Source organism: Nicotiana tomentosiformis, chromosome 1 (assembly GCF_000390325.3).
Source record: "Nicotiana tomentosiformis chromosome 1, ASM39032v3, whole genome shotgun sequence".
In the NCBI taxonomy this organism is placed as follows: domain Eukaryota; kingdom Viridiplantae; phylum Streptophyta; class Magnoliopsida; order Solanales; family Solanaceae; genus Nicotiana; species Nicotiana tomentosiformis.
Window position 1 is genome coordinate 4,088,950 of NC_090812.1, and position 112,008 is coordinate 4,200,957.

General features: G+C 38.4%; 8 protein-coding genes across 17 annotated transcripts; 7 read left to right on the forward strand and 1 right to left on the reverse strand.

Moving 5' to 3' along the window:
• The first annotated feature begins 26,560 nt into the window (after positions 1-26,560).
• On the forward strand, positions 26,561-31,187 carry LOC138896516 (uncharacterized). The gene is made up of 3 exons (XM_070181675.1): positions 26,561-26,695; positions 26,789-27,560; positions 30,853-31,187. The coding sequence occupies exons 1-3, from the start codon at positions 26,561-26,563 to the stop codon at positions 31,185-31,187; spliced, it is 1,242 nt and encodes a 413-aa protein (XP_070037776.1).
• A 187-nt stretch (positions 31,188-31,374) lies between these two features.
• Positions 31,375-32,972, forward strand: LOC138896526 (uncharacterized). Its single transcript, XM_070181697.1, has 6 exons — positions 31,375-31,674; positions 31,818-31,907; positions 32,087-32,144; positions 32,239-32,408; positions 32,517-32,636; positions 32,757-32,972. Exons 1-6 carry the CDS (start codon positions 31,375-31,377, stop codon positions 32,970-32,972), a joined length of 954 nt encoding a protein of 317 aa, XP_070037798.1.
• Positions 32,973-35,818: 2,846 nt separating this feature from the next.
• Positions 35,819-46,836, reverse strand: LOC104111407 (uncharacterized). Of its 4 annotated transcripts, none has more exons than XR_011408224.1 (9): positions 46,619-46,836; positions 43,497-43,669; positions 43,364-43,416; positions 42,464-42,584; positions 42,204-42,326; positions 41,159-41,321; positions 40,893-41,026; positions 36,752-36,839; positions 35,819-36,033 (listed from the first exon to the last, which is right to left on the reverse strand). XR_011408224.1 is itself a non-coding variant. In XM_009621095.4 (7 exons), exons 1-7 carry the CDS (start codon positions 46,775-46,777, stop codon positions 40,841-40,843), a joined length of 978 nt encoding a protein of 325 aa, XP_009619390.1. In that variant the 5' UTR covers positions 46,778-46,835; the 3' UTR covers positions 40,637-40,840. The 4 variants fall into 4 exon arrangements, 1 of the variants encoding a protein (XP_009619390.1); XR_011408223.1 differs by lacking the exons at positions 35,819-36,033; positions 36,752-36,839 and adding exons at positions 38,104-38,428; positions 39,096-39,195; XR_011408222.1 differs by lacking the exons at positions 35,819-36,033; positions 36,752-36,839 and adding exons at positions 38,104-38,428; positions 39,096-39,255.
• Positions 38,170-40,488, forward strand: LOC104111405 (protein TRI1). The gene is made up of 2 exons (XM_009621094.4): positions 38,170-38,472; positions 40,146-40,488. Exons 1-2 carry the CDS (start codon positions 38,170-38,172, stop codon positions 40,269-40,271), a joined length of 429 nt encoding a protein of 142 aa, XP_009619389.1. The 3' UTR covers positions 40,272-40,488.
• Positions 46,837-47,616: 780 nt separating the features above from the next.
• LOC104111408 (2-methoxy-6-polyprenyl-1,4-benzoquinol methylase, mitochondrial) lies at positions 47,617-72,182 on the forward strand. 2 transcript variants are annotated; one of them, XM_009621097.4, is made up of 9 exons: positions 47,617-47,683; positions 47,797-47,901; positions 48,909-49,035; positions 49,118-49,179; positions 50,336-50,494; positions 50,632-50,776; positions 65,906-65,977; positions 70,793-70,901; positions 71,635-72,182. In XM_009621097.4, the coding sequence occupies exons 2-9, from the start codon at positions 47,799-47,801 to the stop codon at positions 71,734-71,736; spliced, it is 879 nt and encodes a 292-aa protein (XP_009619392.1). In that variant the 5' UTR covers positions 47,617-47,683; positions 47,797-47,798; the 3' UTR covers positions 71,737-72,182. The 2 variants fall into 2 exon arrangements, with proteins under 2 accessions (XP_009619392.1, XP_009619391.1); XM_009621096.4 differs by lacking the exon at positions 47,617-47,683 and having other exon boundaries at positions 47,684-47,901.
• A 1,059-nt stretch (positions 72,183-73,241) lies between these two features.
• LOC104111409 (uncharacterized) lies at positions 73,242-78,159 on the forward strand. 6 transcript variants are annotated; one of them, XM_009621099.4, is made up of 8 exons: positions 73,242-73,684; positions 74,195-74,251; positions 74,476-74,551; positions 75,278-75,357; positions 75,487-75,536; positions 75,613-75,697; positions 75,803-75,901; positions 77,652-78,159. In XM_009621099.4, the coding sequence occupies exons 1-8, from the start codon at positions 73,400-73,402 to the stop codon at positions 77,877-77,879; spliced, it is 960 nt and encodes a 319-aa protein (XP_009619394.1). In that variant the 5' UTR covers positions 73,242-73,399; the 3' UTR covers positions 77,880-78,159. The 6 variants fall into 6 exon arrangements, with proteins under 6 accessions (XP_009619394.1, XP_009619396.1, XP_009619395.1 ...); XM_009621101.4 differs by having other exon boundaries at positions 73,270-73,684; positions 75,613-75,721; positions 77,737-77,852; XM_009621100.4 differs by having other exon boundaries at positions 73,271-73,625; positions 74,486-74,551; positions 75,613-75,721.
• Positions 78,160-81,313: 3,154 nt separating this feature from the next.
• On the forward strand, positions 81,314-84,748 carry LOC104111411 (glycine-rich protein A3). The gene is made up of 3 exons (XM_009621105.4): positions 81,314-81,596; positions 82,651-82,961; positions 84,161-84,748. The coding sequence occupies exons 2-3, from the start codon at positions 82,679-82,681 to the stop codon at positions 84,394-84,396; spliced, it is 519 nt and encodes a 172-aa protein (XP_009619400.1). The 5' UTR covers positions 81,314-81,596; positions 82,651-82,678; the 3' UTR covers positions 84,397-84,748.
• Positions 84,749-85,417: 669 nt separating this feature from the next.
• Positions 85,418-86,584, forward strand: LOC117280346 (F-box/kelch-repeat protein At3g23880-like). The gene has a single exon (XM_070181738.1). It carries the CDS (start codon positions 85,418-85,420, stop codon positions 86,582-86,584), a length of 1,167 nt encoding a protein of 388 aa, XP_070037839.1.
• Positions 86,585-112,008: the final 25,424 nt, after the last annotated feature.

Consider the following 112,008-nt stretch of genomic DNA (forward strand, 5'->3'; position numbering starts at 1 on the left):
TGATAACTGGAATAACCACTATAAGAATCTCGTGTCGGTGGTGCATCGTAAGATCTTACTGACTCACTCCGATTAATATGATGTGCGGACTGAGCTGGCTGACTGCTCGAGACTCCGCTATAATGGGTCCTAGCTGGAGAGTAAAATCCAATAAATCCTCCAGATCTTCGAGACCTTTTGGCCTCCTTAGACTCCCTTTCCTCGGCTAAAACACTCTCAATCTTTCTCGCAATCTCCACTACTTGTTGAAATGGAGTATCAATTTGCAATTCTCGAGCCATGCATATTTTGATATCATATTCGAGCCCCTCAATGAATCTGCGGACCCGCTCTCTGATTGTAGGAACTAAGATAGGTGTATGACGGGCTAACTCACTGAACCTGATAGCATATTTTGATACTGTCATAGTGCCCTGATGTAACCGTTCAAAATCTGTGTGCCACACATCTCGGAGAGTCTGGGGAACAAATTCTTTCAAGAATATTTCCGAAAATTGAGCCCAAGTTGGTGGTGTGGCATCGGCAGGTCCACTTTCTTCATAAATTTGCCACCACCGATACGTTGCGCCTGGCAGTTGAAATGTAGTTAAGGCAACTCCGCTCACCTCCACAATACCCATGGTGCGGAGAATACGGTGACAATTTTCTAGAAATTCTTGGGCATCCTGTATGGCTGTACCACTGAAAGTTGGTGGATCGTATTTCTTAAACCTTTCAAGTTGATGCCTCGGGCCTGACCTCAGGCCGAACCGGAATAACAGGTTGTACCGGTATTATACCCGGAATCTAACCAACGTGAACTTGTTGCTCTGGAGTTGTGGTAGGAGTCTGAGCTACTCCCCCAATCTGCGAAATATTCAGTGCAAAAGAAATTAATCCCGCCCGAGTTAATGTACCAAACATACTCAGGAACTGTGCTAAAGTCTCCTGAAGTCCGGGGGTAACAATAGGTGCTTCTGGTACCTGTCCCCCAACCGGAGCTACTGGTGGCTCCTCAACTGTTGCTCTGATAGGTGCTCCAGTCGCAGCACGTGCCCTTCCTCAACCTCTACCTCGGCCTCTAACTCAGCCCCGACCTCTTGCAGCCCTAGCAGTATATGCAGATGCTTGTTCAGCTAACCCGATAGCACGTGTCCTCACCATCTGTGAGAGAATAGAGATACAAGGGCACGAATTCCGAATTCAACAAATTTCGCATGATAGAAATGAAAGAAATGGAAATTTCCTAACAATTCTGTAGCCTCTCGAAGATAAGTACAGACGTCTCTGTACCGATCCGCAAGACTCTACTAGACTCGTTCGTGACTCGTAGAACCTATGAACCTAGAGCTCTGATACCAACTTGTCACGACCCAAAATTCCACCACAAGCGTCGTGATGGCACCTAGTCTCTAAGACTAGGTAAGCCGATTTCCATTACATTTTTGAAGCCATTTTTTTTTATAAGTGACCAAAACTAACAGCGGAAATAATTACAATATACAACCTCCCAAGACTGGTAGTACTTAGTCACGAACTCTAACTGAATACATAGAATGATCACGAGAACCGAATATACAATACTGTTTGATTATAAGTTAACAGTACAATGAAATGAAAGGACTCCAAGGAACTGCGACGACCAAGCAGCTCTATCTTGAATCCTTAAGACCCCACTTTAACTCTGCTCAAGTCTGTTATCTTCAATACCTGGCTCTGCACAAAAATGTGCAGAAGTGTAGAGTGAGCACACCACAGCGGTGCCCAGTAAGTATCAAGACTAACCTCAATGGAGTAGAGACGAGGTACAGTCAAGACACTCACTAGTCTAATACCCTGTGCAATATAGCAGTATACAATGGTACTGAAAAATAACTAACAATGATAACAACAACTCAACCAGTGATATCACAACAAGGCAACATAAAACAACCAATGATATGCACAGTAAGACAATAAGATCACTATTTAATATCGCTCAACAATTAATAAATACAATTACACCCAGCTAAATCAAGTTCTTCAATTAAATATCCTTCACATATAATTCTACCAATTAACTCTCTTTCAAATATAATTTTCCTCAAATAATTATCTTTCAAATACAATTCTTTTATATAATACTTTCTAAATAAAAAGAAATCCTTCCAAATAAACATTTTGAATATAATTCTTCAATTAAAAATTCACCATGTGACACCTCATTTCTTATAATAAAAATACGGGTCTCAACCCAATTTCATATTTTTCATAAATACGGGTCTCAGCCCATTATTAAATCATTATATTTCTCCGGCACATCGTGCCCTCATTTCATATCTCAACTGCACAGACAACTCACATGCCAAATATCATTATCATTTAGTCACAGCACCTCGTGCTCACATTTCATATCACAATCACACGAACAATTCACATGCCAATATCCTCAATGTATATAAAATCCACATGATCAATTTATTTCCACTAAAGTGAGTTTAAAAGTTTTTAAATCAAGTAAGAAATCAACAAAGAATTGAATTTTATTTTATTTTTTTTTGAAATCATTTGGGTGAAAAAATATCCTTGCACTTATATCAAAGCATCAGATAAACTACTGGTTTGGTTGTAAAACTATTTAATTTAAAAAATAATAATAATTCTTTTTATTTAAATCAACTCAATCATCGAAAATCAGTAAGAAAAACTAGAAATATACTTCTTCAGAGTCTCGTACTAAAAAGCCAAAGTCTACACAATACAACTAGGAGCACAAAACACATAATAATAAAGTCAACTAGTACACCACGGAAGAAGACAAGAATTTACATATTAAATAAAACCAAATCACCCAAGGCAAGAACATGAATAAAGAAATATCAACAGGGCACTCCCGAGGTACGACCTCATAGTCCCAAATCATAAATAAATTCACAATATCTCATTTACTTATATCACCGCGGGAGCCTTCACATTAAATTTTTAAAGAAATCATTTTCCCGAAATAGCATCTCGCGTTTTAGCCACCCTTATCATACCGCATGACTTCTAGTAGTTCCCCTACTAGCCACGCGTTTCAAGCCACCCTTATCTCACCGCATGACTTCTAGTAGTTCCCCTACTAGCCACGCGTTTCAAGCCACCCTTATCTCACCTCATGCATTTTCAACACCCTGACCTTATATCACCGCATGGCTTCTAGTAGTTCCCCTACTAGCCACGCGTTTCAAGCCACCCTTTTCTCACCGCATGCATATCAATATCACAATATTTCACAAGTCGCACCTCAAGTGCCCAAATATCACAGTATTTCACAAATTGCACATCAAGTGCTCAAATCTTACAACATATCACAGATTGCACATCAGGTGCTCAAATCTTTCGACATATCACAAATTGCACATCAGGTGCTCAAATCTTATAACTTATCACAAATTGCACATCAAGTGCTCAAATCTTACAACATATCACAGATTGCACATCAGGTGCTCAAATCTTTCAACATATCACAAATTGCACATCAAGTGCCCAAATATTACAACTTGCCACATAAATCAACAATACATTATTTTCTACAATAAAGAGCCCATGGCTCAACTATAATGTGTACAAAAATCTTAACAAAATATCCGGAAGTGAACAACTCAACAAAATAATATTTTACATAAAAATCAAGGTGGCAATCACACCAAATCATCATGTAAAAATAATTCCAACAAACAAGGATCTAGGCATGATAAATAGAGGATTTAATAATTGCCAATACTTTTCAATTTAATACATAAGGGCATCTAAGGATTTTTAATCCATGAAATTTGCACATATAAACCAAGTACGTACTCGTCACCTCGCGTACATGGATTTCAATTACACAATTTGCACATAATACTCAATACCTGAGGGGTAATTCCCCCACTCGAGGTTAAGCAAGACACTTACCTCGACGAAACTAAGTCAATGTTTTAAATGATCTTCGTGAGTGAAGCCACCTTCGGACGGCTCAAATCTGAAATTCACCCCTTAATAATACTACGATGGTCCACCACACTAAACAAATTTCAATCTACAACAATGCAAAAAAATTGCACCAATATTAGTAAACAAGTTTCTAGATTTTTGGTCATTTAGGCATTTTATCAAACACCTAGTAGGCATGAATCTCTACATATCTTAACCATAGAATTAGTTCATCCAACTACTACCATTTACCAACAATTTATCCCACCATCATTCTTAAACAATTCATAACTTCCAACATCACATACATGACCATCCATCCATACCCAACCAATAAAATTTCATCAAATAATCACCTTTCAATCTCTACAATGGTCATGTATTTAAATTGGGAACATATGGCTTCCAATCGCCATACCATAAGTTCTAATACTTAATTGATACTCATATTCCCATAATATATCCATACATGTAAGTCTAAGGGTGTAGGATTACCTTTTTGGAAGAAATCTTGCAAAATCCTCCTTTGAGTTTTTGAAGAAATTTCTTGAAGATCTAAGTATTTTATGTGTAGATTTCATCAATACTAGTGTAGAAATAATGGAATTTCACATCAAGATAATGGGGGATTGCTACCTTGAAGAAGAGAGGAGTTGGTGGTCTTGAGAGAGTGGAGAAGAGCTCCAAAATTCGTCCAAATGAAGTGGGAAAAATGAACCCCCGAAATTGTATCTATAGGCCCAGATTTCTGGGTTTCGGATACTACCCCGGATGCTATGGCAACACTTTACTGCCAGCCCCTTTTTCGGATGCGGCTTCGGATGATTCGCATCCGCAGTTTCCTCTGCCAGCCTTTGGTAATTTGGTCATAACTTCTTGTAGAAATGTCCAAATGACGAACGGTTTGAAGCGTTAGAAATTAGACTCGAAGATATCTTATTTGATAGGTTTTGAATCACATAACACCTTATATATATGTAGATAATCTCGTTCTAACTTAGGTATTATGCCGAAACATAACAAATCAATCTGGAATGACCTCAAATTTTGCACACAAGTCGTAAATGACATAACGAAGCTATTCAAATTTTCGGAATTGAAGTCCAAGCCCGATACATCAAGGTCAACTCTCAGTCGACATTTTTCTTAAAATCTTCCATTTTTCAACTTTCGCCAAAATGCGTCGAATTCTCCTACGGACTTCCCAATCCAAATCCGGACATACGCCTAAGTGTGAAATCTCCATACGAAGATATTGACACTATAAAAATCCCATTCTGGAGTCGTTCTGCTCAAAAGTCAAACTCCGGTCAACTCTTTTCAACTTAAGGCTTCAAACGTGGAATTTATTATTTCGAACTAATCCCGAAACACTTGAAAATCAAAACCGACGATTTACACACGTCATAATACATCATATGAAGCTATTCAAGAATTCAAATAGTTGGAAGGAGAGTAAATGTTCAAAATAATAAGTTGGGTCATTACAGATAAAGGCTTTGAGGATATTGGCAGACCATCTAAGGAGGACAGGTTTGCTAAAAAATTAGGAGGGGATGAAGACTACTACACCAATTCTAATATTGGAAGTGATGATAGCACAGATGAGTTAGATGTTTTAGCTGAAAGGGGTATTGACATACCTCCCAGAAGGAGAAGTAAAATGGTAAGGTTTGACCCTGACTGTTACCTTGATATTTTTGAGCTTGGTATGGTATTTGAAAATGCTAAAGAGTTTAGAAAAGCAGTAGCCTCGTATGTTGTGGAGAACAAAGTGCAACTAACAATTAGGCCTAATGAAAAGGATAGGGTTAGAGTTAAGTGTAAATGAGCCAAGTATAACTAGTAATTGTATGCAAGCAATTATGGAGATTCATGTGACTTTACTATGAAGAAGTACCATCCAGCTCATAAGTGCAACACCAAAAATAAGAACAAATTATGTACTTCTAAGTATATTGCCAATAAGTATAAAGATGGGATTATTTCCCAGCCAAATATTAAGTTGTGGGAGATTCAGGATTTGGTTAGGGATAAGTTAGGTTTGTATGTTGGAAGGACTGTTTGTTACAGGGAGTGTAGGGTGATAAGTATATTCATGGGTGACTGGAGGATGGAATTTAACAGACTTGCTGATTATGCTGATATTATTAAGCAAACAAATCCTAGGAGTTCATGCTGGATCATAACAGATAGTGAGACTATTCCTGGCAAGAATCTGTTTGTATATTTCTATCTATGTTTGGTTGCTTTGAAAAGAGGATGGTTAGAAGGGTGCAGAAGGATTATAGGATTTGATGGTTGTTTTCTAAAGGGAATCTGCAAGGGTGAGGTACTTGTTACAGTTGGTAGAAATGGGAACAATCAAATGTTTCCTATTGCATAGGCTATAGTTGATCAAGAGACAAAACACTCCTGGAGCTAGTTCATCACATATTTGATTGCATATTTATAGTTGGGAGATGGTGTTGGCTTAATTGTTATGTCAGTTATGCAAAAGGTAAAGTTACAATCAACTTTAAATTTTTCTTTTTCCTGCTTTATATATACTGTCCACTAACAGTTATTACTATTTTTTGTAGGGACTAGCACCAACTATAAGAGAATTACTACCAATGGCAGAACATAGAATGTGTGCTAGACACATTTGGTCTAACTGGTCCAAGAACTGGAGAGGTGAAGAAAGGAGGAAACAATTCTGGAGATGTGCCAAATCATCTTATGAAGTAAAATTCAAGGAAGAACTGGAAGCAGTGAATAAGCTTGGTTATAAGATATGTGAAGACTTGTTGAAGTATGATAAAGAGTATTGGTGTAGGGCATACTTTAGAGAAGATTCAAAGTGTGATGTCATTGAGAATAACATGTTCAATTCTTGGATAGTAGGTCCTAGGCACAAGTTTGTTATAACTATGTTGGAAGAAATTAGATATAAAATCATGAATAGGACCATTAAAATGAGGAGGTTTGCTGAGACTTGAGTTACTGACGTTGCACCAATGGCTAGGATGATACTGGAGAGAACAAAGTCCTTTCTAGGAGGTGTAAGGTTATGTGGAATGCAGAACATGGGTTTGAAGTTGATGAAGGTGTGTACAGATTCATTGTTGATTTTAGGACCATGACATGTACTTGTAGATCATGGATGTTGAGGGGCATTCCATGTCAACATGTAGTATGTGCATTCTATGATAGAGAAATGGACCCAGATGATTATATTGCCCACTGGTATAGGAAGGAAACTTTCCTTAAAGCTTATCAGCATTTCATTCAACCAATTCCCAACATGAAGATGTGGTCGAATTCAACAAATCCATCTATAGAGCCTCCGGAACCTAAACCTATGCCAGGTAGACCAAAGATATGTAGGATAAAAGCCAAGGATGAACCAAGAAAAAAGCATGGTAAACTATCAAAGAAAGAGGTAAAGATGACTTGTTCAAACTGCCAACAAATAGGACATAACAAATCTGGATGCAAGAAAGGGGTAAGTTCTGATATTTATAATTCTGTATTTTACATTCTTTTTTTGCAATTATGATATTCTTTTCTTTTACTTCTGTCAGCATGTTCCAAGAAGTGCTACTCAACAAAGTCAAAATATGCCACCACCCCCACCAACATCATCTCAGGAAATACCATCTCAAGAAAGCAATCCATCTTCTATATTTGAGGATACAAGTGTTGTCAAAAGACAAAGCAACACCCAATCAACTGGGATTGGTAAAGGAAGAGGAAGAGGAAGAGGAAGAGGCCATGGACTATGTAGGGGAAAAGAAAGAGGAACTGCACTAGGAGGAGGCTCGGCTAATGCAGCAACCATTGGACATAAAAGGCCAAGGCATACTGGTTTTGGGATTTTCACTGACACTATGACTGGAACTACTATCCTGAATGTAAGTGTGTATAGTTTATTATAATGCAATTTTGTGGGCTGGAATTGTTCTGTTTTTTACTAATTCATTGTATTTTACAGCCTGGTATATCATCTAAGAGAGTCATATCAGCTAGGACATTCAAGGATACATCTGCAACTAACATAGACATTGGATTTAAGCCCCCCAGATTGAAGTTTAAAGGAAGAAATGCAGTGACAAGGTCACAACTTCAGCAAATGAGTGTAGCAAGGAAAAAATGTTCTTCAAGTCAAACAAGTTCAGCTGCATCTACACTGTGAAGCAGACTGGTTTTTATTTATGTTATCTAAGATGTCACTACCAGTTTTTTATTTGGGCAGTTATGCTCTATTAGAGTTTACTAGTTTGGGCAGTTATATGTTTGGGAAAATAATGCTCTATTTTTTGTAATTTGTAGACCAAAACAATGCTCTATTTTTTTAGCTTGGATGTAATGCTAGTCCATCACATTATGCAATGGAATGTTTAGGCAGTTATGTTTTCAATTCATGAATATGAATTTGCATTTCATTCATAACACATTATGGAAGTGCAACTGAACTTCAATTTGCATTAAAAATTGGTCATTTCCATTTCATTCATAACAAGATAGTGTACATTAACAAAAGTCCAAATTCCTAGTACTTACTTCCAACATACTACATTTTTCTTGAACTAATAGTAGCAAACTACAACACTATTAGCACCAGCATATCATAGAAATACTACATTGTTCTTCAAACCACCAGCACTTCAACCGCGCAACTGTTTTCTCAGTTCTTTCGACTCTCTTCAACAGACCCTGTATAACCCTATTAGCTTGGTCAGACATTTCATCATCATGCCATCTGAAATATCTGCAGCCACCTCGACCCTACAAAATTCAAAAAGAAATGCGACCAAAAAAATTAAAAACAGATTTCTTTATTAAGAAATTCAAGGGTCTAGCAAAAACAATACGATCGACTTACCAATTTACAACCATAAAATCGGCGACCTGGGTTTGCAGATGACCATGATATAGTCAGTGGCGCATTAAATCCATAGTGGCAAATTTCTATTCCATTGCGAGAAGTTGTTGATTTTTGTGACATGGAACTGATAAACGAGAAAGATGAGGAAGAAATCAGATCAAGATTCAAGCTTGGGCACCTAAGCTTCAGTAGAAGGGGAAAATGGCGAATTTGCAAGGGAAGAAGACGAAAGAGGAATTAGGGCATTCTTGAGAGAAAAATGGGGAAATCGGGTGTTTTAAAGTGGGTCTAACGGGTCTGTTTTATTTTTACCGTTAGAATATCCACCTAAGCAAATATTAATAACATTCACGCGCTTATCATGTGTGGACATAAAGCTCCTTTGGCCGGACATGTGTTGTGTTTAAATGGTATACACCAAAATAGAATTAAAGTGTTCAATAGGAAAAACGCTAAATTAAGGTGTCAAAATGGAAACTGGAGCCAAGTTTAAGGGGCCGTCTATATATTTGCCCATGGTTGGAACCGTGAGGCATTAGATAAACGGATGTCTGTTCGATATTCAATATGTTGCTTTCATCTTCCAACATTTATTGCAGTATTAACTCTTGAATAACGTCTATATGCATGATGCATATAACAAGTCGAGCTAAGTTAATTCTCTAAAAAATTCTTATCTTAATGAATTATTAACTTGCATTCTCATTCTTTCTCTCAAAACATCGAGAATCTCAAAAATTGTAATTTAAAAATAACTATAGGAGAAAAATGAAACTTTTTTGATGTGGGGAAGGAGGATACTCATGTTGCCTATAATACTGTCACTACTTGAAAAGGTGATCCGAGTATATAAATTACTTGCTGTTATTTTCTAAAAAAAAATTACAACTCTAAGATTATGTATTATTTTTTGCTCGAACCTGTATATGTTGGAATGCAATTTAGTTCTCACTATACAGGTTCTGAGAACTAAGTTAGTCCTATTTAGTTCTGACTATCTTCTTAGATCTGTCTATAGCATCAATCATCATCTTTGTATATGGTAAAAACCGGTTAGTCCTTCGTACGAACTGGTTTAAATGGTAATACATTGGATCGGAGAAGCATCTTCATAGTATCAGGTTGAGGTCCGAAGTCAGGTCACCAAGCTTCGAGCCCGAGGGACCGATCAATGTCGAGCTCGAATCCAAGTCGAACTATGATGCAAAGTGAAGTTATCGAGCTTATGAGGCAGAGACCAACCAACACTAACCCCGAATCAATACAAGGATCCGAGTCAGAATCGAGCTCGAGTCAAGATCGAGAGCTCGAGTCAAGACCGAGAGCTCGAGTCAATATCGAGCTCATAGACAAGAGCCGTTGCAATCCCACTAGAGGAGAGAATCCTAGGAGGAATTATGGAAAAACTAATTTATCATGGGTCTCCCACTACGTATTTTTAATTATATATAAAGTAAGATCCCTCTACTATAAAGGGGATAGTTATTATTTCTGTAAGGACCAAGTTTTGGCATACATGATAACTGAGATATCATACACTCCGCCATTGAAGAGTTATCCTTTTTTAGCTTCATCAATAGATTCATCTTGCTTAATCTATAAATCACCTTCTTCACAAATTTGCTTATTTTTCATGCTATATAGTCAACACTTGATATTTCTATTCATTCTTACGATTCTTGTCAAGTTATACCACATACCCTTAGAACTAAGTACAAATTTAACTCAATCCGTTTTTCGGGTAAACAGTTTGGCTCACCGTGGGGCTAAGGATAACAGTGGTTATTTGATACGAATCTGCAAAAACACGCCGTTTTGCGCTTGTTTCCGGAAGTGTCTTTGATTTCGGATTAGCAACGACTAAACTATCAATTAAATGGCCTTACCTATCGACAACGAAGCTGGTCTTCAAGATGAGAATAACAACTTGACGCCCAGTACCGAAAGGCCGCTTGCCAATGCCGTTGGATCTCGAATTGAAGTGTTGATAGGCATTAATTCACATGTGGCCATTGAGGCAAACCTACATTCTGAACTTGAAAATAGCATACATGGTGGCACTCGATTTGCAGCTTGAGATACCCATAACGTCGAGGAAAATGGCGTCAGCTTGCGTATGATTTTTGATATATTGCAAGCTCAACAGGCAGCGATAGCTCAGTTGTAGAGTCAAACCCAGATACCGAGCAGGCCGGAGCCCAGTCAATCCCGAGAAATCGCCCATACAATGGAACCAGCTATAGTGAAATCAAATGAGCAGGAGTTAGGGACTAATCCCGAAATTGCTAAGATGTTCGAAGAACTGACCAAACGAATAGAATCGGTAGAAAGGAGGATCGAAGCAAACGACAAAAAGGTGAAAAAATACAACTCCAGGGTTGATCAGATCCCGGGGGCACCACCAATATTGAAGGGCTTAGATTCTAAAAAATTCATACAAAAGCCTTTTCCCCCAAGCGCGAATCTTAAACCAATCCCAAAGAAGTTCTGCATGCCCGAGATTCCTAAATATAACGGAACTACTGACCCCAACAAACATGTCACCTCATACACATGTGCCATTAAAGGGAACGATGTAGAGGATGATGAGATCGAATTCGTATTATTAAAGAAATTTGGTGAAACCCTGTCAAAGGGAGCAATGATATGGTATCATAATTTGCCATCTAATTATATCGATTCTTTTGCTATGCTTGCAGATTCCTTCGTAAAAGCACACACCGAGGCCATAAAAGTCAAGACCGGGAACTCGGACCTGTTCAAGGTAAGACAAAAGGATAACGAGATGCTAAGGGAGTTTGTATCTCATTTTCAAATGGAACGAATGGATCTTCCACCAGTCACAGACGATTGGGATGTTCAAGCTTTCACTCAAGGTTTGAACGAATGAAGTTCGACGGCTTCACGGCGGTTGAAGCATAACCTGATCGAGTACCCAGCTATCACTTGGGCCGACGTGCATAATCAGTACCAATCCAAAATTAGAGTCGAAGATGATCAGTTGGGGTCTAAACCCGCTGCTCGAAGGGATATCAATCGAGAACAAGGTCCGATCAGGGACCGATACCGACCTTATAGTGAAAACCACATAATCAATGAATCGAGACATGACCCCGAACAAAGCAACAAAAGAAGTGATTGAGGTCAAGGGTCTCGGGAGCTGATAAACAGAAGTGGGTTCGACAGGCCTGCCGGATCTAAGGAAGCACCACGGTTATCGGAGTATAACTTCAGCATTGATACATCCGCCATCGTGTCGGCTATCGGACGCATAAAAGACACTAAATGGCCTCGACCCATGCAGACCGATCCGGCCCAGAGGAATCCTAATCAAATGTGCGAATATCATGGCACCCATGGCCACGGAACGGAAGATTGCATGCAACTAAGAAAGGAGGTAGCCCGGTTATTCAATAAAGGGCACCTTCGAGAATTTTTAAGCGAAAGGGCGAAGAACCATTTCAAAAATAGGGATTTCGGCAAAAAAAACAAACAAGAAGAAACACAACACATCATCCACATGATCATCGGCGATGTCGATACCCCTCAAGGGTCGGTGCTTAAACTCACTAAGACATCGATTATAAGAGAAAAGCGACCTCGAACTCAGGATTACGCACCCATAAGAACTTTGTCCTTCAATGATGAAGATGCAGAAAGAGTCATACAACCTCATAATGATGCACTGGTAATATCCGTACTTATGAATAAAACTAAAGTTAAGCGTGTGTTAATTAATCCAGGTAGCTCGGCCAACATCATTAGATCGAAGGTTGTAGAACAGCTCGGTCTAAAAGACCAGGTCGTACCCGCAACCCTGGTTCTAAACGGATTCAATATGGCATGTGAAACCACCAAAGGCGAGATAATTTTGCCGATAAACGTGGTCGTGACCATCCAGGAAACAAAGTTCCGCGTAATCAAAGGTGACATGAGGTACAACGCCCTTTTTTGAAGTCCATGGATCCACAATATGAGAGCTGTACCTTCGACCCTACACCAGGTTCTTAAATTCCTAGCATCGAGGGGAGTTAAAATAGTGTACGGAGAACAATCGGCCGCAAGAGAAATGTTTGCCGTCGAGGAAGCGAATCTGATATCCTCACCTTCATCAATAAATGGATCGTACTCAAAAGGGGAACGAGATGCCAAATAGCAATCGCATACATCAGCGACTATTTGGCTCATTTGCAGGAAACATTCGGGATTTTAAGGAAATACAATATGAAGCTCAACCCCGAGAAATGTGCTTTCAGGGTCGGTTCGGGAAAGTTCCTCGGCTTCATGGTCTCAAATCGGGGGATCGAGATTAACCCCGATAAAATCAAGGCCATCGAAGACATCGCCATCTTGGATTGTGTAAAAGCCGTGCAGAGGCTAACAGGACGGATTGCTGCCTTAGGCCGATTCATTTCAAGGTCGTCAGATCGAAGTCATAGATTTTTCTGTCTACTCAAAAAGAAGAACGATTTTGCTTGGACCCCGGAATGCCAACATGCATTAGAAGAATTAAAGCGATATCTATCGAGCCCAACCACTGCTTCATACTCCAAAAACAGACGAAAAACTTTGCTTGTACTTGGCAGTATCGGGAATCGCGGTAAGTGGTGTCCTAGTTCGAGAAGAGTAAGGTACGTAATTTCCCGTTTATTATGTAAGTCGAACCTTAGGAGAAGCAGAAACTAGATATCCACACCTAGAAAAATTGGCAATTGCACTGATAAGTGCCTCAAGAAAGTTAAGACCGTACTTTCAATGTCACCCCATATGCATATTAACCAGTTACCCACTTCGTAATATTTTGCACAAGCCCGAACTATCAGGCCGATTGGCCAAATGGACCGTCGAACTTAGTGGGTACGATATAGAATATCAACCTCGTACAGCTATCAAGTCTCAAATTTTAGCGGACTTCGTGGTCGATTCCATGCCGACCCTCGTACCCGAAGTTAAAAAAGAACTCTTATTGAAATCGGGTATATCATTGGGGGTATGGACCCTTTTCACGGACGGGGCTTCGAACGTGAAGGGGTCCGGTCTAGGCATCATTTTAAAGCCGCCCACGGGTAACACTATTAGGCAATATATCAAAACTACTAGGTTGTCTAACAACGAGGCCGAGTATGAGGCCATGATTGCAGGTCTCGCGCTAGCTAAAAGCTTGGGAGAAGAAGTCATTGAAGCCAAGTGTGACTCTTTGCTGGTGGTAAATCAAGTAAACAAAACCTTCGAAGTTCGAGAAGATAGAATGCAAAGGTATTTGGACAAACTGCAGGTAACTTTGCACCGTTTCAAAGAATGGACCTTACAACATGTACCTCGCGAACAAAACAGTGAGGCCGATGCACTTGCAAATTTTGGATCATAGGTCGGGGAAGATGAGATCAGCTCGGGGACTATCGTTCAACTCTCGAGATCCGTGATCGAGGAAGGTCATGCCGAGATAAACTCTATAAGCTTAACCTGGGATTGGAGGAATAAGTATATTGAATACTTGGAGAACGGAAAGCTCCCATCGGACCCTAAAAATTCGAGGGCCCTACGAACCAAAGTTGCTCGGTTCATATTGACTGCAGATGAAACATTGTACTGAAGGACATTCGATGGACCATTGGCAGTATGCTTAGGAACAGGGGACACCGATTACGTCCTACGTGAGATTCACGAGGGTACTTGTGGAAATCATTCCGTTACCGATTCATTAGTCCGAAACATAATCAGAGCCGGATATTATTGGATCGATATGGACAAAGATGCAAAGGAGTTTGATCGAAAATGTGACAAATGTCAAAGGTTTGCACCGATAATCCATCAGCCCAGAGAGCAACTTCACTCAGTCCTATCCCCATGGCCATTCATGAAATGGGGAATGAATATCGTCGGCCCTCTGCCATCGGCCCCAGGTAAAGCTAAGTTCATTTTATTTATGACTGACTATTTCTCTAAATGGGTTGAAGCACAGGCGTTCGAAAAATTTGGAGAGAAAGAGGTTATAGAGTTCATCTGGGATCAGATCGTAAGCCGATTTGGGATACCCGCCGAAATAGTGTGTGACAATGGAAAATAATTTATCGGCAGCAAAGTGACAAAATTTCTCGAAGACCATAAGATAAAAAGGATATTATCAACACCATATCACCCTAGTGGGAACGGACAAGCCGAATCGACGAAAAAACTATCATTCAAAATCTAAAGAAAAGGTTGAACGACGCTAAGGGGAAATGGAGAGAAATCCTACCCGAAGTTCTTTGGGCGTATCGAACAACATCAAAGTCCTGTACGGGGGCAACTCTATTCTCCTTAGTATATGACTCCGAAGCCTTAATTCCAGTCAAAGTCGGAGAACCCAATGCTAGGTTTCGATATACAATAGAAGAGTCAAATCACGAGGCTATGAATACTAGCCTCGAATTATTGGATGAAAAACGAGAAGCCACTCTCGTCCGATTGGCCGCCCAAAAGTAGCAGATCGAAAGATACTATAATCGAAGAACCAAGCTTCGCCATTTTAAACTCGGGGACTTAGTGCTAAGGAAAGTTACCCTCAGTACCCGAAATCCAAATGAAGGAAACTGGGTCCAAACTGGGAAGGACCATATCAGTTTCTCAAAAACGTCGGAAAAGGATCCTACAAGCTCGGTATTATAAACGGCAAACAACTATAAAGCAATTGGAATGTATCGCACCTAAAACGATACTACTGCTAAGGTACGACCCTCCCATATTCGTTTATATTTCGAAACTAACCCTTGCAGGAGTTCTATGAGGAGCAAGGATGGATCCTTCAATACGAAGCCCTAGGTCTGAAAGCATGCGTTGCACTTTTTTTCCCTTAGACCGATTTTATCCCAAACGGGTTTTTTGACAAGGTTTTTAATGAGTCAACCATTGATCGTGCTAACTTAGAAACAATTCAACGGTATCTGAGGCCTCTTTACAATCGACCTCGAATACTTGGGGGGGGAGGGGGCATTAGCCCTCAAATATATCAAGTTCGATGCAAGAAAGTTACTTCATAACAACAGGGTTCCGATAGGAAAAATTGTAAGAGCAAATGGTCAAAACGAACCATGCTCATGTAGTGGGCCCGAGACCCGACGCAAAACATGAACACATGTATAATGACTTACAAAGAAAGTTTTTTACCAATATCTCATATCCAAGAAAAATTCCTCTATTTCGAGATTTATTATGCAAACAGGATTAAGGTAAAGTAACGAGTTCGAGCAACACTCGCTCGACTAATAAGCCTATGGGCTACATCATCTCGAGTTGGAGCAATCACTCACTCCACTAAGCCTACGAGCTACATTACCTCGAGTTCGAATCACTCACTCGACTACTAAGCCTACGGGCTACTCTTATTTTGAGTTCGAGCAAACTCTCACTTGACTATTAAGTCTACGGGCTACATTACTTCAAGTTCGAATCAATCACTCGACCATTAAGCCTATGGGCTACATTACTTAGAGTTCGAATCACTCACTCGACTAATAAGCCTAGAGCTACATTACCTCGAGTTCAAATCACTCACTCGACTACTAAGCCTACAGGCTACTTTTATTTCGAGTTCGAGCAAACTTTCACTCGACCATTAAACCTACGGGCTATATTACTTCGAGTTCGAATCACTCACTCGATTAATAAGCCTACGGGCTACATCATCTCGAGTTGGAGCAATCACTCTCTCGACCATTAAGCTTATGGGCTACATTACTTAGAGTTCAAGCAAGCACTCACTCGACTAAGCCTACGGGCTACATTACCTCGAGTTCGAATCACTCACTCAATTACTAAGCCTACGGACTACTCTTATTTCGAGTTCGAGCAAATTCTCACTCGACCATTAAGCCTACGGGCTACATTACTTTGAGTTTGAATCACTCACTCGACCAATATGCCTACGGGCTACATCATCTCGAGTTGGAGCAATCACTCACTCGATCATTAAGCCTATGGGCTACATTACTTCGTGTTCGAGCAAGCACTCACTCGACTAAGCCTACGGGCTACATTGCCTCGAGTTCAAATCACTCACTCGAATACTAAGCCTACGGGATACTCTTATTTCGAATTCGAGCAAACTCTCGCTCGACCATTAAGCCCAAGGGCTATATTACTTCGAGTTCGAATCACTCACTTGACTAATAAGCCTACGGGCTACATCACTTCGAGTTCGAGCAATCACTCACTCGACTACTAAGCCTACGGGCTACTCTTATTTCGAGTTCGAGCAAACTCTCACTCAATCATTAAGCCTACGGGCTACATTACTTCGAGTTCGAATCACTCACTCGACTAATAAGCCTACGGGCTACATTACCTCAAGTTCGAATCAATCACTCGACTACTAAGCCTACGGGCTACTCTTATTTTGAGTTCGAGCAAACTCTCACTCGACTATTAAGTCTACGGGCTACATTACTTCGTGTTTGAATCACTCACTAGACTAATAAGCCTACGGGCTACATCATTTCGAGTTTGAGAAATCACTCACTCGGCTACTAAGCCTACGAGCTACTCTTATTTCGAGTTCGAGCAAACTCTCACTCAACCATTAAGCCTACAGGCTACATTACTTCGAGTTCGAATCACTCACTCGACTAATAAGACTACGGGCTACATCATCTCGAGTTGGAGCAATCACTCACTCGACCATTAAGCCTATGGGCTACATTATCTCGAGTTCGAATCACTCACTCGACTACTAAGCCTACAGGCTACTCTTATTTCGAGTTCGAGAAAACTCTCACTCGACCATTAAGTCTATGGGCTACATTACTTCAGGTTCAAACAATCACTCAACTCGACTACTAAGCCTATGGGCTACCTTATTTCGAGTTTTGAGCAAGTACTCACTCGGTTATGAAGGCTACAAGATCGATCAAATTGCCTAAAATCTTATGAAAACCTTTATAAGGCATGAATAAAACAAAATCTTCTCAAGGCAGAGAATAAAACGGAGGCGATTCAGGAAAAGAAAAGATCTTTATATATACAAGAATATTTACAATGTTTGAACAAGACACTATACAAAAAAAACAAAATGAAAACTAAGGGCTAAGTTTCTTGGTTATCTATGGGGGCAGTCTCTTCTCCATCAGGCTCCTCACTGCTCTCGGACCCACTCTTGCTCCCATCATTACCATCATCATCATCACTACCATCATCATCATCGGAAGCCAAGGATTCAGCATCGGCTTCAAGCTATTTTGCACTTTTTATCTCTTCGGTAAGATCGAAGCCTCGAGCATGGATTTCTTCAAGAGTCTCCCTCCGAGATCGGCATTTAGCAAGTTTGGCAACCCAATATGCTCGAGTATTGGCGGTCTCGGCTGCCTCTCTTACTTGTACCTGAGCAGCTTCAGCATCCACCTAAAAGACGGCCACTAATGCATCCGCATAGGACTTTGCCTTTTCGGCATTAGATTTGGCCTTGGCAAGTTCGGAGGCCAACCTAGCCTCGAGTTCCTCAATTCTTCTCGCTTGAACCGAGCTCTTCTCCTTCATTCCTTGAAGTTGGCTTATAGTCGATGACAATTGGGCCCGAACAGTCTCATTTTCTGCAGCAAGACGGTCCATGCCATCTTTCCATCCCATGATCTCCGCCCTTATTATATCAACTTCTTCACAAAGCTGCTCGATCGTCTCGAGTTTCTGCTGCAGCTGTGAGATCAAAATATTAGCCTCTGATCCTAAATCAAGCCTATGAGTTCTTAATATTATCATTACCTGCTCGGTCAGGTCGGTCTGGTCTTGATGAGTCTTGGCCAACTCAGCTCGAAGGCCTTTAATTTCTTCTTCTCTTTGACCGGAAAGGAGTCTAAAGGCGTTCCTCTCCTCCATAGCTCGTCGGAGGTCGACCTCGAATCGATGTATCTCAGCTCGACACCGAAAACATGCTTCTCGATGAATCGCCACGGCCTGCGAAGAAAGAAGAAAAGAAGTAAGAAAAGAATAGCAAACATAAAAAATAATATCAACGAAGAGAGTTAAAGCTTACCTGATTCAAAGCTTGCTGCACTTCGCAGAAAAGGCCCGACACATCATTAGGGCCAACAGCGTCCTCAACCCCAATAAACAAATCACTGAAGGGGTCCTCCCCTTCATGAGACCGGCTCATCTCGAGGGCCCCCAAAGCCTGGGCTTCCCGAATCGCCCCTTCAGAAAAGGCAGGGAGAGTGGGCGAGTCTCCGATTACTATTGCCCCAAATGACTCGCTTGGGGCGTTCTCCTCAGTTCGGAGAGCTTCGGGACCGGCCCCTTCCGATATACCCACCATTTTTTAACTTCGGTGGGAAGCATCCTCGATCTCCAATAATTTGGGGACTCTGCCCGAACCTTCCCCCTACATCTCCTCAGTCTGAGGCAGAGCTTTATAAATCGCCATCGATTCAGCTGCCTTTGGGGCATCGATGGATTTCTTCATTCGTGTCACCAGCACGGACCCATCATTTTTCTTCCTCTTCTTCTTCTTCTTCTTCTTCTTCTTCTTCTTCTTCGTCTTCATTCCTTAGACGCAGAACTGATTCTACGGTCAAAGGAATGGTATTCTTCCTCGTCTTTCGAGCCATCCTCATCTTCGGTTTTGGATCTTCGGAGGCAGAGGCCCTTTTCCGCTTATTATCCTTCACCGACTTTGGATTAGAGGCCGAAGCCTCTTCCTCGATGGATAAGGGCCTCAAAACCGCATCTTTGCCCACACCTACATACAGGAAAATTGATTTAAATATATGGAAAGCATCTTGTTCAAACTACTAAAGATACGAGAAAGAAGCTCACCATGATTTTTGGCCTACCATAAGCCCTTTGACAAATCACGCCACAAGCGCTCGGCGTATGTGGAAGTCGAAGCTAGATCCCGTACCCAGTTCTTGAGATCGAGGACTACACCAGGTATCCAAGGAACTGTTGTATCACGAAAAGGGGGATATCGGTGAGAAAAAGAACAAAGGGGAAAAATAGAAGGAGATAACAACAGAATTGCACTTACGCTTCATGTTCCACTCCTCGGGAAAGGGCATTTTTTCAGTCGGAATCAGGTTCGAAGTCTTTACTCGAATGAACCTGCCTATCTAGCCTTGATCCATGTCCTCATCTATACTCGAGAACAGAACCTTGGTATCCCGACGCTGAAGTTTAATTAACCTACCTCGAAAGAGGCGAGGACAGTACAATCGGATGAGATGGTTGAGGGTGAAAGGTATCCCCTCGATTTTGTTCACGAAGTAATGGATCAAAATAATGATCCTCTAAAAAGAAAGATAGATCTGGCCTAGGGTTATTTGGTATTAACAACAGAAGTCAATATTAACAGGGTCGAGGGGACCTAACATGAAAGGGTAAGTATACACACTTAAAAACCCTTTCACGTAAGTGGTGATATCTTCTTCAAAAGACGGGATTACTATTTCTTTGTTCTCCCAATTGCAATTTTTCTTTAGTTGTTTGAGGTGCTTCTTGGTTATCAAACACATATACCTCGATACAGGCTTACATCGGCCAGGAATCGATGAGCCTTTGTCGACCTTAAAATCAGACGTAAGAACACACGCCCTAGGAACGTATTCCTTAGGTTGTGGCTCCACCGGTGTTTTGTCGGCGGCAGGCTGTGAAGAAGAATCTTTTTCTTTCTGAAGAATGGTTATTGATATTTTTGCCATTTTTTTGGATTTAAAGATCGAGAATAGAAGAAGGTAATAAAGATTTGGTATTTTTGAAGAAAGGTTTTTGCAGAGAAGAATCATAGATTTGTGAGTGAATTCAGAAAGTGTGAGAAATAAGTTAGAAAATTTTGAGTTTGAAGATGTAAAAATAATTAAAAGTAAAAAAGGGGGTTATTTATAGGTATAGCAATGGCGGTTCAATTTCGATAATGGCAGACCACCCTCTGACACGCATTAAATGCCGTAAAAAACTAAACCGACGGGACATCTATCACGTGCATTATGATCGAGCCCAATGTGAACGTCAGCTTATATTTGATCGAGCTATTGTGAAATCATGTCGTTTCTCACTACATCATTCCCGAAAAACGAGGGGACTATCTGTATAAGGTAAAAAATGGTTAGTCCTTCGTACGAACTGGTTTAAATGGTAATACATTGGATTGGAGAAGCGTCTTCATAGTATCAGGTTGAGGTCTGAAGTCAGGTCACCAAGCTTCGAGCCCGAGGGACCGATCAATGTCGAGCTCGATGTCATTATCGAGCTCGAATCCAAGTCGAACTATGATACAAAGTGAAGTTATCGAGCTTATGAGGCAGAGACCGACCGACACTGACCCCGAATCAATACAAGGATCCGAGTCAGAATCGAGCTCGAGTCAAGACCGAGAGCTCGGGTCAATATCGAGCTCATAGACAAGAGCCGTTGCAATCCCACTAGAGGAGAGAATCCTGGCAGGAATTATGAAAAAGCTCATTCATCATGGGTCTCCCACCATGTATTTTTAATTATATCTAAAGTAAGATCCCTCTACTATAAAGGAGATGATCATTATTTCTGTAAGGACCAAGTTTTGGCATACATGGTAACTGAGATATCATACACTCCGCCATTGAAGAGTTATCCTTATTTAGCTTCATCAATAGATTCATCTTGCTTAATCTATACATCATCTTCTTCACAATTTTTCTTATTTTTCATTCTATATAGTCAACACTTGGTATTTTTATTCATTCTTACGATTCGTGTCAAGTTATACCACATAACTTTAGAACTACGTATAAATTTAACTCAATCTGTTTTTCGGGTAAATAATCTTTAGGGCAAGAAAAACTTGGTGTATATGGTATTCTAGGTCAAGCAGCCCTTAACTATGAAAAAATTGTCTTTGAGAAGATCAACATTAATGATATCTTATTGAGCTTTTTGATGTGTTTTTGGGGAAAACATTATTCCTCCCTATCATTCTTTTTGTTAACTTGATGCTCCTTCCGACGATGATTTTCATCCCGGAGAATTCATAGTACATATAACCATGGCAACAAAGTTCTTTTTGTACAGTAAATTTGATGTGGTTTCAGAACCATACTCATGACTCATCGATCGGTGCCTCTGAGATTAAAAGCATTTGCATTAATAAATATAGCATATAATCATTTTCAATCAGCAATGTCCTTTAATTTGCAACATATATATGGAAGCATGATTATTAAGAAATATTTTACCTTTAACTATTATTTGCATTTTGTGTCTTCACAATGGTATATTTGAAATCAACCTTTTCTATTTATATTTCTTTATCTAATTATATTTTCGTTACTCTTCAGAACCTAATGATTGGTTCTATGATATTTTCATCAAATATCCTAGGTGACTTGATCTTTCTTTTGGCAGTGATAGGATTGACAAAGTTTGATCACAGTCTTCGAACTCGGAAATACAGTAGCAGTCATTGTAAGTAGTAATATTATTTCTCCACTGTTTTTTTTATTTTATTTTTAAAAATATAATTCTTGACGTGTATGATTGTGTTTGTACTTAATTTTTTTAACTATACAAAAAAGAATATGAAGTGAATTTCTCAACCTAATTTACATGAATTATAAATTTGTAGAGGCATGTTAATTAGAATCCTAATAAAGATTATTCATACAAAATAGACTCCATCTTCATCTATGATTTGTCTTACACATACTCCATACTTCTTTATGTAGTATAATTTAAAAATTCTTAAATTTGTATATTAAGAAAAATAATTGTCGGTCTCTTTTAAAGTTTATGCATGATTGTTACGTACTGAATCCTATAAAAACTCCCTCCAAGAACTCCCCACGAGAGGCTGTTTCCGATAGACCCTTGGGTCCCTCCCTCCAAGAACTCCTCACCTTGCTCTTGGGGTGACTCGAACTCACAACCTCTTGGTTGGAAGCAGAGGGTGCTTACCACTAGAACAACCCACTATAGTCTCTAAGTAATATTGAATTCCTTTTCTTTAACAATTACCTATATTGGTTGAAGTGCTCCATTGAAATATTGATTTTATGGCATATATTTGCTCTAAAATTTAATTCCAGGCACACAATTTTGGATCCTAAATTAGGACGTCTTTTTATTATATGATGTATGAAAATTTCGCAGGTTTGAAAGATATTCAATTATTTTTTGAAAGATGTACAATTGTTTTGAGTTAAACACTTGTGCCAATAATGAAATCACATTTTATCGTTTTGAACTTGTACTTTTCCCCCTTCATATTTTGTTTATGTCTAACATATAACAATATTTGTGTTATTTAAGATTTGTTTGCGGATGGATATGGAATACACGTGCAACGTACGTGAAAAGTAACTAGTAAAAATTAAAAATACAAATAAATAAGGTTCTTTCTCTCCAAGAATCACACACAAAGATCTCCTTCCATATTTTTAAGCGTGATTAACAATATTAGATGCATGACGGAAAGAAAATTTCGTGGATGAAGTTGCAAATAAGGTGATAAAATATAAATAAAAGATATATATATATATATATATATATATATATATATATATATATATATATATATATATATATATATAATTTTTTTCAATGGGTATGGTTGAGATTCATTGAAAACATATAGATGAGTCAATATACAAAATTTGAGAAAGATTGGAGGTGATTTGGACTGATTTATCAAAATTCGTAGTTAAAATCGAGTGCAAAAAATTCTTCTGCGACACATATATCAAACATGTATCACACATGTATCTCACACGCAGGTATACATGGATATACATGTGATACACATTTGATACAAATATGATACATGTTTGATACAAAAGTGATACATATATTATTTTTTTCATGTTTATCTTCTACTTTGAATTTTCAATTCAAACCACCTCAAAACTCCACCAAATCATCCCAAATCTAAGATTCAAGCTCCTTAAGACGTACTCAATCTATTCTAATAACACCCACTCAAAAGAAAATAAAAAATTAACCTTTTTTGGCTACAAATAATTAATTGGCTAATATTGATAATATTTTAAAAATTGGCCAATTTTTATAATAAGGTACTTATAAATAGACATACCTGGTATTTTCCCTATTCAAAATTCAAGGGGGTTTCGGTGAGTAGACATACTTTCTTCTTAATTCCTTTTTTCTTCTTCTTTTTTTCTCTTTTCTTTCTCATAAGAGTGGTGATAACCTTTTGATGGAGAACGTTTTAATCTTTTGTGAGCTTATTGTTACATTTCACATTTTCATACGTAAAAGTTTCGTCGTAAGTTAATCGACGTAGACTCGGGGATGAGATTATTTTTGAGGTTATGGACATTTATGCTATTTATAACAGGCGATAAGTAAAGTGCCGTAAAGGTTAAAGGGTAAACGAATCAAAGAAAATGAGTTTCGTTGAAGATTATCGATTTGGGATAAAATACGGTCCGAACTATAATACCCGGTATTTATGGACTAGTGTCATACAAGGTATCACATGACCACGATAGTAGGGTACATAAAGTGTATTAGTGAGTAGTATTTTAAGTAATTTGAGATACTTTTTAATTATGTGGATAATTAGTTAATTATTGATTAATGGAGGAATTAATAAGTTAATTAAAAGTTAGTGGGTAATTAATTAACAACCTTGGATAAGACCAAGGAACCCCAACCTCGCAGCCAAGAAATGAATTAGATTCATTACATTTAGGTGGCCAAATTAGAAGCCTTTAGCAAAGGATTAGTCATCCTAAGTGGGGCCCACCTTAAAGTTAAAGGTAACATTCCTAGTTCAAAATCAATTGCTAATCTCTTAAGAAAGAGTTTGAGCAAAAATTACTTTGCATAGCAACGATATTGCTCATCTCTTAAGAAAGAGTTTCAGCAAACATTATTTTGCTAGCAACGTTATTGCTCATCTCTTAAAAAAGAGTTTCAGCAAACATTATTTTGCATAGCAACATTATTACTCGCGTCTTAAGAGAGGTACATATATCAATTTCAAATCAGATTTCATGGCATCTTAAGAACGTGAGGTTTGGCAATTATAAGAGAGTACGATGCGATTTTTCTCAAAAATATCATACGGATTGTTCCCTATTTTGATCTCGCCGTTACGTGTTTCGTCGCGATTGGCGTGTGTCAGAAGGATTGTCAAGAGAATCGGTTCAGGTATGTTAAGGCTATTCCTTCTTTCTTTTTGGCATGATCCAAATTATACAAACGAAACGAGAAAATTTACAACTTTCATAAATGACTCTATTCATAGAAGTACTAGGGGTGTCTATATTCTTGATTCCCCATGTAAATTATTATTATATCTTCTGTTCATGGGTCTCAGAAAAATACGTATTTGATAAAGTTTATCCGAAAGGCATATTGATCTTATGATATTCCGAGAAATCTTATTAACGCACTTCTTATGCATTTCATGTATTTATACATGTACATTAACCCATGACTAGATGGCGTTATATATGCATATATTATATGTATATGGGATATGAAAAAAAATTATGGCGTTATATACACACCACCACCTGATCAGCTGGTATATGTTGATGATATTGCCCACAGTGGCCGAGATGATATGATGGGACGCCCTCAAAGGCTTGATGATATTATGTACACCTATACGGCTATACCTATGCATGACACTATATTTATACGCACGTGCATGACATTATAAATGTTTAAGGATTTACAAGTTATTTAGACTTACAGGCGGAATTCTTTATTCCATGTTTCATCTATATCTTTTATGTACTGATTTTAATGCCTTACATACTCAGTACATTATTCATATTGATGCCCTATTTTCCGGGGGCTGCGTTTCATGCCCGCAGGTGCAGGTTGACAAGCTGACGGTCCCCCTTCTTAGGATCCTTGATCAGCGAGAGTTGGTGTGCTCCATTTGATCCGGAGCTGCTTTTGATTTTGATACGATATGTTTGTATACATATATGGGTATGACAGGGCCCAGTCCCGTTCTTGTACAGTTGTATATTCTGTTAGAGGTCTGTAGACAGGACGTATAGTTGGATATATAGTTGTCTATAGCAGCCTTGTCGGCTCACCCTACGTATTCTGCACGTATATGTATATATGTCTTCTGGATAGGTTTCCCTCATGCATGTTATTCTCGTAATTCAGCAGATGTTATTCATGTTTATACCTTAGATGCATGCCTAAGGGTGTTCGGCAGGTAGGACTCGAGCACTCGTCATGGCCCATCGGTTTGGGTTGTGACAAAAGTGGTATCAGAGCAGTTTTGTCCTATGGTTGTCTATTGATCGTGTCTAGTAGAGTCTTGTTTATGGGTGTGTTGTACACCACACTTATAGACATGAGGCTATATGACATATAGGATGTTATCCTCATTTCTTATCTTAGATCGTGTGATATAAGAATTCATGTTCCTAACGATATGTTATATTTTCAGCAATGCCTCCAAAGACTACAGTCGCCCAGAAGGACAAGTCCGTGGCTGGTGAGACTACTAGTCGAGCGCCACGAGTTACCAGGGCTCGGGGAGAGTTTCATAGTGTGATTCCATTTCAGACTTCACCTACCCTGCCCTCTTCAGAAGAGCTCTGAGGGGCACCAGCTCCAGCGCCCGCCCCTGTACGTCTAGCTGAGCCAGATGCACCGGGTCAGGAGATGAGAGATGCTATTCAACTATTAACTCTATTAGTAGCCGCTCTGGATCATCGTCAGGAGGTAGGTATTGATTATTCAGATAGGTCTGTCAGTGCGAGGGTTCGTGATTTCATTAATTTGGACCCTCCGGTATTCACTAGAGCAGATCCAAACGAGGACCCTCCGGTATTTATCGATAGGATGCAGAGGACTTTGAGGGTAATGAAGGCCACTACGTTTGAGTCAGTTGAGCTAGCTTCCTATAGACTTCAAGATGTTGGAGTTAATTGGTACGAGTCTTGGGAGTTGTCCAGAGGTGAGGATGCCCCTCTAGCAGTATGACAGGAGTTTACAGAAGCTTTTCTTTGTCATTATCTACCACCAGAGCTTAGACAGGACAAAGTTGATAGGTTCTTGACCCTTCTGCAGGGTAACATGAGTGTTTGGGAGTACAGTCTTCAGTTTGATTCATTAGCTAGGTATGCTCCTACTATTGCATCTAAGATGGAGGATCAGGTTCACCGGTTCATGATGGGGTTAGAGCCATACTTTCTTAACGATTGTATGTCAGTCTCGCTTCAACAAGACATGGATATTTCTCGTATTCAGGCATACGCTCAGGGCATAGAGGAGCGTAAGCAGAAGCAGAGGGCCGATCGTGAGTATGATAGGGCCCAGAATAAGAGAGTGAGGTCTTTGGGTCTTTCTGGTGAGTTACGAAGTGGTCAGAGACAAGAATACTCAAGGTATCCAGCCCAGCCATCAGCTAACGCACCCCCGCAGTTTGCCGGTAAGAGAATTGATCGTTCCACATATTTAGGGCCTTGTCATAATTCCAAGGCCTCAAGTTCTCAATATAAGGGTGAGTCAAGTCAGATAAGGCCGCCCTTGCCACGATGTGCTCAGTGTGGTAAGCAGTATGTCGGGCAGTGCTGTATGGGGTTGGGCGTTTGTTATACTTGTAGTTATCCAGGCCACGTTATGAGGGATTATCCGACGAGAGGTGATGCAAGCATAGTTCAGCCAACTGGATTTGTAGTTGGTTTGTCATCATCAGTACGCCCCATTGTGCAAGGTTCACAAGCACCAATCGATCGTGGTAGAGGCAGAGGCGGAGCGTCTAGCTCGAGTGATCCTCAGAACCGCATCTATGCGTTAGCAAGACGACAGGATCAGGAGTCATCACTTGATGTTGTTACATGTATATTATCAGTCTCCTCATATGATGTATATGCACTGATTAACCCAGGTTCCACCTTATCATATGTTACTCCATTGGTTGCTAGTAAGTTTGGAATAAAACCTGAGTTAGTTAAACCTTTTGAGGTGTCCATACCTGTTGGGGATCCAATGATAGCTAGGCGAGTATATAGAGGTTGTATAGTAGTAGTTCATAGTCGATCTTCAGTAGCAGACCTAATCGAGTTAGATATGGTAGAATTTGATGTTATAATGGGTATGGTTTGGTTCGCTTCTTGTCATGCCAATGTTGATAGTAGATCGAAGATGATCCGATTTTAATTTTCCAAGGGAGCATGTTTTGGAATTGATAGGTAATACGGCAACGCCAAGAGGTAGATTTATTTCCTATCTCAAGGCAAGGAAGATGTTACACCCTATGTTTTCGTATGTGAAAGTACACCATAAGTAAATTGATATAAGCTCGGAAATGAGATATTACATCTCGCATTTTCAAAACGTACGTTAAAGTTTCGTCGTAAGTTAATCGACGTAAGTTCGGGAATGAAATTATTATGAGATTATAAGTATTATGCTATTTCAAACAAGTGAAAGTAAATTCGTGAAAGATAGAGGGTAAATGAATCAAAGAAAAAGAGTTTCGTTGAAGGTTGTCATTTTGAGATAAAATACGGTCCAAGCTATAATATCCCATATTTATGGACTAATGCTATACAAGGTACCACATGACCATAATAGTAAGATGTATAAAGTGTGTTAAAAGTGAGTAGTATTTTAAGTAAGTTGAGATAATTCTTAATGATATTTGGGGGAAGATTAGCTAAATAATTATGACATTTTGATAAGCCTAATCTCCCCCCTCCCCCCTCCCCAAACGTGGCTGCAAACCTTGCCAAATTAATGACTCTTAAACTCACTTGATAAGGTATCACTTTTAAAGGCTAAGTCATCACCTTAGTAGGGCCCACACCCACTAAGGTATAAGACCTATAATTTACAAAGAGAGGTGGATTAGAATCAAGAGAGGTGGATTAGAATTCAGCAAAGTAGCGATCTTCAGCAAAATATTTCATACGAAATTATACTGCGTAATAGCAACGGGATTTGCAATTTTAAGAGAGCTTGGTACAATCTTTCTCAAGAAAATCATACGGATTTTTTCCTACTCCGATCTTGCCATCGCGTGTTTTGTCACGATTGTCGTGTATTAGAGGGATTATCAAGAGAACCGGCTCAGGTATGTTAAGGCTATCCCTTCTTTTATTTTGGCATGATCCATACAATACAAACAAAACGAGTAAACGCACAACTTTCATAAATTACTCTATTCATATAAGTACTATGGGTGTCTATATTCTTGATTCCCCATGTAAATTATTATTATATCTTCTATTCATGGGTCTCAAAAAAATATGTAGTTGATAAAGTTTATCCGAAAGGCATATTGATCTTATGACATTCCGAGATATCTTATTAACATATTTTTTTATGCATTTCATTCATTTATACATGTACATTGACCCATGACCAGATAGTGTTATATACGCATATATATATATATATATATATATATATATATATATATATATATATATATATGGGATATGGAAAAAGGTTACGGCGTTATATACGCACCACCACCTGATCAGCTGGTATATGTTGATGATTTTGCCCACAATGGCCGAGATGATATGATGAGATGCCCTCAAAGGCTGGATGATGTTATGAGCACATATACTTATGCATGGTATGACATTTATACACATATGCATGACAGTATAAGTATTAAATGATTCACAGAGCTATGCAGACTAACATGTCGAGTATTTTACTCTATGTTTCTCTCATGTCTATTATTTACTGATTTTCATTTCCTTACATACTCGGTATATTATTTGTACTCACGTCCCTTTTGCCTGGGGACGCTGCGTTTCATGCCCGCAGGTCCCGATAGACAGGTCGAGAGTCCTCCAAGTAGGCTATCAGCTCAGCAGAAGGTGTTGGTGCGCTACATTTGCTCCGGAGTTACTATTTAGTAAGTATGATTAAGATATGTATTGATTGGTATGGCGGGGCTCTGTACCGACCTTTATGACAATTACATATTCTTAGAGGCTTGTAGACATATGTCATGTATATGAAAGGTTGTATGGCCTTGTCGGCCTATGTTTAGTGTACGAGTGCTCATTTTGGCCTTATAGGCCCTACGTCACATGTATAAGTTTTTATATCAGCTTGGGTCATCCTATATTGAGTATTCCCTTATGTTTATTTTGGTTAGCCCATGACGGCCCATTTGCCAATGATAGTACGATAAGAAAGATATGTTACGTTGGTACTCGGTTGTGTTAGGCATCGGGTGCCCGTCGCGGCCCATCGGTTTGGGTCATGGCAGAAGATGATCAGAAAGGTCTGTATTTATCACTTAGTTCGGGTACATGATGTGAAAGTAGAATCACCAACCATTCAATCTATCCCCGTGGTTAATGAGCTTCCCGATGTTTTTCACGATGAGCTTCCAGGTATTCTGCCAGAGCAAGAAATTGAGTTTGTTGTTGATATATTACCAGATACTTAACCAATATCTATTCCTCCCTATAGAATAGCACCCGCAGAGCTGAAAGAGTTGAAGGAACAACTAAGGGACTTGCTTGAAAAAGGCTTTATCATACCTAGTACATCACCGTGTAGAGCACCTGTGTTATTTGTGAGGAAGAAAGATGGTTCCTTGCGGATGTGTATTGATTATAGACAGTTGAATAAGGTGTCGATCAAGAATAAGTACCTACTCCTGAGGATTGATGATTAATTTGATCAGTTGCAAGGTGCCAAGTGTTTATCGAAGATAGACTTGAGGTCCGGGTACCATCAGATAAGGGTTAAGGAGAAGGATATTCCGAAAACAACATTCAGGACCAGATACATGCACTTTGAATTTCATGTTATGTCATTCGGTTTGACTAATGCCCCAGCAATATATATGGACTTGATGAATCGGGTGTTCAGACCCTTTCTAGATTTGTTTGTGATTGTATTTATCGATGATATATTGGTTTATTCTCGTTCAGAGACTGAGCATGCGAATCATTTGCGTACTGTGCTCAGAGTTCTACAAAAAGGGAAGTTATATGCAAAATTCTCTAAATGTGAATTCTGGTTGAACTCTGTAGCTTTCCTTGGGCATATTATTTCAGGTGAGGGTATCCGGGTTGATACACAAAAGATTGAGGCAGTAAAGACTTGGCCTAGACCCACGACACCGACAAAGGTTCGTAGCTTTCTCGGTTTGGCAGGTTATTACAGGAGATTTGTAGAGGGATTTTCTTCTCTTTCGGCACCATTAACAAAGTTGACTCAGAAGGGAGCTAAGTTTCAGTGGACTGATGCTTGCAAACGGAGTTTTCAGGCATTGAAGGATAGACTAACTTCAACACTGATTCTAACACTCCCTGAGGGAACCGATGGTTACACTATCTATTGTGATGCTTTAGGCATTGGATTGGGTTGTGTACTCATGCAGCATGGTAAGGTTGTAGCTTATGCTTCTAGACAGCTAAGAAAGTACGAAAAAAATTACCCGACCCACGATTTAGAGTTAGTCGCGGTGATTCATGCACTAAAGATGTGAAGGTACTACTTGTATGGCATTCATGTTGATATCTATACGGATCATAAGAGCCTTCAGTATCTTCAAGCAAAAGGAATTGAATTTACGCCAAAGGAGATGGTTGGAGCTACTTAAAGACTATGACGTTGATATTTGATACCACCCGGGGAAGGAGAATGTAGTAGCCGACGCCCTCAGTCGTAGATCAATGGGTAGCCTGTCATATTTACATCCAGAGAAAAGGGTAATAGCCCATGAGATTCATCAGCTAGCTAGTGTTGGAGTTCGATTGTTGGATTCAGGTGATACTGGAATTATTATTCAGGACACGGCAACATCCTCTTTAGTAACTAAAGTGAAGGAACACCAGTATGAGGATCCTGTGTTAGCTCATTATATATATACAACCCCTCTGAAGGAGAAGACACCATTTGAAATTACAAGAGATGGGGTCCTTAGATATCGAGGACGATTATGTGTCCCTAATGTTACAGGGCTACGCCGTCAGGTTATGGGAGAAACTCACTATTCTCGTTATTCTATTCATCCAGGAGCAACAAAGATGTATCATGATATCAGGAAAATATATTGGTAGGACGGAATAAAAAGGATATAGCAGAGTTTGTTGCTCAGTGCCCTAACTGTTAGCAGGTCAAGATTGAGCATCAAAAACCCCGTGGATTATTGCAGGCTATGGAGGTTCCGATTTGGAAGTGGGAAGTAATCAATATGGATTTCATTGTAAGCTTACCTCGTACCCAACGTAAGTTCGATTCTATATGGGTGATTGTTGATAGACTTACAAAATCAGCCCATTTTCTGCCCGTTAGGACTACATATTCCGCAGAGGATTATGCAAGGCTTTACATTAAGGAGATAGTACGACTTCATGGTGTCCATGTATCTATTATCTTGGATAGAGGAGCTTAGTTTACAGTGAATTTCTGGAGGTCTTTCCAAAAAGGATTGGGGACTCAGGTAAGTCTTAGTACAACATTTCATCCCCACACAGACGGACAAGCTGAGCGTACTATTCAGACACTTGAGGATATGTTACGGACTTGTGTGATAGACTTCAGGGGAAGCTGGGATGATCACCTGTCACTTATTGAGTTCGCATATAATAATAACTCTCATTCCAGTATTCAGATGGCTCCATACGAAGCTCTTTATGGACGAAGGTGTAGGTCGCCTATAGGATGGGTCGATGTTGGAGAAACTACGTTAGTAGGACCAGAATTGGTACAATAGGAAATTAAGAAAATTAAGCTTATACAGGAAAGGCTATTAGCAGCTCAAAGCCGTCAGAAGTCTTATGCGTATAATCGACGGCGAGACTTGGAGTTTCAGGTTGAGGATTGGGTATTCCTAAAGGTATCACCGATGAAAGGCGTAATGAGGTTCGGAAAGAAAGGGAAACTTAGCCCTCTGTACATTGGACCATATAAGATCATACGCAAGGTAGGCCAGGTAGCATATGAGTTAGACTTGCCTTCTAACTTGGAATCTGTACATCTAGTCTTTCATGTGTCTATGCTCCATAAATGTATCGGAGATCCTTCCAGAGTTGTGTCAGTTGACGATGTTTAGGTCACAGAACAACTATCATATGAGAAAACTCTCATTGCTATACTAGATAGACAGGTTCAGAGATTAAGGACTAAAGACGTAGCTTCGGTGAAAGTACTTTGGAGAAACAACAATGTGGAAGAAATGACTTGGGAAGCTGAAGAAGACATGAAGTCTAGATATCCTCACTTATTTCCTCTTCCAGAGAAGGATTTGACGGAGACATCACAGCCTTAAGGTACGTGTATGGATTCTTGTGTTAGTTATTATCATTGGTCGTGTGAGGCTATTGTTGTTATTGATGATTGTGGTCCTATGTGGCATTGAATTATTGAATATTCTACAGAAAGGGTTGACAGAAGTACTATTACAAAGGCGACTCTGCCAAAATTTATATAGATCCCGGGGAGTTAAACATTCGAGGACGAATGTTTCTAAGGGGGGAAGGATGTTACATTTCGCGTTTTCATACGTAAAAGTTTCGTCGTAAGTTAATCGACGTAAACTCGGGGATGAGATTATTTTTGAGGTTATGAGCATTTATGTTATTTATAACAGGCGATAAGTAAAGTACCGTAAAGGTTAAAGGGTAAACGAATCAAAGAAAATGAGTTTCGTTGAAGATTGTCGATTTGGGATAAAATACGGTCCGAACTATAATATCCAATATTTATGGACTAGTGTCATACAAGGTACCCCATGACCACGATAGTAGGGTACATAAAGTGTGTGAAGAGTATTTTGAGTAATTTGAAATAATTCTTAATTATGTAGATAATTGATTAATATTGATTAATGGAGAAATTAACAAGTAAATTAAAAGTTAGTGGGTAATTAATTAACAACCTTGGATAAGACAAATGAACCCAACGTGGCAGCCCAAAGAAATGAATAAGATTCATTACATTTAGGTGGCCAAATTAGAAGCCTTTAGCAAATGATTAGTCATCCCAAGTGGGGCCCACCTAAAAGTTAAAGGTAACATTCCTAGTTCAAAATCAATTTCTAATCTCTTAAGAAAGAGTTTCAGCAAAGATTACTTTGCATAGCAACGTTATTGCTCATCTCTTAAGAAAGAGTTTCAGCAAACATTATTTTGCATATCAACGTTATTGCTCATCTCTTAAGAAAGAGTTTCAGCAAACATTATTTTGCATAGCAACGTTATTACTCGCGTCTTAAGAGAGGTACATATATATCAATTTCAAACCAGATTTCATGGAGTCTTAAGAACGTGAGGTTTGGCAATTATAAGAGAGTATGATGCAATCTTTCTCAATAATATCATACATATTGTTCCCTATTTTGATCTTGCCGTTACGTGTTTCGTCGCGATTGGCGTGTGTCAGAAGGATTGTCAAGAGAATCGGTACAAGTATGTTAAGGCTGTCCCTTCTTTCTTTATGGCATGATCCAAATGATACAAACGAAACGAGAAAACGCACAACTTTCATTAATGACTCTATTCATAGAAGTACTAGGGGTGTCTATATTCTTGATTCCCCATGTAAATTATTATTATATCTTCTGTTCATAGGTCTCAGAAAAATACGTATTTGATAAAGTTTATCCGAAAGGCATATTGATCTTATGACGTTCCGAGAAATCTTATTAACACACTTCTTATGCATTTCATGCATTTATACATGTACATTGACCCATGACTAGATGGAGTTATATACGCGTATATTATATGTATATGGGATATAAAAAAAGGTTACGGCGTTATATACGCACCACCACCTGATCAGCTGGTATATGTTGATGATTTTGCCCACAGTGGCCGAGATGATATGATGGGATGCCCTCAAAGGCTTGATGATATTATGTACACCTATACCTATGTATGACATTACATTTATATGCACGTGAATGACATTATAAATGTTTAAGGATTTACAAGTTATTAAGACTTACAGGCGGAATTCTTTATTCCATGTTCCATCTATGTCTTTTATGTACTGATTTAGACTTACAGGCGAAATTCTTTATTCCATGTTTCATCTATGTCTTTTATGTACTGATTTTTATACCTTACATACTCAGTACATTATTCATACTGACGCCCTATTTCCCGGGGCCTGCGTTTCATACCCGCAGGTATAGGTAGACAAGCTGACAGTCCCCCTTCTTAGGATCCTTGATCAGTGAGAGTTGGTGTGCTCCATTTGATCCGGAGCTGCTTTTGATTTTGATACGATATGTTTGTATACATATATGGGTATGACGGGGCACAGTATCGTCCTTGTACAATTGCATATTCTGTTAGAGATCTATAGACATGATGTATAGTTGGATATATAGTTGTCTATAGCAGCCTTGTCTGTTCACCCATATATGTATGATGGGATGCCCTCAAAGGCTTGATGATATTATGTACACCTATACCTATGTATGACATTACATTTATACGCACGTGAATGACATTATAAATGTTTAAGGATTTACAAGTTATTAAGACTTACAGGCGGAATTCTTTATTCCATGTTTCATCTATGTCTTTTATGTACTGATTTAGACTTACAGGCGAAATTCTTTATTCCATGTTTCATCTATGTCTTTTATGTACTGATTTTTATACCTTACATACTCAGTACATTATTCATACTGACGCCCTATTTCCCGGGGCCTGCGTTTCATACTCGCAGGTATAGGTAGACAAGCTGACGATCCCCCTTCTTAGGATCCTTGATCAGTGAGAGTTGGTGTGCTCCATTTGATCCGGAGCTGCTTTTGATTTTGATACGATATGTTTGTATACATATATGGGTATGACGGGGCACAGTATCATCCTTGTACAGTTGCATATTCTGTTAGAGATCTATAGACATGATGTATAGTTGGATATATAGTTGTCTATAGCAGCCTTGTCGGTTCACCCTACGTATTCTGCACGTATATGTATATATGTCTTCTGGACAGGTTTTCCTCACACATGTTATTCTCGTAATTCAGCAGATGTTACTCATGTTTATACCTTAGACGCATACTTAAGGGTGTTCAAGAGGTAGGACTCGGGCACTTGTCATGGCCCATCGGTTTGGATCGTAACACTTATTTACCTTGAATTAGTCGGATCAATATATTTTAGTATGAAATGATTAAACAAAAACATAATTTTCTCGTTCTCTAATTTCATGGGCACATCTACCGAGTGCGACTTAACAATGAGAGAATCCATAATATCATATTCACTTATACTTTTTTTCTTCATAAAGATCACTTTCGTAGCTGCTTCCATCATCGTCCTTAACTTGAGCTCCAAACTAGTCAATGCTCAAAGCAGTGTCTGGATATTCTGAAAAAAGAATTATCATATAAGGCATTACTCTTCAACAACAACAACAACATACCCAGTATAATCCCATATAGTGGGGTCTGGGGAGGATAGTGTGTACGTAGATCTTACCCCTACCTTGTAGAGGTAGAGAGGCTGTTTCCATGCATCACTAGTAAGACATACACGTTGATATCTAATAAGTCTTTTAAGATTTTGTTTCTCCTCTTGATAAATTTTTAAACATTGCCTAGCAACAGTAATGCGAGAAGGTAACTCATAATTAGGCAAAATAACCAACATTAATCTCTTAAACCCTTCCCCCTCAACAACTTTAAATGGTTGTTCATCAATTATAACAAACTCGGCAATTGCCCTCCTAACCTCAGCAACATTATAAACAACCCTTTCTAAACTTCCTTGTTCCCCTCCTTTAATAGGTATAAGTTTGAGTGTTGGTTGCTTCCTATCAATTAGCTTGAAAGGGGATTTATCACACTTGTTGGTTAAATATGCCCAAAAGTTAGAAGTCTCATTCCTACTAAGACAAGCAAAGTCTTTAGGACAGTAATTGCATTTTGCCCTCATATCACCCTTTTTATCAGTAAACTTTGTGAAGTGTGGCCAAATTTCAGATTTTTCCCGACCATTCCCCTAGGGCTAGGGTCTTGACCACACAAAGTTGTTCTTTTTTGCTTTTTAGGAGGATTGCACATAATAAAAGTACTAGGAGTGTTACCATGTGCTTGAGTTATCGCAGATGTTGGTGTAGCTGGAGTAGTATTTTTTAAGGTGACCTCCAAATCTTCAACCTCAGTCATTTTCATCTGAAATAAATTAGAACCCATTTTATCAGATGTCAAAAATAAATATTGATTAACATCACTTTGTTGAATTAATAAAAAATCCACTGAGTAACAAAGAAAAATTAATTTAAAACGTAATGCCTAACATCACTTTGTTGAATCAATGATAAAGTATTCATTGTAACAAATTAGAATCTTACGTTCATAAAAATCTTCTCAAACTTTAGCCTGTAGTCTTGCAATTTAAGTAGTTTTTTTTTTACTTTTGTCATAGATTTTTTTGTAACTCTTATGTTATGCAAAAGTAGATACGTAGGGTTAGAGAATTTGAGTCTCTGAAAAAGAAATTGGCCAATTCCTATTACTCCGAGCCCAATTCCTATTACTTTGGGTTTAGGCAATCTTTTAAGATATAAGTAGTATAAACCAAAATCTATATATAATAATTAAAATGCAGAAAATATTTAAAATTATTTACAAAAAGATATGATACTTTATATAAATAGTTATTAAATTTTATATATAATTTATCGGTTTGGTTCGATTTTTTTTATAATAGAACCAAAACCAAACCAAATATTATCAGTTTTTAAAATTTAAAACCAAAACTAATCCAAATCAAGAAAAATATCGGTTTACTTAATCGGTTTGGTTCGATTTTCGGTTTGGATCGATTTTTTGTCAAACCATGATCAGCCCTACTTAGAGGAAAATATGTTCTTAAAAAATATTTTGTAAAATATTTAAGTTAATCAAATATTTAAAAAATTAAACATTTTTCTCCATATCCAACACGCCCCCAATATATAGAAAAGTGTTAATAATTTTTTAGGCAAATGAAAAAATTAGACAAATAAATTAAAACAAAGAGAGTATAAGTTAATGGTTGAGTTATATACACCAATAATGTAATGAAAATATTATTTATTTTATTTTAATTGATGTGAACTTATTTGATTGAACATGAAATTTAATAAAATAACTTGTGGGTTAAAGTGAGACACATATTTTTCGTATAAAAATAAATCATTTTCGAACATGCGAAGGCACCATTTTTTTGGCACCGAATTGAAACAGACGGAGTATTAAACTCTAAAGTCTAAACTATAATGTGTCCTCAATAAGTGAAGCAAAAGGAAACTAGCAATTTAGCGAGAAAATAAACTTTGTCTAAATTGAGGTACGACACCTATGCTCTTAACGGTGGATTTTGACTGACATCTGGACTATAAAAGAGGGGCAAATTACGACTGTCGTCAAAAGAACAGAAATAGGAGAAAAACCAGACCCATGTTTCATTTTCCCTTTCAAGTGAGTTCGAACTCAAAAGGGGCAAGTGAAATCAGTAGCAATGTCTACTCTACAACATACAGCTTTCAGGGGCTGCAGGTTTTTGTTCGAGGCAGCAAAATCCACTACCCGATCTCCCAAAGCAGTATCTTCTTCTGCTTCCAAGAAAAAGGCTGCTGCTACAACCTCGAAATCGTCGACATCAGCAGGGAAACAGGGTCGTTCTCCTTCGGCTCGACCCACTGGTATTCTTAAGGTAACCCCTGTTTCGCCCACACTTCATAGCTTTCTTGGAGTTCCTAAGACTTCTCGCGGCGATGCTGTCAAGAAAATCTGGGATTACATCAAACTCCACAATCTTCAGGTACCCTTTTCTCTCTAGATACTATTTGAGTATATTTACTCTTTGAATAATTTTGGATATGAGTGTATACAGACTTTTATTTTTTATATATGCCGGTGTTTGGCACTTTGACTACGACATATATTTTAACAAAGAAAAGAAAGTTTTTTTCACACATGGGTGAAATATATATAGTACTACTCGTATAATTTTTCAAAAGTACCAGTGGTGTTCAACATGCGATGTTAATTCCTGTAAGGCAAGCTGTTAAGGTTAGTGAGAAGGTTAAGATTAAAGAGTTTCCAAACGGTAGTATGTTGTCTATCTTTTTGGAGCAGATAATCGACGAAGAAGTGTCATATTAAATAGAAATGAAATGTACTAGTGTTACTGATCCCTAGGGGTTTTGCAGTAAAAATATTTCTGGTGTTGGAGGTTTTCTGGTTTGTTGCTACTAAAAGGTTGTTGTTTGGCCTCAAGAATGCTCCATTTGATATTACATTTTGGGCATTCTGCACTCTTTTAGTTCCTCAAAGGATTTCAAATCTGTTGAATTTTGTGTTTTCTCCAATGTGAAATGTGTGCATGCTGAGCCTCTAGGTTTATGATATCCTAACCTATTTGAACTTGAAGCATCAAAATACCTTTGGTTGTGCCTAGAAGGCAATTTAATTCCCTTGGTAGCACTTAGGCATCGGAATTGTCTGAATTAGTATGACTTGCAAAGTAAGGTTGAGCAGCTAACTGTCAGGCATCGGAATTGTCTGAATTAGTATGACTTGCAAAGTAAGGTTGAGCAGCTAACTGTCATCACAGATAGAAATAACAGTATAGCTGTGAATATGCTGGTGAATGTGTAACAAAATTAAGACATGAATAATCCAGGTCTCAGTTTCCTTTCATAAATTTGTTCAAACCTGCTAGGCTTAAGGGAAAAAAAAAAGAAACAGGTTTAAAGAACAAATATATACTGAGTTGTGTCAAGTCTCCTATTGTTTTTTGTTAACTGGCTCAGAACATATTTTGTCGGCCTTTCTCGACCCAGGGTTTCAGAATTTTCTCCGTTAGCTACTTTATGAGAAATTCATTATCTACGGACTCATTGTTCTTTATTGCTGTTGATCTCATTATCTCCGGTCAACACTCGTTGAGAATTGTTTTTTATAGACTTCACCTGGTTTAAATCTTCTTCTCTATCAATCGTGCTAGTTTAAACATTTTTTTCTCCCCTTCTTGTGTTCCTAGCTTTTGATACAGGGCATCTAGGGCTTCCCCTCCAGCTTTACTGAAAGCCTTCTTAGCTTCGCTCTTGGCTCTCTTATACTTTTACCTTGTTTTCTGTAGTGAGAGTGGTCAAATAGGACTATTCTTTTTTTTTTCTTTGATAAGGGAATGGGAGATAAATTCGCTACCTAGCAAATGCTTTAGATGACTCCATCCAAACCAGTTGCAGAACTAATATTGAAAATATGCATCTTTTGCCTTTGCCAGATGTCAATTCTATTCCTATGTGCATAGATGCTTAGAGTTCTCCGGAGGTTAATTGCTGATTACTTTTCCCCATTGGAATAATATTTCTTCAGTGTTTCTTTGACAAATAGCACAACATCTCTTGCTTTTAGAGCTGTAATACACATAGTAGACAGACTCTTAGTATCATCTCTTGAAAATTCTCAATTTTCTTCTGCCTGCAGGACCCCATGAATAAGAGGGAAATCATTTGCGATCACAAGCTCAAGATACTATTTGGAGGGAAGGACAAAGTGGGGTTTCTAGAGATCTCCAAGTTGCTCTCTGTTCATTTCGTGAAGCCTAACTGAAGTAGTCGTCAAATCATCCATGTTTGACTCTTGATATTGTACATAAACTACTTTGCCTTCTGGACATTAAACTCAGACTTGTGACCTGTGTGTTTAGTTTGCTAGAGGGACATCGTGTATAAAGTAAAGTAGGAAGAAGCAGAAAGAGTAGTGGCTCTTTAACAATGTATATGTTCATTTCTTACTTAAGTGAAATGTAATGAATGTTTTTCCTGTATTATCCATTGCATCCATATGTTTAGTGACAGTTAATGAAACATAATAACGAACAATTTTCAACAGCTCAAAGAAAGTTATTTGACTTTCGTCAATTTTACTGCTGATTAAGATTGGAAAGCATAATAACAAGCAATCAAGCATAGGGGTAATTCATAACAGGCTTGAGGAAGATCTCATTAATTGGCTCACATTGTGATTACGAACAATGTTCTCCATTTGTCGCAAATAATGCATTCTGATGAACAATGTTCTCCATTTGCCACAAATAATGCATTCTGATGAACAATGTTCTCCATTTGCCACAAATAATAGGGTAAATTTGCCTAATATTTACCATGAGAACTATATAATCAGACAAGCATGTGTCGGATCCATTGTTCGACAACAGCAGGAGAACCATACCATGGTCTAGTAGCATCATCAGAGCCAACAGGGGAATGGTAAACTCCATCCAGAGTGATATTAAGTGCACCTTTCAGATGAGCTGAGACTTCTGGCACAACTCCATCACCCCAGACATCTGCCTGGCCGCAAACCTGACAAATTATCAGATTGTTAGATTACTTTGATAACAGATATGTGCTCGTGTGCTACTGAAACTAAATAACAGGAGTATATATATTAGTAATTTGAGCAATATCAAACTCAAGGGCGCCTGTGGTATAAACCTGCTTGTAGCCTTGACCAACAAACCGTGCACGGAAAGTCGAAGCTGTTTCTGGATTTGTGTTGCTTACAGCAGCAACCTCTGACGTTGGCTGGGCAACACTAGCTTCCACTTCAGAACTGTATGTTGAACTTGAACCAAGGAAACGAGACCCTTGAATATACCTATACAAGTGAAATTCATTAAGTTTTACTCAGCAAGGCTCTAAGGTAAGAAATAATTCCTAATCCCAGTAGAGACAGGATTTCATCCCATCTGTCTACACTTTGCCATCGAATATCTGTGCTGATAGGATTTAGCACGTACCCCGTCGAATAGTCAAGGTGCATGCAAACTAGTACAACCACCAACCATTATAAAAAAGTAGAAATAATTCCTTAGACAACGTCCATGTTTTATTTTAATATTTTCTCTAATAGACATGAAAAATTGTAGATAGTTTTAGTTTGTTGTGAATTATATCCGACCTTGTTCAGTACAGTTTAAGTGCAGTCTGTATGTCAATAAGGAAACCAAGCAGGAAGCAACCCTCAACCAAGTTAGTACTCATTCCCACAATTGTTGGGTGCTTCATTGTTAAAAACTTAAAATGCATGCGCAACTGGGCAATGTCATATTACTTCATCTCTTTATTGTAGTGTCCTGGTACTCTTTGCAGATTATAAAGAGTACAGACTCAGTCAACTGAACAAATTAAGGGAAACCCTTTCCAAAATCAAGCTAAAAAGTGAGTTCTAGAAGATAGTTTACTATTTGCAAAGCCTAACTGTAATGAGTGAAGAAACTTTAATACATACTACCTATAAAAACACTTAATATATCTTCTTCTTTTTTTTGGATAATTAGAAACTTCAATAAATCATTATTTACTGCCGTAATTACTATTGCAAATAAAGCAGACTGTTAAGTTTGTTCAACAACCCTTTTCACTATCATTGAACATTAAACAACTAAATGAAGTGAATGTGTCAGTGCAGTGAAAACAGCATTCACAAGAAGTACTAAAAATCAAGCACATGAACAAAACACCAAAATTTGCTATTTACCTCCCTGCAATACATACATATCTAAGTTGTGGAGAATAGACAGCTTTTGCACAATGCTCTTCAACGTAATACAAGAGGCCTCTTGTTTGATCAATTACTCCTGGCAAACCTTTAGGTGGTGGCCTAATGAAACCAAATAATATCAGTGTTAGGCTTATGCAGAACAATCTCCCTAAGATATTCCATCTATTAAATCTAGTAGTAATAGTTGCATAGATACACAAGGTGACTATACGATAAATGAACAAATTTATACATACAGGTGGGGGGTTCCTAGAGTCAGTAACAAGGAAATATCTGAGAAGCCAAATTCCTGCAAATAGACACGTGCGAGCCATCCTCCAGCTGAATGCCCTATAAAAGATAAAGTTCCATTCCCACCTACAACAAATGTGGCCTGATTATGGGACTGCAACATGCCCTGTTAAGTAAAGAGGACTGTGTAGGTCAATCAAGGTTTGATGCTCATATTTATAGAATCTGTAAAAGAAAGCACCAACAACTGTTATAGCTATAGGAAGTGCATAGAAAGCTGGAGTTTTAATCCTAGGAAAATGAAGTAGAGAAAAATAAGGACGTGGCAATCAGTTTAACTGCAATCGAGTATTATCTCAGGGAGAAGTATGTATGGGACTTGCTGCTACTTCAAATGAGCAGACAGGACAGAGAATAAGGCCTTATGTTCAATGTCAGAGCAAATTTTGGGCAAAGTAGAAGAGTCCAACCATAAAATTTGGTCAGGTCATAATCAAGTGGGAGAACATTATCTCCATCTAAGCACACTGGAATGCCATAATGCGCAAATTTGGTCTAAGTCATGATCAAGTAAATGAAAATTTCCATCAAACTGGAATGCCAGAATACATATCGTGTTTAGCCATGATGTATTAAGAGATGAACAATATACTACATAAATAAAATAACAGGACCATAACCATTCTGCAAGGAAGAATTAAGTTATGATTACTAATTGCAGTTACTGATCCAGCATATAGGAAGAGACAGTCGAATGACTTATATTGACCATATCCGTATGTTACTTACATTATGTGAAAATGTGTAGCCGAACAAGCAGGCACAACAATGAATTAAAGATTTAGTGTAATATAGTAAAGAATATTCTAAGATTAATAATAGTGAAAGCAAAGTAATTGGAGAACCTTGAGCCAATTCTTTTGCTTCACTCACGGCTTCATCAATTCTTTCCAAGTACCTGCCAAAAGGTTTTTCTTAATGTATTATAAGAAAATGGCTTGATAGCTGCCAAGCACAAATATTTGTAAGGATTATTACCAATCAAGCACTGGCCGAGGACGAAGAGTGCCACGCCAATAATTTGAGTCCAATAAACCAGCAGCATTCCTCAGCCAATCAATTCTTGAAACTTTTGCTATTGCTGTTGGCACTCCATAGCCTTTCAGTATAAGAGCCAACTTCTCATAGTCATTTGAGTTGTTCCCTAACCCCTGAAGAAGAGTAATAGCAAATGTTCTGCTCAATCAGCATCCATTACCACAAAAAGGTATGTAATATGGCCAATATTTTGGCTAATGGAGTTCATCTCACACATAAGCATAAGCATCTTTGCAAAGTGTAGACTTTGTTGGCAATATTCTTTGGGACCCAAAAATATTGCATTATGTGGTGGACATCATTTGCACAAGTTGTATATCTTCTTTTACACCTAAGAGGCCAAGACTTTTCTGCCTATAAAAGGGAAGGTCATTAGTTCATTTTACACACACCAACAAGACTTGAGTCTTCATTTCTTGTTTCTTCCTTTCTTCCTTTATTAAGAGTGTTTTGTATGAGAGTTAGTGTTGGGAAGCGCTTGTGTGAACCCTTTTTTTGGAGTGATCTTGTGAGGTTATTCTCTTAGGGTATTTGGGATTAATTAGAGTGTTTACTCTAATTTTATACTCTCTTTTGTACTCTTATTGTTATAGTGAAATTGCTCCTCTCCCTTGTGGACGTAGGTCACACTGACCGAACCACGTTAAATTGGTGTCTTCTTTATCTTCTTTAATTGCCGTTGTTATCAACTTTCATTGTCTTTGTTATTGTCATTATACCGTTGTTTGGCTAAATTCCGTACTACCCGGGTTCCCGATCCTAACAAATTGGTATCAGAGCCGGATCTAACCGGGTTAGTTTCAATAGCCAAAATGACTCTAACAAAGACCTATGTTGAGAAATTTGACCGAAGTGCAAACTTCGGAATGTGGCAATTAAAGATGGAAGCTATCCTAATTCAGGATGGCTTAAACTTGGCGTTGCAAGGAAAGGAGAAGAAGCCGGATAAAATGACGGATGAGGAGTTTGTCATCATAAACAAAAGGGCAAAAACATGTATCATTTTAAATCTCTCAAATGAGGTTTTACGTGAAGTTTCTGTAAAAACCACAGCCAAAGGCATGTGGGAAAAATTGAAAACCTTATATATGAAGAGGACGGTAGAAAATAGACTTTACCTGAAGCAGAAACTTTATACAATTCGTATGGGTGAAGGTACATCTATTCTCTCTCATCTTGACACCTTTGATTCCATTCTTATGGATTTGAGTAATATAGATGCTGAAATTAAAGATGAGGATTAAGCCGTGTTACTGCTTTGTTCTCTACCCCCATCTTTTAAGCATATAAGAGATACTATACTTTATGCAAAGGATAATATCTCTTATAAGGATATTAAATCTATCTTAAAATCAAAAGAACAGATAGATAGTGATATTACCGGGGAAGCTAGTGGAACTCAAGCGGAAGTTGGCTTGTTTGTTAGGGGCAAATCCGACTCCAATTCCAGATACAATAATTCAGAGTGTCGCTATTATCATAAGAAAGGTCACAATATCTCTGAATTCTATAAACTGAAAAATAAAGAAAAGCACAAAGAAAGAAAAAATGAGCACAAAAATACTGACACCGCCGAAGCTAGTGTAGCAACTGATGAGATTGAGGGAACTATATTTTTAGCAACTGAAACTAGTTTCAGATTAGACAATGAGTGGATTTTAGATTCCGGTTGTTCATATCATATGTGTCCTAGCAGGGACTTGTTTTCTACATATGATTCAGTTGCAGGTGGAGTTGTCCAACTGGTGACAATGTTACTTGTAGCGTTATTGGCAAAGGTACAATTCGGGTCAGAATGCACGATGATGTGGTGAGAACTCTCACCGATGTTAGATATGTTCCTGAGTTGAAGAAAAATCTCATATCTTTGGGCACTTTAGAATCACTTGGGTGCAAATTCACTAGTGAAGGTGGAGTTTTAAAAATTTTTCAAGATGCTCTTGTGATCATGAAAGCACACAGATCTGGTTCGTTGTATACTTTATTAGCCTCCACTGTTATAGGCCCTACTACAGTTTCGGTATCAGACAACTTGTCTGATTTTGATGGCATTAAATTTGACATATGCCCATTGGGGCTTTTGCGGAGAGGGTGGAGCAAATTTATTATGTCAGCCAAAATTAGGCCAAGGTGGAGATTTGTAATATGACCAATATTTTGGCTAATGGAGTCCATCTCACATAAGCATAAACATCTTTGCAATGTGTAGACTTTATTGGCAATATTGTTTGGGACCCAAAAATATTGCATTATGTGGTGGACATCATTTGCACAAGTTGCATATCTTCTTTTACACCTAAGAGGCCAAGACTTTTTTGCCTATAAAAGGGAAAGCCATTAGTTCATTTTACACACACCAACAAGACTTGAATCTTCATTTCTTGTTTCTTCCTTTCTTCTTTTATTAAGAGTGTTTTGTATGAGAGTAAGTGTTAGGAAGCACTTGTGTGAACCCTTTTTTTGGAGTGATCTTGTGAGGTTATTCTCTTAGGGTATTTGGGATTAATTAGAGTGTTTACTCTAATTTTGTACTCTCTTTTGTACTCTTATTGTTATAGTGAAATTGCTCCCTCCGCTTGTGGACGTAGGTCACACTGACCGAACCACGTTAAATTGGTGTCTTCTTTAATTGCCGTTGTTATCAACTTCCATTGTCTTTGTTATTGTCATTATACCGTTGTTTGGCTAAATTCCGCACTACCCGGGTTCCCGATCCTAACAAGGTATCTTCTTATCTAAGGTTCAGAATCTAAACATTACCCTGCAACCAGTGATAAAAATTTCAAACCACTCCCCCTTCCCACATTAAAGGAATTTTAATAAATCCCAGAAGGCTGATATAATAGGAGTTTAATATAACAAATAAAATGGTCAATATAATTGATTAAATTTACACAGTAAAAGACCAAGCTTTACTCAAAAATTGGAGTTCCTGTAAGCTGTAACTATGGAACTCAATTTTTCCAAAAAACTGGGATAGCGTATGCAACATTAAATTCTTGGGGAGGAAATACATATATAGACAAAAGGGTGATATTAAGAACGAAGAGAAGAATGCAAACCGGAAGAATAACAGCAGGGCGAATGGCGGAAGAAGTGGTTGTTGTACTACTTGTTGTTGGCAAGTCAGTAGCTTGAGAAATGGCATAGCAGCGCTTTGGAGTAGCATTAATGAATGTGTACGGTGAAATGGAAGATGACCATGCTACAGCCATAGCCATCTTCCCCCCACTTGCCTTCTTCAGCCCACAAACGTTTTAACCGCTTTATTTGTGCAGTTTTGTGGTCCTCATTTTCCCACGGTTATTTCTTGCTTCAAACTTGATAGGCTATAATTAATACTACTTCAATTATACTTTTATATCTGAGTTTAACTTTGTGCACACAAAAAATTACATGCAATGAAGTAAATGATGTAACTTTTTTATATACTACTAACTCTAAAGTGTGCAAGTTAAATTCAAAATAAAGAAACCAAAGTTGACGTTAACTATTCCAGAAAATGACGAAAGATGGTCCCTTATATTTTGAGATAGGTTCAAAGTAGACTTTTGAATAATCTTTGGGTAATTTTGGTCCTTTTAATTTGTCAAAAGTAAATATTTTTTCCCCTTTAAAATAGTTAACAAACTCTTCATATTAGATTTAAAGAAATTATGAGATTTTTTTTTAATGTGAACTCACAATTGAAAGTGTTGTTTTCGTAGTTTCGGCTATTTTTGTCTATTTTTTTATTTTTATTTTTATATATATTTGGTGCAGTTCTTAAATGCACTTTTTGTTATTTTTGGTCCACTTTCAGTATTTTATATAGTTTTTGATGTTACAAATATTGGGGTTTGATGGAATTTTTCTGATATTTTTTTACAGTCCCGTTAAATATAACATGCAAAGTTTGTTAAACATTAGACATAGACCAAGAGTGCTCAATTTTCTCAAATTTAAAGGATCAAAACTGTTCAAAAGATATTTAAGGTATTACTTTGAACTTACCCCAAACATAAGGGACTATTAATGTCATTTTCTCTTAATTTTCGTGAAGAATAGAGAACCCAAACCTGCTTTATACCCGACCCATTAGTCTGTGGAGCGGCAACAAGTTTCCCTCAATATTCTCTGTTTAGGCGGTACCAAAATTCTCTAACTTTCTTCCTGCTTTTCTGGCTTCATTGATTCTTCATTTTTTCTATTAAAAAAGGTGTCGGTTTTTAGGCTTTTTACTTCTTTTTTTAAAAATCAGTGATGGCGACGTTGGTACGATCAGTTGCCCGTAGTTTGAGGAGAAAGAACTCGTCCTCAATGTATTGCCCCGCCTCCACATTGCACTCCCACGCCACCAGTTTTGGTCAGTTTTATCCTTATTCTCTTGCATAAAGAATTCAATTTTCTTGTTCAATTTTCATATACTATTGTTTATTTACTGTTAATGATGATGATTTGGGTTGAGCTAAATGTAAGGAATGATGATTCATATCACCCAACCCAACTTGTTTGGAACTGAGTCATAGTAGTTGTTGTTGTATTGTTTATTTACTGTTGAATTTTGTGTATGCATAATTACATCTTCTATAATTTTTGTGGTTGTATGTGGGTGCATTATAAGGATTATTCTTATTTTCAAATGAATGTTACTGCGCAACTTGCTTATGCTTTCATCTAACTATGGAATGAAGACCCATATGATTTAGTTTTGGTGGGTTTTTATTGAGAAGGCGACTTTTTAGCCGTAATGATTCTTGAACTTAGAAGAAGAGAACTTTTTTGAATGTATTGTTTTTGAGCATAGACAAAGCTTTCTCTTTTCTTTGATTTTTCTTTTTCAACCTTTTGGGTGGGAAGATGAGTTTTTGCAGCTTTCTGCTATTTGAGTTAGCCATTTCTTGAAGTTGATGACTAATATCTTTGGTAAATCACTTACATTTTCACTATTGGGAAGCACATGTAAACGCTAAATATTTAGATTATTCTTGCATTAGGAAGTTGGATGACCAAAATTTGGAATTTTTAAACCATTATTAGCGAATAGATCGTCAAACTTTTCAAGACACAAGGCAGAAATACAAGATGAAATTAAAAGAAATAGGAATGGAAGAAGGTTAACCTCCTTACTGCTGCCCCTTAAGGAGATGTTGCTAAACAGAGTGATTGATGACTGTGCGGGAGGTGGGCTGCTCTCCTCCCTGTGTCCCTACTAAAGGTGAAAGGGTTATCAGCTAATGGGGTTATGTTGCATAAACAAATTTCCCAATCTTTCCATTGGTTGGTTGAAACAATCCCATGTCGGCATTACTTTGTTTGAGATTTATATTTGTGTTTATGGTATAGTTAGGAATCTCAAGGTTTGCGTTCCAGGTTTTAAGGAAGTACCAGAAGAAGAAAAGAGCAAGATGGTTGGGAATGTCTTTACCAGTGTTGCTTCAAACTATGATCTCATGAATGATCTAATGAGTTGTGGACTGCATCGTTTGTGGAAGGACAGGTTAGCTCCCCACCCCGAAGACAGGAAAAGTATCCGATTTGAAATGGAAACATTTCCTGATTATATCTTTGTTTCTTGCCAGATTGGTTTCGAAGTTGAATCCATTTCCGGGAATGAAGCATCTTGATGTGGCTGGTGGAACAGGTGATGCTTTTGGTGTTGAACATTGATCTGTGCTATGTGATTATGTAAAGCTTGGATTAAAAAGAATGAAAGCACCATTGATTAGTGAGACTAGTGAACAAAAATGCTTTTAGCGGATCAGGAGAGGGTAGAAGTAAAAAAGTTTGTCTTTGAAAATTTTCTATTTTAATTTCAAATGGAGGAGCATTGCAAAAAGACCTGCATTTTATCTGCACCTTCTTCAGCTACCTATCTAGCTAGAATTTCTTGTCTTTATGGAAGTAAAGAACAGAATTATAAAGTTTGAACCCTGGAGCTGTCTGGCCATTTTTTCCGTTATTTCAACCTGAATTAAGTACTTGGTCCAATACTTCTATAAGTGTTTCTTTTATGTATTTTTTAAAAATCTTTTTCCATCTGTCTCTCGAGATCCATGTAGACTTAGCGAAAGATAGGGCATAGTGAAGGAAAAAGATCTATATAAGCGAGACCTATTAGTTGAGAATATGTTTTAGTTATGTTAGGACTTTTACTTTACGTCTTATGCTTTTCTAGGAGTTGTTTAGCCTTTCGGAGATTTATATGTTAGTAGAAATATAAAGAACTTTTATTATTATTATTATTATTATTATTATTATTATTATTATTATTATTCTGTATAATACTGGCATGAGATGAATTTATACTAAGTAATATGGTCTATGAGAATTCATATAGCTAACCCCAACTTAATTGGGATTGAGGCTTAGTTGTTGTTGTCGTTGTTGTTTTACATTTATGTTGTCTCTAATATTCTTCGGGGGGGGGGGGTGTTTAAGGGTAGGGAGAGATAAGTCTTAATAAGCAATCAAAGCCAAACGATCCATGTATATGGAACTTCGTTATTGATGACTGAACTTGTGATTGGCTGAATTACATTCATTTGCATTAGCAGTGAATTATGTAAATACCCACTGGCATGCTCAATTATTTGGGTTGGTTTTAGCTTGGATGTTTAGGTGATGGGATTTAGCATTTTATGGTTCATTCTTCCGTATGGTTTTATCCCTATTGTCTTGGACACAATGTATAAATTTTGTTGCCTGTTTTTCCTTTAGTATGTTCTCTTCGTGTAGTGATAAATTATGTATGTATTTCTGCCTATCCACTTGAGTGAAAAACTTTCCTAATTTTACAGGGGATGTTGCTTTCAGGATCCTTGAAAATATAAAAAATGTCAAACGTAGAGCTATGCAAAATGCTCTTGATGATGACCTGATTGAAGATACTAGAATTTATGTATGTGACATCAATGCAAACATGTTGGGAGTTGGTAAGAATAGGGCTGAAGAGAGAGGTAAAAGCCTTTATTTTTGCTTTATCTTATTTGCACTCCATGGATAGTTGGATGTCAGTTTGGGGTTTCTAGTAGAGAAAGTTTAAGTGAATTCTATTGTTAGACCTCATTTTTATCATTTTTTCTAACATATGCAGGTTTTGGACGGGAGAAGTCTCTCGTTTGGGTGGAGGGAGATGCAGAAGCCTTGAGCTTCGAAGACAACTCAATGGATGGTTACACGATTGCTTTTGGTATCCGGAATGTTACACACATAGAGAAAGTTCTTGCAGAAGCATATAGGTAATTTCATTGAGATATTTATTTCTTGTATGTGGTTGAAAGGATTTAGATGGGGATAACTTGGTTGATTTATAGGATCAAATGAGTGTTCATGAGTTTTTGATATTTATCATTATGAGTTTAGAATGTTTATCTGGATTATCTTCTTTTCTTCTTTCTTCTTAAAAGTGTATAGAACGGGCTGGCCCCCGGGATTAGTTCAAGTGGCAAAGGTTGAGGGACTTGTGACTTAGGTCTATGGTTCGAGCCTTGAGCCATGCGAACTAAGCCTGGTATTTAAGTGGAGAAGGATAGAGGGGCGGGCCTATTATCCCCGAGTTTCGAAGGTTGCGGTTGGTCCTAAGGGTTCAGACAAAATTCTCTTTCATAAAAAAGGTGTATAGAACGGAATGTCATTTAGGATTCATAGAGTCGATGCTAATCTTGTTAAGGTTGTAGCATAGTTCACTGGTTGAGTGATCGTATTTTATTATGTGCTAGTGAAAGATGCTAGCTACTTCCAAATGATCTAACATAGTACCAGTAACTCCCGCTTTGACAATATGGAAGGAAAGAAATGAGGGCTTTTGAAGGGGTGAAGAAATCTTCTATACAAATTAATGGAACCTTTTTTTGGGTTAATTGTTGAGCACCCATGAGGTTCCGGTTAGCATAGATGATTGGGTGTGATTTGCAGGGACTCATATTTGTGTCTAGATTGTCCATTTTTTTGTCACTTGTACACCAGATTTCTTTCCCCATGTCAAGTAGTAGTAATAAAACTATTACTTTATCGAAAAAATGGATCTAACAACTCTTTCAACTTTTATTAGTCACATTGCGATCTCCAATTGGTGATATCATTATGCGTCTAGATTGATTTGGATTTTCACTAAGATTTATGTCCCTTTATCTTACTAATTCATGATGCCGGAGGAGATTTCCGTCAGCTTCTTTTGTTCGAAAAGCTAAAGTTCTATTTGAAGATTAAAGATATCAGAGTATTAAATGAGTTAAAGTTATTAAATGCCCACCTTAGACAAATATCACAGGTGTATTGCATCTAGCACATACAAAGAGTTGTTCTTGTATTCATGTCACAAGTTCATCAATGTATCTTCTTTGCTTCTCTTATTTTTCTTACATGTTATCGGAACTTCTACCATTTTGGTAGGCTTATGCAACTTTCACCTTCCGACATACGGCCTTATGCTGCTTGTGCAACCAAAGTTTCGTCTGCTTTCTTTCTTTCCAATGACTGCTAGGGTGGCAAGCATCTCTTTCCTTCAACCATTCTTTTGGTACCGTGTCTCCTCTGACAATAACTACAAAGGCGTTGTGCCTCTTTGCGGTGACCCGTTTTGGCGGCACTGTGGCAATTGCTTTGATGATCCATGCATCTTTCTGGAAACTGCTCTGGCGTCATGGTGCTTCTTTTTGGAGATCGTTCCAGTAGCGTTGTTCTTTCTGATGACCTATCTAATGGCGTAGAAGACAAAATAGAAAGAAAAGAACCTATTTTGCATCGCTCAAAATTGACAACCAGTCATACAAAATTTCATCAAGCAATTTTCTCTATTGGGTTAAGGGCAAGATATACATGGGGATCTATATAATAATTCAGAGAAAATAAAGAGTTAGAAAGTTAGACAAAACAAAAAGGTTTCAAAATAAAATCAATTAGTTTCAATGAATTCTTAACTTTCACTAATTTCACTAAAGGTTTTTATATACGTTCTCCTATAAATATGGAAATAGAATGGAAATATAGAATTTTTTAAAATTGAATTCTGAAAGTAAGTCGAGGAAAATGAAACTCCCCACCTTGGCTCACAAGTTGTTAAATGCATCTTCTTTGCTTCTCTTATTTTTCTTACATGTTATCAGAACTTCTACCATTTTGGTAGTGTAGCAACCCCCTTTGGGAGGGTGCTACTTACGAAACAAATCTAATTTACTACTTACAACATTAAGAAGATATTAATCCCAAAAGACATTCAAAATAATTAAGTAGCTGAAATAGGCCCATGCGATAAAGGTTCAAAGTGCAATATTTTTGTATACCATGTCAAAATATCAACATAAGGTGATATAACCCTTCTTGAATAATCAACACGTTAAGCAACTTCCTAACGAAATTATACTTTTCGTTCAACATCACTGCCTGTTCATATTGTACATAAATTTCAAACTAGCGAGTAAAAAAAATAAAACTAGTCCTTCTCCTTTGTACATTTTTACAAGACGAAGTGTAAATTCAGCATATTACAAGACTTGAGTTATTAGCACACCCTAAAACAACAAAACAAGTTACCAAATTCAAGTTACGAGATTTTGATCTTAAGATCCAACAAGCCTCCAAAATAACATACATGAGTGTGACATATAGATCATGTACAAGTCCCAAAACTATACAAAATCTAGGTGCATATGCAAATGTGATCTCCATAAGTGCTCCCAAAAAAGACTACTTCATAAGGCCGTCTTCAAATCTCTTCCCATACATTACCTACGATAGAAAACAACTATCGCTAAGCATAAAGCTTAGTGGCGTATAACGTTTGTGCTTGGAGCCATTAAATTCTCCAATTCCCCTTTTCAGTCATAAGTAGCTCAATTTAAACATAATTTAAAACAAGTGAACAAATGTATCAAAATTATCGAATATCAAACCTTGAAGTGTTTCCAAATATCAATAACAATGTTCAAGATTCAAGAGTCTAGAAAGCGCATACTATCAATCCAAGAGAGTTTGCCAAATATCCATTTTTCGCCCAATATGTACGTCATGCCATCACACTAAGCATAATCAGATATCAAGGTGGACCAAAGCCCCAAATCAAGTAGGGTCAAAACCCAATAGTCAAGAGAATCAAGAACCATATTAAAAATGGCTTCCTAGTTCGTACTTAACACGTACAAGTTTCATAATTTAAGACGAACTACAAATCCAAAGTCAAGATGGCTAAATATCCGAATCAAGAGGCATGCCAAGATGAGTGACAAAGTCACTTCCACAAGAAGGACAAAGTCTCAACAAGAATGCAAAATGGTCAAGCAAATCCGTACGAGTGGGCGATTTAGCGAATATCTTACAATACTTGATATAACACAAATACAATGATATAAATTGAAGTGTTAGTTTACAGATATATACATAATGTAGTCTTGTCCCACATTGGAATACGAGTAATATGTCCTTATAGAGTATAGCTATATATAAGGACCTTTAGTATTGTATTGAGTATCTAATATCAATAATATGCTTTCTCACATGGTATCAGAGCATTAGTGAGAAACCTGTCACTGTGCATCATTCCAGCGACTTCCCGGAAGAAAGACCTCTTCGCCGTGCAATTTTTCGGCGACTTAAAAGGTTGTCCGTAAGCAAATCACTTTCTGTTGGTGCTGTGCAAAAACCAACACCACCACAAGACTCCTCAGGCTCCGGCGACCAAACTCCAGTCAACCCCACCGGAAAACACACGTCCACGCTCCCTCACGCGCCGGAAAAGGAAGAAATTTTCCGGCAAGATCTGACCAAAGCGCCGGCGCGTGAGCCCTGTTTCGGCCAGATTTTGAAAAAGTTCCAGTTGAACAATCGGATCGCCTGGTAATTCCGATCCTACCCTTATTGTTTTCGTTTCATTCCAACCACTTTGAGTTTTTTACAGCAGCTACAGTAAGATTCCGACGACTACAATAATCCCTTATTCTGTTTCAGTGTTTCCTTACTCTGTTTCAGTGGATTAAAGTTGATTCTTTCTCTTATTTGGTAATAATTTGCAACGATGTCTTTGGGATTTGATGTTTTTGGGTCTAGACGCAAGTGTTCTTATTGTCACAAATTTGGACACACTCGTGAAATGTGCTATTCCTTACATGGTCGTCCACCCAAAAATGCTTACATTGCTCAGACCGAGACTACAGGTAACCAGAGATTTTCTTCATCTAAAGAAGAATATAATGAGTTCCTTCAGTATCGAGCAAGTAAGCAGACATCTCCACAAGTAGCCTCGGTTGCTCAGACTGATACTTCTGTTGCTGGTAATTCTTTTGCTTGTGTTTCCCAGTCTAGTACTCTTGGACCATGGGTCATGGACTCAGGCGTTTCTGATCACATCTCTGGTAATATATCACTTTTGTCGAATATTGTATATTCACAGTCTCTTCCCACTGTTACTTTAGCCAATGGATGTCAAACTAAGACAAAAGGAGTTGGACAAGCTAATCCCTTGTCTTCTATCACCCTAGATTCCGTTCTTTGTGTCCCTGGCTGTCCTTTTAGTCTTGCATCTGTTAGTCGTTTGACTCGTGCCCTCCATTGTGGTATATATTTTATTGACGATTCTTTTATTATGCAAGACCGCAGTACGGGACAGACAATTTGTACATGACGCGAATCAAAAGGCCTTTACTACCTTAACTCACTCAGTCCTTCCACAACATGTCTAGTTACAGATCCTCCAGACCTAATCCACAGACGTTTAGGACATCCGAGTTTATCCAAACTTCAGAAGATGGTGCCTAGTTTATCTAGTTTGTCTACATTAGATTGTGAGTCGTGTCAGCTCGGGAAACATACCCGAGCCTCCTTTCCGTGTAGTGTTGAGAGTCATGCTGAGTTTGTTTTCTCCTTAGTTCATTCTGATATATGGGGTTCTAGTAGAATCAGTTCAACCTTGGGATTTCGTTATTTTGTTAGTTTTATTGATGATTATTCAAGATGTACTTGGCTTTTCTTAATGAAAGATCGTTTTGAGTTATTTTCTATATTCCAGAGTTTCTGTGCTGAAATCAAAAACCAATTTGGTGTTTCTATTCGCATTTTTCGCAGTGATAATGCCTTAGAATATTTATCTTCTCAGTTTCAGCAGTTTATGATTTCTCGATGAATTATTTATCAGACATTTTGTCCTTATACCCCTCGGCAAAATGGGGTTGCAGAGGGAAAGAATAGGCATCTTATTGAGACTACTCGCACACTTCTAATTGAATCTCGTGTTCCGTTGCGTTTTTGGGGCGATACAGTTCTCACAGCTTGTTATTTGATTAATCGGATGCCTTCATCTCCCATCAAGGATCAGATTCCACATTCAGTATTGTTTCCCCCGTCACCCTTATACTCTCTTCCACCTCGTGTTTTTGGGAGCACATGTTTTGTTCATAATGTAGCCCCTGGGAAAGATAAGTTAGCTCCTCGTGCTCTCAAGTGTGTCTTCCTTAGTTATTCTCGTGTTCAGAAGGGATATCGTTGTTATTCCCCTGATCTTCGTAGGTACCTTATATTAGCTGATGTCACATTTTTTGAGTCTAAACCTTTCTTTACCTCTGTTGACCACCATGATATATCTGAGGTCTTACCTATACCGACCTTTGATGAGTTTACTATAGCTCCTCCTCCACCTTCAACCACAGAAGTTTCACCCATACCAACCGTTGAAGAGTCTAGTGTTGTTCCTCCTAGATCCCCAGCCATAGGAACACCACTCTTGACTTATCATCGTAGTCCGCGCCCTACATCAGGCCCAACTTGTTCTCGTCCTGCACCTGACCCTACTCCTACTGCGGACTTGTCTCTTCCTAGTACACCGATTGCACTTCGGAAAGGTATACGGACCACACTTAATCCTAATCCCCATTATGTCGGTTTAAGTTATCATCCTGTGTCATCTCCCCATTATGCTTTTATATCTTCTTTGTCCTCAGTTTCCATCCCTAAGTCTACAGGTGAAGCGTTGTCTCATCCAGGATGGCGACATGCTATGAGTGACGAGATGTCTGCTTTACATACAAGTGGTACTTGGGAGCTTGTTCCTCTTCCTTCGGGTAATTCTACTATTGGTTGTCGTTGGGTTTATGCAGTCAAAGTTGGTCTCGATGGCCAGGTTGATCGACTTATGGCCCGTCTTGTTGCCAAAGAATATACTCAGATATTTGGGCTCAATTGCAGTGATACCTTCTCTCCCGTGGCTAAAGTCGCATCAGTCCGCCTTTTTCTATCCATGGCTGCGGTTCGTCATTGGCCTCTTTATCAGATGGACATTAAGAATGTCTTTCTTCACGGTAATCTTGAGGATGGGGTTTATATGGAGCAACCACCTAGTTTTGTTGCTCAGGGGGAGTCTCGTGACCTTGTATGTCACTTGCGTCGGTCACTTTATGGTCTAAAGCAGTCTCCTCGAGCCTGGTTTGGTAAGTTCAGCACTGTTATCCAAGAGTTTGGCATGACTCGTAGTGAAACTGATCACTCTGTGTTTTATCGGCACTCTGCTTCAAGTCTCTGTATTTATCTGGTAGTCTATGTTGATGATATTGTTATTACTGATAATGATCAGGATGGTATTACCAATATGAAGCAGCATCTCTTCCAGCACTTCCAAACTAAGGATCTAGGCAGATTGAAGTACTTTCTAGGTATTGAGGTTGCTCAGTCTAGCTCAGGTATTGTTATTTCTCAAAGAAAATATGCTTTAGACATTCTTGAGGAGACATGGATGATAGGTTGCAGACCTGTTGACACTCCGATGGATCCGAATTCTAAACTTCTGCCAAAACAGGGGGAGCCGCTTAGCGATCCTGCAAGGTATAGGCGGCTGGTTGGTAAATTAAATTATCTCACAGTGACTAGACCAGACATTTCTTATCCTGTGAGTGTTGTAAGTCAGTTTATGAATTCTCCCTTTGATAGTCATTGGGATGCAGTTGTCCGCATTATTCGGTATATAAAATCGGCTCCAGGCAAAGGGTTACTGTTTGAGGATTGAGGTCATGAGCAGATCGTTGGATGCTCATATGCTGATTGGGCAGGATCACCTTCTGATAGACGTTCTACGTCTGGATATTGTGTTTTAGTAGGAGGAAATTTGGTGTCTTGGAAGAGCAAGAAACCGAATTTAGTTGCTCGGTCTAGTGCAGAAACAGAATATCGAGCAGTGGCTATGGCAACATGTGAGCTAGTCTGGACCAAATAATTGCTCAAGGAGTTGAAATGTGGTAAAATTAGTCGGATGGAACTTGTGTGCGATAATCAAGTTGCCCTTCATATTGCATTAAATCCGGTGTTCCATGAGAGAACTAAACACATTGTGCGATAATCAAGCTGCCCTTCATATTGCATCAAATCCGGTGTTCCATGAGAGAACTAAACACATTGAGATTGATTGTCTTTTCGTCAGAGAAAAGATACTTTCAGGAGAGATTGCTACAAAGTTTGTGAGATCGAATGATCAGCTTGCAGATATTTTCACCAAGTCCATCACTGGTCATCGTATTGGTTATATATGTAACAAGCTTGGTACATATGATTTGTATGCATCGGCTACCCCCGGAGTGTTAGTTTACAGATATGTACATAATGTAGTCTTGTCCGACATTGGAATAGAAGTAATATGTCCTTGTAGAGTATAGCTATAAATAATGACCTCTTGTATTGTATTGAGTATCTAATATCAATAATATATTTTCTCCCGTGCTTTCTCACAACAACAATAAAAATTGAAGACAAGAAAAATAAAATATCAGGTTATTTCAAAATATTCCAGCAAGTAAAAAGAGTACAAAGTTTATACACAAACCTTAGTGTTTTACCACAAAATAGTTCAACCACAACTTGAGCACGTTCGAATCGTCTACGCCATTGACAAACCAAATTCGTCTACTTCCTCAAACACTTCCCCTTAGATTTTACAAAGGTATATATACCTTAAATAAATAATCAAATATCTATATAAGTCCTGTGATTTAACATGTCAAACTAAACATGATATTGATGCAAATTACCTAAAAATTTTAAACAGAAATTCTGGACAGTATCACTGTCTTGAGTTGTGACTCAGTTTTGAAGATGAAAATGGACAAACTAGACTGTGTGGTCTTCGTTACAGTTGTAGATGTATGTCTTACCATTTTAGAAAATCTTGAATCACCCCCATATCGGTTTTGTACAAAAAGTTATGCTAAAATTACTAACAGTAGAACGAGAAGAGTTTGTAAAACAGAAAATCTGGGCAGCACCTGCCCTGTACTTCATCACCCATTTTCGGGTAAATAAAAGACAAACCAGGTTTTGATGCCTGAATAAGAGATATAGATCTATGAAATATCTTTTCAGAAAAGCTTGAATCACTTAAAATAGATTCCTATACAAGAAGATACGAAGAAAACACTAATAGTTGTCTAGTGTAAAAACGAGTTTAGTAACTTACCACAAAAGAGAGGAGCAACTTGAGCTTCACCAAGAACGAGTTTTGCTGGTTGGTTTAGTGAAAATTTCTGACGGTTATCATGAAGTATTTTAGGTGATAAGAAGGGGAGAGGGTAGGGGTTTTCTTTGGCATGAAAGAATGAAATATGAGAGGAGGTTCTTAAGGATAGATGAGGATGAACAAAAGGTGGCTGCCCAACTTTTCTTCTTTGGATAAATACAAAAAGGGTGACAGCCCAAAACCTTAAATATCTAATGTATTTAATAGCAATTCATCAAAATAATATTAAGTGTTACACATAACAACACCATGAAACTTCTTTGTCAATATTAACACAACTTAAACTCTTAAAGTAAGTATTTTTTTATATATTGTCAAATTCACGTTTAGGAAGTACTACGTAAAATCTATCTTCATTATAAAGATGCTCAATCGAGAATGCAAATATTAGTTAAAACTTTGGGGTGTTGCAACTCTCTTCCCCTTAAATAAATTTCGTCCCGAAACAAGTGTGGTTATTGAACTCGCATATGCTGTTCTCGCTCCCATGTAGCTTCTTTGCCAGAATGCTTTTCCAAAAAACTTTCACTAAGGGGATTTTCTTATTTCTAAGCTCTTTTATCTCACGCGCTAAGATTTGGATTGGGTCTTCTCCATATGTCAAATCAGGATTGACCTCAATAAATTCAATAGGAAGAACATGAGATGAATCTGAGCGGTATCTTCTAAGCATAGAAACACGAAAGACGTTGTGGTTCTTGTCTAACTCTGGCGAAAGAGCTAGTTTATAAGCAACCGGGCCAAATGTCAAGAGAGCTTTGAAAAGCTCAAATCCTTGTTGACACAAGCTCTTATACTTACTCTACCAACTGAAGGGAAAGAGTATGTGATATAATAGTGATGCTTCTCATCATGGTTTGGGTTGTGTTTTGATGCAAGAAGGGAAAGTGGTTGCGTTTACCTCTCGAAAATTGAAACCACATGACTTGAATTATCCTACTTACAACCTTGAGTTTGCTGCCATAGTGTTTGCTTTGAAAATTTCGAGACATTACTTGTATGGAGAAAAGTGTCATATATTCACGGATCATAAGAGTTTGAAGTACTTGAGTACACAAAAAGAGTTGAATTTGAGACAACGTAGATGGCTTGAGCATATCAAAGATTATGACTGCACAATTGACTATTATCCGGGTAAAGCCAATGTTGTTGCTGATGCTCTAAGTCGCAAATCCTTTGCCGTTTTATCTCTAAGTCCTTTGCCTTTGCTTCTTGAATTGAGAGCCATGAATGCTTGTCTTGCATTTAAAGCTGATGGTTCTATTATTGCTAGTTTGCAAGTCAAGCCAGCTCTACTTGAACAGATAAAAGATGCATAAAAATTGGATGAGAAGCTTGTGAAACTGATCAAAGAAGTTCAAAAGGGAGAAAAGCTTGATTTTAAATTGAGGGAGGATGGTGTCCTTTCTTATCAAAATAGGTTATGTGTTCCTAAAGATGATAAATTGAGGAAGGAGATCTTGATTGAAGCACATAGTTCACCATATGCAATGCATCCTGGAGGTACTAAAATGTACCGGACCATCAAGGAGCACTACTGGTGGAGTGGTATGAAGAAAGACATTGCAGAGTTCATTTCTAAATGCTTGGTTTGTCAACAAATAAAAGCTGAACATCAAGTCCTAGCTGGTCTACTGCAACCCTTGTCAATACCTGAGTGGAAATGAGAAAGGATAACGATGGACTTTGTTTCTGGATTTCCACGCACTCAAAGGGATCATGACGCGATTTGGGTCATTGTAGATAGACTAACTAAGAGTGCTCATTTCTTGGCAATCAGAATGGACTACTCACTGGAACGTTTGGCAGAATTATATGTTAATGAGATTGTGAGGCTGCATGGGGTTCGTGTTTCTATTATATCTGACAGAGATCCAATGTTTACATCTAGATTTTGGTCTAACTTGCAAGAAGTTTTGGGTTCCATGTTGAATTTTAGTACTGCTTTCCATCCACAAACAGATGGCCAGTCTGAGAGGGTAATACAAATCTTGGAGGATATGCTTCGAGCCTGCATTATTGAGTTTGAGCCTTTGAGGGTAGTTGGGACAACACTTAGCCCTGATAAAATTTGCTTACAATAATAGCTACCAATCAAGTATAGGCATGCCTCCTTATGAAGCTTTATATGGGAGAAAATGTAGAACGCCTCTTTGTTGGAACGGGGTTGGTGAAAGAAAATTGGTGGGTCCTGAGATTGCGCAACAAACTGAAGATAAGGTAAAAATCATCAGGGATCGCTTAAAAATTGCTTCAGATAGATAAAAGTCTTATGCTGATCTTAAGAGGCGTGATGTTGAGTATCAAGCGGGTGATAAGGTATTCTTAAAGGTTTCTCCATGGAAGAAGTATATGAGATTTGGCCAAAAAGATAAACTTAGTCCTCGATTCATTGGACCTTATGAAGTGCTTGAGAGAGTTGGCCCGGTTGCTTATAAACTAGCTCTTCCACCAGAGTTAGACAAGATCCACAACGTCTTCCATGTTTCTATGCTTAGAAGATACCGCTCAGATCCATCTCATGTCCTTCCTATTGAATCTATTGAGGTCAATCCTGATTTGACCTATTGTTTGGGCAACCACCTTTTGTTCATCCTTATCCAATGTGAGATATCCTTAAGGACCTCCTCTCATATTTCATTCCTTCATACCAAAGAAAACCCCTACCCTCTCTCCTTCTTATCACATGAAACACTACATGATAACCATCAGAAAATTTCACTAAACCAACCAGCCAAACTAGTTCTTGATGAAGCTCAAGTTGCTCCTCTCTTTTGTGGTAAGTTACTAAACCCGTTTTTACACTAGACAACTATTAGTGTTTTCTTCATATCTTCTTGTATAGAGCTCCGTTTTAAGTGATCCAAGCTTTGCTGAAAAGATATTTTATAGCTCTATAACTCTTATTCAGGCACCAAAACCTAGTTTTGCTTGTATTTACCCGAAAAGGGATCATAAAATACAGGGCAGGTGTTGCCCAGATTTTCTGTTTTACAAACCCTCCATGTACTACTGTTAGTAATTTTAGCATAATCTTTTGTACAAAACAGATATGGGAGTGATTCAAGATTTTCTGAAATGGTAAGACATATATCTACAACTGTAATGAAGACCATACAGTCTAATTTGTCCATTTTCATCTTCAAAACTGAGTCACAACACAAGACAATGATACTGTCCAGAATTTCTGTTTAAAGTTTTTTGGGTAATTTGCACCAATATCATGTTTAGTTTGACATGTTATATCACTGAACTTATATAGATATTTGATTATGTATTTAAGGTGTATATACCCTTGTAAAATCTAAGGGGAAGTGTTTGAGGAAGTGAACGGATTTTGTTTATCTATGGCGTAGACGATTCGAACGTCCTCAAGTTGTGGTTGAACTGTTTTGTGGTAAAACACCAAGGTTTGTGTATAAACTTTGTACTCTTTTTACTTGTTGGAATATTTTGAAATAACCTGATATTTTATTTTTCTTGTCTTCAATTTATATCGTTGTATTCGTGTTATATCAAGTATTGTAAGATATTCGCTAAATCGCCCACTCTTACGGATTTGCTTGATCATTTTGCATTCTTGTTGGGACTTTGTCCTTATGGAAGTGACTTTGTCACTCATCTTGGCATGCCTCTTGATTCCGATCTTTTTCCATCTTAACTTTGGATTTGTAGTTCGTCTTAAATTATGGAACTTGTCCGTGTTAAGTACTAATTAGGAAGCCATTTTTAATATGGTTCTTGATTCTCTTGACTATTGGGTTTTGATTGGGGCTTCGGTCCACCTTGATATCTGATTATGCTTAGTGTGATGGCATGACATAAATATTGGGCGAAAAATGGATATTTGGCAAACTCTCTTGGATTGATAGTATACGCTTTCTCGACTCTTGAATCTTGAACATTGTTATTGATATATGGAAACACTTCAAGGTTCGATATTCGATAATTTTGATATATTTGTTCATTTGTTTTAAATTATGTTTAAATTGAGCTACCTATGACTGAAAAGGGGAATTGGAGAATTTAATGGCTCGAAGCCCAAAGTTTATACGCCACTAAGCTTTATGCTTAGCGATAGTTGTTTTCTATCGTAGGTAATGTACGGGACGAGATTTGAAGACGGCCTTATGAAGTAGTCTTTTTGGGAGCACTTATGGAGATCACATTTGTATATGCACCTAGGTTTTATATAGTTTTGGGACTTGTACATGATCTATATGTCACACTCATGTATGTTATTTTGGAGGCTTGTTGGATCTTAAGACCAAAATCTCGTAACTTGAATTTGGTAACTTGTTTTGCTGTTTTAGGTTGTGTTAATAACTCAAGTCTTGTAATATGCTGAATTTACACTTTGTTTTATAAAAATATACAAAGGAGAAGACTAGTTTAATTATTTTTTTTACTTGCTAGTTTGAAATTTATGTACAATATGAACATGCAGTAATGTTGAACGAAAAGTATAATTTTGTTAGGAAGTTGCTTTCACATGTTGATTATTCAAGAAGGGTTGTATCACTTTATCTTGATATTTTGACATTGTATTTCTTTTACGAAGTGTATTTTCAAAAACATAAATATTGCACCTTGAAACTTTTATTGCACGGGCCTATTTCCGCTACTAAATTATTATGAATGTCTTTTTATATTAATATCTTCTTATGATTGTAAGTTAGATTTGTTTTGTAAGTAGCACCCTCCCAAAGGGGTTGCTACAGGTAGGCTTATGCAACTTTCACCTTCCGGCATACGACCTTATGCTGCTAGTGCAACCAAAGTTTTGTCTGCTTTCTTTCTTTCCAATGACCGCTTGGGTGGCAAGCATCTCTTCAACCATTCTTGTGGTACCGTATCTCTTTTGACAATCGCTACAAAGGCGTTGTGCCTCTTTGCGGTGACCCGTTTTGGCGGCACTGTGGCAACCGCTTTGATGGTCCATGCCTCTTTCTGGAAACTGCTCTGGTGTCATGGTGCTTCTTTTTGGAGATCGTGCGTTGTTCTTTCTAATGACCTATCTAATGGCGTTGAAGACAAAATAGAAAGAAAAGAACCTATTTTGCATCGCTCAAAATTGACAACCAGTCATACAAAATTTCATTTAAGCAATTTTCTTTATTGGGTTAAGGGCAAGATATACATGGGGATTTATGTAATAATTCAGAGAAAATAAAGAGTTAGAAAGTTAGACAAAACAAAAAGGTAAAAATAGAATCAATTAGTTTCAATGAGTTCTTAACTTTCACTAATTTCACTAAAGATTTTTATATACGTTCTTCTATAAATATGGAAATAGAATGGAAATATAGATTTTTTTTTAATTACAACAACAACAACAACCCAGTAAAATCCCACTAATGGGGTTTGGGGAGGGTAGTGTGTACGCAGACCTTACCCATACCCCGAAGTAGTAGAGAGGCTGTTTCCGAAAGACCCTCGGCTCAAAAAACAACAAGACAAAAGGACAAAAAGGGAGACAATATTAGTATCACAACAACAATCATAGGATAAATAGGAACACCATGAAATCCAAAAGAAAGATGCAAAGCAAAGGGAAAATGAAAATAGGTCGATGGGGAAAATGAAACTCCCCACCTTGGCTCACAAGTTCATCAATGCATCTTCTTTGCTTCTCTTATTTTTCTTACATGTTACGAGAACATCTACCATTTTGGTAGGCTTATGCAACTTTCACCTTCCGGCATACGGCCTTATGCTTCTTGTGCAACCAAAGTTTCGTCTGCTTTCTTTCTTTCCAATGACCGCTTGGGTGGCAAGCATCTCTTTCCTTCAACCATTCTTGTGGTACCGTGTCTCTTCTGACAATCGCTACAAAGGCGTTGTGCCTCTTTGTGGTGACCCGTTTTGGCGGCACTGTGGCAACCGCTTTGATGGTCCATGCATCTTTCTGGAAACTGCTCTGGTGTCATGGTGCTTCTTTTTGGAGATCGTTCCAGTAGCGTTGTTCTTTCTGATGACCTATCTAATGGCGCGTCGCCTCTTTGCTAGCAGCCCCTCGGCTCTTTCTAGCGACACTCCAGTGGCACTGTATTTCTTTCATGTAATTATTCTAGTGGCACCATTCTTATTGGTGACTGCTCCCACAGCAGTGCACCCTTTCCATCCATCGTTCTGGAATAACTTTTACGGTGAGATTCCAGTGGCTGGAGATTTTTCGGCGTCTTTCCATCAACATTTTCTGGTGATGTTTACTTTCTCTCTAATTGGACAAATATCATGGTGTATTGTGCCTAACACATCTTAAATTCTTAAATTGTTCCACATGGGATAACCGGGGTATATTGTGTCTAACACTTATAAATAGCCGTGCCTTGAAAAGAACTGGAATAAACCAAATTCTGAAAGAGTCAGATCAGGTTAAAAGATATGCTAAATGTTGTCTCCTCCAGCTTATATCAGTTCATGGTGGTATAAAAAGGTGGAGACAGTATGTTTCCCTTAACTTAGCAGTTAATATAGGGGCTTTAATAAAGTTCATATTTCAAGTCTAGAAATTTTTCCCCTTTTGCGTTGGAGCTCACAGGACCTTGATAGGTACAGTAATTTGTAATGTTGCTATATAGTAGTCGTTTTTTTTATTTCACTTTGGTCCCCCTTTGTTGGAGCTATTGCTCTTTTGGTGACCCGAATCCACGACCCTGGGGTTGTAGGTGGGGGGTGCTGACCATCTGAGCAACCCCCTCTTGTCATGTGGTAGTCGTTGTTGATATGAGTACTGATGCATAGGATTTGAAATGTTAACCCATTTGAGTGCTTGGTTTATATGGTTGGTTGCTGCGATCAAAATACCTTTTTTTTCATGTCTCAAGAACCCATCAGGTGGCTAATCTGTTAAACTTGATGGTTTTGACTTATTTGTCAGGGTGCTTAAAAGGGGAGGAAGGTTTCTTTGCCTTGAACTAAGCCACGTCGATATCCCAGTTTATAAGGACTTGTAAGTTTTTTCTTGTCATAGCTTGGATGGCATATATTTCTTCAGTTATTTATTATCACCATGCAATTGTATAGCACATCAATAAGAGGTATATGAGTATTTTTAACCTACTCAGTTAAATTTCAGCTTTTATCCCCTTTTCGCATTCTTTGTTTGGATAAGTAGTGGCTGTGCTCCAAAGATTATCACTTTTAATGGTGTCGTCCAAGAGAACTTAGTGGGATTTTTTGTTTGCGAAATTGTTCGCCAAATATAAACAAAGTACGGGGGAATTAGGGAAAGAAAATAAAATGTTTTCCCTCAGGCCTATTTTGAAGTTTATATAGATATATACTCTGAATTGCTTTTTAATGGCTGCTTCATGTACAAGAACCTCAGCAGCGTGGAACCTCCTGTTGGAACTTAGACAATCAATAAAATTCTCTTGCTCAACTGAAACTGAAGCCTTCATTATCGCTGCTTGTGATATTTCATTTTGAAGTCGAAATATCTAATCCTTGCTCATTAGATCATTACTTAGACAATGTGATTAGCAACAGTTCTTATCTCTGTCATTTGATGAAAAATCAGGTTGTGCATTGGCAATGAACATTTTTTGTACCATGTGTTAGTTTACAGATATGTATAGTGTAGTCTTGTCCCACATTGGAAGATGAGCAATATCTCCTTGTAGTGATAGCAATAAATAGGGACCTCTTGTATTGTATTTATCATCTAATATCAATAACATATTTTCTCCCGTGCCTTCTCACATGGTATCAGAGCATTAGTGAGAAACCCGTCGCTGTGCATCATTCCAGCGACTTCCGGGAAGAAAGACTTCTTCGCCGTGCAATTTTCCGGCGACTTAGAAGGCTGTGCGTAAGCAAATCACTTTCTGTTGGTGTTGTGCGAAAACCAACACCACTACAAGACTCCTCAGGCTCCGGCGACCAAACCCCAGTCAACCCCACCGGAAAACACACGTCCACGCGCCCTCACGCGCCTAGAAAAGAAAAAAAACAAATTTTCCGGCGAGATCGGACCCACGCGCCGGCGGTAAGCATTGTTCCGGCCAGATTTTGAAAAAGTTTCAGTTGAACAGTAGGATCGCCTGGTAATTCCGATCCTACCCTCACTGGTTTTGTTTCATTCCGACCACTTTAAGTTTTTCCGTCAGCTACAGTAGATTCCGGCGTGAATAGTCGGATGGTTTCTTTAGCAGATTATATTGAGTTCCTTCAATACAAAGCATGTAAGCAGACATCTTCAGAGATGGCTTCTATTGTTCAAACAGGTAATAGCGTGACTTGTTTCTCCCAATCTTCATCCTCTGAGTCTTGGGTCATTGATTCAGGCGCATCAGATCATATTCCTGATAACAAATCTCTTTTCACTACTATTTCGTATTCTCAATCTCTTCCAAAAGTCATAATGGCCAATGGGTCTCAAACCATGGCAACAACAATAAGTCAAGCAAGCCCACTTACTTCCTTACCTTTAGATTCAGTCCTTTATGTTCCCAATAGTCCTTTTAATCTTATAGTTGTTAGTCGCTTAGCCAAATCACTTAAATGCGCTGTTTTATTTCTTGATGACCATGTTTTTATACAGGAACGCAATATGGGGCGGATCATTGGTACCTGGCGTGAATCAAACGGACTTTATTACCTTATCCTTGCTAAATCACACGTCTTGTCTTCCTTCTACAACTTTTCCTGTTACTGATTCACCAGATTTATTACATAAACGGTTGGGACATCCCAGTTTGTCAAAACTTCAGAAAATGGTATCTGGTTTATCTCACTTGTCAGCTCTAGAGTGTGAGTCATGTCAGCTCGGTAAGTATACTCGCTCCTATTTCCCTCGGCGTCTTGATAATCGAGCAGAGTCACCTTTTACTTTAGTCCATTCAGATCTTTGGGGTCCTAGTCGGGTCAATTCCACCTTGGGATTCTGCTACTTTGTCAGTTTCATTGATGATTATTCTAGGTGCACTTCGGATATTTTTGATAAAAAATCGATTTGAGCTGTTTTCTATTTTCCAGACCTTCCACGTTGAAATTCAAAATAAATTTGGGGTTTCTATTCGCACATTTCGTAGTGATAATGCCCGAGAGTATTTGTCTTCCCCATTTCAGCAGTTTATGAAATCTCATGGGATTATTCATCAAATATCTTGTCCGTACACATCTCAACAAAATGGGGTAGCTGAAAGAAAGAATAGACATCTTATTGAAACTGCTCGTACCCTACTCATACAATTCCGTTGCGTTTTTTGGGGGGGATGCAGTTCTTATATCTTGCTATCTTATTAATCGTATGCCATCTTCAGCTATCCAGAACTAAGTTCCATTCTCTGTCATGTTTCCCCACTTACCTTTGTTCTCTCTTCAACCCCGTATCTTTGGAAGCACTTGTTTTGTCCATAACCTTACTCCAGGAACAGATAAGTTAGCTTCGCGTGCTCTTAAGTGCGTATTTCTGGGTTTCTCTAGAACACAAAAGGGGTATCGATGCTACTCTCCTGACCTCCAGCGGTACCTTATGTCCGCTGATATTACCTTCTTTGAAACCCAATCATACTTCACACGTTCAAGTCATCACTTAGATATTTCTGAGGTACTACCAGTTTCATCTTTTGGAGATTCAGTCACTCCAGTTCCACCAACTACAGCTCCAGTTGTAGCTCCACCACCTATAGCTCCAGTTCCTCCACATAATCCAGTTCAACCTTATGCAGCTCCACCACTCTTGACTTATCATCGTCGTCCACATCCAGCATCAGGCCCAGGTGATAAACGCCCCGCATCAGATTCTGCACCTACTGCGGACTTGTCTCCTCTTAGTCAACCAATTGCACTCCGCAAAGGTGTACGATCCACACTTAATCCTAATCCCCACTATGTCGGTTTAAGTTATCATCGCCTGTCGTCACCTCATTATGCTTTTATATCTTCTTTGTCCACTGTTTCTATCCCTAAGTCTACAGGTGAGGCACTATCTTATCCAGGATGGCGACATGCTATGATTGACGAGATGTCTGCTTTACATGCGAGTGGCACTTGGGAGCTTGTTCCTCTTCCTGCAGATAAGTCTACTGTTGGTTGTCGTTGGGTTTATGCAGTCAAAGTCGGCCCGGATGGTCAGGTTGATCGGCTTAAGGCTCGTCTTGTTGCAAAAGGATATACTCAGATTTTTGGGCTTGATTATAGTGATACTTTTTCTCCCGTGGCTAAAGTAGCATATGTTCGTCTCTTTTTGTCCATGGCTGTTGTACGTCATTGGCCTCTTTATCAGTTAGACATTAAGAATGCTTTTCTCCACGGTGATCTTGAGGAAGAAGTTTATATGGAGCAACCACCTGGTTTCGTTGCTCGGGGGGAGTTTAATGGTTGTGTGTGGCTGTGTGCAGATTGCGCAGGTCACTATATGGTTTGAAACAGTCTCTCGAGCTTGGTTTGGTAAGTTCAGCACAATTATTCAGGAGTTCGGCATGAATCATAGTGAGGTTGATCACTCTGTGTTTTATCGGCATTCTGCTCCTAATCTGTGTATTTATCTAGTGGTTTATGTTGATGATATTGTTATTACTGGCAATAATCAGGATGGTATTACTAATCTGAAGCAACATCTCTTTCAGCACTTCCAGACTAAGGATCTGGGCAGATTGAAGTATTTTCTTGGTATTGAGGCCGATCAGTCTAGCTCAGGTATTGTTATTTCACAGCGGAAGTATGCCTTAGACATTCTTGAGGAGACTGGAATGATGGGTTGCAGACCTATTGACTAGCCTATGGATCCGAATGCTAAGCTTCTGCCTGGACAGGGGGAGCCTCTTAGAGACCCTACGAGATATAGGAGGTTGGTTTGCAAATTGAATTACCTCACAGTGTCTAGACCTGACATCTTTTTTCCGGTAAGTGTTGTAAGTCAGTTTATGGATTCTCCTTGTGATAGTCACTGGGATGCAGTTGTTCGCATTCTTCGGTATATAAAGTCAACTCCAGGCAAAGGATTATTATTCGAGAATCGAGGCCACGAGCAGATTGTTGGGTACACAGATGCTGATTGGGCAGGATCACCTTTTGATAGACGTTCTACGTCTGGATATTGTGTTCTAGTAGGAGGTAACTTGGTCTCGTGGAAGAGCAAGAAACAGAATGTAGTTGCTCGATCTAGCGCCGAAGCCGAATATCGGGCCATGGCTATGGTGACGTGTGAGTTAGTTTGGGTCAAACAGTTGCTCAAGGAGTTAAAGTTCGGAGAAATCAGCAAGATGGAACTAGTGTGTGATAACCAAGCTGCTCTTCATATTGCGTCAAATCTGGTGTTCCATGAGAGGACTAAACACATTGAGATCGACTATCATTTTGTCAGAGAAAAAATACTTTCAGGAGATATTGTTACAAAGTTTGTAAAGTCGAATGATCAACTAGCAGATATTTTCACTAAGTCTCTTACTGGTTCTCGTATTAGCTATATGTGTAACAAGCTCGGTACATATGATGTGTATGCACCGGCTTGAGGGGGAGTGTTAGTTTACAGATATGTATAGTGTAGTCTTGTCCCACATTGGAAGAGGAGTAATATCTCCTTGTAGTGTATAGCTATAAATAGGGACCTCTTGTATTGTATTTATCATCTAATATCAATAACATATTTTCTCCCGTGCCTTCTCACACCATGCAAGCTTACTTCCGTAGTATGCTGGTTTTCCTTCATTCCTTGGGCTTGGTGAATTGAAATATGAGATTGTGAGTTCGTTATGTATGATAGCATCTGTACGAGTTTTTTCTTCAGGTTTCAAATTTGCATGCTCTTTATTTTCTTCAGGTATGATGCCTACTCATTCTCAGTCATCCCAGCAGTTGGTGAGCTAGTGACAGGTGACCGAGAGTCTTACCAGTACTTGGTTGAGAGCATCCGCCGATTCCCTCCACAGGTATTACGTGTGGAAGTTTCTTTCATTTGTTGCAACATCAGATAATCTGTTGACTGTAATTGCACCCTGGTGAATCCCGGCTATGCCTGGCCACTACCTGGGGATATTGCCATATCTCTCGCCGGTTTGAGATGCGTATCTTGTGCTTGTTAGTGTACTTTATCGTCCCAGTACAGTGAAACTGTAATTCTTGTGATCATTGATGGATGCCTTTCCTTAAAAAGTTATTTTTCTTAAAAGATGCTTGGCTATGAAGTGAAAAGGCGTGTTCAGCACTTCCACCTATCAAATTGCAGGTGGAAAAATAAAGTGGACAGAAAGAAAGGAAAATAGACCATCTTTAATTTTGGTAATGCCTAAGAAGTGCCTCAGACAAAAATGAAGTGAGCTCCAAAAATTGGAATCAGAACACAAGTTTGAGGCCTCCTTGGGCATTACCAAAATTTCATTAAAGATGATTTATTTTTCCTTAAATTCTGTCCTCTTTTGGACACAGAAAGTAAATGAAACGTTTTGCTCATAACCTTACCCCTCCGTTTTCTCCTTTCCTTGTCCTTCCTCAAACCCAATCCAATAGCTAAAAACCAATGCAAAACTCTAACTACATTTACACATTGTAACCGAATTCATCCACTCCTGTGAGAGCAAATTTAGGAACATTACCAGAGATTCACCTACAATCTGTGCAAGTGCTTCAGCTTTTTCACTACCTTTTGCTTTTAATTGTATGCAGGAGGTGTTTGCCAAAATGATTGCGGAAGCTGGATTTCAAAAGGTAGAATACGAGAACCTTGTTGGTGGAGTTGTGGCAATTCATTCAGGGTTCAAGTTTTAGAGTCATTCTCAAATTTAACGTGGGACTGGTTTTGGCCTTCATGGTACCCGGAAGATCTCACGAAAAAATAGTTTAAGATTCAGGGTTTGATAGGTCCTTAGCCAAATAGATGCAAATGGACGAAGACGGAATTCAGTGTATTCTAATATGTTTCTGGGAATGGATATGCTTTTGGGAGCAGCATGGCCTTTCTGGTGAACTGTTTCAAAGAATATAGTAGCTTACAACAATATTACGTAATTTAAAAGTTTGTGACTTCATAGGAGTAATTTTCTTCTGCTTGAAACTAGCTTCATCAAGTAGATCTGAAGCTCAGTTTGAATAAGTTGGCTATTAAAGTCAACAATGCATGGTGTTGTTGCTTGGTTACTTAAACATCAACACAATTTGTAGTTTAATTCACAATGAAGATTGGAGAATATGCTATGGAATTGCTTCCTCGTAAACTATATACTTACAGCTTGTTTGGATGGTTCTTACCTATTGTATTGTATAGTATAGTATCGTTGCTTTAGATACAATATTTGTTTTGATTATTACTTAAATTTTATTATATTGTATCGTTAAATTCGTCGTTACGTAACGACGAAAAATGTCACTTTATGTAAGGAATGATTTGGTGTAGTTGCATCGTTATCTTATTTTTTTTTTTCCCCCTCCCCTTCCTTATTACTCCCTCCGGTCCACAATAAGTGACTAATTTGCCTTGGGCACACCCATTAAGAAAATACAAAATTCTAGACAAAAATAGTTAGTGTGACTAAACTATCCTTAATTAAATGTTGTAGCATAGTTAATGTGAGGAGTAAAAGACTTTTTAGGGATACGTACATAAAGGTAATTTTGGAAAAAAAAATTGAATTTTTTCTTAGATTATATAAATTGACACTTATTTTGGACCAAAATAGAAAGTCAAATTGGTCGCTTATTGTGGACCGGAGGGAGTATTAAATAATTCTATTTTATCATTTACCTTATATTTTTTTATAATAATTCTACCTTGTATCTTATTTTTTCTTTATAATTTTACAATTTTATTTTTTATATTGTTGGTGGCTTGGTGCATGAAATTATGAAACGACACAAATAATATAATTTATTCAAATATTCTATACATCGTAATTGGTAAAGTTGTTATGGGACCAGGAGGTCATGAGTTCGAGTCGTGGAAATAACCTCTTGTAAAAATGTAGGGTAAGACTGCGTATAATATACCCACATGGTCCGGTACGGATTGTCCTTTATTGTATACATTAAAACGATACTAACACATAATATATTATACAAGGATATATAACAACCATCCAAACAAGGTGGTATAATGCCATTGTGGGAACTAACATAATTTTCTCCAAGTGTGAGGCGAGTTCATCTAGAATCTAGAGTATACTTAGCTCACGAGACTTTTGGGTCTTTTGTAGCTATTGGAGAGATCTTTACAAGGTAGGCAAACCCTCGATCTTAATTTGACAACAATCCATGGCTACACATTGCAAATTTTATGTAATGCCAATTCAAATAGTCAGTTGTGATCGATTGAGTTGCTTTGTGCACAAAATCCCCAATTTTTTAATTCACACCGGATGTTCCGTTATCTACATTTTTCTCCGTTATTATCTTTTTATCCATCCTTACATTTGAAGGAAAATAGCATTTCGTAGCCATGGCTTACTACTACTTATACTCAACCATACCCAAGAAACCTCTAACCTCAATCTTCATGTCCTCTCCCCATATCATCTTCAACTTCTCTCTTCACAAATTCGTTCCTTCTACAACTCCATCACTTTTTCCCTCTCTTCACCTTCGCCACCGTTCTAGGTATTGCACATGGGTGTCAGCTGTTTCATGTTCTGTAGCTGAGACAGATGAACAACACCATATTGCAAGTACTGGACTTGTACACAAAGAATATGCCGACCTTAATCTCTCTGACTTATTTTGTGAGGTTTGACAAATTTAAAGACCAACTTTTTTTTTGCCTAAAGTTAGCTATTATCTAATTTATTTTCAGATTTAAGTTATACATACTGGCAATGTAAAGATTCTTTACTAAGTGTAGTTGGGATACCAGTTTAGTTAGTACCATTATTACCATGTTACCAGTTGATCCTTAATCTAGAAATTTACTTGTAAATGGTAATTACATTATGACTGACCTGATTGTGTATATATGTTGTATTCCACCCAGGTGCATAAAACTTAAAAAACTTTTTTCCCCCTAAAGTTAGGTCAAACTGAGCTGTTTTCCTTATTTTTCTAATATTCCTGTGACATAAGTATTGCCAGAAGTTGGTCAAGTTGAGCTATTGATGAAGTCATTTATTTGGATTAAATTTTATAACTTTAATGACGATGAAGGCAAAATTGATAGATTGGTAAAATTGTATCTATTATGAGATTTTCTTGCAATATCTGTGTGCATTTTTATACTCACATTCATCAAATGATGTAATAGGATATTGGCAATCTTCGGATAAGGCCGCATGTCAACCCTCTGCGACGTGCTCTCATGGTACACATTATGGCTCTTTGTATATGTGAAGCTTCTCTCTTCCTATTGAGTCCTGTTGACCCCAGCTATGATTTGTGAAACTTTACTATGGAAGAAAAATATTAGGATGGAACAACAACAACAACATAGCCTGTATAGTCCCACAAGTGGGGATAAAAATTTCAACTTAATTTTTCAACTTAAATGGTTCTTTTTGTTTTGTTGTATTAATTTATCATGAGAAGATTCCTGCAGAAGTACCGAACTGGAAGGAGGTGTTCGGGGATGCAACATTGCCTCTGATGGTGGATATTGGGAGTGGTAGGAACCTGCTTGCTCTTTGATATCTTCACCATTCTATTGTTACTTATTTATTCAGTTTAAATTTCGTGTTTTCCATTTAAGATCTAGTAGTTTATTATGGTCCAACAGTTATCTGTAACAAACTTGCTTCAAATTGCACGAAGGTGGTTGGTTTTACAAATTGAATAGAAATTTATGCCTATGCCTTAAGGGGTCATTAGGCCTGAGGTATTCCAAAATATAACAACAGTAAAAAATTATGCATTTTATTATGAAGCGTTAATCCCAACCGGTTGGTATCGACTATATGGATCCTTTTCTTCCATTTTATTGTGTTTCTAGCTAAATGTGCAATGGCTCTGAGTCTTTTTAGGCTTATTGAGACAGACTCCATCCTTTTACTATCTTTAATCATGTCACACCTACATACTAGTGTATCTCGAGGTCTGTGTACCATTTGAAGCTACCTTCATGTTATCCTCTACGTGTTCTGTTTGCAGCCCTCTGTTAGATGTATCATTCTTAATTTGTCTATGACTGCACATTTATCTGTCATCCACATCTATATTACATTCATCTTGTGGATATTAGTAACCGAATATTCACCCTCACCCCCATATAACATTGTGGGTCTTTCAATTTATATCTCACACATTTCCAATTTTTTTTCTCTTCCCTTTATCCTTGAGATTCCTTTGTCCTATGGTCTTGTAATTTCTTAGATCTAAGTAAACGATATTGCAGGTAGCGGGAGATTTCTTATGTGGCTTGCTAAAAGAAATTCTTCATCCAAGAATTTTCTGGGATTGGAAATTCGGCCTAAGGTATGTCGACAATAACCTTGTCTTGTTAAAAATGCTTTCATTCCGTTTATATAGTAGTATTGTTCTCTCTTGGCTTCTGAAATGTGCTACTGTGGTACTCATGCTTGAGACTATCTTTTCCTTCTGCAGTTGGTCACACGGGCTGAGTACTGGGTAAACGAGCTGGGTCTGAAAAATGTGTAAGGCTTGAAGAAGTCCTGATATTCCACTTAAGAAATGATTATTGAAAACCTGTTAATGGATATCTAAATGCAGACATTTCATATCTACAAATGCCATGGTTTCCTTCCAACGACTTGTATCTACATATCCTGGACCACTTATGCTAGTTTCAATCTTGGTGAATTCCCTTTTTATGCTGGAAGTATGCAGAAAATGTTTTTCATGTGCCAATGACCCTTTCTTGTTCACTTAAAGCTGAATGGTTAGTTTCTCTTGTCTGCAGTGCCCAGACCCTCACTTTAAGAAAAAACATCATAAAAGAAGAGTGGTGCAGAAGCCTTTGGTTGAATCCGTTACAAATAATTTAGCACACGGTGGACAGGTACCTGCTCGGAGCTTCTAGAGTGTAAATTAGTTGATCATTCTTCTGTATGCAATAGATTTGACTTGCTATACTTGGTTGATGCTGTGCATTGTTCAGTTTGCCAACTTTTATTTGGCCTTTTAGCGCCTGGGCTTGGTGTATCATTAGTTGGTGTCAAAGTGTTTGAACTTTTTAAGTAATTCAAAATTAACTTGTATGGCATAACTATTTCAACTATAACACCATTTGATGATCTTCTTAAGGAGAAAAAAATCATGATCCGGGATGTCTTAGAATGTGATGAGAACTATTTGTATCTCTTACTGGGCATAGGTAATATATGACGACTCTGATTTTGATGCAGTTTGTGTCTTGTCCATCATCTCATTTTCAAATATTTCTTGTCTTGCTCTCAGCTAACAACTCTAATGGATGCTTGATCCTAGTAACTTCTAACTAGAACATGAGGGATTCCAGATAGACCTGTGATCCCATCCCCCAAAAAAAAAGAAAAAGAAAAATGAGCTCTCATCTGTGCAGCAGTTAGATGCTAACGTATTTGTGTCTGCAGTGTCTCAGTCTCCATTTCAGCAAAAAAGGTTTCAAGTAATTGTTCAAGGTGTACAATTACCCCCAAATTTCCTGTTTAGAGCTGACTGTAGTTGCTTTAACAGATGATTGTTTATGCTGAGACAATTAAAAGATGATGCCATATTAAACAACAAAAATGTTGTTATGCTGAAGAGTTGCCAAGATTTACTCTTTCCGATTGTGAAATAGGGTTCATCATGGTCTATTAACAATAGTTTGAAGCTAATTGCTACAGTGCTTGAAGATGATATCGTTTATCTTGGTGTTAGTGGAAGGCAAAGATTTTGCTGGAGAAAAAAAGATTGCCGCAAATGGAGTGGTTTACAAAGTCCATAGTTCAAGGAGAGAGATAATGATAGATGACACAGAACATATTAGTTACTTAAAAACATGGAAATAATTTTCTGATGTGAGGAGCAAAAAGCTAGTTCAATTAAGAAAGTGATGTTCGTGGTTGGCTGTATGTACCTTTGACTGAAGACATATATATCAATCTTAGTCCAGTTAAAGTCGAAGCATCACCTATTGCCCAACGACACATACATTAGTTCCCATTGGTGTCAGGGACTGGAGGAGTGAGAGTGAAGGGATATATGGCCATATAAACTTGGGTCCATGGTTGTGCAAATTAGATGATTCGAAACTTGTACCCAAGTGTTAGCTCCAACTGTCTCGTATCCCTTTAGGCTTTGATCCGTTTCCAAACTTGTGATTTACTTTGCTTGATGTCACCACAAAATCATGATGTCAATTCTCGGGGTTTCAGAGGAAAAGCGTACCACAATGCTTTAACAGGTCGTTATTTACTCTATTTTATGGATAAAAGGGTTTACTATTACCTAACCTTGACGTTATGCCCTAAAACCATTAAATTTTTGCCAAGTCCCTTTCAATTTGGGAGCAGCGTGCGTGGCACAGAAGTGAAGGTGAAGCCAGAAAATTGTCGGATAATAATAATATCTAGGTTGCCTCCCCCGAGAATAAAATCTGGCTTCAAATTCCTTACAAATCTATTGCATCAACGTCCTGCACCGTCTTTTCATCTCATTTTATGTTTCTTAGAAAATAAAGCACTAAAATGAGCATGCCCTTATAATTTCTGCTGAGAGTATCACATGCATAATCTTTTTTTTTTGGTTGCATTATTACCCTGAGCTTTCTAGTTGATGATTGGCAGGTCTTTATACAATCAGATGTGCTCGACGTGGCAGTTGACATGAGGAATTATTTTGATGATTTGCCTGATAAACTTGTGCATATAGATAGTGTTGATCCAAGTTTACCTTGTGATAGTGATGGATGGGTATTGAACAACCCAATGGGGATAAGGACTGAGAGGGAGATCCATGCAGAATTTGAAGGTTGCAAAATATACAGAAGGGTTTACCAAAAAGTTCAACATTAACTTTCTGGTTCATAACTTGCTGTTTGGGAGTGTGGATCACACAATTTTGCTCTTAGTCTTCTCCAGGCATTGTAGTTTCTAGGATCTTTGAAGTGCCCTTGAACACATCTATTTTTGTTGTGGCTGTGGTTTCTTGATGGCATAATGTGGCCCCTTCAAAAGGAGGGCATGTAACTTACATCTCATATGAACACTAGCTCTCTTTATTTCATTTTTCAGTCTGTATTTGTAACATGAAATGTATTGTTTTTAGTTGGTATTAGAAGTTTCTTAGGTAACTAGACAAAGATACTGGTCAAGTTGTGATAGTGTTGTTTTCACCTACTTGAGGAACTATAGGGGCAGACAGATTCAATCTGTTTTTTTTAAAGGAAAAAACATGAAGCTTTCAAGGAATGAGATTCTAAGACTGCCATCTTGTGGCAAAGAGCCCATTTGGTGGCATTTGCACAGCAACAACAAAAAATCCAGTGATTTTCCACAAGTGGGGTATGAGGAAGGTAGATGTACGCAGCCTTGCCCCCACCCTAGAAGGGTAGAGAGGCATTTGCACCCGTAGTCAAAATGCTTTCAATTAAAAACTATAGACATGTCAAGATTTAAATTCGATTTGGTTTCTGGTTTTGGTTAGAGAATATTGTGTTTGTGATGATTTGAGTAAGAGGCGGGATAGTGGTATCTTTCTTTTCATTACGAATGACATGCTTTGCGAGCTTTATTTGTCAACTTTGTGCCTTTATGACCAAAAAGCTTAAGGGGCATCCTAAACAGCGTTTGCCTATGGGTTTGAAAAGCCAAAATTGCTATATTTGGCATCAGATTCTGTAATGGAATAAAAGGGAATTGAGATGTATTCGACCTTTCAATTAATCTTCAACTTTTTCCTTTTTCCTCTTCAGAATATGCTTAAGGTCAATTATCACTCTTTGTTTATGTAGCGTTTTTTTTTTTTTTTTTAAAGTTGTGCAACTTTCTAATGAAAGTATGCCACTTTAATTTATGCTTAAATTTTCTAATTTGTTACTTAGCTTTGATTATACATAATTTGTTCGTTGGAAGTTAAGTCTCGAGCAAAATTTTGGGATAAATTGGTGTACAAATATATACATACATATACGTTTTTTTGGGTACTTGGTTCATTCGTCTTAAGAAAGTTCCGTTTACTTATTCGAGTTGGAATTCTTTGTCGACTCAATGGCAAGCTTGACTTTTCTTTTGAGGTTCAAGAGAAAGGAAAGAATTCCTGCCTAATGGGGCTTTAACGAATGTATTGTCATTGGTAATTAATAACTTGTCGAAATTAATATTCCTAAAATTCACTTTCCATCGCTCTTTTTAGGTTGACATAATATAAAAGGAGAGTGCTGAAAAACCAAACATACCTATCAGTTAAAGGTACATACAGGCATAGGTGCCAATTTCATAACATAACTTTTTTGGGGGAAATGCACAGTTAGCCACTAATTAGAGCTGTATTTACTCTTTAGTCACTGTTTAAAATGTATTTACTCTTTAGCCAGTGCTTTAATACGCTTTTACCCGCCCGGATAAAAATACCCCTATGTTAGATATGGTGTCCTTAACTTCATGAGTGTTGTGTAAATATTAAGGACAAAGTGTCCTGAATTAGCACATTTTGTTTTAAACTTTAGGACATCATGTCCTTAACTTCATATGTGCAGTGTAAATGTTAAGGATATGGTGTCCTTAACTTCATGAGTGTTGTGTAAATATTAAGGACACAATGTCCTTAACTTCATGAGTATTGCGTAGATATTAAAGACAAAGTGTCCTGTATCTGTACCTTCTGTTGTTAAACTTTAGGACATCATGTCATTAACTTCATATGTGCAGTGTAAATGTTAAGGATATGGTGTCCTTAACTTCATGTGTGCAGTGTAAATATTAAGGACATAGTGTCCTTAACTTCATGAGTGTTGTGTAAATATTAAGGACATGGTTCGCTTAATGTGTTTACTTATTTTGCTTAATGTCCAGAAGTTAAGGACATTTCAGAAACTGATTTTGATTCTCATTTAATCCCCACAAAACAAACTCGAGCAGGGAATACAGCTTCCCAATAGCAGTACAAACAAATCCCAATAGCTAATTTGATTCAATTTTTACGAAATCAACAAAGCCCAAGTGGCCGTCTTCTCCAAAATCGGCTTCGCAAATTTTCGACAAACCCCAGCAAATTAGATCACAAATGGTCCAAATCTGTAGAATTAACTCACAAAGGTGTTTTCCAACAATTATTTTGAACACCCAATTGATTTTGAATACCCAAATTTTCAGAGAAGAAACGAGAGCTTAAGTGCTGGAAAGAAGCGAGAGTTTTGAGATTTTGATAATAAAAAAGGGTTGAAAAGAAAAGAGATGAAGAAAGGTAAAAACATCTATTCATATTAATTATAACAAAGTAGTGACTATATATGCTGAGCATTAAAATTGCTGGCCAAATATTAAATAGCATCTTAAAAACTGGCCATCCCACGCCATTTCCACAACTTTTTTCCCTTGATCTTTTGGCCCATTTAAAACGTCATGCACATTGAGTGTTCCAAACGCTTGCTTCTTTCAGCTCTACAACATGCTAATTTTTGGCAAAATAATCGTAAGAGGGGGGAAGATTTGGTGAACTAACCGTTTGATGACTAGCTAAAAGTTTGAACGGTAAATTATGTACCTAATAATCATGCTAAACAGTTTAATAAGTAACTTTTTTAAATGGTAAGATGCATTACGTTTTGATATATAGCCATAATTGTTTGTGTATTGCTTTGTTTTGTAATGTACATAGTCAATGATTTTAAAGATGGTCATTTTTGTACGACATACTTTTCTATTTGTTTAACTGGTGTTTGGATATGTATGTAATAGTATGTTTCGACCAAACTCGGTATTCACATTGAAATATCAAGACGTATTTCTTCCTTTTCCTTTATAAAGTGCTTCTCATTAACGTAATAGACAATTCAAAAAGTGAAATTCAATTTCGGGCCAAATAAGTTTACGATAATTATAAAAAAAATTTATATTTTCAAGACTTGATCTCGACACATTTTATTAAAAGCGAAAATTTTCAATCATCTTTTTTTTATAAAGTTCTCTATTTTCAAGACTTGATCTCGAAATATTTTGTTAAAAGTGGTCATTTCATTAGATAATAAGGAGATCAAAATAGGTGATACAACCTTTTTTAACCAATTGTGCCTTTATCCAACAAAATTAATCGATCATAAGTCAATTGTTTTTGATGTTTTGGAAAATTAACTAAGTAAAAGAATATTCCAACCAAACTTTGTATGAATGATCCAGATTTTTTCCCCATAAAATATATAATGATATTTTTGTCCTAAGAACATTCCATGCATACACGTGTTCTGTGTGCGATTCAATTCTCTAATCAATTACCAATACATAAATCTATTATACTAATTCCACAAATGAAAGAAACTAAAAAGAAAAGCAGAAAAAAGAAAGAGAAGTTAATTACTCCATAAAAGGTGACACGCTGAAGTAACGCGTAAAGAAAATTGTGAGGATAAGATATACTCCTATATATATTTTATAGAGAAACGTGTAATAACAAATTTGATCTGATAAATTTAGTAAATTTCTGAAATTATAAGTTTCCAAACCTCAGGTGTGTTCAACAAATTGAAGTACAAGGCTACTACCTAATTTCAAAACCGATTTCCCTGATCCAACAAGGTGACTCCTTTCTTCTTCTCCCGTTACTTTCATTTTGTTTTGGTATTTGGGTTTTAAATCTACAATCTCGTTGCCATTATTTTTGCTTTACTTTTTGTGATTTCAACATCTTTTATTTGTTTCTTGGTGGGTTTTAGGTGATCAGGAAATTGGAAGCAACTTATTAGTAGTAGTTGATATAACGTGTTTCTGTTTGATTTGGTAATTCTTTGTTTTCTGCATGTGATCATGCATCTGTTTTGCTAGCATTGATCCTTAGTTATGCTAAAGGGATATACGTAATTCCTGTTTAACAGCATGAAATAATCCTAATTCTGCTGGTTTTAGATCTTTAATCCTTTTATGTTCTGTAATCTATATCCTCCGGCCTCCCTAACCTCCCAGTAGATGCGGGGGTGGGGGTGGGTGGGGATTTAGCATGGTAGTGTTTTAGTACTAATTTCATGATTTGATCTTCTTTCTGAGGGTGGAAAAGATGGCTTTTTTCCCTCCCAATTCTGGATGCACAATTTGTTTTGGTATAGAAAAAGTTGATCTTGTCCAAGGATATAGTTTTGTTGCAGCTTCTTCTTTGTGTTTGTGTAATTATGTTGTCTTAAAAAGATTGAATTGGATAATATCAGCTTATCGAGTTGTGACATCCCGAGATGTTGTATGATTACCAGGTTAGTTGTTCATTACCTTTAAAAGATCTTGATGCAACTATGAGTAGATGATAGCACATACGTTCATTGGCTCCAAGAATAGTCTGAAATTTGTTTGTTGTTGACTCTGAAATTTGTTTGTTGATGACTATAAAATTTAATAGTTTATTTGGTTGAACTAGATTAATTGACTATGAGAATCATGATCTTTATGTGTTATGTGGTTTCCTTGTTGTGGATTGAATAAGATCTAAGCATAAATCCTCTTGTGAAACAAGGTTACTGAAAATGCTGATCGATGGCACCTGGGGTGGTGTTCAACTATATATGAAAACTATGGTTCTCCATTTTACCTAGCTGAATTATCTATTGTGAATATTTACATCCTTATTGTGCTTGTTATGGTCCAGGCTCTGATAATTGAATTTGAAAAGAAAAATGGGGGACAGGCATGGAAGTGATGACAAAGGACTGTTTTCTCATCTTGCTGGGTATGCTGTGGGTCATCACCATGGAGGCTATGGGTCATATCCACCACAAGGATATGGATATCCACCACAAGGGTACCCGCCTTCTGGCTATCCTCCGCACGGTGGATACCCACCCGCAGGATATCCTCCTCCTCCAGGCGCATACCCGCCACCTGCATATCCTCCGCATGGTGGATATCCTCCTGCAGGTTACCCTCCAGCCTACTATCCGGGTCATTCATCACATCATGGTATGTTGAATCATTTTCCCAGTACTCATTGCTTCTCAGTTCTAACATCTGTTTCAAGATATAATATTCCGTTGTTTATTTGCACATCCCATGTTTTCTTTCTTGCACAGTTTTTTGATTAATTGCATTCTGCTTTATTACACCATGACTGAATTATGTGTAAGGAGTCACGACAAGATGATAGAAGCTCTGAATCCTAAGGGTTATTCCATAATGGGATTCGGAAAGGAGCACAGAGGGGAAGAATGTTGATCACCCATGTGGTCCATTTATATTTGTGACCACCTTAACAAACGGACTAAGTAGTCCTTGCAGCCTTGTGGAGAAAAACACCATGCCTCTGTTTTTTGGGTTTTGTTGTTTGGTTTTTTTTTTTTTTGGGGGGGGGGGGGGGGGGGGGGGGGAGGGTTCCTTGTTCTGAGAAAAGTTAATGACACTGATATGTATTAGCCTGTTTTGGTTATCTGAGAATGTTTGCTATCTGATGCTTGCTCTGGTTCTTAATATAATTGATTAACTTATACACTAGCGCTAATGTCCCTGGTATCTAGCTTACTAGTGGTTTGGAGGAGAATGGGTTTTCACATGAACTCAAATGCATGATCTGATAACTTCGAATTGTTGATTTGTAATTTAAGTAGGTGATACTGAATCTTTCTGTAGAGAAGTAAATAGAAAGAAGTTGTAGAGTCCCCATATGAAAAGAGTAAGGAGATTATCGAAGCTTTAGTGTGAGGGAGAACTTATAACAGGTATACATGCTCCACGCACTTGGATCATCTCCCATTAGCATTGCTTTTATTCATCTCTTTGAGATTATACTTTTGATTACTGATTTAAACTTGATTACGAAGCTGCAATCTCATGTGCAAATAGACTAGTACTAGTCCTGACTGCTATACATTTCCTTGTTTGGTCATCAGATGTTAGTTTTGAGTTTACTTGGTTTATGTTAGATTGTTAGTTCAACGCTTAAGTTACACAAATAGAGTGCTGGCATCTCATGCATATTAATTTGTTTTTCTCCTTCCATTTCCATACCTCTTTGCATTTTTCACTTAAATCCATCATTTTGACAAGTGAATCCTTGCTTCTTTTTCTTGAGCAACCAATGAGTACATCAACTTGTACTAGTGTGGAAATGGATCTTATTGTTATCTTTTACGCTACAGTTGGTTGATTATTAAGAACTTTTACAGGACATGGACCTAATATGGGAGGCATGCTAGCTGGTGGTGCAGCAGCAGCTGCAGCTGCATATGGGGCGCACCATCTCATGCATGGTCATCATGGTCGTCCTTTCGGCCATTATGGCCATTACGGCCCTTACGGCCATCATGGCAAATTTAAGCACGGAAAATTCAAGCATGGGAAGTTTGGCAAGCGCTGGAAACATGGCATGTTTGGCAAACACAAGTTCAAGAGATGGAAGTGATTCATTATCCAAAGTTTACAGGATTCCTGCTATAAGTTGTTGCTTGTTACTTTTCTGTTGATGATGAATTTCTGGTGCATTTTGGGTGTCTAGACACCCTACATATGGTTTGGTGTTTATAGTAATTACATATAGTTTAAATTTGAAGTTGATGACTTTCTGCGAGGATATTATTACATTTTTAAAGTCTGATTTCGATACTGATAGGGTCGATAATTTTAGCTTATAAGCTAGTTTTCGTAGCTTAATGCATGTAGCAAATCCGAGCACTTTTTTCATTCATTTGTCTGTTACATCTCTCAAACTGAAGAGATATCAATGGAACAAAAATGACTTAGTTTTATTAGATCAATTTTTGTCTGGTTTATTCAGCTAAAATGGGAGTTCCTTCGGCATGTCCTTTATGTTTTCAGTTTTTTTTTTTTTAATATAACCTGCTAAGAAAGTGATGCAAGGACCTAGTTCTGAACTACTGAAAGTTTAACTTGACCAAAAAATGAACTTTATCTATAATGTAGTTTGTATGTTTTCTCATATATCTTGGAGTAATCTCTGTATAGTAGTGTTGTTTAAAAATTAGTGACAACGATTAGCAATTGCTGCTGTACACGACTATTTAAGCTGGAATTGTTAGATCTTGCATGGACCGAGAAGATTTATTTACCATCTCAATAATTAATTTTACTTTCTATTTGCTTAGTCATTAGTAATTTGAAAGGTTAAGACTTATTTTCTTATACTATCCGTTGTTAACTTAACTAGTTATACCATATCATGTTAGACTAGTGCAACATACCGAATAGCAAGTAGCAAATATATAAGTTGAGTTTTGGTAGGGTTCGTGGGAAAGAATCGTCATAGTACAAACCATAAAGGAAAAGAATTCTTTTTCCTCACAATAAGTCTTTAAATTTCAATTTCCTTTTCCTATGTTACTTCCTTCTCCAATGTTATTAAACCCTAATATATAGAAAACTGTTTTTCCTACGCCACAACTTGCCCAAGAGAAGCAGACATAATAATGTCAAAGAAGACAACCTTTGAAGATACTACATCCATTGTTCCATGTGATATCTTATATTTCATCCTTATTAATCTACCTGTTAAATCTTTATTACGTTTTCGATCTGTTTCCGCACCATGGAATGCTATAATCTCTGAGGAAGAATTCACAAAAGCTCACCGTGATCATTCCAAAGCTTTGGGACGTAAAAAACTCTTATTACAAAGAGCTTTTACTTCTGAATTCAGGTTTATGGACTTGGAAATTAGTCCCAAAGTTGCCATAGATAAGCAACTCTTTCCTCTAAAGAGATTTCGTGCTGATCATGACGTTTTATGCTCACATGATGGATTAGTACTATTGAAGAAACGTAAGTCTTACAAATTTATTTTGTGGAATCCATCAATCAGACAACAACGAACTCTCGTATGTCCATATCTGGAAGCTTACGACGACGACATACTTCCTTATGGTTGTGGGATGTTTTATGATTCTGTTACTGATGATTACAAGATTATATCGATCTATAACAAGTGTTATGTTATTTGGTCTATGAGTAATATGAATTGTTGGACGACAAAGCCAACTCTCCCTATATTAGAACGAAGTCTCTTTAGTTTAAGAGGAACAACTAACTCATGGTCATATTTCTATGGTCAGGGTATTAGCACAAAGGATTGTGTGTTTTGGTCTCTAAATCAAGAACTTGACCATCATGTATGTAAAGCTTCAACAATTATATATTTTGATGTGAAGACAGACGAACTGAAGGAACTTCCAAAACCAAATTTAATAAGTGAAGATGATCAGTTGTTTTGTTTGACTACTTTGAAAGGTTGCCTTGGTTTATATGGTGGCAAAACCATAGATAAATTAAACATCTGGATTATGGAACAAGATGGCTGGAAATGGTTAATGAAACTTTGCGACGTACCATCAGGATTTTGCGAGCATTATTTTGTAAAACACAGTGAGCTTTTGTACTGCACAGGAAATGGTGAAATTGTATTTAAAGGACCAAATAAATACCATTTCTCCATCTATAATCCTAAACAACAACGATTTGTTACAAAGGTTTGTACATCGAATAATTTCGAGTATGAGTATCCTCCTGTCACCATATGTTTGGATAGCCTATATTTTCCCAGACTCGATGTCATGAACGAGAGAAGTAACTCGGAATGATGGTCAAAAATTCCAGAAGACAATTCTAATAACAAGACCGTTTCGATCACCAGTAATCTTATACTACCATATTTTTTGTTTTGTAATCTTCTTAGAATTCATCTTTTGATTCATACGGTTGGAAAGTTTATTTTTTGTTTTCAATGTTCAGCCATTTTCAATCTTGTTTGCAAAAACTGAAGTGACTAAGTGAGTAAAGGTAGGTCCATTACTATTTATATAGTAGTAGTAATAGACATGATTTTTTTTTAAAAAAATGAAAAACTTTTGAACTTGTGGTATAAAATGAGGCACATATATTTTGTGTGACCACAAATCTTTGGATGAAGGTAAATTGTTTCCAAATATGAAAATTGATCATTCTTTTTGGCACGGACTAAAAAGGAAATAGATTCACATAAATTGAAACGGAGGGAGTATTATTTAATGAGGACAATTTACTTATTTAGTTGATAGAAGTTTTTGTGAAAATATATAACATGTTGTTTACCCCCAAAATGAGTAACAATTAAATTTGTACGCGGTTTAAAGGATACATGGTTTAATTCAATACGAATAATTAAGAGTAACATATAAATGAACTAAAGACAAAACAAACGATCAAACCAATCGCAATGTGATGACCAAGCCCCATCTTAGATTGAACAGTGGAACTCATCCTCGATCGGATCCTCGGTACAAGCTTAGTCGCGAATGATGAAAAGAGCAAATGAGTAATGCGTTGAACAACAACTAGAAGACAAAAGTAAAATTTTATTTCTTTGAATTGCGTGTTACCCTGTGTGAAAAAAGAAAAACTACGCCTTTATATAGTAGGAGAATTTCAATCCTAGTATAAGTCTAAAAAAGGTCAAAAACCAATTTTTCCATTAATTGTTGATCTATAATTGATACCGAATGGGATTAGTGCTGTAAAATCCGGTTGAGGGCGAACATTACAGCCCCTTATCTGTCACACATAACCGTTCACCGCATCTCCTGGGTCCATAAGCCATGCTTGGTCCAGGGTACGTCGCCTTACCGTGTCCGATCTCAGATACATCGTTCGTTCTTCCTAGGTCTCGATACGAGGAGTTCCCGGCCTCGATTATAATCATGTTGAGTCATGCTTCCCCTTCGTTCTCTCATTGGAAAATCATGGACAATTCTACCCGATTTTACCCGTACATAAATAGTACCCTCATTTTCGGGAGAGTAGATTTATTGAAGCGACGGGAAGGGATAAATGAACCCTAGTTCCTTCTTCTGTACATCACAACCGAGTCGACAGATCGGCGAAACGTCCCATTAGTCGCATCGTTCAGACTTCGGACACATGTCATCCACCAGTTGATTGTCATCGAATGTGAAATGTCACGCATTGATTAACCTTTCCTCTATAAAAGCGTCGACCCCTTTTTCACCTTTTTATTATTCGATTCCAGAGCTTTCTGTTTTACCCTTGAATTCTCTACTTAACTCTAACCCCTCCTAGATCTTCATATCTTCATCTTCAAACCTTTAAATCAGACCTTCATATCTTCATCCCTATCTTCAAACCTTCATATTTTTCAGAATTCGATGGCAAAAACTTCCAAAACTGTGCCTTAACAAATCGTCCCTTCAACTTCCAACCCGACCTCGGGTGCCGAGGTGACCGTTCCCGAGGTGGTCCCGGAGCCTCCTTTGAAGAGTTTCATTCCTGGAGGTTGTTCCATTGAAAACGACTTCAAAGTCGAGAAGGCTTCCAGTAAGCAAGACCGAGGCGCAGGGGTATGAAGGTACATATCCTCCATTACCGAAGACATACTCCCCACAGTCTGGGTGGACTGCAACTGGGAGGGCAAGGATGTGGTTGTCCCAGGCCTAACGAGGACATCACTACCCACCTGAAGGGGTATCTAAGTGTTTACACTTACCCATTTACGCTTGCGCAGATGGACCCTGTAATCCCCGGCTTCTGCAAGAGGTACGAAGTCTGCCTTGGGAAAATTCACCCATCCCTTTGGAGGATCGTAATCCTTCTCCATTATTTCGTCAACAACACCGAAGCACCTCAGTTTACCCTCAACCACTTGCTTTGTCTTTACAGACCCCGAGTTTTTCGTGGCTAGTTGATCAAGCTCGTCCTTCAAGCAGGCAAAGCTCTATTCTCGAGCATCGATGAAGATCGAGATCGGGGTTGGCAGGGGAGGTTCGTTTGGCTGAAGACCAAAGATCTTGTACCCCCCAAATTTTTACCGTTCCCTGAAAATTGGAACTTGGCCCGTAAGTCTTCTTTCCTCCCTTAGTATTTTGGCATTTTCTTCATTCTTTTTCTAATTGCCCGTGCCTATCGTTGTGCAGCAGTCGCTCAAGTTCCCAATGCAATCCCCCGCTTCAAGGAGTGGATCAAGGGAGCAAATGTCATACTTTGAGCGGGAATGACACAATCTTTCAAAGGGCCGGTGAGAGGCCCGTTCCCATGGTGAGTCTTCTTCCCGAGTAGTTGCATTTACGTATCTAACTCTTATTTTTGCTAAGTCCATTTCCTTTTCACAGGTTTGCCCAAGACCACCGAGTTTCAGCCATTGGACGGAGATGCGGCTCCATCCTTGCTTGTTAGACCCTCTGCTCCAGGACATCCCGGAGCTACCGCATGAGAGGAGGAAAAGAAAAAGAGGAAACCCTCTGGCTCCCCGGATGTTGAGGTCAAGAAGAAGAGGGTAGCAGTCAGGATACGTAAAAGCACCAAAAGGAGTACTCGGGCCAGGGCACTGGGCTCCGAACCTCTCTTCCGGCTCAGGGATTACCTTGAAGATGACGACTTGGAATTCGTCGTCCATGGGCCGATCACGGATGATCAGGGACAGGAGGCTACCAGAGATAGAGGTCGAGGGTCCGATCCCTTTCCATCTCGAGGACCAAATGGAGAACCATAAGTTACGGCCTCTCGAGAGGCGATCCCTGCTTCGAACTGGGTAAGATGCCTACTCCTTGTACCCTTTGAGAATTTGCTTAGTTTCAGTATGTTCTAACGACCTTATTACTTTTCAGGCTTTGGTGCTCCATCATGAAAGCTTTTTTTTGTGCCGAATGAAAATCAGTGTCACGACCCAAAATCTCACCACAGGCGTCGTGATGGCGCTTAGTCTCTAAGACTAAGTAAGCCGATTACAATTACAATACAAATAATTTTTTTTAATAGATAATCGAAACCAAAAGCGGAAACAACTATAAAACCTCCCAAGACTGGTAATACTGAGTCACGAACTCTAACTGAATACATGAAATGATCTCAAGGATCTAATACTCAATACTGTTTGATTAATAATTTACAGTACAATAAAATGGAAAGACTCCAAGGGACTGCGACGACCAAGCAGCTCTACCTTGAATCCTTGCGATCACACTTTAACTCTGTATGAGTCCGATATCTCCAATACCTGGCTCTGCACAAAAATGTGCAGAAGTGTAGTATGAGTACATCACGGTCGGTACCCAGTAAGTATCAAGACTAACTTCAGTGGAGTAGTGACGAGGTACAGTCGAGACACTCACTAGTCTAATAAGCTGTGCAATATAGTATACAAAAATAATAGGAAATAAATAACAATTATGGCAAAAATAATCAACCAGTGATATACACAGCAGGGCGATAAGAACACCATAAATATTGCGCAACAAATAATGAATACAAGTACAACCAATTAATCAAGTCCTTCCAATATAAATCTTTCGCCTATATGTTTTTCAAATAGAAATCTTCGGGATATAATACTTTCAAATAAATCTCTTTCAAATAGATCTCTTTCAAATATAATTCCTTCAAATAAAATTCTTTCAAATAAATCTCTTTCGAATAAAAGTCACCCTGTGACACATCATTTCAAAATCATAAAAATATGGGTCTCAACCCACTTTCATATTTCCACGGCACCTCGTGCCAATTTCTCTATCACAACCGCACGGACAACTCACGTGCCAAATATCATCATCATTTAACCACGGCACCTCATGCCCACATTTCATATCACAACTGCACGGACAATTCACGTATCAATATCATCATTATTTACTCACGGCACTTTGTGCTCATATTTTATATCATAACTGCACGGATAGTTCACGTGCCAATATCATCATTATTTACTCACGGCACCTCGTGCCCACATTTTATTTCATAATCCGCCTGGTAATAACCACATGCTCCCAATTTCAACATAGATCGGACTATTATCAATTTACCAACAACAAGTCAAATTGCACAAGGTATAAAAATAAACACAAGAAAAATCAACACATCACATGAAAATTACCAACGCAATAACCCACATTATCACATATCATCCCTGACAATAGCCACCCGTATCTCTCCTATAGCCACCCTTATCACTCCTATAATAGCCTCCCTTATCCCTCCGCCCTGACAATATCAATATCCACCCTTATCTCTCCAATAGCCACCCTTATTTCTCCTATAGCCACCATTATCGCTCCGCCCAGACAATATCCCAACACACATAATAACGGTAAAATGCCACCCTTATACCCACATAATATCAACAGTGAAATTCCACCCTTATATCCTCAAAATAATAACTCAAATAACACAACAATTTACACGGAATATTATCACGGCAATATAACAAAATCAATTCATATCACAATTTGCCCAATGGCCACAACCAATTCCAAAGATATAACAAAATTAATTAATTTCATAATAAATAGCCCAAGGCTCCACACAATGTGTATAAAACCTCAAAACAACAACAGAGATGGAAAATACTCAGTATAGGGCAACACCTTCATTAATTCAAATTCTTGATAATTATATAACGCCTTGGTTTAAACTTATTTCATTAATTATTTGCAGATGGAAAATCCATAATATAATTATTTCCAGGAAATATCAAATCACCAAACTCACGAAATTCACATAAATATACAAGTAATAACCACATCAAATTGTCATATAAAAATAAATTCAACAAACGCGAATTGAGGCATGGCAAATAGATGATTTAATAAATACCAAAAATTATCCAATTTACTACACAATATGCCTAAGACTTTAACCCAATCAATTTTGCACATATAAGCTCGAGTACGTACTCGTCACCTCGCGTACACGACTTTTTATATTTTATAAATGGCACATAAGACTCGATGCCTAAGGGGTAATTCCCTCACTCAAGGTTAGGCAAGATACTTACCTTTTTGAAGTTAGGCCGATTTTCCAATATTGCCTTCTTGCTTGAATTGACCTCTGGACATCTCAATTCTATCCAAATTAATTCAATTCAGTCAATACTAATTATAGAAATTAATTCTATATGAAAATACTAATTTTCCAACAAAATCCGAAATTTAACTCAAAAATTGCCCGTGGGGCCCACGTCTCGGAATACGACGAAACTCACAAAATCTGACAACCCATTCAATTACGAGTCCACCCATACCAATTTTATCAAATTCTGATAACAACTCAACCTCTAAATCTAAAATTTTTGTTCTTGAAAAGTTTTACAAAAATCTTGATTTCTTCCATTTAAATCCGAAATAAATGATGAATATAACCATGGATTTATGAAATATAATCACTTTTGGATATATGACCCTTACCCAAATCGAATTCGTGAAGAAATCCTCAAAATTGCCCAAGAACCGTGCTCCAAAAATCCAAAACGAAATGAAGAAAATGACCATTTTTTTGGCCCTTAAGCTTCTGCCCATCCGTCACTAAAAGCTCATTTTCTGTCACTAAAAGTCCATTTTTTTCGTCACTAAAAGTCCACACCAGAACTTGCTTGCACTAGCAATTATTGTTTTCACTAAAAAGGATCTAACTCCATCATATGAACTCGAAATTCGACGATTCTTGTTCCTATGAGTCACAAATAATAATACAACCTAGTCGTTCAATTGAAACTCAATTCGGAGCTCATTTGCTCAATGCGATACCAATTTCGCTCGTTAAACAATTAACTCATGTTTTGCGCTAAAACTCCAATCGCGACTTGATGAAATTAGATCAAACTTTCCAGATCACTCCTATAATTCATTATCAAAATTTCGAAAGTCTCGAAATCGAATTTCAATCTGTAGAACTAAAAATGGACCTTTGGATCATTATATGCTTATGCTGAAAATATCAAACTCTTCCAAAACTCTTCCCCGATAGCCTGTAGTATATCAACCATAACTTCTTGTACTCAACTCCAACTTCCAAATAGTTTAAATTTCTGCAAACTAGATACAAAGGGCTACAACTTTCATGTTTTGCTCATTGCCCAACTCCTTATAGATTTCGAGATATAAGCTCCCAAAGTCATCCATGTGCAGCAGATATTTCTGGTGATGCACACTGTTGTAGCCAAAATCTACAGTACCAGCTTGAGTCAGTCGATCATAACTTTTTGTACAAATGTCCGAATAATGAATGGTTTATCATTCTGGAACTAGAATAAAAGGGCTACAACTTTTATATTTTTATAATTTCCAGATTCCTTATAGATTTCGAGATATAAGCTTCCAAAGTCAGCTCTGCGCATTAGAAATTTCGCACATTGCTGTCAAACAAACCAGCAGTTAAAAATGACCCGAAACCACTCTGAAACACACCCGAGGCCCTCGGGACCTCATCCCAATACACCAACAAGTCCTAAAATATCATACTAACTTAGTTAAAACCTCAAATCACATAAAACAATGCTAAAACCACGAATCATACCCCAATTCAAGCTTAAGGAACTTAAGAATTTCCAACTTCTACATTCGATGCCGAAACCTACCAAATCAATTCCGATTGACCTCAAATTTTGCACACAAGTCATGAATTCCATAACGGATCTATAAAAATTTTCATAACTGGAGTCCGACTCAGATATCAAAAAGTCAACTCTCCGGTCAAATTTCCCAAAAATTCAACTTTCGTCATTTCAAGCAAAATTTCACTACGGACTTCCAAATAATTTTTCGGACAAGCTCCTAAGTCCAAAATCACCATTCGGATCTATTGAAATCATCAAAACTCCATTTTGGGGTCGTTTATACATAATTCACCATCTGGTCAATTATTTCACCTTAAGCTTCCAAAACAAGAATTGTTCTCTCAATTAAATCCTGAATCATCCGAAAACCAAACTTGACCACCCTCGCAAGTCATAATACACATTTCAAAGCTGCTCGAGACCTTAAGCCATCGAACAGAATGTAAATTCTTAAAATGACAAGTCGGGTTGTTACATCTTCCCCCTCTTAAAACATACGTTCGTCCTCGAACGTGCCAAGAATTATTCCGAGGACATTAAATTTCTGAGTGTATTATTACACACATACTCGCGGTTGATTTTATGTCACCACAAATTAGCATGGGTCCGACAACACCATCTCAGTTGAGATTATTTCTTTTATCCTCGTTTATAAACTTTAAAGCCAACTTCTTACAATCCAATTAATTTCAAAAGGCCTTATTATCACATCAACGCAAGGTATTAGTTTCAACAAGCTATAGCAACTTGTGCCAACGCACACATCAACGTATGCCCATAACCTCATCTCTAGTCATAATAGCTGTTTATAGTTAATTTTAGCATCCTCAATTAATCTCATATTAACTAAAATATCATTTCAAATTTTTACAACACTGACAACAACACGCGAGGCATGAAGACCTCATAATTATTCATCCGAATCAATGAGTCACATTTAATACCACCTAAGCACTCACCTTATAGGCTAAAATACAATGTTTACAGCACGAATATGGATAAATATGCACAGAAACATATAAAAGAATTATCAAATAAACCTAAGAGGCATGATTCCCCATTAATACTTTAGTTCAAATTTAATTTCACAAGGGAGAATTTAAACTCATAAATTTTTCACCACAAGGACCTCGTCCTTATATAACTTCCACTGCGACTTGTAGCCCAGTTTAAATATTTTACATCATATAAAAATGTGAGTATCTCGTCCTCAACTCTGAATCACAAGTATTTTGCACATTGTGCCAACTAAAATTTTTCCATTTCCTTTATTTCTTCTTTTTAATCAAATCCGTAAACAATTTCCACCACACATAATGAACCTCCATACCAATAGGGCATGTAATTCATAAAATTGAACTCAATTATTCCGAAATCACATCAAAACCCACTATAGTGAGTAATAGAAAGTCATTTTTGGAATTATAGCCCTCAATAGTGAACTGGAATAGAGCCTCTAGTCTAAATGACTGTGCATGTGGGGTAGTAACTGGAATAGAGCCTCTAGCCTAAGTATTCTGATGAAATCCGCCTCTCCCAAGTTTGGGACAATCTCTCATGATGTGCCTAATATCACCACACTGATAACAGCCCCTTTGCGGGTTCAGCTGCTCATACTGAGTCTGTGCCAGATAACTGAAATAACCATTATAAGAATCCCGTGCCGGTGGTACATTAAAATAATTTATTGGAGCACCTCGAGTATTCTGAAATTATTTACATGACCCCACTGATATTGAAATGTAGAATTATTAAGGGCGTGGGAATACTGCAAGTCCTAACACCATCCCATACAAATCTCAGCTCTTAATCATATACAAGTTTCGGAGTACCTTTCAATACCACATAAATACATCTCAGGCCAAAACTGATATAACACATGACCCCGCAATCTGATCGTTGATAGTGGACTCCCCTCACTTGGCGCGAAGCCATAGGACACATTCCGATGATCCACAATACTAATCTTCATTGTTCGTACGACACCGGTCATAAGACACCTCAAACCATTTATTTGGCGCATGTCATCCTCGTGACAGTTAAACTCGCTTCCTCCAGTGTCTTGGCTGCTAGTATGTACCCTTCGCTAAATAGAAGTCCCATATGAACCACATAGTCTCTAACACCACCAACTATCTTCAAATCTACATACACCTCGTGACCGTACCACGATTGTGATGATTAGGCAACTAATTAAACCTTCCTAAGAGCGTACTTATCAACCAGATTTCAGAACCTGCTGCACCCCCATGTGCACAACTGAATGATCTCTCAATACTTCCGCATCCGCGATCTGGACGACACGTTGTAGGAATGGTTGAGCAACTTTGGCTCCCTTATAACCCCTTAATAGTATCATGAACCATTGACGCATAATTGATACCGAGTGCGCAATTTCATACACGAGTGGATGCAAAAGAACATAAGATATATGCTTCAAGATGAATAAATACCACACGATAAGGAATGAAAGAAGTGAAAATTTTCTTACTAGCTCTGTAGCCTCTCGAAGATAAGTACAAACGTCTCCGTACCGATCCACAAGACTCTACTAAACTCGTTCGTGACTCGTAGAACCTATGAACCTAGAGATTTGATACCAACTTGTCATGACCCAAAATTCCACCACAGGCGTCGTGATGACGCTTAGTCTCTAAGACTAAGTAAGCCGATTAAAATTACAATTCAAGCCATTTTTTTAATAGATAATCAAAATCAAAAGCGGAAACAACTATAAAACCTCCCAAGACTGGTAATACTGAGACACGAACTCTAACTGAATACATGGAATGATCTCAAGGATCGAATACTCAATACTGTTTGATTAATAATTTATAGTACAATAAAATGAAAAGACTCCAAGGGACTGCAACGACCAAGCAGCTCTACCTTGAATCCTTGCGATCACACTTTAACTCTGTCCGAGTCCGATATCTCCAATACCTGGCTCTGCACAAAAATGTACAGAAGTGTAGTATGAGTACACCACGGTCGGTACCCAGTAAGTATCAAGACTAACTTCAGTAGAGTAGTGACGAGGTACAGTCGAGACACTCACTAGTCTAATAATCTGTGCAATATAGTATACAAAAATAATAGGAAATAAATAACAATGATGGCAATAATAATCAATCAGTGATATACATAGCAGGGCGACAAGAACACCATAAATATTGCGCAACAAATAATGAATACAAGTACAATCAATTAATCAAGTCTTTCTAATATAAATCTTTCGCCTATATGTTTTTCAAATAGAAATCTTCGGGATATAATACTTTCAAATAAATCTCTTTCAAATCTCTTTCAAATATAATTCCTTCAAATAAATATCTTTCAAATAAAATTCTTTCAAATAAATCTCTTTCGAATAAAAGTCATCCTGTGACATATCATTTCAAAATCATAAAAATACGGGTCTCAACCCACTTTCATATTTCCAAGACACCTCGTGCCAAATATCATCATCATTTAACCACGGCACCTCGTGCCCACATTTCATATCACAATTGCACGGATAATTCACGTGCCAATATCATCATTATTTACTCACGGCACTTTGTGCCCATATTTTATATCACAACTGCACAGACAGTTCACGCGCCAATATTATCATTATTTACTCACGGCACCTCGTGCCCACATTTTATTTCATAATCCGCCTGGTAATAACCACATGCTCCCAATTTCCTATAATAGCCTCACTTATCCCTCCGCCCTGACAATATCAATATCCACCCTTATCGCTCATATAGCCACGCTTATTTCTCCTATAGCCATCCTTATTGCTCCGCCCAGACAATATCCCAACACATATAATAACGGTAAAATGCCACCCTTATACCCACATAATATCAACAGTGAAATGCCACCCTTATATCCTCAAAATAATAACTCAAATAACACAACAATTTACACGGAATATTATCACGGCAATATAACAAAATTAATTCATATCATAATTTGCCCAATGGCCACAACCAATTCCAAAGATATAATAAAATTAATTAATTTCACAACAAATAGCCCAAGGTTGTCATGACCCAAATTAACCCTTTGTAAGGTGTCGTGATGGCACCTAGTCTTTACGACTAGATAAGCCTAATATTTCGAAAAATGTAAAGAAAACACAACATCTTAAAGATAAACAGCATATTTTAAATAGCCAAAAGTAGTACCACTCGGCATATACAAAATAATTTCTCAAGACCCGGAATATCACTAAGTCACAAGCTGCTATAATATATGTAGCTCTATACAAAAGTCTGAAGACAATAAAGAAAGTCTCTAGGCGAGGGAGTAGAAGGGGACTCTGAAGATCTGCGGACGCAAGCAGAAGTAACTTGAAGTCTCCTAGAATCAACAACACGCACTAACCCCAAGGCTGATAGCTCGTACCTGGATCTGCACACGAAAACATGTGCAGGAAGGGGCATGAGTACACCACAATGGTACCTAGTAAGTGCCAAGCCTAACCTTGATCGAGTAGTGACGAGGTCAGGTCAAGGCCCTACCGGAGTAAATATAATAAATTAAATAGTAAAAGATATAAGTAAAATTTACGGTAACACAATTAAAGAAATTCCCGAAAATTTAACAGTTAAGGGAGCCCTCGGCTCAGAACAAAGTAAACACAATGGGGAATCTCCCGGGATACCGTCCCGTAGTTCCGAATGAATATGCAGTACAGGGAATCTCCCGGAATACGTCCGTAGTCCCAAAGTAAATATGCAGTGTTGGGGGATCTTCCGAAATACGTCCTTAGTCCCAAAGTAAATATGCAGTGCTGGGGGATCTCCCGGAATACATCTGTAGTCCCAAAGTAAATATGCAGTGCTGGGGTATCTCCCGAAATACGTCCGTAGTCCCAATTTAAATATGCAATGCAATATAAAATGACGGGTATGGCCTCAAATTATATAGTTTACACTAATCACAGATAAGGAAAATAGGGATTTAACTGAGCATGGCGCACAAAATGTCAAATAGACACTTAAAACACGTAAGCATGCTTTTCTAGTCTAAACTAAACAATTAAACATATTAGTGCAATTTAATAAGAGAAACCATTTATGATTTTAAAAGGATAAACGAGATTTTTGCAATAACAGCCCGTGTACGTACTCGTCACCTCACGTACACGGTGCCCACACACCAAATAATATCGAAATATCCTAAGGGGAAAGTCCCCAACACAAGGTTAGTCAAGCCACTTACCTCGAACCGCTCAAATCAACTTGATATCACGTTCTTGCCACGAGTATCCGACTCCAAATGGCCCGAATCTATTCAAATTAATTGCATAATGTAAATATAACTACAAGTAACTAATTTAACTAATTAATTCGAAGCTAAAGCGTGAAATTAGGAAAAACACCGAAAAAGTGTCCCTGGGCCCACGTCTCCAAATCGGGTAAAAATTATAAATTTCGAACACCCATTCACTCACGAGTCTAACCATATCAAACTTTCAAATCCCTAGCCTCCAACTTCCAATTTCCACCTTAAATACACACTAACTAGGTGGAAAAATACATGGCAAAGCAAGATTATTGATAAAAAAAATAAGCACAAGGTACTTACCTCAAGAAATGCCTCAAAAATGCTCTAAACAATCGCCCTAAACCGAGATTGCAAAATCAAAAATGACAAAAATCGCGAAGCCCTTCGATTTTAACCACTGCCCAGTTATTTCCGCACATGCAGAACCTGGGCTCGCACCTGCGGTTGCACTTGTGCGGAAAACGTACGCATCTGCACAATTCACTTGCCCCCTCTGCCTTCGCACCTGCGACAAAAGGGTCGCACCTGCGCGTGCGCGCCTGCGGAAATCCCTTTTGCTTCTGCGTAACTTGCGCACTTGCGAACGGTCTTGCGCATTTGCGGGCATCGCAGATGCGGCCTTTTCCCACGCACCTGCGACCCCTGACCAATCCACCCAACTCTGCTTCTGCGCCAATTTTCTCGCACCTGCGGGCAGCCTTGCGCAGGTGCGATTACAGCAGAACCAGCAAAAGCACCAGATTTTTCCTAAGTCTAAATTTATTCCGTTAAGCATCTGAAACACACATAAGGCCCACGTGACCTCAACCAAACATACCAACCAATCCTAAAATACCATAAGAACTTAGTCGAGCCTTTAAACCACATCGAACAATACCAAAATCATGAATTAAGCACGGATTCAAGCCTAAGAATTTAAAATTTTCTAAATTCTACAAACTACGCCGAACCACATCGAATCTAGTCCGAATGACCTCAAATTTTGCACACAGGTCACAAATGACATTATGAACCTACATCCACTTTCGGAATTCCATTCCGCGCTCGATATCAAAATTTTCACTATCGGCCGAAATCGCCGAAAAACTAACTTTCGCCAATTCAAGCCTAAATCTACTACAGGCCTCCAAAATATATTCTGGACGCGCTCCTAACCCCAAAATCACTCAACAGAGCTAACGGAGTTGACGGAATTCCATTCCGGATCCGTCTTCACACAATTCCGACTACGGTCCAAATTCTAAGGCTTAAACTCACAACTAGGGACTAAGTATCCCAAAACTCTTTGAATTCCATAACCAATCACTCCGACAAGTTCCAATAGTGGAAACAAACGTGGGGAAAACAGTTATTAGGGGATCGGGGATCTAATTCTCAAAATGACCGGTCGGGTCGTTACATCCTCCCTCTTTTAAAATAATCGTTCGTCCTCGAACGAGTATAAAGACATACCTGAAACTGTGAAAAGATGAGGGTACTGGCTGCGCATATCCTTCTCGGTCTCCCAAGTAGCCTCTTCGACCGGTTGACTTCTCCACTGGACCTTTACTGAAGCAATATTCTTTGACTTGAGCTTTCTGACTTGCCTGTCCAAAATGGCTACTGGCTCCTCAATATAAGATAGATCCTTGTCCAGCTGGACTGAGCTGAAATCCAATACATGAGTCGGATCACCGTGATACTTCCGGAGCATAGACACGTGGAATACCGGGTGAACTCCTGCTAGGCTGGGAGGCAATGCAAGCTCATAAGCAACCTCCCCAACTCGCCGCAATATCTCAAAAGGACCAATGAACCTCGGGATCAGCTTGCCCTTCTTCCCGAACCTCATGACGCCCTTCATAGGCGATACCCGAAGCAAGACCCGCTCACCAACCATAAATGCCAAGTCACGAACCTTCCGGTCTGCATAACTCTTCTGCCTGGACTAGGTTGTGCGAAGTCTCTCCTGAATCACCTTCACCTTATCCAGGGCATCCTGGACCAAATCTGTACCCAACAATCGGGCCTCGCCCGGCTCAAACCATCCCACTAGGGACAGGCACCGCCTACCATACAAAGCCTCATACGGTGCCATCTGAATGCTGGACTGGTAACTGTTGTTGTAAGCAAACTCTGCAAGTGGCAAGAATTGGTCCCATGACCCTCCGAACTCCATCACACAAGCACAGAGCATATCCTCAAGAATCGTAATCGTGCACTCGGACTGCCCGTCCGTCTGAGGGTGAAAGGATGTGCTCAGCTCCACCTTAGTACCCAACTCCTGCTGTACGACTCTCCAAAACAGTGATGTGAACTGTGTACCTCTGTCTGAAATGATGGATACTGGAATACCATCAAGGCATACAATCTCTCCGATATAAATCTCAGCCAACCTCTCAGAAGAATAAGTGGTCAACACTAGAATAAAATGAGCTGACTTGGTCAGCCGATCCACAATCACCCAAATAGCATCGAACCTTCTCAAAGTCCGTGGAAGTCCAACTACAAAGTCCATGGTGATCCGCTCCCACTTCCACTCTGGGATATCTAACCTCTAAAGTAATCCACCTGGCCTCTAGTGCTCATATTTGACCTGCTGACAGTTGAGACACTTGGCCACAAACCCAACTATATCCTTCTTCATCCTCCTCCACCAGCAGTGATGTCTCAAATCCTGGTACATCTTCGCGGCACCGGGATGAATGGAGTATCACGAGTTGTGGGCCTCCTCGAGAATTAACTCTCGAAGTCTATCTACATTGGGTACACAGATCCGGCCCTGCATCCTGATCACACCGTCATCACCAATAGTCACATCTCTGGCATCACCTCGTCAAACCTTGTCCTGAAGAACTAGAAGATGAGGATCATTATACTGGCGCTCCCTGATACAGTCATAAAGAGAAGACCGATCAACCACACAAGCTAATACCAGGCTAGGCTCTCAAATATCTAATCTTACGAACTGGCTGGCTAAGGCCTGAACATCTAAGGCTAAGGGCCTCTCAGCTGCCAGAAGATATGCCAAAGTCCCCAAACTCTCCGCCCGGCGACTCAAGGCGTCGGCCACTACATTGGCCTTCCCCGGGTGGTACAATATAGTGATATCATAGTCTTTAAGTAGCTACAACCACCTCCGCTGACGCAAATTAAGGTCTTTCTGCCTGAACAAGTGCTGCAAACTCCGGTGATCAGTGTAGATCTCACAAGGAACACCGTACAAATAATGACGCCATATCTTCAGGGCATGAACAATAGCTGCTAACTCAAGATCATGGACCGGATAATTCTTCTCATGCACCTTCAACTGTCTAGACGCGTAGGCAATCACCATACCGTCCTGCATCAATACCGCTCCAAGGCCAATCCTCAAGGCATCACAATAGACAATGTAGGACCCCAAACCTGTAGGCAACACTAATACGGGGGCTGTAGTCAAAGCTGTCTTAAGCTTCTGAAAGCTCTGCTCACACTCCTCGGTCCATAAGAGCGGAGCACCCTTCTGGGTTAGCCTGGTCATAGGTGCTGCAATGGATGAAAATCCCTCCACAAAGCGACGGTAATACCCCGCCAAACCAAGGAAATAACGGATCTCCGCAGCTGATGACGGTCTAGGCCAACTCTGCACTGCCTCCACCTTCTCCGGATCTACCTTGATCCCATCATAAGACACTATGTGGCCCAAGAATGCCACTGAATCAAGCCAGAATTCACACTTACAAAATTTTGCATACAACCTCTTCTCCCTCAAAGTCTGAAGCACGGTCCTCTGGTGCTGCTCATGATCTTCCCGAGACCGGGAATATACCAGGATGTCATCAATAAACACAATGACGAAGGAATCAAGATAAGGCCGGAATACACTGTGCATCAAATGCATAAAGGTTGTTGGGGCATTGGTCAGCCCAAATGACATGACAAGAAACTCATAGTGACCATATCTGGTCCTGAAAGCACTCTTCGGGATATCCGGCTCCCGAATCTTCAACTGATGATAGCCAGAACGCAAGTCAATCTTGGAAAATACCCTGGCACTCTGTAACTGATCAAATAAATCATTGATGCGAGGTAAAGGATACTTGTTCTTCACTGTAACCTTCTTCAACTGTCGATAATCAATATACATATGTATAGAACCATCCTTCTTCTTCATAAATAAGACTGGAGCACCCCAAGGTGATATACTGGGCCTGATGAAACCCTTATCAAGCAACTCCTACAACTGCTCCTTCAAATCCTTCAACTCAGGAGGAGCCATACGGTAGGGAGGAATAGAAATGGGCTGAGTGCCCGGTAACAAATCAATGCCAAAATCAATATCTCTGTTGGGCGGCATGCTCGGAAGATCAGCTGAAAACACATCTGGAAAGTCCCTCACTACTGGAACTGACTCGACTGTAGGGGTATCAATACTGACATCTATCACATAGGCCAAATACGCATCACAACCCTTCTCAATCATTCGCTAAGCCTTAATAAATGAAATGGCCCTACGGGGAGTATACTCTAAGGTACCTCTCCACTCTAATCTCGGCAAGCCTGGCATATCCAGTATCACGGTCTTAGCGTGACAATCAAAAATAGCATAATGAGGCGACAACTAATCCATGCCCAAGATAACATCAAAATCTACCATACTGAGTAATAACAAATCGGCTCTGGTCTCAAAACCACTAAGAGCAATCAAACACGACCGATATATGCGGTCCACAACGAGAGAATCTCTCACGGGAGTAGATACATAAATAGGAGAACTCAAAGAATCCCGAGATATCCCCAAATGTGGAGCAAATAAGAAGACACATATGAATACGTAGAACCTGGGTCAAATAATACTGATGCATCCCTATGACAGACAGGGACGATACCTGTGATGACTGAATCTGAAGTAACGACCTCTAAACGGGCTGGAAGGGCATAGTACTTGGCCTGGCCTCCCCCTCTAGGGCTACCCCGACCTCCCCGACCTCCACCTCGAGTTGGCTGAGGAGGTGGGGTGGCAGCTGGTGCTGGAAAAATGGCCGGAGGACCCGGTGGAGCACGTGGAGGCTGATAAGTCTGTGGAGGTGCACCCTTCCTGGCTCTGGGGAAATCTCTAACCAAATGACGAGTGTCACCACACTCAAAACAACCTCTCAGAGGACGTGGCGGCTGAGACTGACTCGGACCTGGCCTGTTAGACTGGCCGGTGATAGCACCTCGAGTAGGAGGCATACTGGATAGTGGTGGTGCATAATAGGGCTCCTGAGGTCTAGGAGGAGCTGGAACACCGCTGGCTGCTGGAAGAGCTGAATGAACAGGGCGACTCATAAAACCCCTACCATAGCGTGCTGCTGGTGCACGAGCTCCTGAATAATGACCTATCTCTCCTCTCTGTCCCGGGAAAACATGCCCTCCACTCTCCTGGCAATGCTCACTACCTGCTGATAAGTGATGTCCATCTCCAACTCCTTGGCCATACTGGTCCGAATACTGGGGTAGAGTCCTTCAATGAAGCGACGAACCCTCTCTCTGACTGTAGCAACCAGAGCCGTTGCATGGCGAGCTAACTCACTGAAACAGACTGCATATTCTGACATAATCATAGCACCCTGACGCATCTGCTCAAACTCTGAAAACTGAGTCCAAGTGAGTGAGGCTGCCTCGTCCGGACTACTCATCTCGTAGGTATGCCACCACTAATATGTCGCTCCCCTCAGCTGGAAAGTGGTGAAAGAAACCCCACTCGTCTCCACAATGCCCATAGTGCAGAGAATACGATGACACTCCTCAAGAAAACCCAGAGCATCATCTGAAGCTAGTCCGCTAAAAGTAGGTGGGTGGTACTTCTTGTACCTCTCAAGTCTGAGCTGCTCTGCCTCAGAAGCAGCTACCCTGGTCTCATGTTGAACCGGAGCCACTGGGGGTATAGAAATATACTCTGGGGCCTGATCAACCTGGACCCTCTGCTCAAGAGTGCGGGCTGCGGGAGTCTGTGCCCCTCCCCCAACCTGAGATGTAGCGGGAGCTATCAGAAATAGTCCAGCCTGAGCTAGAGTGCTGAACATGCTCAAGAACTGAGCTAAAGTCTCCTGGAGGGCTGGAGTAGCAATAGGGATCTCCGGTGCTGGCCCTCCAGCTGGAGCTGTTGGGGGCTCCTCTGACGCAGCTCTCGCAGGTGCTCGGGCTGCATCGCGTGGTCGTCCTCTACCCCGACCCCAGCCTCTGGCGGCTCTGACAGGGGGCTCGAGTGCCTGATCGTCGGTCCTCTCGGTATGGGTCCTCACCATCTGTGAGAAAGAATAGAATAAAATCTTAGAATTTCTTTTTTATGTCAATAACTCGCACGACAAGGAAATCAAAGAAGTATGATTGTTCTTAACAGTTACATATCCTCCCGAAGATAAGTACGGATGTCTCTGCACCGATCAGTGAGACTCTAATAAATCGGCTTGTGACTTGCGACTCCTATAAACCTAGTGCTCTGATACCAACTTGTCACGACCCAAATTAATCCTCAGTAAGGTGTCGTAATGGCACCTAGTATTTACGACTTGGTAAGCCTAATATTTCGAAAAATGTAAAGAAAACACAACATCTTAAAGATAAACAGCATATTGTGAATAGCCAAAAGTAGTACCACTCGGCATATACAAAATAATTTCCCAATACCCGGAATATCACTAAGTCACAAGCTGCTATAATCTATGTAGCTCTATACAAAAGTCTGAAATTAATAAAGAAAGTCTCTAGGCGATGGAGTAGAAGGGGACTCCGAAGATCTGCGGACACAAGCAGAAGTACCTTGAAGTCTCCTAGAATCAGCAGCACGCACTAACCCCAAGGCTGATAGCTCGTACCTGGATCTGCACACAAAAACATGTGCAAGAAAAGGCATGAGTACACCACAATGGTACCCAGTAAGTGCCAAGCCTAACCTCGGTCGAGTAGTGACGAGGTCAGGTCAAGGCTCTACCGGAGTAAATATAATATATTAAACAGTAAAAGATATAAGTAAAATTTACGGTAACACAGTTAAAGAAATTCTCGAAATAACAGTTAAGGGAGCCCTCGGCTCAGAACAAAGTAAACACAATGGAGAATCTCCCGGGATACCGTCCCGTAGTTCCGAATGAATATGTAGTACAGAGGAATCTCCCGGAATACGTCCGTAGTCCCAATGTAAATATGCAGTGTTGGGGGATCTCCTGGAATACGTCCGTAGTCTCAAAGTAAATATACAGTGCTGGGGGATCTCCTGGAATACGTCTGTAGTCCCAATTTAAATATGCAATGCAAGATAAAATGACAGGTATGGCCTCGAATTATACAGTTTACACTAATCACAGATAAGAAAAATAGGGATTTAACTAAGCATGGCGCACAGAATGTCAAATAGGCACTTAAAATCACTCAACGGAGCTAACGGAGTTGACGGAATTCCATTTCGGATCCGTCTTCACATAGTTCCGAATACGGTCCAAATTCTAAGACTTAAACTCATAACTAGGGACTAAGTGTCCCAAAACTCTCTGAATTCCATAACCAATCACTCCGGCAAGTCCCAATAGCGGAAACAAACGTGGGCAAAAAAGTTATTAGGGGATCGGGGATCTAATTCTCAAAACGACCGGTTGGATCATTACAATGGCTCCATACAGTGTGTATAAAACCTCAAAACAACAACAGAGATGGAAAATACTCAGCATATGGCACCACCTTCATTAATCCAAATTCTTGATAATTATATAACGCCTCGGTTTAAACTTATTTCATTAATTATTTGCAGATGAAAAATCCATAATATAATTATTTTCAGGAAATATCAAATCACCAAACTCACGAAATTCACATAAATATACAAGCAATAACCACATCAAATTATCATATAAAAATAAATTCAACAAACGCGAATTGAGGCATGAAAAATAGATTATTTAATAAATACCAATAATTATCCAATTTACTACACAATATGCCTAAGACTTCAACCCAATTAATTTTGCACATATAATCCCGAGTACGTACTCGTCAACTCGCGTACACGGCTTTTCACATTTCACAAATGGCACATAAGACTCGATGCCTAAGGGGTAATTCCCCCCACTCAAGGTTAGTCAAGATACTTAGCTTTTTGAAGTTAGGCCGATATTCCAAAATTGCCTTCTTGCTTGAATTGACCTCCGGACAACTCAATTCTATCCAAATTAATTCAATTCAGTCAATACTAATTATAGGAATTAATTCCATATGAAAATACTAATTTTCCAACAAAATTCGAAATTTAACTCAAAAATTCTCCGTGGGGCCCACGTCTCAAAATCCGATGAAACTCACAAAATCCGACAACCCATTCAATTACGAGTCCACCCATACCAATTTTATCAAATTCCGACAACTCGACCTCTAAATCTAAATTTTTTGTTCTTGAAAAGTTTTACAAAAATCTTGATTTCTTCCATTTAAATCCGAAATAAATGATGAATATAACCATGGATTTATAAAATATAATCACTTTTGGATATATTACACTTACCCAAGTTGAAGTCGTGAAGAAATCCTCAAAATCGCCCAAGAACCGTGCTCCAAAAATCCAAAACGAAATGAAGGAAATGACCTTTTTTTGGTCCTTATGTTTCTGCCCATCCGTCACTAAAAGCCCATTTTCCGTCACTAAAAGTCCATTATTTCGTCACTAAAAGTCCACACGAGAACTTGCTTGCACCAGCAGTTATTGTTTTCACTAAAAAGGATCTAACTTCATCATACGAACTCGGAATTCGACGATTCTTATTCCTATGAGTCACAAATAATAATACGAACCTAGTCGTTCAATCAAAACTCAATTCGGAGCTCATTTGCTCAATACAATACCAATTTCACTTGTTAAATAATTAACTCATGTTTTGCGCTAAAAACCCAATCGCGACTTGATGAAATTAGACCAAACATTCTAAATCACTCCTATAATTCATTATCAAAATCCCGGAAGTATCGAAATCAAATTTCGATCTATAGAACTAAAAATGGATATTTGGATCATTACATGCTTATGCTGAAAACATCAAATTCTTCCAAAACTATTCCCCGACAGCCTGTAGTGTATCAATCATAACTTCTTGTACTCAACTCCAACTGCCAAACAGTTTAAATTTCTGCAAACTAGATACAAAGGGCTACAACTTTTATATTTTTCTCATCGCCCCAACTCCTTGTAGATTGCGAGATATAAGCTCTCAAAGTCGGCCCTGTGCAGCAGAAATTTCTGGCGATGCACACTGTTGTAGCCAAAATCTGCAGTACCAGCTTCAGTCAATCGATCATAACTTTTTGTACAAATGTCCAAATAATGAATGGTTTATCATTCTGGAAACTAGCATCAAAGAGCTACAACTTTAATATTTTAATAATTTCCATATTCCTTATAGATTTTGAGATATAAGCTTTCAAAATCAGCTCTGCGCATCAGAAATTTCGCACATTGCTGTAAAAAAACCAGCAGTTAAAAATGATCCGAAACTCACCCGAGGCCCTCGGGACTTCAACCCAATAGACCAACAAGTCCTAACATATCATACAAACTTAGTTGAAACCTCAAATCATATAAAATAATGCTAAAACTATGAATCATACCCCAATTCAAGCTTAAGGAGCTTAAAAATTTCCAACTTCTACATTCGATGCTGAAACCTACCAAATCAATTCCAATTGACCTCAAATTTTGCACACAAGTCACAAATGATATAACAGATCTATGAAAAGTTTCAGAACAGGATTCCGACTCTGATATCATAAAGTCAACTCCCCGGTCAAACTTCCCAAAAATTCAACTTTGGTCATTTCAAGCAAAATTTCACTACGGACTTACAAATAATTTTTCGGATACGCTCCTAAGTCCAAAATCACCATACGGAGCTATTGGAATCATCAAAACTCTATTTTGGGGTCGTTTACATATAATTCACTATCCGGTCAATTATTTCAACTTAAGTTTCCAAAATAAGAATTGATCTCTCAATTAAATCCTGAATCATCCGAAAACCAAACTTGACCACCCTCGTAAGTCATAATACACATTTCAAAGCTGCTCGAGACCTTAAGCCACCGAACGGAACGTAAATTCTTAAAATGACAAGTCGGGTCGTTACAATCAACCATAGAGTTCGAGCTCAAAGAGCAGGTCCGGAAGAAGGACATGTACAGGGATCTCAGTGAACAACAAGATGAGGCTCTCAAGGACCTCCCAATTCTTCGAGTCGAGCTGGAAAAGGCATAGAAGGAGGCCTCGTCCGTGAAACGGGAGCATGTCGATCTGGTCGAGAAGGTAAAGATCTTTGAGGCTAAAAGCAAGAAGCTACTCGTAATGACTAACGACGTGACTTCGCAGGTCCAAGAGAAAATAGACTTGATTGACCAGCTCCGGGTCGAGATGGATGAGGTCAAGACCACGACTGAGGCGATGAAGGGCAGGATGGATCTGTTGGCTTCAGAAAAGGAGGCTACAAAAGAGGAGCTAGCATCAGTCAAGGACCAACTTCGGGTGGCAAAGGATAAGGCCGACAAGTGGTTACGGCTAAATGACGAACTCTGGGCACAACTGGCTTCAGCCGCCTCGGAGGGGATCCCCTTGGCCAGGAATATACTATGCTGAAGTCCAAATTGGAGGCAACCTCGATTGATTCCTCCGAAGTCGAGGAAATATTGGTCCAATATAAGGTTGATATAGAGATAGCCAAGGCCCGCTTAAGAACGAAGACCGAAAATGTAAAGCGGCTGTCCCGGAGGGAGTATTATTTAATGCGAACAATTTACTTATCTATTTATAACAACAATTAAATAAGACAGGAATGTATATTCATTTATTCGAAGTTGGTTGATAGGAGTTTTTGTGAAAATATATAACATGTTGTTTACCCTAAAATTGAGTAACAATTAAATTTGTATGTGGTTTAATTCAATATGAATAATTAAGAGTAACAGATAAATGAACTAAATACAAAATAAACGATCAAACCAAATGCAATGTGATGACCAAGCTTGATCTTAGATTGAACAGTGGAACTCGTTCTCGATCGGACTCTCGGTACAAGCTCGGTCGCGAATGATGAAAAGAGCAAATGGGTAATGCCTTGAACAACAACTAGAAGACAAAAGTAAACTTTTATTGCTTTGAATTGCGTGTTACCCTGTGTTAGAAAAAAGAAAAAAAAATTTCTTTATATAATAGGAGAATTTCAGTCCTAGTACAAGTCTAAAAAAGGTCAAAATTCTATTTTTTTCGTTAATTGTTGATCTATAATTGATACCGAACGAGATTCGCACCGTAAAATCCGGTTGAGGGCGAACATTACGGCCCCTATCCGTCACGCATAACCGTTCACCGCGTCTCCGAAGTCCATAAGTCATGCTTGGTCCGAGATACGTCTCCTTGCCGTGTCCGATCTCAAATACATCGTTCGTTCTTCCTGGGTCTCGATACGAGGAGTTCCTGGCCTCGATTATAAATTATAATCATGTCAGCCGTGCTTCCCCTTCCTTCTCTCATCAGGAAATCGGGGACAATTCTACCCCCGATTTTACTCGTACACATATATTTATTGATTTGGTATAAATATCGAGCTTTATGAATAACATATCGTTTACCATTCTTTTTGGAATACTATATCGGACTTGTTATGAATAGTTACTTGTTGTGTACGGCAATAAAAAAATTTCCTTCTTCAATAAAAAACGTGGCTGGCATTAATTATTATGAGCTGCAATTTTGATCTATATCTTGATGTCTAATACGTTCGAAACATATATACATACATATAATCTTTTTCTATGAGGTATATATTATTTCCCTCTCACCAAACTTCCACATCTTCCAGATCAATGTTTGAGGCTATAAGCCTATATCTCAAAGCTTGTTTTCATCAAGTAGTTGGTATCTGATTTTGACCATTATAGACAAGTCCAAACAAATAATCTGCTATGAGAACATGGCTGGGGATGCCAAGTTGATAATATCCACTAGTACAAAATCCTCAAAAAAGCTTGTCAACATCATCAAGTTATTTTGACATATTCTCATTCTCAAATAATCTCTCAATATATATGTGTATAATTTTCTTGGAAAATATTGTCATGTTATTGTTTTTTTTCTTTTTTCCCCTCTTTTGGCTGATGCAAATGTGAACTTCGCTTCTTAATATCTGCCAGGCTTTCATTTGCTGAAATAGTCTTCTTGGTATCAATAATAGTTTTTTTCTCTTGGTAGTTGAAAGCCAGATCATCCTTTTAATTTTTAAGAGAATACATACCAAAATTGTCAAGTTTCGTCTTGATACTTTAAAAGTAAACCCTTAAAGAAGGGGGAAAAAAAAACATAACTATGTCATTCTATTCCTACTTTCTATCCACCCCATTGAAAATGAAAAGGGAAATGGTTTAAAATATTAAGTTATAAGTACTAATAAGGTATAGATTTTTTATATCATTAAATTAAGTTGATCTATAGATAATTCTTCGTCGTTGCACTGTGTTCGAAAATAGCGTAACAATCTGCTAATTCTATGATCAGTGCATATTGTATGACAGGTTAACATTGTCATATATTAACTTTTAAAAAGTGAAATAAGACGGGAGGAAGAATTTCCCCTCTAGATTGACTGAAATTTAATTATTTAAACAATTATACATAAACCATTTGGAGAATGGTGAGGATAAACCCTAACATGTGAAAATACGTAAGTTTTCCAAGAACATGGAGGGGCCACACAAAGACAGAATCCAAGGTACATGAACACAAAAATTAATAAAACTACCAAATTTCCAAGTAATAATAATTCCCAAATTCACTTAACCCACTAAGTAGATTATTTAGCTGATCAAATCCCGGCAAAAATCGTGGAAAAATCTTCACAAAAAACTCTTGTTCGGATCTCAAGAAAATAAGAAAGGCAAGGCAATGAAATCCAACACTTTCCAAGAGAACAGACAAACAGCAAAAAGATGTAAGTTATATATATATATATTTATAGCTTGAAGATTATTTTACATATCAAAAATATAGTTCAACGTATTATAGTAAGTAACTATTTTACCTTGTCATAAAGATTTACCTATAATCAGAGGTGGAGTAAGGATTTAAACTTTACTGATTTGACTTTTAAAATTCTAAGCAATAAAATTGTTATAATTTTAGAAATTATGAGTTTAAAATCAAATATTGTTATTTTTCACACATATAACTATGTTCAATGTAAAAAATATTAGTTTTAGTTGAATCATATTTCAAAAGTTATATCCACCACTGCCTAATTTCTTCAGGTAATCTAATTGTATAATAGTCTGTCTTTTACTATGTTAAACTTATAATATACTATCAAAATGACCAAAAAGTTCTTTAAAAGGAGCTTTTGTTTGGGATAGAAGTCGTTCCAGCAAAGGCTAAAGGGGGGC

What these genes read in the sequence shown, in the direction of transcription:
- LOC138896516 (XM_070181675.1), top strand. Translation starts at nt 26,561, where the DNA reads ATGCAGAGGACTTTGAGGGTAATGAAGGCCACTACGTTTGAGTCAGTT. An exon ending in GTGAGGATGCCCCTCTAGCA is followed by an intron (nt 26,696 to 26,788) that starts GTATGACAGGAG and finishes ACCCTTCTGCAG; the next exon opens with GGTAACATGAGTGTTTGGGA. An exon ending in ATCACTTGATGTTGTTACAT is followed by an intron (nt 27,561 to 30,852) that starts GTATATTATCAG and finishes TCGGTTTGGCAG; the next exon opens with GTTATTACAGGAGATTTGTA.
- LOC138896526 (XM_070181697.1), top strand. Translation starts at nt 31,375, where the DNA reads ATGGGTAGCCTGTCATATTTACATCCAGAGAAAAGGGTAATAGCCCAT. An exon ending in AAAAAGGATTGGGGACTCAG is followed by an intron (nt 32,145 to 32,238) that starts GTAAGTCTTAGT and finishes CTTGTGTGATAG; the next exon opens with ACTTCAGGGGAAGCTGGGAT. An exon ending in TCATACGCAAGGTAGGCCAG is followed by an intron (nt 32,637 to 32,756) that starts GTAGCATATGAG and finishes GACGATGTTTAG; the next exon opens with GTCACAGAACAACTATCATA.
- LOC104111405 (XM_009621094.4), top strand. Translation starts at nt 38,170, where the DNA reads ATGTCTACTCTACAACATACAGCTTTCAGGGGCTGCAGGTTTTTGTTC. An exon ending in TCAAACTCCACAATCTTCAG is followed by an intron (nt 38,473 to 40,145) that starts GTACCCTTTTCT and finishes TTCTGCCTGCAG; the next exon opens with GACCCCATGAATAAGAGGGA.
- LOC104111407 (XM_009621095.4), bottom strand. Translation starts at nt 46,777, where the DNA reads ATGGCTATGGCTGTAGCATGGTCATCTTCCATTTCACCGTACACATTC. An exon ending in CCTCGGCCAGTGCTTGATTG is followed by an intron (nt 43,417 to 43,496) that starts GTAATAATCCTT and finishes ACCTTTTGGCAG; the next exon opens with GTACTTGGAAAGAATTGATG. An exon ending in TATGTATGTATTGCAGGGAG is followed by an intron (nt 41,322 to 42,203) that starts GTAAATAGCAAA and finishes TCACTTGTATAG; the next exon opens with GTATATTCAAGGGTCTCGTT.
- LOC104111408 (XM_009621097.4), top strand. Translation starts at nt 47,799, where the DNA reads ATGGCGACGTTGGTACGATCAGTTGCCCGTAGTTTGAGGAGAAAGAAC. An exon ending in TGATGTGGCTGGTGGAACAG is followed by an intron (nt 49,180 to 50,335) that starts GTGATGCTTTTG and finishes CTAATTTTACAG; the next exon opens with GGGATGTTGCTTTCAGGATC. An exon ending in GTTCTTGCAGAAGCATATAG is followed by an intron (nt 50,777 to 65,905) that starts GTAATTTCATTG and finishes CTTATTTGTCAG; the next exon opens with GGTGCTTAAAAGGGGAGGAA.
- LOC104111409 (XM_009621098.4), top strand. Translation starts at nt 73,400, where the DNA reads ATGGCTTACTACTACTTATACTCAACCATACCCAAGAAACCTCTAACC. An exon ending in TCTCTGACTTATTTTGTGAG is followed by an intron (nt 73,685 to 74,194) that starts GTTTGACAAATT and finishes ATGATGTAATAG; the next exon opens with GATATTGGCAATCTTCGGAT. An exon ending in GATGGTGGATATTGGGAGTG is followed by an intron (nt 74,552 to 75,277) that starts GTAGGAACCTGC and finishes ACGATATTGCAG; the next exon opens with GTAGCGGGAGATTTCTTATG.
- LOC104111411 (XM_009621105.4), top strand. Translation starts at nt 82,679, where the DNA reads ATGGGGGACAGGCATGGAAGTGATGACAAAGGACTGTTTTCTCATCTT. An exon ending in GGGTCATTCATCACATCATG is followed by an intron (nt 82,962 to 84,160) that starts GTATGTTGAATC and finishes GAACTTTTACAG; the next exon opens with GACATGGACCTAATATGGGA.
- LOC117280346 (XM_070181738.1), top strand. Translation starts at nt 85,418, where the DNA reads ATGTCAAAGAAGACAACCTTTGAAGATACTACATCCATTGTTCCATGT.